The sequence below is a fragment of the Thalassophryne amazonica genome, chromosome 9 (assembly GCF_902500255.1).
Source record: "Thalassophryne amazonica chromosome 9, fThaAma1.1, whole genome shotgun sequence".
Lineage (NCBI taxonomy): Eukaryota > Metazoa > Chordata > Actinopteri > Batrachoidiformes > Batrachoididae > Thalassophryne > Thalassophryne amazonica.
Genome location: NC_047111.1, coordinates 41,064,715 through 41,186,610, shown reverse-complemented (window position 1 = coordinate 41,186,610; position 121,896 = coordinate 41,064,715). Strand labels below are relative to the sequence as shown.

The 121,896-nt window shown below is 41.2% G+C and overlaps 2 protein-coding genes across 3 annotated transcripts; one reads left to right on the top strand and one right to left on the bottom strand.

The window, feature by feature from the left end:
• Positions 1-764: 764 nt before the first annotated feature.
• LOC117517037 (pterin-4-alpha-carbinolamine dehydratase 2-like) lies at positions 765-67,800 on the top strand. Its single transcript, XM_034177949.1, has 4 exons — positions 765-943; positions 27,961-28,092; positions 58,059-58,139; positions 67,546-67,800. Exons 1-4 carry the CDS (start codon positions 833-835, stop codon positions 67,639-67,641), a joined length of 420 nt encoding a protein of 139 aa, XP_034033840.1. The 5' UTR covers positions 765-832; the 3' UTR covers positions 67,642-67,800.
• Positions 67,801-99,782: 31,982 nt separating this feature from the next.
• Positions 99,783-113,576, bottom strand: pitx1 (paired-like homeodomain 1). Of its 2 annotated transcripts, XM_034177947.1 has the most exons (4): positions 113,453-113,576; positions 112,118-112,172; positions 105,274-105,476; positions 99,783-101,833 (listed from the first exon to the last, which is right to left on the bottom strand). In XM_034177947.1, the coding sequence occupies exons 2-4, from the start codon at positions 112,161-112,163 to the stop codon at positions 101,285-101,287; spliced, it is 798 nt and encodes a 265-aa protein (XP_034033838.1). In that variant the 5' UTR covers positions 112,164-112,172; positions 113,453-113,576; the 3' UTR covers positions 99,783-101,284. The 2 variants fall into 2 exon arrangements, with proteins under 2 accessions (XP_034033838.1, XP_034033837.1); XM_034177946.1 differs by lacking the exons at positions 112,118-112,172; positions 113,453-113,576 and adding an exon at positions 106,405-106,873.
• Between the last annotated feature and the right edge of the window lie 8,320 nt (positions 113,577-121,896).

Below are 121,896 nucleotides of genomic sequence, written 5' to 3'. Positions count from 1 at the left end.
TTGCGTGATGATTTACGCTCTTTTAAGAGTTTGATAATCCTCTCCTTTGTTTCAATTGACATCTCTCGTGTTGGAGCCATGATTCATGTCAGTCCACTTGGTGCAACAGCTCTCCAAGGTGTGTTCACTCCTTTTTAGATGCAGACTAACGAGCAGATCTGATATGATGCAGGTGTTAGTTTTGGGGATGAAAATTTACAGGGTGATTCCATAATTTTTTCCTCAGAATTGAGTGATTCCATATTTTTTTCCTCTGCTTGGTCTAAAAAAGTAACCGTTACTGACTGCCACAATCTTTTTTTCTTGATTTCTTATAGTGTTTCTTAAAGCCAGAAAGTTGCCATTTGAAATGACTTTAGTTTTGTGTCATGTCTGTGATCTGCTTTTTTTTCTACAAAATTAAACAACTGAATGAACATCCTCCGAGGCCGGTGATTCCATAATTTTTGCCAGGGGTTGTAGATATCTATCCAATTACTATTCCCACCAAGTTTGAAGGAAATCTGTCCAGCTGTTTTTAATTTGCCTTATATTCTCACACTCGCCTTTTGGTCGCCACTCAGGATAATAAATAAATAAATGAAACCCAGACACTTGAAGCACTGTTTTACAATTTTTGAAACCCTTTGCAACACCCATGTTTTAAAACGTTGTTCTCTGGGGTCGTATGAAAAAGAAGACATGCTGAACACTGACACCTGCTGGACGGCTCACGAACGTGTCAGCTCCACATCAGCGGGTGGCGGTAGTGCGCCGCGTGCCGTCAGAGCTCCAGGAGAAGAAGAAGAATTGTGTTCAGAGAGCGGCAGTAAGCGCAGAGTGGCGCTCGGTCATGTTAATGTTTATCCGCTCATGGCCGAGCGGCTGCCGTGTGCTCGGCCTCAACAGTCGGTCTCTGCTCCACACTATCACCACAAACTACAACAATAACTCCTCTAACATGGTGAGTGAAGCGCTCACAGTAGCAACACTACAAACTCTTCAGTAATCTCACTTTAATGTCGGCATGTTTAGGCTGCGTGTGTCTAAAGTAGGCTGCCAACTCCTGTGTTTGTCTTGTCCCAGAGGCGGATGCAGAATTTGTTGATTCAGTGTTGGGGGTGTTGACTCTTTCATGAGATATTTGAAATTATATCATGTACAGTACTGTACAAGTGTTTTAGGCAGATTTAAAGTGGATATGACACTTAAACACAACATAGTCTTATTACATGTAACAAAGGTTATATAATTCGGTCAACCTAAGCATTTTGGGAAAATGGACACGATTCTCCCGTTATATATAACATCTGAACGTCCTACCACTGAAAAATGTGTACGCCCCATGACCAGCTTCCCGCTCAGCACCAGCCTAAAATACATCACTACGTGTAGACCATATCGGCTTGCGCGCCTGGTGGCCATTGTTTACACTTTTTTTAGTGGCAGAAACTTTGATTAAACACAGCTCTCAGGGACTTGTTTGTCGATATGCCTGACCAGTGTGTCGCAGCATATTGCACAAACACAATCGAAAGCTGCGGTGTTGTGTGATGCATGAAATGTCTGGCTGCCGCTCGCTCTACTCGCACACACGCATTTGCTCCCGACAGCAGACACTTTCCTCTACCGTCTCCATGTTCTCGCACCGCTCACAGGAACACATAAAATGTCAACCCCAAATATGTTCACAATAATCTTGAAATGGTCACGGAACTTACATAGTAAACACGGCGGCGGCATGTAAACACGACTGCGGCATGTTCAGTGTTGTTTTCGGTGATCTTTTTCGAAACGTTCGCCATTATTTCCTATTCTTTCATGAAAATAACGTAACTAAACACGGATGAATGTAATGCCAGGCACTCGAAAACGGCAAAAACCCGAAGGTAATGACGGTGGTCCACAAGTAGTAGCTACACTATCACGGCTCCGGAACAATAACAAAGGTGGTAAACAGACGCTCGAATCGAAAATGCTATAATTATAGTGTTATAAACAGCAGCAACAAAAATCAAAGCCTCCCTTACCATTCCATATTCTGCAGCCTTTCAAAATCCATCGGAATTGGCACGTCTCTTGCCTCTGCTTCAGCTCCGCCATAAGCACGTCGGCATTATTTTCGCTGCCAGAATGCTCCTGGTTTGAATGTTCGTCTGAAAGATACGGCTCCAATCTGTAGGGTCTAATCAAGGCTGCGACATCTTCAGGATCCGAGTCAGAAATATTCCACACTTGAAGAGGAGTCAGAAAAGTTCTTGATCTCGTCACTGTCCATGCTGAGGTCTATCTGTTCCTGTTGTCAATCGAACAGACAGACGGGACTCTACACGCTGTGACATCACGGCATCACGTGACCGCTGATGGAACGCTGCCAGTGCGCTTTCCAAGAAACACACTTTTGAGAAACTGTACAAACTTTATTTCTCAGTGATAATAATTAAAACCACTTTCAACTTACTATACTGTATGTATATTTTGATATTTATCAGTTTTACCTAATTTTTTAGGTGTCATATCCACTTTAATGCATCATAAAATTATAAAAAATATGAAAACCTCAAATGTTCATAAATAAATGAAATGTGTAATGAATTTGAACTTTTACGACAATGAATATGAAAATTGGGTTCAATTTGTGTGATTTATCGGAATATAAGTCATACCAGAGTCAAGTCACAGGACCCCAAAAACTATTTTAAGAAAAACGTGACTTAAAGTAGGGCAGCACAGTGGTTTAGTGGTTAGCACTGTTGCCTCACAGTGAGAAGGTCATAGTAAGTAAGTAAGCAATGTTTATTTATATAGCACCTTTCACAGACAAGGAAAGTCACAAGGTGCTTCACAAAAAACACACACAGATAAAAATACTGAGAATAAAAGACAATGTACATCACAATAAAATAACTCTAAGACACACACAGGGTTTGATTCCCTTCTGTGGCTTTTCTGGGTGGAGTTTGCATGTTCTGCCCGTGTTTGTGTGGGTTTCCTCCAAGTGCTCTGGCTTCCTCCCACATCCAAAGTCAGGTTAGGTGGATTGAAACTTTAAATTGTCCATAGGTGTGCGCGTTGGAGTGAATGTGTTTGTTTGTCTATGTGTGGCCCTGCGACAGACTGACGTCCTGTGCAGGGTGTACTCCGCCTCATGCTCCGTGACTGCTGGGATAGGCTCCAGCTCCCTGCGAACCTAAGCAGTTGAAGATGAGTGTGAGTGAGTGTGTTATGCAGTTGTTTTAATATTGCATAATTTTTAGCATTTGCAGCTATGTTTGTGTGATGTTCTACTGGCCAGCACACTTACAAAGAAGAAGAGCTTTATTGTCATTGTACATATATTCATACATACAATGAAATTTATGTTATGAGAGAAAATAGAGAATCAGAAGAAAAATGAATGTAACTGCTGACATGTAAGAAAATAATGTTACTGTTTATGATGTTTATATGATGCTTTGTGACTTGACGAGGAGACTACTGGGGTTGGAAGTGAGGATATAAATGGATTTCTTTTTTTTGCTATAAGGAGCAGAGAATACAAGATTTATCTTCTTTCTGTTCCTTTTTGTTAATGAAAAATGTTTATGTAAGATGGTAATGAATGAAATAACATGAACAAATAAATAAAAAATGTATATATGCACAACGGCAATAATTCAAAGAAATTATGAATTATGAATAATTACTACAAATAACATTATTATTATTATTATGAACTAAAAAATATAGCTCACACATTCACTTTTGTTGCAACGCTTTTGCATTGACATGGCAAAAAAAAAAGATTGGGGGAGGGATTGGGATCATATGCTACTTTTATTATAACTCTTGGATGCCTAAAATGTTTGCACAGTACTGTACATTTAAGATATTTTATATCTATGTGCAAATGTCTCCCCCCCCACCCCCAAAAAATGCAACGAGCATAAAATTTCAAACAGATCATAAGAGCTCACTTGGTAGATGGCTTGTCTTGTTGACAAACTGGGGGTCCTTTAGTTTTCGGAGTGAGCTTTGGGAACTTTCCTGCCTTGTTCACTGGTTTGCTTCCCACCTGGGGTCTTTCTATGTGGAGTTTGCATGTTCTCCCCGTGTTTGCGTGGGTTCCCTCCAGGTGCCCCGGCTTCCTCCCGCATCCAAATACATGCAGGTTAGGTGAATTGGTAACTTTAAATTGGTCGTAGGTGGGGGGTTCCAATATGGCAGCGTGAGGTAAAGTCGGACCGGAGAGTGGCGGTGCTTAATTTTATGACTCCTGCACTTACAATCCACTGAGACGCGGCAAGACCGGCATTTTTTCCACTGCTTAACCCACGATGAGCATCAATAGCTATTTTTTCAGACCGTCTGAGAGCTGGCAACGTAATAAAAGTCCTGCAACTGACATTGCAAACGCTCCCGACAGCGAAGCTAACGCAGATGATACCATGCTAGCTAGTGGTAGCGGAGCAATGAACCCGGCTTTCCAAGAGGTAATCCGCATTGTAACATCAAACCTCACGAAGGTTTTTGAAGACATGCTCGAGCCAATTTCCCAGTTCCTGCAGTCACAACAGGAGCATCTACGGAGCCACGAAACGCGAATCACCGAGGCCGAGACACGGATATCAGCCATAGAAGACGCCTCAGCTCCCATGCACAGCAAACTCAAGGCACTAGAGAAAAAGGTTGCAGACGAGCTAGAAAATAGAGGGAGATGCGAGAACGTAAGGATCCTCAATCTACCAGAAGGTGCGGAGGGCAACAACCCCACGCTGTTCTTTGAGAGATGGCTCCCTACACTTCTAAACATTGAGACGAAAACGGGCCGTATTAAAGTGAAGAGAGCGCATCATATGGGACCGACTTCTGCTCGTGACCAAAAGCCACATCCTGCAGTTGTGAGGCCTCACAATTATCAAGACAAACAAAAGATTATGAATGCATCATGGGAGATAAGCAAGAAAAAGCAGCAATTGAAACATGGTGATGCCACGGTGATGATCTTTCAAGATTTCTCGGCTGCTGTTGTCCATAAGCGTAAAAGCTTTGATGATGTAAAGAGGTGACTCAAGTCTGTGGGAGCTGTTTACAGGATGTTGTACCCCGCTTTGCTGAAGGTTACTCACCGCGGGACGACGAAGATGTACTCGGATCCCGACGATGTGGACAAATACCTGAGGTTTCTGGAGCCAGCTACCCTAAACAACTCTACCACACCGGATTAAAAACTGCCCAAAAGTGTGGATGTTTCTTTTGACCTCATGCCGTGAGTAATTGTCTACTGCGCAGATTGTTACTGAACTTCAAATGGTTGCATATTCCTACAAGACATTTGTTATTTTCACGAGTGGATTACATATATAGCGTTGCCACTTCCCTTCTGTTCTTTTGTGTTTTTTATAGTGTGGATAGGCGTTTACTCTTACTGTTAGGGAACCCTTTCACTATTACTGCTCCTGTTGGTTGGTAGTAGGATAGTGCATTACGTTCGTGCCAATGTTAGGCTTTTTTTTTGGTGGTTTCTTTTGTTTTGGATAGTTCTTCTGTTCAGTGTGTTTTACGACTTTTTATGTATGTGAACAACTCGTGGAAACATGCTCAGATAATACTTTGCACCATATACGTAAGTTAGAACAATATCATGGCAAGTATAAACATCTGTACATGGAATGTAAAGGGCATTCATACACCAATTAAACGGAGAAGGGTCTTGAATTATCTTCAGAGGGAACAGGTTCATGTAGCTTTGTTACAGGAGACTCACTTAGAAGCCAAAGAACATGAAAAATTGCAGCAGGGTGTTTTTAGCCAAATTTATTTTTCTACTTTCTCATCCCGAAGTAGGGGAGTAGCCATTTTAATCAGGAAAAATTTGCCTTTCAAATTGGTGGACTGTGTAAAAGACACAGGGGGGCACTATGTAATTGTAAGAGGTGTCTTATTCGGTGAGGAAATCACATTCATGAGTCTGTATTGTCCTCCTGGCCAGATGGGGGATTACATAGTACCTGCTTTTACAAAGCTTACTAACTTAAATACTAAAAATTCAATTGTTGGAGGAGATTTAAATTGCCATTTGAACCCACTAATGGATAAATCCCAAATAGGTAAAGCACACCTTCTGCCTGTGGCCAAGATCATTACCACGCTGTGCGAGGAACTAGCATACGTTGATGTGTGGAGAGTGCAACACCTTACAGATAAAGAATTCACCTTTTTCTCAAAAGTTCATTCATGTTACACTCGGATAGATTATTTTCTTGTTCCAAAATGTATACTGCCATCAGTTACATCTAGTTCTATAGGTAATATAGTTGTATCAGACCATGCTGCAGTCTTTATTCAGTTGAACACAGGGAGTATCTCTAAACGAACCAAAAACTGGCACTTTAAACCTTCTGTATTGTACAATCAAAAGTTTACAACATACTTTGTTGAAGAATTTAAACATTTCCTATCTATCAATACACCTTCCACAGATAACTATTCATTACTGTGGGAGACTTCTAAAGCCTACTCCAGAGGTCTAATTACTTCTTACACAAAGAGAAAAGATGAAGACAAGCTGAACAGAGGGAGTTATTAGAGACCAAATTAAAAAGAATGGAACAAGATTACCTTGTCAAATCTTCACCTGGTAAACTTAAACAAATTTCTGCGATTCGGTCAGCACTGGACTGTTTAACAAAGGAGGCAGAGCGTAATGTTAGATTTGCCAAACAAAAATTATATGAACATGGCGATAAGCCTGGAAAGTATTTGGCATATCTAACTAGAAAGAAATCAGATTCACAAAACATTGCTTCAGTTAAAGACACAAACGGTACCCAATTCTTTGAAACAGTAACAATTAATGAGATATTCAGGAGCTTTTATGAGAATCTATATAACTCACAGATACATATGAATAATTCAGACTTAATGGATAACTTTTTCTCTAGTTTCAACCTTCCTAGGCTAACAGAAAACCAGAGATCTACTTTAAATTCTCCAGTAACAAGGAAAGAAGTGATGGATTCTATTAAGGCCTTACAATCTGGAAAGGCAGTAGGACCTGATGGTCTTGGCTCCGAATTCTATAAAGAATTCCAAGAAATATTAGTCGATCCACTCCTAAACATGTATAACGACTCATTTATAAAAGGTCTACTGCCCATGTCTTTGAGAGAAGCTAACATTTCATTGATACTTAAAAAAGGAAAACCACCGGAAGATTGTGCTTCGTATCGGCCAATCTCTTTATTGAATGCTGACTTAAAAATTCTCTCTAAAGTGCTAGCAAGACGTCTCGAAGGACTACTCCTTTTCCTTATAAACCAAGACCAAACTGGTTTTATTAAAGGCTGCAATTCATACAACAATATGCGCCGATTGCTAAATGTGATCCAAAGGTTTGAACAGAAGTCAATGCATGGTCTTGTTGCCTCTCTTGATGCAGAAAAGGCATTCGACCATGTTGAATGGCCTTTTCTATTTTACACCTTGGATAAATTTGGTTTGGGTGACAACTTTATAAGCTGGATCAAACTTCTTTACAGTTCCCCCTGTTACGCAGTTCTAACGAACGGTTTGAGGTCTTCAACTTTTCAGGTTCGAAGGGGTACACGCCAGGGCTGTCCCCTTTCCCCTTTGCTCTTTGCATTAGCCATAGAGCCTTTGGCAGAGGCAATAAGGGTTAGGGAGGATATACATGGTCTAACTGTTGGAGAGAGGCATCATAAAATTGCATTTTACGCCGATGACATCCTTATTTTTTTTACTCAACCTGAGGTGTCCATTCCCTCTCATTGAAACTATTTGTAGATTTAGTGCTATTTCAGGTTATAAGATAAATTTTAACAAATCTGAGGTGATGCCCCTTGGTGCTCTAAAACAGTGATTCTCAACCGGGGTGCCGCGGCACCCTAGGGTGCCGTGATCGATCGTCAGGGGTGCCGTGGGCAATTATCAAATATCACCATTATCGGGTGTATGTGCTGTAATAGTGTGGCAGATGGTGTAATGCTCTTTTATTCCAGTAGAGGGCAGCAAAGTGTGCAGTAGCACTGAGCCGTGTGCCGACAAGGAGGCGTGATCGCCATTTTAATTCCGGGCAAGTTAGTGATTTGTGTGCATAGAAGTTCACTTAGTCTCGTCAAGAAACAGGTGGAATATGCCGGAAAGCTGCGCATGTTGGCAAAGTCACAAACGGAGGAACAAGGGAGACAATATTTCCTTCCATAAGTAAGTGGTTTTGGTTATTGTTGTCACTTTGTCCGTGATATTTGGATGATAAACAGCTGTATGTCTCCTGCCGTACCTGTGTCGCCCGATGACGCGGATCATTATTTTCACTTATGTCTAGTTGATATTTTCCACTGCTAGACCAATGTCTAGTTAAAATTCTTGTCGTTAGTGACTAAAAATTGTTGGACAAGACTGGGGAGTTGTTTTTTTTTTTTTTTTGCACCTTAAAATAATGAGATTAATGACCCGTGCTGTGCTGCCACACACACAGAGATGTGCACACACACACACACACACACCACTGACTTCATGAATGAAACTCGGTCAATAAAGGATAACTGTGTAAAAATATATATAAATGTATTGTAATGGTTTTAGGAGCCGCGCTGCGTTGAACAGCAGCAGCTCAGCCGAGCAGCGTAGCTTAACAGCGCAGATCCGTGTAACTTTCAACACTAATATTTGAGAATGTGTGTGTGTCAGAGTAAGTTTAATACTTTCCTGACATAATTTAATGTAATTTAATTTTACTGGCTCGATATCCAGGACAAAATGGCATTTTAACACGTATTTTGCGAGCAATTTTCTGAGTGTGTTCAGTCGCGAATCTCCATTGAAAATGCATTAACATCCGGGTACTTCATCAATATTTTGCCCGGTTAGGAGATGTCATGTCGCTGTTCATGAAGGGACGTTTTCGTTTAGTGTGCAGCAATGGGACTGCGCTCTCTAGTTCTTATATACAGCTCCATGACTATAGTATACTGTGTTACGTCATATCTGTACTGCACGTGTTGCTAACGTGCTAACGTACTGTGTAGAAACAGTCGAGTTAGTGGTGTGTGACACGTGACACATGACAGTGGTGTGCCGCAGGATTTTGTAAGTATAAAAAGGGTGCCGCGGCTCAAAAAAGGTTGAAAATCACTGCTCTAAAAGATAAACCTAACGTGCCCTCTCCATTTCCATTCAATTGGTCACCAGAGGGATTTGTATATCTAGGAATCAAAATAACACCCAAATTTGAAAATATGTATAAATGTAATTTTGTTCCCCTCTTTGATCAATATGGCGCTGGCTCAGCTGGCCGCTTGCAGACGCAGCTCCCGTAGTGTTTGTTAAACTGTTTTTTTTTTTTGTAATTGTTAATTTGTATGTGCTTGTAGAAATTACCTTAAACGGCGAGTAAAAGTTGGGAAAATGGCTGGACTATGTTTTGTCGCTCTTCTCCGCGTTCTTCTGTTACTTTTTTTACTCCTTGTAACTGAGAACCTTGCAGATAGGAGTAGCGGCATTGTTTACACGTGTGAACAGCTGATTGCGCTGTGTGGGCCAGTGCTGCTGCTCGGAGACTGGCCTGTGGTCCCAGTGGAGCTACGGAGGAGACATCAGGGTTGCAGGTCTGGAGTAAAATGGAGGGTGAAGAGGAGACGGCACAAACCAGCGGTACCGGCGATTATTATGGGAAATGTGAGGTCCTTGGGGAATAAGATGGACGAACTCACAGCGCTGGTGAAGACCCAGAGGGAATACCGGGAGTGCAGCATCTTTTGCTTCATGGAAACCTGGCTGCACTCGCTGATTCCGGACTACAGCGTGGAGGTCCCTGGATACAGTTTGGTGCGGGGAGACAGGGACTTTTCCAAGAGTCGGAAGAAGGAGGGTGGCGGGATTGCACTTTATGTGAGCGAGAGGTGGTGCAATCCTGCTCATGTGAATGTGAAGGAACGTATCTGCACCCCAGACATTGAGCTACTGGCTGTGGGATGCGTCCGTATTATCTACCGAGGGAGTTCACGTCCGCCATTATGATCGCTGTTTACATCCCCCCGTCAGCTGAGGCAGAGGCGGCCTGTGAGGTCATTAGCGCAGCCGCTGCTAAACTGCAGACTGAACACCTGGACGCATTCATGATCATTACAGGTGACCTTAATCATGCCTCACTGGACAAAACATTAAATAACTTCCACCAGTATGTTGATTGTCCCACTAGGGAAAACAAAACGTTGGACTTACTGTATGCTAATGTCATTGATGCATACAATGTCACAGCCCTTCCCCCCCTTGGCAGGTCAGACCACAACTTAGTCATGATGACTCCTAAGTATGTCCCCCTTGTGAGAAGGCAGCCTGCGTACAACAGGACGGTGAGGAGGTGGACACGGGGTGGCTGAGGCACTGCAGGACTGCTTTGGGTCAACAGACTGGGAGGTGCTCTGTGAGCCACATGGGGGGGATATCGACGATATGACTGACTGCATCACAGACTACATTAGATTCTGTGAGGACACCATCACGCCAGCCCAGACTGTGCACTGCTTCTCGAACAACAAGCCCTGGATTACAAGTGACCTGAAGGCCCTTCTAAATAAAAAGAAGATGGCATTCAGGTCAGTAGACAGAGAAGAGCAGATGCAAGGACAATTACAGGAGGAAGCTGGAGTTCAAACTCCAGCAGAACAGTGTGAGAGAGGTGTGGACGGGAATAAAGCACATCACGGGGATGAAGGGGAGAGACAGGCAGACTCCGGGGAGCCTGGATAGGGCAAACCAGTTCAACCTGTTTTTTAATAGGTTTAGCTCAACTCCTACCACCCCCCTGACACCCCCATCCCCCCACACACCTACACTGTCTCAAACTGCTCAATCCATCCAGCAGCGCTCTCCTGTACAGCACCTCTCCATCTGCACCCCTTCTCCCTCCCCCCTCGCCTCCTCCCCCTCCAGTGTAGACAACTGTAACCATCCCCAGCTAACGGTGACGACAGGCCAGGTTAAGAGGCAGCTGGAAAGGTTACATCAGAGGAAGGCGGCAGGCCCGGATGGCATCACACCCAGGATCCTGAAGACCTGCGCTGACCAGCTGTCCCCTGTACTGGTACATCTGTACAACCTGAGTCTGAGTGAGGGGAAAGTCCCGTTGCTGTGGAAGACGTTCTACGTGGTTCCAGTTGCCAAGAAGTCAAGGCCATCGGACCTCGAAGACTACAGACCAGTCGCTCTCACATCTCATGTGATGAAGGTCTTGGAGAGACTGGTCCTAGCCCAGCAGAGGCCACAGGTGATGTCATCTCTGGACCCTTTGCAATTTGCCTACCATCCCCATTTAGGAGTTGAGGATACCGTTATCTACCTGTTGCAACGAGCCCACATGCACCTGGATGGTGGAGGAGACACAGTGAGAATCACATTCTTTGATTTCTCGAGTGCCTTCAGTACCATTCAGCCTTTGCTGTTGGGTGTGAAGCTGTGGGGGATGGGTGTCCATGACTCAGTGATCTCCTGGGTTACTGATTACTTGACAGGCAGGCCACAGTTTGTCCGTCTGGGCAGTGTCCTGTCTGATGTGGTGGTCAGTGACGTAGGAGCTCCTCAGGGAACTGTGCTTTCCCCTTTTCTCTTTACCTTGTACACCACTGATTTCCAGTACAAGTCTGAGTCATGTCATCTACAGAAGTTTTCTGATGACTCATCTGTTGTTGGGTGTGTGTGTGTGGGGGGGGGGGGGGGGGAGTACAGGACATTGGTGGACAACTTTGTGGAGTGGTCTGAAAGAAATCACCTGAGGCTGAACGTGAGTAAGACCAGAGAGATGGTGATTGATTTCAGGAGGAAGAAGATGACTTTACAGCCACTTAGGATTAGGGGGGAGGTGGTGGAGGACTACAAATACTTGGGAGTGGTGATCGGCAACAGACTAGACTGGGCATCTAATACTGACGCTGTGTGCAAGAAGAGGATGAGTAGACCCTATTTCCTGAGGAAGCTGAGATCCTTCAATGTGTGCAGCAAGATGTTGGAGATGTCCTACAATAGTGTTGTTGCCGGTGCTATTTTCTTTGCTGCTGTGTGTTGGGGCAGCAGCATCAGAGCCAGGGATTCAGATAGACTGCATAAGATCATTAAGAGAGCTGGCTCTGCACTTGGTCAAGGGCTGGAGTCGCTGGAGATGGTGGTGGAGAGGAGGACACTGAGGAAGTTGTTGTCCATTATGGATAATGAACAGCACCCTCTCCACCATACAGTGGTCGGGCAGCGGAGCAGCTTCTCACATAGGCTGCTTCAGCTCCGCTGTCGGAGGGACAGATACAGGAAATCTTTCCTGCCATATGCTATCACATTGTATAATAAAAGCTGATCCATCTTTTATCATGGATTGTAGAACCATTAACATACATCTGTAACTTATCATTTCAAACCGGTAAATTTCCCAATCAAATGAAAATAGCTAAGGTTGTGCCGCTGTATAAGACTGGGGATAGACACCACTTCACAAATTATAGACCTGTTTCTTTGCTTCCACAATTTTCCAAATTATTAGAAAAGTTATTCAATAATAGATTAGACAAATTCATAAATAAACATAAATTACTTACTGATAGTCAATATGGATTCAGAGCACATAGTTCAACATCACTTGCATTAATAGAATCAGTTGAGGAGATTACAAACGCCATAGACCACAAATTACATTCAGTTGGAATATTTATAGACCTTAAAAAGGCTTTTGATACAATTAATCATGACATATTAATCAATAAACTTGAACAGTATGGGATTAGGGGGTTGGTGTTGCACTGGGTGAGAAGCTACTTAAGTAACAGAAAACAGTTTGTGAAGTTGGGGGAATATACATCATCATGCTTGGACAATGCTTGTGGCGTCCCACAGGGGTCAGTATTGGGTCCAAAACTGTTTCTAATTTATATAAATGATATTGTCAATGTTTCCAAAATATTAAAATTAGTATTATTTGCAGATGACACAAGCATTTTTTGTTCAGGGGGGGATTTGCAGGAGTTACTGAGGAGGATCAGTATAGAAATGGGAAAATTGAAAATATGGTTTGACAGAAATAAATTATCATTAAACTTAAGTAAAACAAAATACATGTTATTTGGCTATTGTAATACAGACATACAGGTTCAGTTACAAGTCGAGGGGGTAGATATTGAAAGGGTACATGAAAATAAGTTTCTGGGGGTGATAATAGATGATAAGATAAACTGGAAGACTCATATAAAACATATACAAAGTAAACTGTCAAGAAGCATTTCAGTTCTAAACAAAGCGAAACATATTCTGGACCACAACTCACTCCGCATTCTTTACTGCTCACTGGTTTTACCATATTTACAGTACTGTGCAGAGGTATGGGGTAATACTTATAAAGGTACAACACAATCACTATCAGTAATGCAGAAAAGAGCTATAAGAATTATTCATAATACTGGCTATAGAGATCATACAAATCCACTATTTTTACAATCCAAATTCTTAAAATTCACAGACTTGGTTCATTTTCAAACAGTACAAATTGTGTATAAAGCAATAAACAATTTACTTCCAGCAAATATTAAAAATATGTTTTTTAACAGATCAGGGGATTACAGTCTGAGGGGGAAATTTAATTTAAAGCATCAGTGGGCACGAACAACATTAAAAGGTTTCTGTATTTCTGTCTGTGGGGTGAGGATGTGGAACAGATTGGGAGTGGGGCTCAAGCAATGTCCAAGCATGAACCAGTTCAAACAGCGGTACAAAAATATGTTTTTTTCTGGGTATAGGGAGGAGGAAGGGTAATGAGGGTTAGGGTGTTTTTGTTTTTTGCTTCGGCTTGTAAATATATAGTATTTTGTATGTAAGTAGGTATGTGTAGGTGTATATTTATGTTTGTGTATATATATGTGTATATATGTATATGTGTATGTATGTTGATGTGTATATGTATGTGTATGTGTATATATATGTATATATATATATATATATTGATATCGGTTTAGGTGTGTAGGAATTTATGTGTATATGTGGCAAAGGGTATTACTGGTTGTGGGGAAGAAGGGGTAGGGATAAATAAGCTGATGCTTCACCCTACCCCTTTTCGGACATGTTGGGTACACAGTAGGAACTTTTTTGTTGTTGTCTTTACTGATCTATCTTGTAATTGTTGTTGTATCAAATGTTCGAAATAAACAGTTTTCATTCATTCATATCAGTGTATTGAGACACCTCATGAAATCTGGTGTATACTGCTAATCCACATATTGGCTCTAATATACTGTTACTGTACATTATTACTGCACACTGTACATTATTAATGCACACTTTGCTGTACATATTTATTTTTTCTTATTTCAAATTTTAGTTTTATATATTTTATTTCTTTTTTTTTTTTCTTTTAACCTACTATTAATAGTGGGAACAAGGGTGCACTGTCTAAGTGTAAATGCTGCTACTGCAAAGAAATTCCCCAGTCTGGGATGAATAAAGTATTTCTATTCTATTCTATTCTATTCTATTGATTGTGTCAAGTTGGACTTTGATAGATGGAAAATGCTGCCTCTCTCCTGGTTGGGCCGTATCTCAGTCCTGAAGATGAATGTCCTACCTAGATTGCTGTACCCAATTCAAATGATCCCAATAATTTTTTCACACAAGACGATAAAGATTTTAAATGGTTGGATGAGCTCATTTATCTGGAACGGGAGGAAGCCGCGTCTGAAAATTTCTACACTGTGTCTTCCAGCCTCAAAAGGGGGTCTGGACCTCCCAGATATAAGGAAATATCAACTTAGTGCCCACATGCGTGCTGCTGCCGACTGGGTGCGTGAACCTGTTTCCCTTTGGCTTGACATAGAGGGCTCCATGTCCAAATTTCCTTTGAAAAATTTACTATTTCTAGAAAATTAAAAAATTTGAACATGTTTTGCTGTAATCCACTTTCAATTCTGACTGTTAAGGCATGGCTAATTGTTTAAAAAAACTCCAAGGCAGATCTCATCTGACCTCACTATTCACGCAGCTGTGTAAGAACCCTCTTTTCCCACCTGGAATTACTGATTCAGGTTTTCAGATATGGGCAGCTAAAGGTATCTCTGTTCTTTCAGATCTAATGGATGGGCCCTCCATCTTGTCCTTTGAGCAAATGGTAGATAAATATGACATAGAGACAGGATTTTTTCCATTATTTACAGATGAGGGATGTTATTCAGGGAAACATCTCTACTCTTTGATCAATCAATTTCTGACTTTGAAAAGCTGATATTTCGGCCAAAACTTAAAACATCCATAAAGCTATCTTATAATTTACTGAAAGAAACAAACAATACCACTGCTCATCTAAGAGGCCTATGGGAGAAAGAATTGGGGATGGAAATTACAGATGAAGACTGGGACAATGCATGGAATAATATTAACTCGTTAAGTGTTTGTAATCGGGTTAAAGCTCTACAACTTAAAATTCTACAGCGCGCACATATCTCTCCCTCCCAACGTCATAAATTTAATTCAGACCTTTCGCCGTTATGTCTCAAGTGTAAAACCGAACTAGGCACTCTAACACACTGTTATTGGTCCTGCAGAAAATTGCAATACTTCTGGAATATGTTTAAATGTGAACTGGATAAAATATTCTCTATCACTACTACTACAGTTTGTAATCCATTGACTATGCTGGTTGGAATAACAGATGGCACTATACCTGGAAAACACCAAAGGCAACTCTACAGGATACTTACATTTTGTGCTTGGAAATGTGTTCTTTTGAACTGGATCACAGAAAAAACACCATCCAAAAGTCAATGGCATCGAACTATATTGGAATATGTGTCTTTGGATTATTTAACCAGCAAGTTGCACAAGAGAGATGATGCGTTTCACAAAATTTGGGACCCATTTATGACTTATATTGGCCTAAATATTTCTTCCATACTGTATAGAGGCCTAATTTGAACTAGAGGTTACACTCCAGCCCCATATGGACTTGCTGAGCTTTGTACATGTCAATTGAGCCGGAATGTTCAGTTTTGTTTTCTGTTTTTTTTTTTTCCTGTTTTCTTTGCCTGTTTGTTTATTCAGCTGTTTTTGTTTTTTCTAATATGGAAAAATTCAATAAAAATAACTATGGAAAAAAAATTGATCGTAGGTGTGCGTGCGGATGTGATTGTGTTTGTCTATATGTGGTCTTGTGATAGACTGGTGTCCTATCCAGGGTGTAACCCTGCATCACGCCGTATGAGTGCTGGTATAGGTTCCACCCCTGTGACCCTTAATTGGTGTAAGCGGATATAGAAAATGGAAGGATTAAAAAAAAGCAACTGACAATAAGCTCATTTCACTACATGCAACTTCAATCATACCTGCTCTTACTTTCCACCAAGTGATGATAACATTATTCCCTGTAACAATTCCAGACATCTCCAACAAGGGGCAGACATTTGTAGACTTTTCCACAGCTTTTTTAGAGCCTAGAAATAGACAGTATATAAAATGCGGTGAGGTGATGAACAGACAAATGAGTCCATCTCTTTCAACTTAAAGGACATTTCACACTGAAATCATAAATTTAGGCTGTTGGTGACCATCCGATGATACACCGGGATTACTTTGTGCACTTGTGACCGGTTTCAAAGTATACGGCATTAGCAACAAGCAACTACGGAGACTGCAGAAAAAAATTACTCGAGTACTCGTTTTTCCGAGTGTTTCAAACAGTGTTTACGTAACTATGAGGAAAACGTGCCAGCGCATGCGTGAATGGAATGTAGCTGCTAATGTTAAGAACGGAGCCACAGATTCATTCCAAAGTTTACATAAGTGTGATGTCGTGTTATGATGACTCGTTTTAAGTGAAAACTGTTCATTTCGTTTCAGTCATGGTAAAATGAGCAGCCACTTCCCACTGTGAGAAGACTTACTGCACGTGCACAGTCATTAGTCATAAATGCAGCCTGTTAGAAACAGTTTCTGCTTGTGCACGCTTATAAGTGTTGTCATATAACTGTGAAAAATCTAAGAAATACACCTGTGTGCTCAAGCAAACTGAAAAACAGTGTTGTGGAGACATTACACATCCATTTTTCATGGCGGCTGTAAAACAGTGTCCTGCGACACAGACAGCAATGTCACCACACTTTAGGTTCCAAAATCGGACCCACTCTGAAAAAGTTAAGAGTTCTAGGGTGAAGTGTGTCGTCTCTTGTCTGTACATCCTCTGTAAATCTGAACCATCACTTTCAAATGAAAGCTCAGAAGCTTTGTTATTAGACATCAAGAAATGTAGAGTCAGACGTTTTCCGGAAATGCAACTGCTAACGCTCAGAGCGAGAGGAATAATTATCAACAAAATACATCAGAGACCACTAATTATCCACACATGTGCACGGATAGACTTAGAATCATAAATACTTCGATGTTGTGTTGCTAACTGGGATGTTGAATAACGTGTGACATCTGTATTATAATAGCCAAGTAGCCTCTGTGGGTATGCGTGCATGTGTGTGTATAGCTTTGATCACGCAACAACCGAGGAGAGCAGACATTTGACTTTTGGTGTACTTATTTATTTTGGGTCAATTTTCTATTTATTTTCATTTATGTCGCGTCAAATCACAACAAAGTTGCCTCAAGGCTCTTCACACATGTAAGGTCTAACCTTACCAACCCCCAGATCAAGCACACAGGTGACACTGGTAAGGAAAAACTCCCTCTGATGATTTGAGGAAGAAACCTCAAGCAGACCAGACTCAAAGGGGTGACCCTCTGCTTGGGCAATGCTACCAACACAATTTACAAAACAATTCACAAAACGAATATACAGGAAATGTTGCTGGTACACACAACAGGAGGGTTACAGAAACAGACACCACACCCATTTCTGGATGGAGCCACACCTCAAACAGAGAGAAAAAACAGAATCGGGCATCGGAAAGGCAACAAATGCAGTATAATTTGTCAGTATGAAGCAACAAGAAATACTAAGGTGATTGCTGGCCACTAGCCCTAAGCTTCACTAAAATAATTTAGATTAAGTTGAGGCCACGGCCTGCTCTGTTTCCTAATAAAATGAATTAAAAGAGTAAAAAGCATAGAAACATACTATGCCAGTATGCTAGCCATACGAAAGGGAAAATAAGTGCGTCTTAAGTCTCGACTTAAAAGTCTCTACAGAATCTGTTTTATTGATGCAGGGAGATCATTCCACAGAACAGGGGCATGATAAGAGAATACTCTATGACCCGTAGACTTTTTATTCACCCTAGGGACACAAAGTAGTCCTGCACCCTTAGAACGCAGAGCCTGGGCCGGTGCATATGGTTTAATTAGGTCAGCTAGGTAGGGAGGTGCCAGTCCATGAAAAATTTTATAGGCGAGTAGCAGAACCTTAAAATCTAATCTCACTGGGACAGGAAGCCAGTGAAGAGATGCCAAAATGAGTGTAATGTGGTCAAACTTTCTGCTTTGTGTCAAAAGTCTGGCAGCAGCATTTTGAACCAGTTGGAGACCCCTAATGCTGGACTGTGGTAAACCAGAAAATAGAACATTGCAGTAGTCAAATCTAGAAGAGACAAATGCATGAATCAGGGTCTCAGCATCAGCCATAGACAGGATGGGACGAATCGTCGCTATATTTCGCAGGTGGAACAAAGCAGTCCTCGTAATGTCTTTAATGTGGAGATCAAAGGACAAATTACCCCAAGGTTCCTCACTTTGTCAGTGTGATCCATGACACACAAGCTTAGGCCAAGCGTTAGCTGGTCAAATTGATGCCGAACCATCATTTCAGTCTTATCAGAGTTTAAAAGTAGGAAGTTGCTAGACATCCAGCTTTTCACTGATGCAAGGCAATCTTCTAAAGATTTTATGTGGATGAGATTACCAGCAGTTATCGGCATGTATAACTGAGTATCATCAGCATAGCAGTGAAAGGTAATCCCAAAACGCCCAAGGAGTGCTATATAAAGGGAGAAAAATAGAGGGCTGTAAGATGGACCACTGTGGAACCACAAATTTCATGTCACTAAAGTTAGAGGTAGTGTTATTGTACAAAACACAGTGAGAACGACGGCTCAGGTATGATGGCAACCATCCAAGGGCACTCCCAGTAATCCCAAAATGATTTTCCAGCCTGTCGAGTAGAATATGATGATCCACTGTATCAAATGGAGCACTGAGATCTAACAGCACCAGAACCGTAGTGGTGTCCGAATCCATTGCAAGCAGAAGATCATTCTGTTGTGAAAGTGTAGGTACACGGACCCACAACAGGGGGCGTAATGAACGGACAATGGAGAAAGGTGAATAACAAGTTTTACTGTTGTGAAACGAGCACAACGAATACAACAATTAACAATTTGGGGTCGAATCCGCTGGTGTCGTGTGGGCAGGCTCGAAGGTAGGAGACGTCCGTCTCAGTCGAACCGCAACCACCCAGATCTCCTCTGCCACCGAACCCTGGAAATACTGGAACCGCCAAGTCCCGAATTCCCAGGTGGCCACTGCCTCCGCTCGTCGGATCCGGTACTGCTGGCGGGAGAGAGCAACAACACACAGGTGTGGATGCGACAGCACCCAGTAACGGAGAGGGGAGAAGCCGCCTCCACCTCTTGTCAATATATAGCAGGAAGGTGAGTACTTATCCAAGCAATTTAGCTATCAGTAGTCAGCAGTCCTGAAAAGGTTTAATCTGGTTATGCAGAATATGAATGCAGAGAACGTTACCTCAGTCTTAAGGCGATATCTCGGCACTGAGGTGGAGACGCCGTCCTGATGATATACCCCCGTGCTGATATACCCCCACATTCACCACTTTAGTAAGAGCCATCTCTGTGGAATGATATTTTCTCATGGATGAATGCTGCGAAAATGGAAAGTTGATAGAACAAATATTTTTGGAGAAATTAGCAATTTTAACTAAACCATAAACAATGGACATTGTGCTGCAATCCAAAATACCGATCCAACCCGCGATGTTTTCCAATACTGGAGAAGAGCCAGTGTGAATCCTCTCAACTGCTGCTGCTGCTCTCTGCTTTGTTTGCTGAGGAGGGGAGGTTTCTGGAACCGACCTGTTTGAGAGAGCTCTGTTCTGCAGTGTTCGAAACTGAGGGTAGCTGCAAATTTTCCGCCCGGCTCTTAGGTTCAAATTGTTTGTCGAGCATGGATTTTCCGATAAATGAACTGAATTGGTGCTGAAAAGTTAGCTGCTTCAACGTCCCGAGGCTGTGAAACGCTTTGAAACGCCAGCTCAGAGTGCAGCTGAGGAGGACAGCCAAAAAGAGATTCTGTCTGCCGAAATGGGATAAAATTTCCATTAAATTCCTTCAGTATTAATTCAGTTTGTTGCGTGAGCATTGCTGGTGATACATTAGAAATTTACGGCTTATTTTACATTTGAAAGGCTTCGTGTTTCTAAAAAGTTCCAAGCTTGTTCGAGAGAAGGAGAGAGGGAGAGAGAGAGAGAGAGAAAAATTTTTATTCTGTAACACTTGCTTTGACAATGTAAGCATGTCTCCCATGTTAATAAAGCTCCATTGAAATTGAAAATTGAGAAGGGGAGACAGACAGACAAAGAGAGACAGAGAGGACTTAATTTTTTAAATTTTACTCTTGACAATGTAATGTTTCCCATGTTTTAAAGCTCCTTTAAAATTGAAACTTGAGCTGGAAAGAGAGACAGACAGAGAGAGAGAGAGAGCTGTCTTTTCTCTTTCAGGCTATAAAAGTCCATTAAAAAATAAAAGTGCTTAATTCTTTTACCAAAACATCAAATCTAGGCTTTCATCTTAGAAACACCTTCTGGCAAATGGTAGCTGAAGTTTCAGGTCTCCTTTTTAAGAAAATCCTCTTATAAAATCAACAATAATGATGATAATATTAAAGCAAACAGAGCTCTGTTATTGGATCGGAAAAGTATCGGTATCGGCAGATATCCAAATTCAGGTATCGGGATTGGAAGTGAAAAATTGTGGATCGGTGCATCCCGAGTTCTAATCTTAGATTGTAACCTTGAACAGATCCAGATTTTACACATTAGGCTGTTGTTGGTTTTAAGATATTCACTTGAGTTAAAGTAATTTTAGTGCTCATACAGTTAACGGTGAGAATAAAACTTCATGTTGTGTCAGTCACGCCAGCCTCAGCGGAAACAACTATTGGTGCTATGCTGCCACCATGAGGCCACTTCAGGTAACTTTCTGTGAACAACTTGCAGTGACGACTGAATCAATTTTACAGTTTAAAAAAAAACACCTACAGCTTTAATAAGACCCAGTGAACATCAGAGAGACAAACAAACATGCGTGTCCATGGCTGAGAATGTGAATGTCCCATATATACAGTGAGGAAAATAAGTATTTGAACACCCTGCGATTTTGCAAGTTCTCCCACTTAGAAATTATGGAGGGGTCTGAAATTTTCATCTTAGGTGCATGTCCACTGTGAGAGACATAATAAAAAAAAAAAAAAAAAAAAACTGGAAATAACAATGTATGATTTTTTTAAAATAATTTTTTTGGATGTTACTGCTGCAAATAAGTATTTGAACACCTACCAACCAGCAAGAATTCTGGCTCACACAGACCTGTTAATTTTTCTTTAAGAAGCCCTCTTATTCTGCACTCTTTACCTGTATTAATTGCACCTGTTTGAACTTGTTACCAAAAGACACCTGTTCACACACTCAATCAATCGCACCATAGCCAAGACCAAAGAGCTGTCTAAGGACACCAGGGACAAAACTGTAGACCTGCACAAGGCTGGGATGGACTACAGGACAACAGGCAAGCAGCTTGTTATTTAGAACAAGAGCTAATGTCTATAAAGGCCTTATTTTTTGAGTTTGTTCAACAGGCACTACATCTAAGGTCTGACTTGACAGAATGGTAGAATGGACCTTCAGGAACAACGCCAGGTAGTATGTACAAGCAAATTGTGGTATCAGTAATTTTCTACAGGCCATTATATAAAAGAGGGGTCAGTGGCGCCTATTTTTCCAACTGTGATCGCGAGTTTAGAAAACTGTGTCATATCTCTGTCAATAATTGACCAATTCTTATAATTTTGGTATTAATGTGTTCATCATTAAATTTACTAACTGATAGAACCTTCTGATCTTATGTAGAGGTGACTGTGACCAGAATGTTGCAGCTTATTACAGACAGCGCCATTACTTGAAAGACGCTATGTAAAAATAGTCACAATCTTTAATAAAAATGGCTGTAGAAAAGAAAATGACTGTGCTAACTAAATACGCCCAGTATCACCCAAAAGTGCAATGTTTTAAGGAAAAAATAAGACCAGATACAGCTTCCTATGTGGGTAGTTGATAAAATAGTGAGCATTTCACACATAACACCCTTTTGGTGATTTTTGCAGTATGCTGGGGAAATGGCAGAGTACTGCAGATAATACCAGATAAAGACTTGTCTGGTGATTTCCATGCATTCAGTGCTTGTAACTATTTATAAGCATGTGTTATTGATTAGCCTACAGCATTGAGCCAGCAGGTGAATCCAATAACCACACTCAAAACCACCATACATCCCTATGATTTTGAGCAGCAGGACCAAGGCAGAAAATCCTCTTTTCTCCAGGAAAACATTGGTAAGAGTCTTCCCTGATGCTCCATTTTAATAATTACAAGGTCTATTAGAAAAGTATCCGACCTTATTATTTTTTTCAAAAACCATATGGATTTGAATCACGTGTGATTGCGTCAGACAAGCTTGAACCCTCGTGCGCATGCGTGAGTTTTTCCACTCCTGTTGGTTGCGTCATTCGCCTGTGAGCAGGCTTTGAGTGAGGAGTGGTCCACCCCCTCGGCGGATTTTCATTGTCAGGAAATGGCGGAATGATTTGGGCTTTTTTTCCATCAGAATTTTTTCAGAAACTGTTAGAGACTGGCAGCTGGAAACCATTAGAAAAATTTATCTGGCTTTCTGTGAAAATTTTACGGGCTTCACAGAGAATAAGGATTGTTACTACAGCTTTAAGGACGGCTTTAAGGACGCTTGGCGCGCCGCGCTCCGTGCCGCCATCGAGAGCCACAAACCACTGGATCATTTCTAAACAGATGGCTCTGTGGATCCGAGACTGTCGTGTGCACTTTCTCTGGTTATCACAAGAGCTGGACATCAGCCATTTTCCGGCAGATTTCACTTTTAACAAGAGATTTTGTCATGGAAAGCCGAGCGGAGGCTTCGCGCGTCACGACCGATTTGCTGATGGAGCGAGACAAAGGAACACCTCCGTTTTGCTCTCACAGGACGGCTTTGAGATGGCGTTCAGACAGCTGTCGGTGGTCTTTCCATCGAGTGATTATCCGAGAAATTGTGGATGTGCCTGGACATGCCAGAACATGTCCCGTGAGGCTTCATCACGGTGTTGCTGTGCGCCATGCGGCACCGCCGCTCCTCTTTCCATGACAAAAACTCCTGTAACAGTGGAATGTGGCGTTCATTTCCAAATTGGACGCTGTGTTTTATCCGGGACGTCGTCTGACTAGCACAGGAATTGTGAAAAGACGTGGACATCAGCACTTTTTCGGCACATTGAGACAGACGTGCGGATGAATTCCGCACGTCGTGGCGGTGCCGCATGGCGCACAGCAACGCCGTGATGAAGCCTCACGGGACATGTTCTGGCAAGTCCAGGCACATCCACAATTTCTCGGATAATCACTCGATGGAAAAACCACCGACAGCTGTCTGAACGCCATCTCAAAGCCGTCCTGTGATGGAGCTGTCCGGCATGGAGCGCGGCGCCGAGCGTCCTTAAAGCCGTCCTTAAAACTGTAGTAACAGTCCTTATTCTCTGTGAAGCCCGGAAAAGTTTCATCGAAAGCCAGATAAATTTTTCTAATGGTTTCCAGCTGCCAGTCTCTAACAGTTTCTGAAAAAATACTGATGGAAAAAAAGCCCAAATCATTCCGCCATTTCCTGACAATAAAAATCCGCCGAGGGGGTGGACCACTCCTCACTCAAAGCCTGCTCACAGGCGAATGACGCAACCAACAGGCGTGGAAAAACTCACGCATGCGCACGAGGGTTCAAGCTTGTCTGATGCAATCACATGTGATTCAAATCCATATGGTTTTTGAAAAAAATAATAAGGTCGTATACTTTTCTTATAGACCTCGTACAGTACCCAGTAAAATAAACACTGTCATTTTAGAGATTTAATATCATTCAAATGAGGCAAATCGTGATCAGGTGTTCAGTATTGGTATAATAAATGTACAATAGATATGCATGCCTTTATGCATTAGGGTTAAGCCACTTTCATGATTATAACTTTTATTATCTATTTCACATTTTGCAGACACGATGTCTGGTGAAGGTGATGATGAGCTACCCAGTTCCATTCTCTTACCTGTAATGCGTAGGAAGCTTACAAAGTTTGAGCAGTGCGTTATCTGCCAGAGATCTACTAGGGAACCTCTGAGAAAACCACGTGAGGCCTCCCTAAAGACTTTCAAGTCTGCCCTAGAGTTACGTGAAAATGATGTCTTTGATCGCCTGCAAGCAGAACTGGACCAGCTTGCCGAGCTACCCATTCTCTGGCACTCTACATGCTATGACCACAAAAAGTGCACTCCCCACTGAGATGGAGAAAGTTGCAGACGTCCAGGGAAAACTTCCCGCACCCACTACAGGCATGGAAACTGCTCATCTCTTTGATATCATGGCTTCAGTCCAGATGGTTAAAGATGGTGGTGCAGCAACCTTTGGTGCACTGGCTTCCAAGCATTACAACCTGATCACCTCACCACTAGGTCAGAATGGATGCACCCCAGTTGATGCCATCATGGATCAGTACAGGAAGAAGTCGATCAAAGCTGGAGAGAGGACAAAACGCGGGGCATCTACAGGCTTGGCGATAAAGATACAGGGCCCAAACAGTGGACCAAATACATCACAAATCAGCAAAACAAAGTGAACCTTGCAATCTTCCTGGCAGAGAGCTGGTGTTCCATGGGCCAAGAGAAACTGCTACCAGGTCAGCAACTTGTCATCGCTGGTGGTTTCAAACAAGGGGAAAAGGCCATGCTGGTGACAAAAGGATCTTCTGAGGACCTACCAGCCTTGAGATCAGACCATGAGGAGGCAGACACGAGGCTGCTGCTTTATGCTGCACATGCCTCACAAACTCACAGCAGGATTGTGATCCAGTCACCAGATACGGATGTAGCTGTACTCTGCGCCACACACTTTGACAGCCTGAACTGTGATCAGTTGTGGTTTCACACTGGTGTCAAAGACAAATTGAGATAATCCCTGTGCACATTGTGGCTGCTGAAATGGGTCCAGACCTCTATGATGCCTTACCAGGCCTACACGCCCTCACAGGGTGTGACTCCAACAGTTCCCTTTGCGGAATTGGGAAGAAGAAGGCTTTCACCATGATTAGCAGGTCTGAAGAGCACCAGCAGAGTGTATCACAGCTGGGGAAAGATGTCACACTGTCTGAGGATACAGTATCAGGATGTGAAGCATTTGTATGCAGCCGCTACACCAAGGACAGAAAAGCTGGTAGGAAAGTCAATGATGTTAGATACTGGCTTTTTTGTCAGCGGGGCCAGAGAAATGAGGGCTTGCCTCTAACATCAGACAGTCTTCTGCAGCACATCAAGGGAGCCAATTATCAGGCACTGGTATGGAGGCAAGCACTGGGTGCCTGTGCAAGACGTGCCACCACCTGAGGACCATGGCTGGATCTTGGCAGATGACTCCCTGACACCTGTGCTGATGACCAAAGAACCAGCACCCTGTGGACTGGTGGAGATCACAATATACAAATGCAGGAAGTCTTTGTGCAGCAGAAGGGACTGTACATTCAAGAAAAATGAACTTTCCTGCACTGAAGCCTGTGGATGTATGGCTGGGGAAGACTGTAAGAATCCGAGGACTCTGGCACCACCAATTGTTGAGGATGAAGATGACAAAGATGATGACTGAACTTAAGGGAAGATCTGAGCTATTCACTACATAGCCTTTCATGTTAACACACAGAGACCTTGCTGGAACAGCTTGTTAAAGGTGTGAATCGTAAAGCAACAAAGGTGAACTTGACATTGTAAAATGTAACAGGATTTATAACCATTGTTCCGTTAGCTAAGTATCTGGTTTCTGTGTGTATTGTGACTCTGAGTGCATAAAAAACTGTCAAAAGGTATGATTTGGCATGTGTAAAATAACTTTAGTGTCATGAAAATATAACAGACAATCAAAAGGTAAGATGTCATTTAAATGCCCTCTGTCCTAGCCGAGTTGCCCCAAAAGTCAGGAAAATCATGAACATGGTATAGGTAGTAAAATAAACGCAACTCCGTCAAATTTTCACCTAGGAAGCCATAATTGGTGTTAATTTTTTCATAAAACAATACACGTTCAGTTAATACTAGGCTCATGTGGCTAAAACAGTTTCTTTTCTATATGAAGTCTTATTAAATTTATTACTATTTTTCCAGAGCGTCTTCAATATTATGCCACTGTCTGTAATAAGCTGCAATATTCTGGTCACAGTCACCTCTACATAAAATCAGAAGGTTCTAACAGTTAGTAAATTTAATAATGAACACATTGATACCAAAATTATGAGAATTGGTCCATTATTGATAGAGATATGGCTAATTTTCTAAACTCACAATCACAGTTGGAAAAACAAGCGCCACTGACCCCTCTTTTATAAAATAGCCTGTAGAAAATTACTGATACCACAGTTTGCTTGTACATACTACCTGGTGTTGTTCCTGAAGGTCCATTCTACCATTCTGTCAAGTTAGACCTTAAACGTAGTGCCTGTTGAACGAATCCATTTTGGGGGGGTCTCTGCTCCTGTACTAATTTATTAGAAAGTGGAAGTAACACAAGATGACTGTCAATCTCCCTCGGGCTGGGATTCCATGCAAGATCTCACTTTGTGGGATAAGGATGATTCTGAGAAAGCTCAGAACTACACAGGAGGACCTGGTCAATGACCTGAAGAGAGCTGGGACCACAGTCACAAAAATTACATTAGTAACACATGATGCTGTCATGGTTTAAAATCCTGCAGGCAGCAAGGACCCCTGCTCAAGCCAGCACATGTCCAGGCCCGTTTGAAGTTCACCAGTGACCATCTGGATGATCCAGAGGAGGCATGGGAGAAGGTCATGTGGTCAGATGAGACCAGAATAGAGCTTTTTGGAATCAACTCCACTTACCATGTTTAGAGGATGAGAAGAACCCCAAGAAAACTATCCCAACTGTGAAGCATGGGGGTGGAAACATCATACTCTGGGGGTGCTCTTCTGCAAAGGGGACAGGACGACTGCACCGTATTGAAGGGAGGATGGATGGGGTCATGTATTGCGAGATTTTGGCAAATAACCTCCTTCCCTCGTAAGAGCATTGAAGATGGGTCATAGCTGGGTCTTCCAGCATGACAATGACCCCAAACACACAGCCAGGGCAAACAAGGAGGGGCTCCGTAAGAAGCATTTCAAGGTCCTGGAGTGGCCTGGCCAGTCTCCAGACATGAACTCAATAGAAAATGTTTAGAGGGAGCTGAAACTCCAAACCTGAAAGATTTGGAGCAGATCTGTGTGGAGCAGTGAACCAAAATCCCTGTTGCAGTGTGTGCAAACCTGGTGAAAATCTACAGGAAACATCTGACCTCTGTAATTGCAAACAAAGGCTACTGTACAAAATATTAACATTGATTTTCACAGGTGTTGAAATACTTATTTGCAGCAGTAACATACAAATAAATTATTAAAAAAATCATACATTGTGATTTCCGGATTTTTTTTTTTTTTGAGTATGTCTCTCACAGTGGACGTGCACCTAAGATGAAAAGTTCAGACCTCTCCATGATTTCTAAGTGGGAGAACTTGCGAAATCGCAGGGTGTTCAAATGCTTTTTTTCCTCACTGTATATATTTGAGTGTGTATACAGTATATATATATATATATATGTATGTGTATACAGTATATGTGTGTGTTTAATTTGCAGACATCAAACTCCCACTGGCTTACCCCGGCAGACCGCGAGCAGCTGCTGATGGAGCTGAGGGCAACAGGCTGGGTGGAGGTGGAGGAGCGTGATGCCATCTTCAGAGAGTTTCATTTTAAAACTTTCAATCAGGTATGAACTTCTCATCTGTCTTTTGACAATCAGTTTTATATCTTACAGTTCAGTTTAGTGGGTTTACTTTCAATCAGATAGCTGCCTTTCACCTCATTGGCATCAAGTCTATGGTTGTGAAAAACAATGTTGTTGAATGGTGATACACACAATGTTTCTTAACCCTGAAATGATTGAAACAATGAGTTTTCGGTTTCAGAAAGACAGGTTAATCAATCCAGAGAAAGAGGGGTAACTTGAGCCCCTTTCAGAAAGGGAGGTAAACTATGCTCAGTCAGTTATTATGGTAATTTGGTCTGTGAGCAGGTTTTCATCAGTAAATCCTGAGAATCTCTCAGTCTCCTCCCTCTTACACAACGGTTTGTTGTTGCGGATAAGTGTCAGAAAATGAATGAATGAATAATAATAATGTACACTCAGCATCCATTTTATCAGGTACACCTTGCTAGTACCGGGTGTGACCCCTTTTTGTCTTTAGAACTGCCTTAATTCTTTGTGGAATAGATTCACCAAGGTGTTTGAAACATTCCTCAGAGATGTTGGTCCATAGTGACATGATGACATCACGCAGTCGCCCATTCAACCAGTCTGTCCATTCTCCTCTGACTTCAACAAGGAATTTTTGTTCTCACAGCTGCTGCTTACTGGATATGTTCTCTTTTTTTGGACCATTCCCTGTAAACCCTAGAGATGGTTATGTGTGAAAACCCCAGTAGATCAGCAGTTTCTGAAATACTCAGACCAGCCCGTCTGGCACCAACAACCATGACACGTTCAAAGTCACTTAATCCACTTTCTTCCCATTCTGATGCTCAGTTTGAACCAGGGCTGTTTCAAGGAATTTGGGGGCCCCAAGCAAAATGGGCTTGGAGCCCCCTCATGCTCCCCCCCACTCCCCACTGTCCACCCAAAGCCTACACGAACCATAGCATAGACACACCACTTAAGCTCACACCTTATATCAATTAAATATTTCTCTGACAGTGCATTTGAACATTTGCAAAAACCCCACCACCAGTACATACAGTGAGGAAAATAAGTATTTGAACACCCTGTGGTTTTGCAAGTTCTCCCACTTAGAAATCTTGGAGGAGTCTGAAATGTTCATCTTAGGTGCATGTCCACTGTGAGAGACATAATCTAAAAAAAAAAAAAAAAAAAAAATCCGGAAATGACAATGTATGATTTTTTTTTTAATAATTTATTTGTATGTTACTGCTGCAAATATGTATTTGAACACCTACCAACCAGCAAGAATTCTGGCTCACACAGACCTATTAATTTTTCTTTAAGAAGCCCTCTTATTCTGCACTCTTTATTTGTATTAATTGCACCTGTTTGAACTTGTTACCTGTATAAAAGACACCTATTCACACACTCAGTCAATCACACTCTGACCTGTCCACCATAGCCAAGACCAAAGAGCTGTCTAAGGACACCAGAGACAAAGCTGTAGACCTGCACAAGGCTGGGATGGACTACAGGACAACAGGCAAGCAGCTTGGTAGAAGACAACAACTGTTATGATTATTTATTAGAAAGTGGAAGAAACACAAGATGACTGTCAATCTCCCTCGGTCTGGGATTCCATGCAAGATCTCACTTTGTGGGGTAAGGATGATTCTGAGAAAGCTCAAAATTACACAGGAGCACCTGGTCAATGACCTGAAGAAAGCTGGGACCACAGTCACAAAGATTACATTAGTAACACATGATGCTGTCATGGTTTAAAATCCTGCAGGGCAGCAAGGTCCCCCTGCTCAAGCCAGCACATGTCCAGGCCCATTTGAAGTTCACCAGTGACCATCTGGATGATCCAGAGGAGGCATGGGAGAAGGTCATGTGGTCAGATGAGACCAGAATACAGCTTTTTGGAATCAACTCCACTTACCATGTTTAAAGGATGAGAACAACCCCAAGAAAACTATCCCAACCATGAAGCATGGGGGTGGAAACATCATACTCTGGGGGTGCTCTTCTTCAAAGGGGACAGGATGACTGCACCGTATTGAAGGGAGGATGGATGGGGTCATGTATTGCGAGATTTTGGCAAACAACCTCCTTCCCTCAGTAAGAGCATTGAAGATGGGTCATGGCTGGGTCTTCCAGCATGACAATAACCCCAAACACACAGCAAGGGCAACTAAGGAGGGGCTCCGTAAGAAGCATTTCAAGGTACTGGAGTGGCCTGGCCAGTCTCCAGACCTGAACTCAATAGAAAATGTTTGGAGGGAGCGGAAACTCCAAATCTGAAAGATTTGGAGAAAATCTGTATGGCGGAGTGGACCAAAATACCTGCTCTGCAGTGTGTGCAAACCTGGTGAAAAACTACAGGAAACGTTTGACCTCTGTAATTGCAAACAATGGCTACTGTACCAAATATTAACATTGATTTTCACAGGTGTTCAAATACTTATTTGCAGCAGTAACATACAAATAAATTATTAAAAAATCATACATTGTGATTTCCGGATTTTTTTTTTTTTTTTTTTAAAGATTATGTCTCTCACAGTGGACATGCACCTAGGATGAAAATTTCAGACCCCTCCATGATTTCTAAGTGGGAGAACTTGCAAAATCGCAGGGAAACAGAACACTGAGTCTGTGACCATGGAATAATTTTCTCACCATTTTTCATGTTTCTTCTGTAATTCTCTTTTGTGAATGTTGGAGGTAGATTTTCAGAATTTTGGGGGAATTCAATATCTGTTATTTGCACTGATCCTTTTCTAACAATTTGACAGCTCATCCTATCAGTTAGGACTCTTTGGCCACTGTGCAGGGTCATCAGGTATAATTCCAACAGTACTACAGTACTGTTGGAATTACACCTGCACCACTTCTCTACAGTACTGTGTGCTGTAGAGAAGTGGTGCAGACTCAGTTTGTGTTGAGGCTGTGGTACCACCGGATGCCGTCTCTCCCTGGTCATCTTCTTCCTCATGAATGCGAGGTGAAGTTGATGGTGCAGCTGGGAAAATAATTAAGTCTACATATATCATATTTTTTTCATGTACAGCATGCATCACATAGATATTAGGAGGGTCCATATTCAAAAATCTGAAATGTGCAGTGAAATATATATGACCATTTTATAACAATGTTAGCATATCAGAAGAGGTCACCATGAACAGCTCAGTGAGAGAAATTCACTCTACCATCAGTGTAGGCATCAGTGGAGGCATCTTCAGGAAGAGGATGTACAAATTTAAGCAAAGCACCTTGAGGGAGAAATAAAAGATATGATGAGATTTAGCATTACCATATTTTTTGATTTATATCAAAGGAATTCAGTTGCTTTCACAACTAACAATGCTTAAAAACACCAAGCTAACCCCAAGCTAATGTTTATGTTTTGTACATGGACGTACTACTTGTATCTTAACATAACAGATTTAAGCATTGTGCTGTTTGAGAATTAGACAGGCACACCTGATGCTTTAAAGACAGGGAACAGCTGGCGTGCATGAATACTATTTGACAAACTTGTTCCAGTCTGATTATATGATGCCCAGAATTATCATAGGTTATTTGGTAGCTAGATTATTGTGGTAAAATAGCTAGCACAGCAGAGAAGCTCTGCCTGTTTTAAACCAAAGTTAAGAATGTTGCCTAATTTATCCAGTGTAGATGATCACTTACCGCTGTCTTGTTTTTTTCTTTTGTTCCTCTTCCTTTCTCTTCTTTTCTTTCTTCTCACTAGATCATGAGGACATCCTCATTGTCTCTCTCTCTTTTCTGTGTTTCTTTCTGTTTACTTTTTTTTTCTGTCCAATCACACCCACAGAAGCCTGTAACTCCTTGAGAGATGTCATGGGTGTCTTGGTGCCTGCCCTCACTGGTTTGCTCCTTGTACGGTCATTCAGTTTATGGAAACGCCTACTTCAGGCAGTTACATAGTTCTTAGCTATTTTCAAAAACAGGAATGAGACCAACAACAAAAACCAGATGTCTGTGACATAACAGGCTGAACGGTAACAAACCGAGATCAGGCTCGGGGGGTGATCAACCCAGATTGGTGGCAGTCTTTCACAGAGAGGTGGCTGAGAGTTATTCAAAGGCAGGCAAAGTGCAGTAGCAAGGAGTTTTCATACCAATGACATGGTTGTTTGAAGTCAAGAATCTACGACAGCAGCAAGGCCTATCATGGGAGATCAGTAGCAAAGAACACAAGGAGTACATGAAAAACACTTTACATAACAGAAGAAGATACTAAAATACTGTCACAGAAGATTAGTCTTTCGGATCATCTGTGACAAATGGGCTGAATGAACACAGGTCAGATAGTGCAAACAGAGGACACAAGAGGGAGCCAGAGACCACAGAGCGAGAGGGGAAATGGGACTAGGCCAGGAAAAACTGAAACACAGAAATGATATTTGCCAAAGACTAATGAAACACAGAAATGACAATAGGCCAGAGATTATTAACCATGAGGGAGAATTAACCAGATAATAAGGAGAACAAACAGAAACATACAGAGAATGAGAGCAGAGACCGGATAACATGGAGATTAAATCCAAACACCAAAGCGAGAACTATAATATTTATAACAAGGGTGAATTACTCGGATAATACAGAGAATAATACGAGAGATAGAATAATGTGGAGACGAAACAGAAACACCGAAATGTGACCCATGACAGATAATCGCAGGGTCCTGGTGGCCAGTGATTTTACACATTTAAATTTTAGTCAGACTGAGTCAAACTATGAAGCACACTGGGTTAGTAAAAAAAAATCTCTGTAGTTTAGTAGACGCTGTGTATAAACAACCAGCAGACTCGCAGCCTTTTTAATCTCAGCCCTTTTGCATGTTCACAGTCAGTTTCATACCATAATGTTGCTTTGATTAGTGATTGTGAAGCTCCCCTCAAGTTTTTTTTTCTTTCTTTCAGAAGGCCTTTAAAGTTCCTTTTCAATGTTCATGGCAGTTCAAATTGTAGTGTGTTTTGCTGCTGTTTTCATGAGCCTGTTTTATACAAACGGGAGATTTGTTTGATGGGGATCAGAATGCAGAGCCTCTGTAACACGTCGAGCCCGCTAACTGTCAGAAACACACAGACAGGTTGGTGTGGGGATTATTTGCAGGCGCAGCAGGGAGCAGGTTCCTCTTCGATCACTGCTTTGATTTAATTCCTGGATTCTAGTTTCTGTTCACCAGTGACTGTTGAAAGGTTGTGCACAACAGAAGTCATCACTCTATCTGACTGTTGTCTGTAATAGTAAGTAATGACGTGTGCACACGGAGATCTGTACAATAATTGTAAATCTGTGTTTGTCATTGTTAATCTGTGTTAAGATTTATGTCAGTATGAAAATCAACATTTGTCTTGTGGTCCATTTAGTCATTCAGAACAGTTTTAGTAATGTTTTCATTGTTGAAAAATGACCATATTGTAATTGGCTAAATTATCATTGAAGCAATTTATTGGGGGAAAAGTTTTATTTATTTATTTTAAATATCTGTGAAATTGCTTGTAGTCTCATGCCATTAGTGTAATGGTGCAAAAAAAAAAAAAAAAAATTTCAATATTTAACATTCATCTATAAATGCGTTAAAAAAGTTGTTTGTTTAAAAAAAATCAATATTCTGTAAAATAATTCTGTGCTATATAATGCACTAATTAGTGAGGCAGCCATAAATGTGTTCCATCATACAGTATCTTTGAGATCGGTGACACATTTAATATAAACAAAAAAAAACATAAGGTCAGGAAAATGTCCTCAGGTTTTAATATAAGCGTTATATATTACTAAGTAATATGACATTTTCTTTAACCTGGGGCCTGTTTTTACATTTTTGGGTTCAACATTTAAATCTGGATTTTCGTTGACTGTTCTCCTTTAAGCCAAACAAATGTTAAATTAATATAATTATGCTGCAATAAACAAAATGCACCATCCACTTTGTTGAAAAACCATATAGAAAATAACATTAAGGACCCTGTCTTGGCAATCTATGACATTTTCTTAAATCACATAGCGCAAGTGCATCTCCAAGTCCGCATTGTGTGACAGTGACTATGTTTACATGGACAACAATAATCCAATTATTGACCTTATTTTGAATAAGGCCATATTTAATTTATGGTTGTTTGCATGAATTGTTTAAGAATAATCAAGTCATATTCCTGTTTCCATGTTATAGAGCAGAGTCTGATTAATGACTCATGGCCGCATTATGTCCCCAATATCTTATGTGTTGCAGAATGCTTGTAAAATCCCCATTGGCGGTCATAGTCTGATTAAGGAGTTTACATGTCCGCAACGCACCTCAATAGTCACAGTAACATTGGAATATTCCACGTCTTAATCAGTATATTACTTACCCTGATTATTACCTTATTCTGTTTAAAATGATCAGAAAATGCTGTTGTTAACCCCCAAAACGTGAATCAGCTGCAAATCGTGAACTATCCCCAAACTGTTAATTGTAAAATGTGAATACTGAAAAAATGTCTTCCAAAAAGTGAATGCAGGTCTCAGAAAACATGAATATTATTCATGATGTGTGTGTGTGTGTGTATGTATGTATATATACTCAACAAAAATATAAACGCAACACTTTTGGTTTTGCTCCCATTTTGTATGAGATGAACTCAAAGATCTAAAACTTTTTCCACATACACAATATCACCATTTCCCTCAAATATTGTTCACAAACCAGTCTAAATCTGTGATAGTGAGCACTTCTCCTTTGCTGAGGTAATCCATCCCACCTCACAGGTGTGCCACACCAAGATGCTGATTAGACACCATGATTAGTGCACAGGTGTGCCTTAGACTGCCCACAATAAAAGGCCACTCTGAAAGGTGCAGTTTTATCACACAGCACAATGCCACAGATGTTGCAAGATTTGAGGGAGCGTGCAATTGGCATGCTGACAGCAGGAATGTCAACCAGAGCTGTTGCTCGTGTATTGAATGTTCATTTCTCTACCATAAGCTGTCTCCAAAGGCGTTTCAGAGAATTTGGCAGTACATCCAACCAGCCTCACAACCGCAGACCACGTGTAACCACACCAGCCCAGGACCTCCACATCCAGCATGTTCACCTCCAAGATCGTCTGAGACCAGCCACTCGGACAGCTGCTGAAACAATCGGTTTGCATAACCAAAGAATTTCTGCACAAACTGTCAGAAACCGTCTCAGGGAAGCTCATCTGCATGCTCGTCGTCCTCATCGGGGTCTCGACCAGACTCCAGTTCGTCGTCGTAACCGACTTGAGTGGGCAAATGCTCACATTCGCTGGCGTTTGGCACGTTGGAGAGGTGTTCTGTTCACAGATGAATCCCGGTTCACACTGTCCAGGGCAGATGGCAGACAGCGTGTGTGGCGTCGTGTGGGTGAGCGGTTTTCTGATGTCATTGTTGTGGATTGAGTGGACCATGGTGGCGGTGGGGTTATGGTATGGGCAGGCGTCTGTTATGGATGAAGAACACAGGTGCATTTTATTGATGGCATTTTGAATGCACAGAGATACCGTGATGAGATCCTGAGGCCCATTGTTGTGCCATACATCCAAGAACATCACCTCATGTTGCAGCAGGATAATGCACGGCCCCATGTTGCAAGGATCTGTACACAATTCTTGGAAGCTGAAAATGTCCCAGTTCTTGCATGGCCGGCATACTCACCGGACATGTCACCCATTGAGCATGTTTGGGATGCTCTGGACCGGCGTATACGACAGCGTGTACCAGTTCCTGCCAATATCCAGCAACTTCGCACAGCCATTGAAGAGGAGTGGACCAACATTCCACAGGCCACAGTTGACAACCTGATCAACTCTATGCAAAGGAGATGTGTTGCACTGCATGAGGCAAATGGTGGTCACACCAGATACTGACTGGTATCCCCCCCAATAAAACAAAACTGCACCTTTCAGAGTGGCCTTTTATTGTGGACAGTCTAAGGCACACCTGTGCACTAATCATGGTGTCTAATCAGCATCTTGGTATGGCACACCTGTGAGGTGGGATGGATTGTCTCAGCAAAGGAGAAGTGCTCACTATCACAAATTTAGACTGGTTTGTGAACAATATTTGAGGGAAATGGGGATATTGTGTATGTGGAAAAAGTTTTAGATCTTTGCGTTCATCTCATACAAAATGGGAGCAAAACCAAAAGTGTTGCGTTTCTATTTTTGTTGAGTGTATGTATGTATATATACACACACATGTATATGTGTGTGTATGTATATATATGTATATATATATATATATGTATGTGTGTATATATATATATGTATGTGTGTGTGTATTTCAGTTTAAGTAGTTTATGGATTTCAGTTTACGGATCAATTACAGCAGGGAATCTTGATCGCAAACCCTATCACTGCAACAAAAAAAAAAAAAGTTTTTTTTTTTTCATTGTACTATAGCACTCAGTTTGGAAAAATGTCATTGTGAAAAACTTTGGAGAATTTTTTATTGTTTAAATTTTCAATAGTGTCCATGTTATACGGTGTAGTGACACAAAATTTTCTGCACGCATCAGCAAAAATGGAATTTTAGTGATTTTTTTATCATTAAAATAAGTCATAAAATGAGCAATGAAATTCACTAATTCACTAAAAAATTCAATTTTTTACACATTTTCCAAAATATGTGCTGTAGTATAACTAGTGGGAGACCATTGATGTGTACAGTGAATTTGGTGACACCACACCTGAATTTATTGTATATTTTTCTGGTGTGTTGTTTTTGCATTTTGTAGACGGTCCGTACAATTCAGGTTCTCTGCCGCTTGTTCGTTCACATCAATATTATTTTTCCAGCTCAGAGGACAGCCGTTACAGATAATAATAAGGTTGTAGCTCGTTGTCTACCTGAGGTTAGAAATGAGTGTTGTTTGTTTTTCTACAACGTTTCGCTTAAGGTTATTGAGGCCTGTACCGGAGGGGGAGGTTTCTGTCATCTGTGTGTTTGACAGGTGGACCATTCCAGTCAAACTCCTCACCTGACACTGCTTAACACCAGAAGCTGCTTGGATCACCTCCTCACCTCACCGGCTATAGTGACACCCCCCCACCAAAAAAATAAAATAAAATAATGAAATATATATATATATATATATATATATATATATATATATATATATAATATAATTTTTTTTTTTTTTTTTTGTGGTGATAGGGTTTGCGATCAAGATTTCCTGCAGCAGTTGATCTGTAAACTGAAATCTATAAACTACTTAAACTTAATAAACATATATTATGAATGATATTCAAGTTTTGCGATACCCACGTTCACATTTTGGGAGATATTTTTTCAGTATTCACGTTTTACAATTAATGGTTTGTGGATAATTCACGATTTGCAGCTGTTTCACATTTTGGGGGTTAACACTATTTACATGGCAGTGTCTTATTCAAAATATGGTCTTAATCAGATTAAGATCAGAGTATTAATGTCCATGTAAATGCACCTACTGAGAGGCCTGCAGCATTTTATACAACAACAAAAAATAAAGTTCATTCAGACTCAGACTGAAAATCCTTGTGCTCTGCAGCTGGATTGGGCTGTGTGTGCTGTGCTCTGATGCCGGCATAGAGTGAGGTGAATTGTGCTTTTTGTATTGAGGGCAGTGTGTGATTACAGTTTGTGTTGTATCAAAGTATGGGTTACTACGTGATGTGTTATAAGCACTATGACACTTCTTGTCATACTGTAAAAGTATGCGCAGTGCATTTCAAATCATGTCTTAATGCCTGGACCCCCAGTAAAACCTGAGTTCCATTCAGTTTGTTCTTGGTACAAATCAGAGCACCAATCTGCCACAGCTCCCTGAGGTGAAACATTTGAGTGCCTCATTCCTACAACACCTCCTCCAATTCTTTTTTGACTTGAGCTTCTCCATAGCTGACCAAGGTGCATGTTGAAACGCGGGGTGAAACGATACATCATGAAGCATGGTAATTGTATTGTGGACCCTGTAGCAAATCAATTTTTTTTTTTTAAATTAGTATCACGATACCTTGCAAAGTCAACGACTGCATGGAAGAAATGCAGAATAGTCTGAAAGGATTAATAAAATATACAAAAAGGAAACAAATAATTTCAACAATTACAATATATACATCAGATTTTTTTTTTAAAGTTGATTATTGACGACAGATTATTTCCTTCATAATTAGTGTGAAACATGATCTAATTATGTACTATGATACGTGTTGGATTGCAACAGTTGTATTGTGGAGCTAGTGTAGCACTGTTATTTTCAGACACTGCTGGTTGGAAACTACCACTGAATTTTTTTGTTTTGTTTCACCAAACAGCTGAAAAAAGACTTAAAATTCTTGTTTTTAGTTGCTGTATGGTCTGTTGTTTTTGTGTCTCCCCAAGTCACTTAATCTGAAAATGCTGCAGTTAATTCATGTGACACATTATGCTTTCAGATCATCTTCAGGTAGAACTGCAAATGATTCTTAGTGTTTGTTATGACAAGTACGCTGCACCAGATAGATGGGTTTTATCAAATTATGATAAGTCAGGAAATATATATGGATACTAATCAGTCACAGGTAAGAAAGAAAAAGCCTTAAAAGACATGTTTAAGCAACCGGAATCACTTATTGGACCCTACATATATTGACAGCAGACACAAAAACGAGTTGCACAGACTGCGTGAGTCCACTTGCAATGTGTCTGAGCTCACTTTAAGTGGCAGGAAATGCTGTTGCAAAGGGGCTGCATTTACCGTGTTCATTAGGTATGAGTGTATTCTAGACCGAACATGATATCAACCAATCAGCATGACGATATGTGCAGGCAGAGAGTATGTGCACTATGAAGCCACATATGTTAAGCCATATCTGACTGCACTCTTTGTGATGGATAAAGGTGCAAATGCTTTGTGGTGACACATGACATCAACAAACCAGTGCAGCGCCCAGCTACACCTCAGTTATAGACCGGTATCTCCACAGAAACATGTGGTACTATGATTTAGAGGATGCAGACTCTGGGTGCAAAAAGGACAGCTGCACCAGGTGGAAAATAGATACTAGCGCAACTAGTCTTAAGTTTTGAGTCCTGCGTGGTTATTCATACTGAGGTCACACTTCAGGTGTAAAGTGAAGCAGTAAAATCTGTATTCCAAAGTAGTCTGGTTCAGGATTGGAGTGAAACTTACTGCTTTTACCTCAGCTGTGTAGGCTGAAGTGATCTCCAGAAATCTCAAGGCCACTTAGTGGACTTCCTCTAATCCAGTCGTTAGTTGTTTTAGCCCCTGGAACAGTCTGTTTTTACACTTCTCTGTGTTTGAAGTCTGGGGTGATCACTGCCCTACCCCATTTGCTCTTTTGGGCTCTAAAGCCTCTCCTCTTACCCCCTCTCGTCAGACTGCATTATTCTGAAACACACCAGGCGACCAGTTGGCAGCAATTGGGGTTTCGATCAGAATGATTTCTTTCACAAACAATCAAATTGGTTAAAATGTTTCATCTGCTTCACAAACCACTAACAACCATCATTCCTTCTGGTAGATGCACTTTTCTTTCTTTTTTCTTTCATTGCTATCCTCTATTCCCCATCTTTTTCTGTATCTGTCTCTTATTCCCACTTTGTGCCCCATGTTATTGGGGAATGAACTCATGTTGTTCCAATTTGACGTGCTGGCAGTGTCCTCTGTCTGTGTGTCCTTTTTTCTTTTATTCTCACTCCAGGCACCCTGAATTCTCCACTACTTTCACAAACTCTCTATCTCCTTTTCTTTTTCACAGCTGTTCTTAAAGGGCTTTTACCAGAGGGGAGTTGAGATGAGGAGCGACATGCTGGCTGATTTCCATTTGCCACTTACTTCCAAGTGATGGGCTTGAGGAAATCAGATCCCCGAGAGTTTATAATGAGAATAGCAAATCTCCTCTCTGATTTGAAACATTTTCCCTTGTAGTCTCTAGGGGGTGGTAGAGTTGTACCCATGACTGGGACTCCACAGTGACAGGCTGAGGCACGGTGCCATTCAAAAGCTGCAAATGAATTAAATAGAGGGGGGGAGTATGACAGCTGGACTCACTTTTTTTAGTTTATTTTTCTTTGATTACAGCAAGTGGAAAGTGTTATGATGCCTTTGTGGCCAACTCCATAATTTGTGTGTGGCGTATGGGTAGACAGCGTGTTCGTATTGGCAAGCAGACTGAGAAGTAACTGTTAGTTATTTTCCTCATCAGGTCCAGTAGTATCTAATCAGTTGTGAGAGGTGAAATCCCCCTAGAGTTGCTTTGGTCAGTGAGAATCCCTGCAATCATTTGTGGAAACATCTGCGTGTGTGTCTTGTTATACTGTACATTTTGGTTGTTGTTGTGCATGTTTTTAAGTTGCAGTCATTGATACATCAGACTCAAAAATCATTGATGTTGTTTATGCATGCAGCTTTATGTTATGCATGTTTACAGTAGACCATCTGCTTTACATTTGCGATATAACAGAAAGGCACAGATTTAAGATGCAGTATGTACAGGAGAGGTGAGCTGGACAAACTCAACTGTTTGTTATGTTAGTCGAAGTTGACAACGATGGCATTCCATGTTTCCCCACAAACATCGAGTGATGGGAACGTTTCACCCAAAAGCTGCACTGAGTATGGAAAAATGGACGGCAATTATCTTGGGTCTCTTTGCAGAATGAACAAGTGCTTCCATCCACATCCATGCATACATGTAGACTTACGTTTGATTTCTGATTTTGGTCAGTTATTCTGTTCTTATTTGGGTTAACATTGAATAAATGTTAGAGATAATAACATCTGCCATTGCTTTTATTGTTTTATTTAGCTGAGGAAGGGAGAAGAGTTGTGTAGTGTGTGAAATTAAGATGATCTACCAGGGCCTCGTCATAATACTCTGCTATAGAAACAGTTGCTAGTGGAACGTTTGAGTTTCTAGAGGACTGAGGAAAGGTAAAATGTTTTCACTGAGAAAGATCGGGAATATTGGGGAATGCCCATATTTGGTTCTGAAAATCTACCCATCTGTGTGACATTATTTGGAACAGTTGATTCAGTTTAATCTTTTTGGACAGAAAATGTTCCCATTGGTTACTGCTCGTCTTGTAGTGACGCTTGGTGAAAGAGTCGAGATCATGAGGGTGAAATGGTGGGGCTGGGATTCTCTTTGTTTTTGCTTAAGTACCTTGGTCAACTAACAGGACAGCGAAGGATGTGTCAGCTCCCCCCCCCCCCCCCCCCCCCCCCCCCGCCAAATATAATAATAATAATTTATCTGAGTGGAAAGATTTTTTTTTTTATGTGGTGCAGTGAGTACATATGCTTCTATCTCACAAAGTGTGAAATCAGCTGTATCACTGTGTTACATTAACTCTATTATAGTGTTACGTCAGCACTGTTGGTATTACATCACATTATGTCATATGTCCTGTTACGTCATAGTGTTACATCAACTCTGTTATAGTGCAACATCAACTCTCAAAGCTTGAAATTAAGTCTATCATAGTGTGAAATCAACTCTGTTCGAGTTGCCTTTTCTCCATCCCAAAGCTTTAGTGGAGCACATAACTTTAACAATTGTTCATTTCTGGAAACAAGCACCAAAATTGGCACACATACTCCTTAGACATTACTCTTTTGAAAAAAAAACTGACTGTCCATGTGAATTTTCAGTAGGCGGCCAGGTAGGGGTCAGTTGAAGAATTACACAGGAGTCAAAATTTAAAAATGCTCCAATCATATTGAATAATAATTTGCATCACATTTTACAATATTTAGAGCAACTCTAACTTCTGACCCGTGTACAAACTAAAGCTGACCTTTGTTACCATTCTTGCTGTTTTTAACCCATAACTCCATAACATTCAGTCATAGATGGTCCAAACTATACCTTTTTCCAATATTTATGTTCAAACAAATAATAATAATACAATAACATGCTTTTGGAGGGTGGTATGCATTTTCAGAGGCCCGACGTCCATGCCCAGTCGCCCAAAATGACCCATATGTGCCCGAGTTAGACGAGTTCAAAATGCACAACACCCAGCAAACACATACATAAAAAGTTGGCTCACTTTAACTTTTGTCATGTTGGCTGGTACAGCGCTGCTCTCCAAATTTACCAGTGCGTCCTCATCAAGCTGGCTGCTTTGGCTGCTGTTCATTGTCGGCCCATCCATGATAAAACCATCCAGAATATCCATATTGGGACCAACACACACTTCTCGCCTTTTCATGCTATCGTCTGCGGACAGTTCTTGGGTTGTGCATGATATGACGTCATCGCTTTATGCACAGCGGGTGGGTATCCCAATACCCGCCCGTTACTGTGGGCAGGTGTGGACAGGTAGCGTAAATGTAAATCTATGCTACCGACCCAGCAACGCCTCAGTAAGTGATAATAATGTGGTAAAGCTTTCGATATGATTGGAACATTTTTAAATTTTGACCACTGTGTAATTCTTCAATTGACCCCTACCTGGACGCCTACTGAAAATTCAAGTGCACACTCAGTTTTTTCAAAAGAGTAAGGTTTAAGGAGTATTTGTGCCAACTTTGGTGCTTGTTTCCAGATTTGAAGGATTCCTCTGTAAATATTCTGTTATCTGCTGCACTACTTTGGGATGTGACAATGCAAGAATGTTCAACATATCAAAAGAAAAACATGAAATGAAAATGAAACGAGGGTCAGTTTCATGGAATTAAACTGAGTGCAGTGAATACATATGGTCTCATTTCAAACGGTGTTGATTCAGCTCTAGCATGGTGTTATACTAAGTTGGTCAACTCTAACAGAGTTGCTGCAGCACTCTTTGGCTTGGGACCATGTATATTCACTGCATTCAATTTAAAAAAAAAAAAGACTTTCTCAGTCTATAACCACCCCATCACTTAGTGGATCACCACATACAGAAGTATGCACTCGCAGTGCCCTTGAACATAACGCCACTAACTAACAGTGGAGGGTTATGGATATTTGATCACCCCATCTGTCCGTTTGTCTGCAGACAGTTAAATGTAGTCAAGACCAGTTTTTGTAATGACATGGTCACTGTGTCAAGAAAGCTTTGAGCAAATTTGGATGATTTGATCTGCTGCAATATTTTTCTTTTTGTCAATTCAGTTTCTTCAACATTGTGAGATGTTTTCCTTTGATCTCATTCTTTATCAAGATTTACTTTATGATGTCACAAGGATCTGATGGAGAAAGTTAAGAATTTGGATTGTCCGCCTCTGTCGGTTGGCTATGAGAGGTTTATCATGTCGGATTACACCTTGTTCTGTCTGTGGTGTTTGGTTAGAGCTCTGTTGGTATTGGAGACACTTGCGCTGCATTCACTCTCATTCAGTCACTTTACTACACGCAAGTAGTAAACACGTAGTACTGTGTGTACAAATTAATTTTGGTGCAGCCGGCAATTAAAAATCTACAAAGAGTGAGATGTGTTGTCGCCTAAAATAAACATGTAATTTTCACAGACTGATGCAGTGGTGCATAAGAAGCTTTATATTACACTGGAACATAAAAGTTACAGATGCAGGCTTGTGAGCCGATTGTTGCTGATTTGGTCTAAAGAGCTGCTGGATATACAAACAGCAGTTGGGAAAGTGAAAGTAGAATTTTTCTCATTTTTATTTTCACCCCTGAAGGACTCTTGTGTGAGGTTGAAGCTGATCATTGAACAGCTTCTGGATGTGAATGTCAAGAGGATATGTACCTACAAATAGAGAACTTTACTCTCATTTACATTTTGCTGGATAACCAAATACGTGTGTGTTTTTGTAGTATCATCTCTTTCATTTGAGGTCTCTTTGCATTGCTGTAGTGTACTTTTTATTCTTGGCATTTATTCTTTTATTGGTGTTTATTTTGGTTAGTGCTTCGACTATTGGAAAAACCCTGTAGAAATATTATACAAATAATGAATGTGCATGAGTTCAGTGGCACAAATATTTCACGAGGTGAAAGATGGAATGTACCATTTAACAAGGCGAAGTTCTTAGTCAACTTACAAAAAACAATTCTGACTATGTAGACCTTGATGCAGTGCACTGACTTTGTGTACAAACTGCTGTGTGCTTCCTCACTCCAGCGAGAAATCGCGTCAGAAATTTGTCGACCTTTTCATCCTAACAACTCTTCATGCCTCCAGACAGCTTACGGCGTGGTGGATTTTTTTATTTTATTTTATTTTATGTTTTTTGTATTAGAAGAATTAGCACCGTCTTATCGTCGTCCGCCAGCAAAACAAAGTTCACCATGTTTGGCCAAACGCGCCCCTGGTAGAGTGAGTATGTGCGGTGGTCAGGGCGTGCAATAGCACATTTCATAATAGTACCAAAATTGCACGCCAAAAAGCACTATTGCATGATAAATGAAACACAGCGGCAAATGGTATGAATTATCCATGTCAGGTGACATACAAGCCACCAATCAAATGACAAGGATCTACTCAGCTGTTATATAATAATTAATACTTTTGTTGTTAGTATTATTAACAAACATATGATTTTTTCTATATATAAGTCGCAGGACCTCCTAAACAAGTAAAATAAAAATACACTTCTTATACTCTGGAAAATATGGTGTGTATGTATGTGTGTGGGGAAAAGTTGGCACATCCACACAGCTTAGGTTAAGTTGTAATTTGGAGACTCGGGCGGCTGTTGTGATTTCTGCGGAGAGCAGAGCTGTGTTCAGACAGCTCACTGCGCTCTGGTCTTGGAGGCTGATCCCCCTTTTTATATTCCGTCAGGGACTCCAGCTCCACCAAATCTCCTTCAAGCCTCTGCCTCTCGTTATGGGCCTTGCTCTGCTTGTGTTGAATAAGTTGTACTGCAACTAAAACTAAGCCCCTGGGTAAACCAAAGTCTCAGAGCCATCTCCCTCCTGCTGCTGTGGACGGTGTGCTCCTGCGCTGTGCGTGCTTTAGGGCCAGACAGATACTATCTGAGCAGATATCAGATGGTGATGGTGAACATACTCTTCCTCTGGTTGTAAGGAATACAAAGAGTTATTGCGCTTTGTGAGGGAACATTTGTTTCATTATGATTCAATAAAAATATTGGCTAATGGGCAGTCATTCTGTTTTATTGTTTCATACTTTAAAATGAACTTTTCTTTAAACTACTCATGCCAATGTTTTAAAAAATAAATCTTCACATTAGGAAGCTTTACAAACTTGTGACAGCATAAATATGAAATGCGAGGACACTGATAGGTGAATACACAGCAACAATAATCAAAATTGTAACCTAAAATCTGTTGATAGTTTTTTTTTTTTTTTGGACCATAGGTCTCAAACAGGTGGTTTGAGTCCAAGATGACGCAGTGAATCTCAATTTAGCACAAAGAACATTTCAAATCCCCGATTATTCATCCGTAGAGACTCTGCAGGCAGAGCTTTGAATTTAATCGGGGTGTTGAAATCCATTAATCAGATCAGATGGCAGTGCTAAGACCATCACCATGTTTGTGTATTTGTGGCAAAAAATGCAAAAATGTATGTGTGGTTTCTGAATACTTTTATTTTCAGTTTTGTTTTTTTGTTTTTTTATAATTTTTTTGTCTTTGACACATTATTTAAGTGATCCTTACTGCAAGAAACTTCTCCCTTTGGCAATTTAATAGTGTTCCACGGATGTTCTGTTTTTCCCCTTATTAAGTGCTAACATCGTGCCACCCAACTCATTACAGGACAAACGTGGCAATGTAAGGCATTGTCGATGCCTTTAAAAACTCATCTACAATTCCATACACTCCTTTTTTAATTTTAATTTGTACAGACATCTTTTCTTCTTCTTGGTCTTTTGTTTTGTTGTTTAAAACAAAGAAACATCTAAGTGTATTTTGCACAGTGTTAAAATTACAGGCTGCTGTGAAAGTGCACTCTTTGTTTAAATTTTTCTCCAAAAAAATTAAATTGCAATACCCAGATTGGAGGATGGATAAAATATTATGTGAGCTCTGCTATTATGGGACATGACATAGTGACTGTGGCTATGCATACAAGGATTATTAGGACATTTTCTTCATGTTTTCCAAAGCCAACCACTGTTCCACAAAAGTATAATCACAGATGTTGCTGGGCAAATTTGAACACAACACTAGCATGACTATGAAAAGTCAGCTTACCTACCATTTGATCAGCTCCACTGTTTTGCCAGTCTCTTAAGTTGCATTCATTCAGGGTGCTCCAGATTTATCCCACAATAATATGTAGGCATTATTTATCTATTCCTTTACTGTCTTTGTTGAGCATCCTGAGTAAATCTTGTGCCAAAAACTATGCAATTAATATGGGGGAGGATATTCCAACCATTGTTTAAGATGAATAGTACCTTTGTTGCCTTCACAACGTGCACCTACTGTTTTTCTCACTGGGGTCTACTGGACATCACTGGGTAATTTTACAGTGTAATTTAGCATATTTAGTTTTGTTTTTTTTTCTTCTTGGTGGTGGGACAAAGCAGATCGAGAAACTCACCCAGAGCAGACAGACGAGGGACTTCTTAAAAACCCCTTTAAAAAACCCATTCTCACAGTCGGACATCCAGGAACCTCCGAGCCAGAAGCGAGCTGCCATCTTTGTTCGGAGGACTCGAGTGACTTCTGTAATGTAGAAAGCAGCACGAAAATGCCCAAACGTTTTTGTGTTCCGGGTTGTACAGCCAATAGAAAGGGTTATCCCGAATGGCAGTTTGTATTATACCATCTGAAAAATGCAGGCGTAAGAAATGGCTCGCTGCAATCAACAGGGCTGTTGTAAACACCGATGGGAGTATCAACAAAAAGAAATGATGGAGTCCCAAGTCTGGTCACTACTATGTGTGTTCTGCCCATGTCATCACTAGTAAGTACTTTTTGTGTTAATATTTATGGATTGAGGTTGTCATCAGGATTCGTTCACATTTTTCAACAGTTTAAAATTTTTGACAAAGCACCAGCTACAGAAATGAAGCTGGACGACGGTGTCTCTGAAAGTCAACGTAAGCCCAGATTTCTTGTTTCGTTTTGGCTTCAGTGTCGTTCGTTAGTGCCATGTGACCGGGGCTTAACCGATACAATCATTAATATATTCTTGTATATAAAAAAGAATACTCACAAGGACTCTTGATCAAGTATGTGTAGACGTCTTTGTAATCAATCGGTGGCCATCGTTTAGGATCGTCTAACCGGTCATCTGCAATAATCTTATACGGGCATTTTCGGATTCCTGCCAGCTCCAGCTTCTTTCTGTATTGATTCCGTGCATCAGGTGGCAAATTCTCTTTGTACTGATACATTATCAAAAAGCAAACGGAAGTAGAGAGACAACGAACTTTGCGGATGTGCTCACATTTCCCCAAAACAAACATAGCGTCTAGAAATTACATCACGTGTGACGTCACCGACTGTGACAATAACAAGTAACTTCCATCATAAGGAATTAACACATTTCTAGACATAATCTTCCAAAACAAGGGTGTCATGTGGAGAACAGTTTTCATCTGTGATGATGAATCCTGTGAACAGGACAGATTAAAAGACTTTATTTAATCCATGAGCCGGCTTCTAAAGTTTTAGGTTTCATTGCTACATTAATTAGCCGCATGTCTTCTCCATTTTTTGTAGAAGCGTTACAGCACTCCATACAGGCCTGGCATATGTACTACAACATTTTTACACGGTTTCACAGGATCTGTGAGAACGGAGACATTTCTTTAATGGAACACTTTTTGAAAATGACAAAGAAAAAAATTGTATAAGAGAAGTTCAGTTTCAGTATAGACAAGGCCTTAAAAACATGGGATGAAATCAAATTAAAATGATAAGTGAGGAATTATTTTCTTGGGGGTGCTATGACAAATCCAGGGGGAGCTCTAGCCCCCCTGGTGCCGACCATGCTTTTGTTCATATGGCAGAACATTTAAAATAAAATTGTGCTGTACAGTACTTTTGAATTCATTTTTGTATTTTGTGTATAACGGTGCAATTAATTGCAATTAATCATGGAAATCGTGATTAATCACAATTAAAATTTTAATTGTTGCCCAGCTCAAATGTATATACAATTGTGCTGCTTTGAACAGTGATTTCAGTGGATTTTTCCTTGTCACAAGAATAAATTCTGGTAGAAAATTTGAAGTCTAGTTTCAGGTATTTCGAAAAGTAAAAAAAAAAAAATTCTAGACTGGTTACATATAAATTTAAATGTTTCAAACTTTTTAAATTTTAACTTTGATAATTACACCTTCCAACTAAAAAAAAAAAGTATCTCAAAATATTGGAATACTTTATTCCAAGTTTGAGTAACTCATTATTTATACAACATAAATACCACGAATCTCTGTCTGGTACAGAACACAGACCTACAACCATTTGGATGACTGCTGACTTGACAGTTGTCCAGAAGAGTCTCATTGCCACCCTCCACAAGGTGGGTAAGCCACAGAAAGTCATTGCTGATAGGGCTGGCTGTTCAGAGTGCTGTCAAAGCATGTTCATGGAAAGTTGACTGGAAAGGGAAGATGTGGTAGGAAAAGATGCATAAATGGTAAATGGACTGCATTTATATAGTGCTTTTCCATCTGCATCAGACGCCCAAAGCGCTTTACAAATAATGCCTCACATTCACCCCGATGTGAGGGTGCTGCCATACAAGATACTCACTACACACCGGGAGCAACTAGGGGATTAAAGACCCTGCCCAAGGGCCCTTAGTGATTTTCCAGTCAGGCTGGGATTTGAACCAAGGATCTTCTGGTCTCAAGCCCAGCGCCTTAACCACTAGATCATCACCTCCCCCAAGTAAAGTAACAGGGATGACTGTAGCCTTGAGAAGATTGTCAAGCAAAGCTGATTGAAGAACTTGGGGAAGCTTCACATGTGGACTGAGGCTGGAGTCAGAGCATCAAGACCTGTCATGCACAGAAGTGTCCAGAAAATGGGCTACAAGTGGCGCATTGCTAGTGTCAACCCACTCCTGAACCAGAGATGATGTCAGACTAAGGAGATAACAAACTTGAACGTTGCTCAGTGGCCCGAAGCCCTTGTTTCAGATTAAAGTAAAATTTGTATTTCTTTAGAAATCAAGGTCCCGTAATATGGAGTGGCATAGTATCCAAGTTGCTTGAAGTCCAGTGTGACGTTTTCACAGCAGAAGCTGGCACCTGCAAATAGTACCATTTCTCTTATAAATCCTTTCTGAAATTGATCATATGAAATTTTGCAATATTTTGAGATGTGCAGTGTATTTTTTTAAGGTCTAGAATATGTACAAACAAGTGACCAAAAAATTTTACTTTTTCATGATATTCCAATTTTTTTGAGATGCACCTATATCTGACATGTAAAAATCTAGACACTTTTATGGAAGACACCATCATTTTTTCTAGATGTTTAAAAACATATGTATTAACTTTTGTGACCAAAAATTGCTCATGGATACTGGTCTGATGCATCCTATTTAAAATTTTCAGGTCTCTGGTGTGACTTATTTCTACGCCTGTCATCTTAAATGGAAAGGAATCAATGCTCAACCCACCCCATTTTTCAATGGGAGGTGGAACATATACGTTGTATTGGTCTGTTATTCTTCCACTGAGTGTATGAGACCAATCCCTAACACCACAAAGCAGAAACAGAGGTGGATAGAGCATTTCAGTGAGCTGCTAAACAGACCCGTGCCAGCAAACCCACCCACTTAGAACCAGCGGAACAGGATCTACAGATACGAGGTCTGTCCAAAAAGTATCAGACCTTTTTATTTTTTTCAAAAACCATATGGATTTGAATCGTGTCTGAATCTTCCGAATGGTTTCCACCTGGCTGTCTCTCACAGTTTCTGGAAAAATTTGATTCAGCGCTGCTCCAATCATTCAGACATTTTCCTCGCAATGAAAATCCAACGAGGGGGGAGGACCAGTGCTCACTCAAAGCCTACTCACAGGCGAATGACGCAACCGACAGGCGTGAAAAAAATCACGCATGCGCACGAAGGTTCAAGGTTGGCTCATGCAAGCACACGTGATTCAAATCCATAAGGTTGAAAAAAATAAAAAGTTCTGATACTTTTTGGACAGACCTCGTAGATTGCAGCGCCCCAACCAAGGCAGAAATCCGGATAGCGACAGGCCAGCTGTGGAATGGCAAGTCAGCCGGGCCTGACTACATACCAGCAGAAGCGCTAAAAGCAGACATTGGGACCACAGTGGAGATGCTACACCCACTCTTTGTGCAGATTTGGGAAGAGGAACAGATACCAGCAGAATGGCGAGAAGGACATTTGATAAAGATCCCGAAGAAAGGAGACTTGAGCGACTGCAGAAATTATAGAGGTATTATGCTACTATCAACTGTAGGGAAAGTCTTCAACAGAGTGTTACTGAATAGAATAAAGGATCAACTAGACAAGGAGTTGAGACCAGCAAGCAGGTTTCCGCAAGGAAAGATTGTGTACCGACCAAATAGCCACCTTGAGAATCATCATAGAGCAGTCCCAGGAATGGAACTCATCCCTGTACATGAATTTTATAGACTTTGAGAAAGCGTACGACAGTTTAGACAGAGAGACACTGTGGAAACTTCTCCTGCACTATGGAATACCCAGCAAAGTCGTGAACATCATAAAGAACTCGTATGAGGGGATGGCATGCAGGATCGTACATGAAGGACAGTTGACAGATAAGTTTGATGTAGAAACCGGTGTTCGTCAGGGCTGCTTGCTCTCACAGATTATTTTTCTGGTGGCAATAGACTGGGTTATGAAAATGGCAACAGCAGACAATCGCACAGGAATTCAGTGGACCCCGTTCAAACAGTTGGAAGATTTAGACTTTGCAGATGACCTGGTCCTATTGTCACACACCAAGCAACAAATGCAAGAGAAAACGAGTGGAGTAGTAGAAATTGCAGCGAAAGTTGGACTACGGATAAATAAAGGAAAAACAAAAATTATGAAGGCAAACACAACAAACACAGAACCAATATCAATCGATGGGAGCCAACTTGAGGAAGTGGACTCTTTCACATACCTAGGAAGTGTGGTTGATAGGCTAGGAGGTACAGAAGCGGACCTCAAAGCTAGAATAGGAAAGGCCAGGGCAGCCTTCATCCAGTTGAAAGCCGTTTGGAGTGGCAAAGAAATAGCCAGGAAAACCAAACTCAGGATTTTCAATAGCAACGTCAAATCCGTACTTCTATATGGATCTGAAACATGGAGAACAAATGCAGTGAACACCACAAGAGTACAAACCTTTGTAAATTCGTGCCTAAGGAGGATACTGCAGATACGATGGCCAGACACAATCAAGAACACAGAGTTGTGGAGCATAACAGACCAGCAACCAATGGAACTGGAGATCAGAAGGCGCCGATGGAGATGGATAGGCCATACGCTACGTAAACAAACATCAAACTTCACGCGACAAGCACTCAGCTGGAACCCCCAAGGCAAGAGGAAGCAGGGACGACCGAGAAACAGCTGGCGCAGGGACCTAAGCACTGAAATCCAGGCGATGGGCCAGTCATGGAGACAGCTGGAGAGCACAGCCCAGGACCGAGATGCTTGGCGAACCCTGGTCGACGGCCTATGCCCCAGGAGGGGAAATAGGCGTAAGTAAGTAAAGTAAGAGTGTATGAGAATGTTGCACATATGGACTTACAGAGTGTGTCTGACAGTTCAGACGTCGCAATGTTTCCACAGTCCAAAATGAGCCATTACAGGCCTAAGCATTGAAAACCACCTGGTAGTTTCTATATGTATGTGTAGCAGATATGGATTAGATTTGCAAAATGCAAAGTGGTCACTGATATGTGTGTGTGTGTATGCGTTAAAAAAAACACACAACTTTGTTTAATGAGCAAGAAATTACAAAACTATGCATGACTCAAAAGCACATACCTTCTTGGTGTCAAGTTGAAATAGAAACATGCAGTAGGCACTAATAGTGAGGCAGTAAAATCTTAGCAATTTACACTGAATTAGCAATGTCTACAGAAGCAATGTGTTACATTAGTAACATTTAAACATTGAAACTGCAGACTAAAATTCTGCATCTACACAATGCCAAACCTTACAGGAAATGGTCGGCCCCATTTCTGATCCGGTGCAACAGTGTCACAGCACTGCATAAAGACACCATAAAAAAGTATCTAAGCTACACACAAGTTATAGAATTGTGATAATTTGAGACAGTTTAACATGAAACCCCAACCATATGTAATTTGAAGTTACAAAAATAATTTTATACAATGTGGCTCCTTTAAACTAAAGTGCGCACACAGACTGAGACATACTCACCCCATATACAAGTGCTCGCACCATATTCTTTACTCAGAGTGGAACGCCGGTTAATCGACTCAGCGGTGTTCAGTTCCAGTCTCCATCTCCAAAATGGAAAGTTCCCTGAGAACTAAAGACATCCAACATTCATCTGAGCTTGTGAAAATGACTGGAGGGAAACTTGGAGGTGTGGCGCACAGCGGAGGTGGTTAGATAATCAGGCTATCAGTCCCTGAGTAAGCTAAGATGGCCCTGATGTCTGCTGTCTATAGATGAGCCTGGTGTAACTCCACATTTAATAATTTGGCATTAACGTAGCGTTTGAGCATTAGACGACTCTCTTCAAGTGAGTGGGAGTCGACACTGGTGAGCGTTTGTTCATGTGATATTAGTTACTTAATGACTGCTCACTGCTTGGCACAGAGTGCATCACTTTTTGAGAGTGTGTATCAAATTAAGGTTGATGCTCATTGTTAATTTGAGAAGATAATTCTGCTGATGTTGCACATGCCAAGCCAAGCTCCAGCTACAACATGAAAGAGCTTTTCAACACTTGGCAGCATGGCTTCAGAATAATTTTGCTTTAACTTAGCAGGAAACCTCGTCCATCCACCTGGAAGCTTCTGAAATGCTGTTTGAGAAAGAAGATAAATAAGGCATAAGAGGTGTGGTGGTAATCATCATTATTACCACCAGCAGTTCACAGCATTCTTGCATTTCTCAGCAAAGAACTGAAGCGCTTTTTGTAACTGCTGACGCTGGTGATGATAGGGCATGGTGGGTAATCATTGTTCGTTATGGTGTGTTTGTGCATGTGTAATGAACAGGATTGGCTGCACAAGAAGGCTCATCTTGGTGCACGTGCGTGTCGGTGCATATGTACGTATACACTCAGGAGGTTTGCATATGTCTTTCCATACATGCAGCAGTGTGCATGTCTGTCTGTCAGGGGCTAGTCAAGAGTAAGCACAATCTGCATGCACTTAGTCCTGGCAAAGCAGAGCAGGCGTTTCTAAGCCCCTGGACCGCGCGGCGGTGGAAAACCGATCTGTAAATAATAGACACATGTGTTTGAAACCCAGTCCTGTATACCAGCCCACAGCCGCAACGAGCGAGAGAACACCACTCTGTTCCGACGTCAAATTGTCTCATCCAGTGTTGTATGACAATCACGCTGTAATAGCACGAAAATGGCTCCTTAACAGTGGGTGCGCAGGGAAAGCGGCGTAGTGGGGGTCTGCTGTCGGGTGTTTCTGATTATTTGAAATGGGGTCCTGTATAGTGTCAGGTCAAATTTTCTGACTCTTGACAGCTAGAGCTTGTCAGGCCAGTTGGAGAGAGTGGCTGGCTGGCCTGTTGGCTTGAGACATGCGGCCCGCAGAATACAAGCGATGTAAACAAAGCAGCCTGAGGGGGGAGTCCTTGACCTCTGTTGGTTTTGGGTCTCAACTGGGAGTTGAGAGTCGGCTTTGTTTTTTTTGTTTGGCCCAAGTGGAGGGCATTGAGATGGCCTACGGAAAGGCATAGTACTGCCACTTTTACTGCCAGTATTATATCCCACTACTCACTTTACTGTTCCGGGGGACTTGCTCTCAAAAGACAAACATGATGCGAGATTTGACGCGTCTTTTCTTGATGTCAGCCTTTATGGGCATTCAAGTCTGTTTTATATGAGATTACTACTTCTGTGCTTTCTTCCTCCTCATTTTACATCTTCCAAAGACATGAATGTATCTTTTTTTTCCCCAAGGATTATATTCCATATGGGCTAAACTAATTGTTTTCTCTTTCTAATTACAGGTTGTTTATATGTCACTGAGGTCAAAATGGGGATGGGATTTTTCAGTTAGTGTGTTGCTTTTCTTCATAAAAGCAGTGCCCCACAGCTTGATGAGAACTTTGAAGTCTGTGTAATGACTGTGCTCTGGTAGCTGTTGTGTTCTTGTCAAGTTGTTTGATTAAAAACACACTGTTGGGGCTAATACCGCATTCATTTATTGGCAAGTAATTGGCAGTTTTACCATGAATTTCTTTTTGAATGAAAATACACTTTCAGAATCGAAAGCAAGTACCCCCCCCATAGACTAGATTCTGATGCCAAGTTTGAAAAACTCTACAGAAATCCTGTGCAAATATGACTGTATACATTTGTACTTGGAGATGTGGTAATTCTAGTGACTCTACAACTGTGCTATTGTGATGAATAATGTGTAGCTTCAGAGAGGCTTGACCCAGTTGGCAGCCACATAGTGTTTGAAATGGATCCTCCCTGTATTAAACAGGAAAGTACATCCATTATTCACACATACTGATCAAGGCCAAGAGGCTGAAAAACGGCTCGTCTCCAACAGCAGTAATGAAGCCATGCTAGTCTATTTTAACCCTGTTTAACTGTACCCCTGCAGCCTGGCTGTAATCAACATACCATTTTTGCTCTGCTGACTAAAATCCTCAAATTTCACCAAAAAATTCAATGGAAATCACATTGTCGATGACCTAGAGCGCCAACTGTTAGCAAGAGTTGAAAATTCAGCATGTAGAGAATTCATCTCTGAATCATGTTAGCCTATTACTGATTAAATCACTGCAAAAGCATTTTTTTTCCACTGCAAACTTTGACATACTTTGGGAAAACCTTGCATATCACTATATTTTGTGATGTCATATACGAGGTCTGTCAATAAAGTATAGGTCCTTTTTATTTTTTTCAAAAACTATATGGATTTCATTCATATGTTTTTACGTCAGACATGCTTGAACCCTCGTGCACATGCGTGAGTTTTTCCACGCCTGTCGGTGACGTCATTCGCCTGTGAGCACTCCTTGTGGGAGGAGTCGTCCAGCCCCTCGTCAGAATTCCTTTGTCTGAGAAGTTGCTGAGAGACTGGCACTTTGTTTGATCAAAATTTTTTCTAAACCTGTGAGACACATCGAAGTGGACACGGTTCGAAAAATTAAGCTGGTTTTCGGTGAAAATTTTAACGGCTGATGAGAGATTTTGAGGTGATACTGTCGCTTTAAGGATTTCCCACGGAGCGAGACGTCGCGCAGCACTCCCAGGCGCCGTCGTCAGCCTGTTTCAAGCTGAAAACCTCCACATTTCAGGCTCTATTGATCCAGGACGTCGTGAGAGAACAGAGAAGTTTCAGAAGAAGTCGGTTTCAGCATTTTATCCAGATATTCCACTGTTAAAGGAGATTTTTTTAATGAAAGACGTGCGGACGCATTGCAGCGTTGGCTCGCAGCCGCTGCGACGCTCCGCCACTGGAAAAACACCTCTGTTGGAAGCCTTAAGGACAAGTTGGAACATGTCCAGCTGTTAAACAATTTCTCATATACTCACTCCACTGAAAGCCATCAAAAGCTGCCTGGATTTTACAAATGGTTATCAACACGGAGGTGTTTTTCCTGTGCCGCCGCACCGTGCCGGATGCGTCCCGACGCGTGGACCCGTCCGCATCAGCCGTTAAACTTTTCACTGAAAACCAGCTTAATTTTTCGAACCGTGTCCACTCTGATGTGTCTCACAGGTTTAGAAAAAATTTTGATCAAACAAAGCGCCAGTCTCTCAGCAACTTCTCAGACAAAGGAATTCCGATGAGGGGCTGGACGCCTCCTCCCACAAGGAGTGCTCACAGGCGAATGACGTCACTGACAGGCGTGGAAAAACTCACGCATGCGCACGAGGGTTCAAGCATGTCTGACGTAAAAACATATAAATGAAATCCATATAGTTTTTGAAAAAAATAAAAAGGACCTATACTTTATTGACAGCCCTCGTATGATGTGACATCACAGGGAGACTGGAATGACAATTTGGGAGCACTAGGACATTATGAAGGAACCCAATCTTAACTGTTTGGACAGAGTCTTTTACCTGTCAGTCAGTGTTCCTTAGCAGCAGATTAGACTGAACTTGAGAGAGAGTGAGGGAGAGAGGACATGTTTGGACAACACCTGACATGACAGGCTACTTAACCATCTCCATTAGAGCCAATGAGAACTGAGAAAAAGCAGACTGCCATACTCTCCAAATTGGTGCCAGCGGGGTCAAGTTGCAGGAATATGCCAATTACTTAAATTGATCAGGAGACGGTTTCCTTGATAACCAATTTGATCAAGCTGGTGATCGTATTACACGCGTCGCCCTGCACGAGCACCGAACAGGGCATTTCCGAAATTGGCTGCAACACACTAAAAAGGCTCAACGCAATTTCCTCCGTGAGACTAATTCTATTTCGTCATGTCAGGTGGTAGACGAGTCCGCAGCCATGGCCTGTAAACAATGGTGTTTCAGTTGATTTAATTAGGCAGGGAGGAAGTATTTAGGAGCTTAATTGAGATTGCAGTGGGAAATTGCTCTGAAATAGGTCTACCTGATTCCCCCCCTTCACAGTAGGCATGACGAGGGATTTGACTCTCTTCTTTGTAGATAATTAGAATAACCATAATCACTCCCTGGATGGAGAGAGCCACATGCCGAAGCTGAAATATGAACAGTGTGCGTGTTTGTGTCTGAGCGTGTACTCTTGTTTCTGTACACATATATGCACATGTATTTCTGATAGTTATGTACATCCACAGAAAAACACTCTCTGGGCCTCAGATGGCAGCGTTGCGCCTTATACTCGATTACTGCTCTGAGCTCTACTTTTTTGTTTGTTTTTATTAAACAGGTGACGAGTTCTTGATTTTTATCATAATTGGCAAAAAAATAAGCATAAATGCTGCCACGTAATTTTGGTTGCTAATAGCTGCAGAAAATTTTTCATCTTTTTAAAAATATCAGTTTATAAACCATGTTCAGTGCCTATGCTTATAATCATATTCTTTATATTGGTCATTTTTAAAATTTGTTGTCGTTGCAGTGACTTGCAAAAGTACTCATAGGCCTTTTCATTTGTTTATGCCATTTCAAATACAAAACGTAAATCAGGCTTCTCAATATAAAAATTTCTAAAATCATCTTCCTTAGACTCAAACTGAAAGTAAATCTCTACAACTTGATTTAAATTAATTAAAAATATAAAAGCCAAGATGATGGGTTGCATAAGTAATGGGCCCCTTTGGTATAATGCCTGTAAATAATCACTTTTATTGCCAGTTTTCTTCAGACAAGTCAGGGGATGGATACATGAACATTTCCAAGTCACAGAATATGTCTTGAACTTTATCATTTATGAAGAAATACAAACAGTGTGGCACTCTATGGTAAATCTGTGTGGAGTACACAGTTCTCAAAAACTGAGTGACTGTTCAAGAAGGATAAGAGTGAGGAAAGCCACCAAGACTCCCAGACAACCCAGAAGAAGTTACAGGCTTCTGTGGCTGTGATTGGAGAAATTGTGCATAGTGCATGTTTTGCATTTTGTATCCCAAGTCATACAGCTTCAGGATGAAGTGATACAGAGGAGGATTTTATTAAAAAGAAGACTTGAGATTTACTTTCAGTTTGAGTCTAAGGAAGATAATTTGAGAAATTTTTATATTGCGAAGCCTGATTTACTTTTTGTATTTGAAATGCCATAAACAAATTAAAATGCATGAAATACCAAGGGGCTGCATACCTTTGCCACTGTTGTGTGTGAGTGTATTTTTTTTTTTCTTTTTTAGTGTTGACTTTTACTACCCCCTATTGGCTGTATGGACTAATTTTGCAGCCCTTGCTGGTTATTGCAGTTGCGGTTTTGAATCAGATCTGATTGAGGTTATTTGTTTAAACAAACCTTTATTGTGTCTCCTTGAACCAGGCATTTGGCTTCATGTCACGTGTGGCTCTGCAGGCAGAGAAGATGAACCACCATCCAGAATGGTTCAATGTTTATAATAAGGTAACAGATTTCAGAAGTCACTTTACTGTGTTTGGTATGTGTCTGTTACACAAAACACACATTGTGGAATCACAGTGTTATCATGATTGCGTTTGAGTTATGATCACATTTGCAGTGCAGCAGTTGGTTGCATAACAAATTACATGTGCTGAGATCAGACACCCCTCAGTGAAGTCAAGTTTTTCATGTCAAACAATAGTCGCTGTTCCTGGAAGATTCTCATCTACAGCACTAACAGTGCAGCAGATAACTGAAACAATCATGCAAATGGTGATAAAAGCATCAAATTCAGCAGAAATACTCCTTAGACACTCCTCTTGTGAAAAAACCGATTGGCCACTTGACTTTATAATCGGTGGTCAGGTAGGGGTCATTTGAAGAATTACACAGAGGTCAAAATTAAAAGATGCTCCAATCATATTGAAAAATATTCCACATTATTTGCCTGATCATAAAGATTCCAAAAAGGTATAGTTTGGACTATCTGTGACTGAATTCTATGGAGTTACGGGATAAAAACAGCAAGAATGGTGACAAAGCTCAGTTTCATTTTGTACAGGGGTCAAAAGTTAAAGTTGCTCCAATTTTAGTAAATAGTGATGCAAATTATTGGTTGACCTAATAGGATTAATAAATGGAATAGTGCTGACAGTGTTGAATGCTTGGTCTCCAAAGTAAAGGTCAAACAAGTTCTACGTCTATTGGATTCTATGACATGTGACATATGTTACCCCGTAACGTGATAAGTGAGGATGATACATGGTCCAAATTATTCCTTTTTAAAACCATGTTAACTCAACTAGTAATATTCTCTTATCTGCTGCACTATAAGAAACCTCAAACACTTTGTTAGCACAACAACGTGAGGGTTTTTTTTATTTAATGCAGTAGCTTCACACCCTAATCCCATGGTTTTTCTTGTGAAAATCTCTGCAAATATCTCTACCTTCTCTTCATGTAGCCTCCTTAGCTCTTAACACAGGCTCACCCTTCTTCAGAAATAGTCGTGGTTGATATGACAAAGGCAGTCCCTGAAAATCTCTTGGCATTAGGCTGTAGCCACCGAGTTACTGTGCGGTAGACTGGACTGCGCTGAGAGGAATGCCGCGCCTAATCCACTCTTTATTAAAGTGGCTGTGGAACAGAGCTACAGGTCTCCAGACCCCACAGCACTTTCCACCAGACACTTTCACATAAATCCCACACTAACTGAGGTTCAGCCTCGACAACACTGATGCTGTATCCTAAGTTAGTGCTAATACACTATCGTGTCCTGTTCTATTCTTGTGTCTTGGTTGACTGTGTGAAAATTACATTTTAGAGTTCCTCTGAAGGCTTTGGTTGTTTTCAACCTCAATGGGCAGAGTTGGGGGGAAAAAAAAAAACAATTTTCATTTGGTACATTCAAATGTCACTTTTCTGCCAAATAAGGCAGAATGTTTGCAATGTATGTTAACGCGTAAAAAGCTGCACTGAAATAAAATGTAACTTTCTGTTTCTGAACTTAACATCTTATCCATTCTAATCAAGTCCCTTTGGAGGTTTATCATGCAGGTTATGTAAATTGGAAACTTTAGAATTGTCCAGGTCTCCCTTGAAAAAGAGATCTTGATCTCAAAGGGACTAACCTTGTTAAATAAAGATTAAATTAAATGTGTGTGTGTGTACACACACACACACACACACATATATATATATATATATATATATATATAATATAATATAAATTTTTAAATGCCCCTTGTTGCCAGTCCTGTTTGTTATTTTTGTGGACAGGATTTCAAGGCAGTCAGAGATTCACATTCAAAATTCAAATTTATTAATTTATATAGCGCCAGTTCGCGATGAGATCGCCCTAAGGTGCTTCACACAGTATAATAAAAACAGAGAAATATGAATTAAAAATTTAAAAACACAATAAAAAAGACAGAACCATAAAAAAACACAAGAATAAAAACACATCATAACATAATAAAACTGATAAAACAAGAAAAACAAATGAGTCTTTAAATGTGATTTAAGAGTCTCCACATTATCTGACTGTTGTATGTGTGCCGGGAGATCGTTCCACAGAGCTGGGGTAAGAGAAAGCTTTGTGACCGGCAGACTGTTTATTCACCCTGGGAACACATAACAGAGCTGCACCCTGCAAATGCACGGCCCAAGCTGGTACATAGGGGCTTACCAGGTCAGCCAGATAGGGAGGTGCAAGTCCGTGAACAGTTTTACAAACGAATAACAGGGATTGGAGGGTTCCCAGTTTGGTGACCTCAGAATTACATATCTGCATTTTGCAAATGATGTGTTCCTGTTGACTGCATCAGACAGTGACCTCCCATGCTCTCTCACCAGGTTTGAGTCTGATATGAGGCTGATATTTTTCCTGACATGAAATCTTTTATTTTACAGAGTAAACATCGGCATTGTTTACAATGCTGCCAAGCATGGCTGGGAGCCCCATCATCCTTTGGCAGCGTTAGTTATGAGAGACAGAGGCAGAACAACCAGTTGCCATTTATTTTCAATCAAAGTGTGCATTTTACAGCAACAAGAAACAAGTGGTCGATATAACACCAGCTAGGCAGGGGCGAAAATAGGCAAGGAGTTTGTTTTATGCAAATGCTGAGCGACACGACACAGTCACTGTCAGTCCAAGTGGAGGCAGCATGACGTATGTTGGTTGTTGGTTTGTTGTTGTTTTTCTTTTTTTTTTTTTTTTTTTACAACATAATCCAAAATGGCAGAATATGCTCCCAGACAGCTGTATTTCTGTATGAATCTAAGATTTTTGGCATATTACCTCTAATTTTGTAAAAGTTAGCAATAAATAAACTCTCTCTCTCTCTCTCTCTCTCTCTCTCTCTCTCTCTCTCTCTCTCTCTCTCTCTCTCTCTCTCTCTCTCTCTCTCTCTCTCTCTCTCTCTATATATATATATATATATATATATATATATATATATATATATATATATATATATATATATATATATATATATATATATATATATATATATACGAGGTCTGTTAGAAAAGTATCCGACCTTTTTATTTTTTCCAAAACCCTGATGGATTTGAATCACGTGTGCTTGCATGAGCCAACTTTGAACCTTCGTGCGCATGCGTGATTTTTTTCACACCTGTCGATTGCGTCATTTGCTTGTAAGCAGCCTTTGTGTGAGGATGGGTGGAGTCGCTTGTCGTTTTTTCTTTGCAAGGAAATGGTGGAACGACTGGAGCAGCGCGACTGCATCAAATTTTGCTAGAAACTGGGCGACAGCCAGGTGGAAACCATTCGGATTGTTCAGATGGCTTTCGGTAACGATCCTCTGGGAATCACACAGATTAAGGAGCGGTACAACCGGTTTAAAGACGTCCGCACAACGGTGGAGAGCGCGCCGCGCTCTGGTCGGTCATCAACACGCTGAAACGACCGGATCATTTCCAAAGTGAACTCTGTGGTGATGTGGGACCGTCGTGTTACTATCCGAGAAATTGCGGAAGAGGTGGACATCAGCACTTTTTCGACACATTCCACTGGGACAGAAGATTTGGCCATGAAAAGAGTTGCAGCGAAATTCATCGGCACGAAGCTGATGGCGCAGCAAAAGCGCCACCATGTTGAAGCCTCACAGGACATGTTGTGGCATGCTCACCTCGTCCACCATTCGGAAGATTCAGATGGCTTTCGGTGGCTTTTCAGTCGTGTGACTATCCGAGAAATTGTGGGCGACAGGCGTGAAAAAAATCACACATGCGCACGAAGGTTAAAAGTTGGCTCACGCAAGCACGTGATCCAAATCCATCAGGTTTTTGAAAAAAATAAAAAGGTTGGATAATTTTCTAACAGACCTCGTATGTCTGTATCTGAAATTTTGTACTCCCTAATATCTGTATTGTGTCAGCCCCCCAAATCTCTGTATTAGTTGGGGGTCTACAATTAAAGTTGCTGTCCTTACTTGTGGTCAAGAGTTTTAGGTAATGACTGAAAGAGCAAGGTTTCCGATATGATCAGCAGAATTGAGTTTCATCCGTACGTTAAGCCGCTGCTTCTTTGTACCACAACCTGGATCTAGGCAGCAGCCAATGAATGAATGAAAATAAAATATTTTCATGTTCCTGCTGCAAGAGAGGATACACTTATTATGTAATCCAATAAAATGTGATTTGACTATAAGTTGATTCCCCTATGCTATAAAGTTAGCATATAACACATCACGTCACATCATGGCTTGTCTGTTGTACCAGGTGCTGTACACAGCGGTCATGATAACACACAGCTTATACGAGATGATGATCCAGTTTTCACCAAAGTAGATGCTGCTGTGATCACCTTCAGCTCACCACAGCAGTGTGTAGCAGCTGTTGTGTCCATCATCGGTGGACACTGCAATGGCCGTGAATTTCTAGATGTTTCGCCTATAGACATTACGAATGAATGGGAGCTACAAAAGCATTTTCCAGGCTCCAAGAACTTCCATCTTAAAGTGTATCTGGACATCTACTGTTTCAGGTGAGCTGAGTGACATGATGATTCTGGGGTTTTGAATATGACCAAGACTCCACAGCAGAACAGGATTGTCCTTTTGCATTCCATTGATGCATCCAACCACCATCAAAGTTGTACGGCCTTTCACATTTCACAAAACGGATCAAATTTAGTTTCTACTGAAATCCAAACTTTGTAATGTTTTATTTTTGAAGTGTGTTGCAAAATTACAGCTCATTTTAATGGAAACAACCAATGGTGGGTACAGTTCAGGTGTTCAAGTTCACGTTTCGACACAGTTTTGGATTTTAAAAAAAAAGGACACTTTATGTGGATTATTTCTTCATATGAATCCCACTGAAACTAACAGGTAAGAATTTATATTTACTACGTGTATTTTACTCTGCCAATCAATGCATTAATGGATGTATTTCGGTTGTTTAAGCCGCAGGGTTGAAAGTGTGTGGAAAAAGCGTCAGCTTTTAGCTCGTAAATTATGCTGTATCTAATACTGAGATAAACTGTGACTTCTAATATTGTGTTTTGTTGCATTTGAAAGATGATGACAGTGTTTGGGATTTTATTTTTTTGTTTATTCATTTTTCGTGCGTTCTTTGTGTTTGTGATCCTTGAATTTACCCAGCAGCCCCTATGGAGCTTAAAGTGAAACTGGTTTGTCGGAAGCCGACAGTGTAATCTGATGTGGCCACGTCCAAATCCATACTAATAGTTATCGGTTATTGGTTATCTGTAATAAAGATAATTGTTTTTTGCAGTTTACCGGTTTATCGTCACAAAAGATAACTTTTCAGTTATCTGGTTAATGGTTATCGAAGCTAACTTTTTAGTTTAGCTGTGCCCACCACTGGAAACAACATATTTACCTGGAGGGAATTCTGTTAAAAAAAAAATTATTTTCCTTTTAACGCCATCTTCATGAAGAAGTGCATGTGCGCATGCATGAGTTTTTTGTTTTTTTTTAATTACCGTAAATGACCTTTCACATTAGCTTATGTACATACACGGAGTGTGCAATCTAACATCTGTGAAATGTCTTGTAAGTCACTTCAGAGGTGTTATCATTTCAAAAACAGCATTTTTAGATCTAGAAGTGTTTCTCACTAAAGCCCCTTTCACATTGGCGTATTCGTAGAGCTGCTCATTACAGCGTATTGTCTACGCTGTAATGAGCAGCTCTCCGCCCACTTTACGTGGAGTTTTTTTCTCAATACGCAGCAGTATGTTGAGGGCTACGCGTGTAGGACGGAAGAAATTAAACATGTTTAATTTTCTTCAGCGTACAGCATGGAGCCTTCACGCGAGTACACACAGTGCCGTGCTACTGTCCGCTACTGTGAGCCCGCCCACGCTGCAACATGGTACTGTACGCCATTTCACACCTCCCACCGGGCTCCATTGTTCTTCTTGAGCTATAAATACTGCAAGATCGTTGCTTCACTTTATCATACTGGACTCATTATGAGGACTGTTCACTGTGTCGCAAAGCTGACTGTTGTTGTTTCATAAAGGCGCTCTCTCTCACGCGTGCTCTCCCTCACTCTCTCTGTGTGTGTCTGATCAGACCTGACTTTAAAATAAAAGTGCTCTCCCTCTCTCTCTCTCTGTGTGTGTGTGTGTGTGTGTGTGTGTGTGTGTGTGTGTGTGTGTGTGTGTGTGTGTGTGTGTGTGTGTGTGTGTGTGTGTGTGTGTGTGTGTGTGTGTGTGTGTGTCTGATCAGATCTGATTTTAAATGTCTCTCTGTCTCTGTGTGTGTGTGTGTGTGTCTGACCAGAGCGCACTTCCACAGAGGCAGAAAATAGCACTGAACTGGTTTAATAGCGGCATGGTACACGCGACTGTGAGTGAACACACACAGCTGCAAGTATGAATGAACACTGGAAAAGGCTGAGTACGCGCACATTTCGGGCGTATTTAAATGAAACACAACGCTGCGATGAGCAGCTCTACGAATACGCCAATGTGAAAGGGGCTTAAGACTTAGAAAATATATAAGAAACAGATTCGATTTATACAGAAATAAGCTGTTTCGGAGTGTTTTCCACCATCTTTGTTTATTGTGTTCGGACAAGCAGCCAGCTGACGTCACTGTGGCTCTTTACTCTGATTGACTACTTCCCAGCATCCCTCGCACAAGTTGGGGGAAGCTCCCACATGATCCATGATGTCGGTATCTCTACCAAACATAGTTTGACTGTCTGTTCATTTAAAAAAAAATTTTCCCTTCAGGGGACCTATTTATTAATTTTTCCAGACAGTAAATTTTAATCATATTGGCAGTGTCATATTATGAATCCCCTCTTTAAAGGGTAATAAATAAAATTGTAGTGGTGCCAAACAAAAAACTTTTTTATGACTTAAATCTTTAAGAAAACCCAACGGCCATAGACCTTTAACAAACAGTGCATTTCCAACCAGATTTCCTGTCAAATTGGCTTAATTTTGTGTCAGGTCCTCTCGTGTGACTTTGCCTTAAATTCATCCAAACCAGATGTAACAGCTTGCAAAGAAAGTACATGCTGCCTTCATCTGTTGAAGATGCAAGTTATCATTATTTCCATGTGCCGCAATACTGGTGCCAAATCCCAGTGGGGATTTCCACTGGATCCCATGGCAACCCTGAGCAACCAGGAACAACCAAATAAATAAATAAATAAAAACACACACCATTCTGCCTCAGTTGTGTAAAGTGTCTGCATTTATGTAGGATGCTTGTCTAGCAGCAGAGGTTGTTGATGTTCTAATACAGTGAGTTAACACGAGGCCACCGTTCAATGTTCATAAAGACCGACCCAGTTTCAAACTGTCCCGTCAAATCAGATCCGATGTACAGTCCTGTGCAAAATCCTCTTTTAACTTGAAAATATATCTGTAGACATCGTTTCACTGTAATTTTAAGATCTGTTTTTGGTGGTCTACTAATTATGGCATATATGGAAAGTACAGTTTCCAGAAAAACTCACTCTCTGCAATTTGTTTTGTTAAATGGCACCTTAACAATTATCCTTATCAAAGCCTTCTAATCCTACAGAATTGACTAGAAATTATAGGTGGGCGGTACAAACGGTATATATTATGAATTGACCCACCATTATGGATGTTGATTATACTGTGCTAACTGGTACATCATCAACCAGTACTCCTGAATTGTCTGGAAAATACAGAGCATGGTACTTTTAGACTCACTTTGAGTCTGTGAGACCTGTGCTACAGGAGAAAGTCATTTTATTTTTATTTTTTGGCTTCTCCGATTTTTTCAACTCATCTTCACTTATCCGGGTTCGGGTTGCGGGGGCAACAGCTCTAGCAGGCGATCCCAAACTTCCCTTTCCCTGGAATTTTTTTTTTTTTTTTTGACTTATGTATGCCATATTCACTTGTACATTTGGCACAAGTTGCGACAACAGCTCGCAAGCAAGCAATACCGCACTGTGGACGAGTGAGCCACAGTCTTCTGCTAAAACAAAGCAGCGTTTTAAAAATATTTTATGATTGTTTCACTGAGATTACATTCTAAAGAACAAATGAATGCACCCACACTGCATCACAAGCTTCTTCCTTTTGTGTCTCTGTGGCTGCACAAGCAGGATGATCCCATGTGAGGCCAGTGGGCCACATTTGACCCACCATGGCTATTGGCATGCTCTCTGGAAATTAATAAGTTACTCTTAAGATGGTTAAAGAGCTGTGTTTTTACTATTTTTGAAATTTTATGCTAAATTTTATGAAGTTGAATTTTTTCCCCCTATAAAATGTAACAGTTAATTGTAATGAAATTATACACGTATGCTTCACACAAGGTCAGCATTTATTAATTGCCTCCCTTGTTCCTCCATCTACATTAATATATGACCCTTCAAAGCAAAGAAATTTTTTTGTATTTGTCCTTTTTAAAATTTTTATTTTTAATTTCTTTTTATTTTATTTAAAATGTTAGTATTTTTATGTATTTAGATATTGTTGTAGTTTTGCACAATAAATGTTCTTAAATAGCTCTGTATTATGTGAAACATTTCTTAGTAATGTAGCTAAGAGTACAGCAGTTGCTGCTGTACAGTTGCCATAGTTTTACCACTTGCGTAACAGGAAGACAGAGGATGGGAATGAGAGGAACAGTCGTAGCCAGTAAACCAGTATTAATCAGTATGTCTTGTATTTATATTGTGTATTTATATTTACATTTGCAAACTGTTTTTCTTTTTTACTTTCACTTTTGGTACTCTGTGTGCTTTTCCCCCTTGTGCTGCTGGAACCTCAATTTTCCCATAGTGAGTCTGACAGACGTTCTGTCTAATCTAATCTAAGAATCATTTGTGTTGTAATTTTTCATCAAATACACCACAGTATATACATTTACTGTGTATACTTCAAAAATTATGCTGCAGTGTAAATTTAGGTTATACCACTCAACCTTACTACGAATTTTATATTTTTACCGAGAAGGACTAGAAGAAAACCACTTCAATAATTTTTCACTCATGTCTTACTGTATGGGTTGTGCATTAAACACAGAGCTAAAGTGGAATTATTTTAGTTGAAATAACATCAACTTCAACAGACTCATTTTTAGCTGTCACACACTTTGACCTTGTCATATTGTTTGTCGTAAGTGAGGGGAAAACAGTGAGAAGTGTGGCGGTCAGTGGAGTGCCCTGGTATCGACTCGCTGGCTCTAAAATGATAAAGTGTTATTTACTGTAGAATAATGACTTCTCCAAGCAACACAATCCACTGTTGATCTGTGATCACTTGGTGTGATTAAAAATGCTGCGAAAGTGCAAAAGACATCACTGGCATTTATTATTTAAATTTAGCATGGTGATGTGAGGTTTTATTCGGGAACACTCCAGCCTGTTGTAATTATTCTTTTGCTCCAATTGACGATGTTTCCTGTCCTCACAGGTCCAGATTACGTTGACCACACATGACTGTGGAGGACTGTCCAAACGGGACATCAAAATGGCCAAGTTCATTGACAAAATTGTGCTGTCCATGTAAAGTTTGTCTTTCATTGCTGTTCCCCCACCCCCTCTCTCTTGCATTTTAATTGTGTCCCTGCTTTCAGTCGTCACAAAATGATTCCTAACAGAGACGTGTTTTCTGTTGCAGATTTGTCTCAAATAAAACCAGTGAACGATCTTCTGTTTGAGGTCTGCAGTTTGTCTCCACCTTATTTTGCAAAGGCTTTCTGCTAAAGTAAGCCTTCAATTTTGTGAAATGGATTTTGCAAAATGCCTGTAACTGATTTACACTTGAAGCAGTCCTGCGCTGACTCTTTAAATTAGACGTAAATTGTAAAGCTTTGTAGAAATTCTGACTGTGTGGTTTGCAGTCAGAATTACGTTACTAACTGATTCTGGCAGATGTAAGTTCATTGTGTGTCATGGTGGTTTTCTTGTTTTCAGCGGTGTTTATTTTCACACGTGGAATTAGAATGGAGGGTAATTGCTCTGCTCTGTACTCTGGCACTTGCGAAGGACTCGGGGCTAGCATTTCTCTCTGTCCAGACCACATGTTCTCCTGTTGGCTCTGTGGAAGGGAGCACAGAGACGAAGGGGTCGAAGTCGGTAGGAGGGGATTTATGTGATTTACTGTTTGGTCAGAGATAAGTCAGATAGTGCTCCTGTGATTTCCTGACTGGCTCACCATTAGGCGAGAGCAGCAGAGAGAAAAGTTTCAACAGAGCCAAATCAAATATACGGTCAAATTTATGCTGTGAATTTTACTCACGGGATGTGTATGGTGCTGTTCTCTTTCTCAGAATTCACTTTGGAAGATACATAATGATGAAATGGACAGTTGGTTGGAAATTAATTGTGCTTGACCAGCTTGATTTTTTTTTCCTCCTAAAGATTACATTCTGGCAGCACAGTAGCTTAGTGGTTAGCACTGTTGCCTCACAGCATGAAGGTTATGGGATTGATTCCCACCTGTGGCCTTTCTGTGTGGAGTTTATATGTTCCCCTGGTATTTGCGCAGGTTCCCTCTGGGTGCTCCAGCTTCCTCCCGCATCCAAAAACATGCAGGTTAGGTGGATTGGACACTTTAAAAATTGTCCGTAGGTCTGTGTGTGGGTGTGAATGTGCTTGTTTGGCTATATGTGACCCTGCGACAGACTGACGTCCTGTCCAGGGTATACCCCACCTCACGCCCTAGGACTGCTGGGATAGGCTCCAGCCCCCCTCAACCCAATCTTGGATAAGCGGTTGAAGGTGTGTGTGTGTGTGTGTGTGTGTGTGTGTGTGTGTGTGTGTGTGTGTGTGTGTGTGTGTGTGTGTGTGTGTGTGTGTGTGTGTGTGTGTGAGATTGCATTCTGTCATTGCCCAGTGAGGTTCCTGTGTTTAGTCTTACTTTTATGATGATGATTTTGAAATGTCTGTGAATCCAATGTGATGTCAACCATATATTATTTAAGAACAATCCTAAATTTAAATAATAAATGAAGACACGTTGTAACTATCATCTGGTCTAGTGCATCCCAGCCATTTTTCTGGCAGCCCCCCCTTGTATCTAAGAAAGACTGACTACCCCACATTCATGCGCTCAGTTCAAAAAGGTTTTTATGTAATGAATTTATGTGTGTGTGTGTATGTATATGCGGGCAGCATGGTGGCTTAGTGGTTAGCACTGTTGCCTCACAGCGAGCAGATCATGGGTTTGATTCCCACCTGTGGCCTTTTTGTGTGGAGTTTGCGTGTTCTCCCCATGTCTGCGTGGGTTCCCTCCGAATGCTCTGGCTTCCTCTCACATCCAAAGACACCCAGGTTAGGTGGATTGGACACTTTAAAAATTGTTCCTAGTTGTGCATGTGGGTGTGAATGTGTTTGTTTGTCTATGTGTTGCCCTGCGATAGACAGGCGTCCTGTCCAGAGTGTACCCTGCCTCATGCCCTATGACTGCTGGGATAGGCTCCAGCCTTAATTAGAGTAATTGGACTATGTTGCGGTTGAAGATGAGTGAGTAAGTGAGTAAGTATATATATGTGTGTGTTTGTTAAGGTTGCAACCGAGCCGGGCCGCACACGATTTCCACTGCCAACGGGTCTGAAGCACACCGGAGCCGCCAAGTCCTGAGTCCCCAGGTGGCCACCGTCTCCAGCTGTCAGACCTGGTACTGCTGGCAGGAAGCAGAAACAGTTAATGGTGGGTGTGTGTGTACACACCCAGTGAACAGTCAGCAAACACGTTCTTCAGGTGGGAATAACACCTCCACCTCAAACACAGTACAACAACGTGCAGCGCCTGATGACTTATCCTAGTTTGGTGTGAGGAGCGAAGTCCGTCGTCTCCCTCACGATCCCCAAACCCCAGCCTCCAGCTGCAGATAATACTCAGGTAAGCCTGCAAAGAATCCAGACAATTGTGTGCGTTTGGCACCAGAAAACGGCTGAGAGTTTACCTGTTTGGTAGACGATATCTCGGCAGCGAGGTGGAGATGCTGCCTGGCTTTTATGGTGGTGGTCGATGAGTGACAGCTGGCGTTGATGATGAGTGACAGCTGTCACTCCCAGTTGCTCCCATGGGGCGGATGCGCTCTCTCGTGCCTGAAGCCCGCATTTCAGGCAGGGCGCCCTCTGGTGGTGGGCCAGCAGTACCTCCTCTTCAGCGGCCCACACAACAGGACCCCCCCCCCCAACGGGTGCCTCCTGGCGCCCGACCCGGCTTGTCGGGGTGACGGTCGTAGAAGTCGGCCAGGAGGGCCGGTCCAGGATGAAGCTCCTCTTCACCCAGGAGCATTCTTCAGGTCCATACCCCTCCCAGTCCACCAGATACTAGAACCCCCGGCCCCGTCGACGAACATCCAAGAGCCCGCGCACCGTCCACGCAGGCTCTCCGTCGATGATCCGGGCTTGTCCGGGGGTGCAGAGTGGTGAGGTATGGTAGGGCTTGATGCGGGACACGTGGAATACTGGATGAATCCGCAGTGAAGCAGGAAGTTGCAGCTTCACTGTGGCCGGACCGAGGACTTTGAGGATTTTGTAGGGTCCAGTGAACCGGTCCTTGAGTTTCTGAGATTCCACGTGGAGTGGGATGTCCTTCGTAGATAACCAAACCTCCTGGCGGGCTGGTATGCAGGGGCCGGGGAACGCTGGCGGTCCGCATGGGCCTTGGCCCTTGTCCGGGCTTTGAGCAGGGCATGGCGGGCAGTGCGCCACACCCGACGGCACCTCCTCAGGTGGGCCTGGACCGAGGGCACACCGACCTCTCCCTCCGTGAGCGGAGACAATGGGGGCTGGTACCCCAAACATACCTCGAACGGGGAGAGGCCGGTGGCAGATGAGATTTGGCTGTTGTGAGCGTACTCGATCCAGGCCAGATGGTTGCTCGAGGCCGTCGGGTGCACGGAGGTCACGCAGCGGATGGCCTGCTCCAGCTCCTGGTTCGCCCGCTCTGCCTGTCTGTTCGTCTGGGGATGGTACCCGGAGGAGAGGTTTACGGTGGCCCCCAGTTCCCTACAGAAACTCCTACAGACTTGCGAGGAGAACTGGGGACCACGGTTGGAGACGATGTCTGAAGGAATCCCATGCAGACGTACAACATGGTGGACCAGGAGGTCTGCTGTCTCCTGGGCCGTTGGGAGCTTCGGGAGGGCAACGAAGTGGGCCGCCTTGGAGAACCCGTCCACTGTCGTGAGGATGGTAGTCATGCCCTGGGACGGCGGGAGGCCCGCGACGAAGTCCAGGCCGATGTGAGACCAGGGGCGATGAGGCACCGGTAGCAACTGGAGGAGTCCTTGTGTCTTCTGGTGATCCGCCTTGCCCCTGGTGCAGGTGGTACAGGCCTGGACGTATTCCCGGACGTCGGCCTCCATGGACGCCCACCAGAAGTGCTGCCGGACCACTGCCATGGTTCTTCGCACCCCTGGGTGACAGGAGAGCTTGGAACCATGACAGAAGTCCAGGACTGCGGCCCTGGCCTCTGGTGGGACGTAGAGTTTGTTCTTAGGGCCGGTCCCCGGGTCCGGTTTCCGTGCCAGGGCCTCCCAGACGGTCTTCTCCACGTCCCAGGTGAGGGTGGCCACGACAGTGGACTCGGGATGATGGTTTCCGGTGGATCTGACAGCTCGGTTTTGACTTCCTCTTTGTGTACCCGGGACAAGGCGTCAGATCGTTGATTCTTGGTCCCGGGGTGGTAGGTGATCTGGAAGTCAAAACGCCCGAAGAACAGTGACCAGCGGGCTTGCCTGGGGTTCAGCCGTTTGGCGGTCCGGATGTACTCCAGGTTCCGATGGTCCGTGAAAACCATAAATCGTACCGCAGCTCCCTCCAACAGGTGTCTCCACTCCTCAAGAGCCTCTTTCTCCGCCAGGAGTTCCCAATTGCCGACGTCATAGTTCCTCTCTGCCGTGGTCAACCTGCGGGAGAAGTAGGCACAGGGGTGGAGGACCTTATTGGACTCCCTGCTCTGGGACAGCACGGCTCCTATCCCTGAGTCAGAGGCATCCACTTCAACTATAAACTGGCGGCTAGGATCGGGCTGCACCAGAAGTGGTGCAGTCGAAAACCGGCGTTTCAACTCCCTAAACGCGGCCTCGAACCAATCCGACCAGGTGAGGGGGACCTTAGAGGAGGTCAGGGCTGTCAGGGGACTAACCACCTGACTGTAGCCCTTAATGAACCTCCTGTAGAAACTTGCAAAGCCGAGGAACTGTTGCAGCTTCCTACGGCTTGTTGGTTGGGGCCAATCTCTCACCGCCGCAACCTTGGCCGGATCAGGGGCAACGGAGTTGGAGGAGATTATGAACCCCAGGAAGGACAAAGAAGTGCGGTGGAACTCGCACTTCTCTCCCTTCACAAACAGCCGGTTCTCCAACAACCGCTGCAGGACCTGACGTACATGCTTAACATGAGTCTCAGGATCTGGGGAAAAGATGAGGATATCGTCCAGGTATACGAAGACAAATCGGTGCAAGAAGTCCCGCAAGACGTCGTTTACCAAGGCTTGGAACATCGCGGGGGCGTTAGTGAGGCCGAACGGCATGACCAGGTACTCAAAGTGATCTAACGGGGTGTTAAATGCCGTCTTCCATTCATCTCCCTTCCGGATCCGAACCAGGTGATAAGCGTTCCTAAGATCCAGTTTCGTAAAGATTTTGGCTCCATGCAGGGGCGTGAACACTGAATCTAACAGGGGCAGAGGGTATCGGTTGCGAACCGTAATCTCGTTCAGCCCTCTGTAATGAATGCATGGACAGAGTCCGCCGTCTTTCTTGCCCACAAAAAAGAAACCAGCACCCATCGGGGAGGTGGAGTTCCGGAGCAGCCTGGCAGCTAATGAGTCCCGGATGTAGGTTTCCATTGATTCGCGCTCTGGATATGAGAGGTTGTACAGTCTACTGGACGGGTACTCAACGCCCGGGATCAGATCAATGGCGCAATCGTACGGCCAGTGCGGGGGAAGAGTGAGTGCCAGATCTTTGCTGAAAACATCAGCAAGATCATGGTTCTCCTCAGGCACCGCCGTCAGATTGGGGGGGACTTTTACCTCCTCGTTAGCAGTCAAACCGGGGGGAACCGAGGATCCTAAACACTCCCGGTGGCAGGTTTCGCTCCACTGAGCCACAACCCCAGACGGCCAATCAATCCGGGGATTGTGTTTAATCATCCGTGGGAAGCCCAAAATTACGCGGGAGGTAGAAGGAGTCACATAAAACTCAATCTCCTCCCAATGATTCCCAGACACTACCAGAGTTACAGGTAGTGTCTTGTGTGTGATTAAAGGGAGAAGGGTGAAGGGAGCGCCACTAGAGGGAGCCCTGCTTCCCTTGCCCATCTGCTGTCCAGCAGATTCCCTTCTGACCCCGTGTCCACCAGTGCTGGGGCTTGAAGGGTTAGATCCCCACTCAGCATCGTAACTGGGAGACAGAAATACATGTGTGTCCCACGTGAATTTCTTGGCCCACCCTTAGCCCAGTTTCTAAGGGCGGCGTTGGTGTTTAACCGCTTGGGGCAGTCTCTCTGCTGATGCTCGCTTGAGCTGCAGATAAAGCACTCCCCACGGGCCAGTCTGCTCTGTCTGTTAGAAGCTCTTAATTTTGCCCTGCTCGTGTCCATAGCATCATCAGCAGGGGGAACTGTTGCCACACGGAGCGCTGAGGCTGTGGAGCGTGGGGAGGGCGGAACCTTTTTGGACCCGGAAGGGAGAGGGACGGCTTCAGGACCGACGACAGTCCGTTTACAAAGGCGGCGCAGAGCGCAGTCGTATTCCAGCCGGACCTCGCAGCCGCGATGCGGAAGTCGACTGCATACTCAGCTGCGCTCCAACACCCCTGTCTCATAGACAGCAACACTGTTGAAGCGGTCTCGCCTCTATTTGGGTGATCAAAGACTGTTCTGAACTCCCTCACAAATCCAGTATATGTTGTTAGGAGCCGTGAATTCTGCTCCCAAAGCGCCGTAGCCCAGGCGCGTGCCTCACCTCGAAGCAAATTAATTACATAAGCCACCCGACTGGAGTCTGACGCGTACATCACGGGACGCTGTGCAAAGACGAGCGAACACTGCATCAAGAAGTCTGCACACGTCTCCACACAGCCTCCGTACGGCTCCGGGGGACTTATGTATGCTTCAGGGGATGGTGGGGGGGGGGGTCGTTGAATGACCATTGGAACGTCTATATTTGGCACCAGGACAGCAGGAGGAGGAGCTGCAGCAGCGCCCTGTGCGCGCGCTTCCACCTGTGTGGTGAAAGCCTCCATCCTGCGATTGAGAATGACGTTCTGCTTGGTCATTAAATCCAACCGAGCAGTGAAGGCGGTGAGGATTTGCTGCAACTCACCTACCACGCCTCCCGCTGGTGCCTCTGCACCCTGCTCTTCCATTGGTTGTTCAACAGATGGTTGACGCCCCTCAGAATCCATGACGGTGGCCGAGATATCCTGTTGGGAAAATGTAGTGACACCGACCCACAACAGGGGGCGTAAATGAATGGACAATGGATGAGCCAAAAGTATAACACTTTACTGTTGTGAATATGCCCAACGAAATACAGACAATCACAGAATTTGTATGCAATCAATATACAAAGGTGACGTGTGGGCAGGCTCGAGGATAGAAGACGTCTGTCCAGAGAAGAGCCGGGCCCCACACGATTTCCACTGCCAACAGGTCTGAAGCACACCGGAGCCGCCAAGTCCTGAGTCCCCAGGTGGCCACCGTCTCCAGCTGTCAGACCTGGTACTGCTGGCAGGAAGCAGAAACAGTTAATGGTGTGTGTGTGTGTGTGTGTGTGTGTGTGTGTGTGTGTGTGTGTGTGTGTGTGTGTGTGTGTGTGTGTGTGTGTGTGTGTACACACCCAGTGAACAGCCAGCAAACACGTTCTTCAGGTGGGAATAACACCTCCACCTCAAACACAGTACAACAACGTGCAGCGCCTGATGACTTATCCTAGTTTGGTGTGAGGAGCGAAGTCCGTCGTCTCCCTCACGATCTATAACCCCAGCCTCCAGCTGCAGATAATACTCAGGTACGCCTGCAAAGAATCCAGACAGTTGTGTGCGTTTGGCACCAGAAAATGGCTGAGAGTTTACCTGTTTGGTAGACGATATCTCGGCAGCGAGGTGGAGATGCTGCCCGGCTTTTATGGTGGTGGTTGATGAGTGACAGCTGGCGTTGATGATGAGTGACAGCTGTCACTCCCAGTTGCTCCCATGGGGTGGATGCGCCCTCTCGTGCCTGAAGCCTGCACTTCAGGCAGGGCGCCCTCTGGTGGTGGGCCAGCAGTACCTCCTCTTCAGCGGCCCACACAACAAAATCTAGGCTTTCACCTTAAATGCACCTTCTGGCAAATTGTAGCTGAACTTTTAGGTCTCATTTTTAAGACACTCCTCATATAAAGTCAACAATAATCATAACAATAATATTAAAGCAAACAGAGCTCTGGTATCGGATCGGAAAAGTATCGGTATTGGCAGATATCCCAATTCAGGTATCAGGATCGGATTGAAAGTGAAAAATTGTGGATTGGTGCATCCCTAGTGTGTGTGTACAATGACCACTGTATAAGGTACATACAGCAAATTATGGAATCACCGGCCTCAGAGGATGTTCATTCAGTTGTTTAATTTTGTAGAAAAAAAGATCACAGACATGACACAAAACTAAAGTCATTTCAAATGGCAACTTTCTAGCTTTAAGAAACACTATAAGAAATCAGGGAAAAAAAATTGTGGCAGTCAGTAACGGTTACTTTTTTAGACCAAGCAGAGGGAAAAAAATATGGACTCACTCAATTCTGAGGAAAAAATTATGGAATCATGAAAAACAAAAGAACGCTCCAACACATCACTAGTATTTTGTTGCACCACCTCCTGCTTGCAGTCTCTGAGGCATGGACTTAATGAGTGACAAACGGTACTCTTCATCAATCTGGCTCCAACTTTCTCTGATTGCTGTTCCCAGATCAGCTTTGCAGGTTGGAGCCTTGTCATGGACCATTTTCTTCAACTTCCACCAAAGATTTTCAATTGGATTAAGATCCGGACTATGCGCAGGCCGTGACATTGATCCTATGTGTCTTTTTGCAAGGAATGTTTTCACAGTTTTTGCTCTATGGCAAGATGCATTATCATCTTGAAAAATGATTTCATCATCCCCAAACATCATTTCAATTGATGGGATAAGAAAAGTGTCCAAAATATCAACGTAGACTTGTGCATTTATTGATGATGTAATGACAGCCATCTCCCCAGTGCCTTTACCTGACATGCAGCCCCATATCATCAATGACTGTGGAAATTTACATGTTCTCTTCAGGCAGTCAACTTTATCAATCTCATTGGAACGACACTAAACAAAAGTTCCAGCATCATCACCTTGCCCAATGCAGATTCGAGATTCATCACTGAATATGACTTTCATCCAGTCATCCACAGTCCACGATTGCTTTTCCTTAGCCCATTGTAACCTTGTTTTTTTCTGTTGAGATGTTAATGATGGCTTTCGTTTAGCTTTTCTGTATGTAAATCCCATTTCCTTTAGGCGGTTTCTTACAGTTCGGTCACAGACGTTGACTCCAGTTTCCTCCCATTTGTTCCCCATTTGTTTTGTTGTGCATTTTCGATTTTTGAGACATATTGCTTTAAGTTTTCTGTCTTGACGCTTTGATGTCTTCCTTGGTCTACCAGTATGTTTGCCTTTAACAACCTTCCCATGTTGTTTGTATTTGGTCCAGAGTTTAGACACAGCTGACTGTGAACAACCAACATCTTTTGCAACATTGCGTGATGATTTACCCTCTTTTAAGAGTTTGATAATCCTCGCCTTTGTTTCAATTGACATCTCTCGTGTTGGAGCCATGATTCATGTCAGTCCACTTGGTGCAACAGCTCTCCAAGGTGTGATCACTCCTTTTTAGATGCAGACTAATGAGCAGATCTGATTTAATGCAGGTGTTAGTTTTGGGGATGAAAATTTACAGGGTGATTCCATAATTTATTCCTCAGAATTGAGTGATTCCATATTTTTTCCCCTCTGCTTGGTCTAAAAAAGTAACCGTTACTGACTGCCACAATTTTTTTCCTGATTTCTTATAGTGTTTCTTAAAGTCAGAAAGTTGCCATTTGAAATGACTTTAGTTTTGTGTCATGTCTGTGATCTGCTTTTTTTTTCACAAAATTAAACAACTGAATGAACATCCTCCGAGGCCGGTGATTCCATAATTTTTGCCAGGGGTTGTAGATACAGATTTATTAGGCAGATATTCAACAAGGTGTTGGAAACATTCCTCAGAGATGTTCGTCCATATTGACATGATAGCTTCAACCAGTCTGCCCATTCTCCTCTGACATCAACAAGGCATTTTCATCCACACAACTGCTGCTCACTGGATATCTTCTCTTTTTGTGGACCATTCTCTGTAAACCCTGGAGATTGTTGTGTATGAAAATCCCAGTAGAACAGCAGTTTCTGAAATACTCAGACCGGCCTGTCTGGCACCAACAACCATGATGCATTCAAAGTCACTTAAACTGTCATTCTTTTCCATTCTGATGCTCCGTTGGAACTTCTTCAGAACATCTTCACCACATCTTGATGTCTAAATGCATTGATTTACTGCCATGTGATTGGCTGATTAGCTATTTGTGTTAATGAGCAACTGAACAGGTGTACCTAATAAAGTGGCCACTGACAGTCTCTCTCTCTCTCTCTCTCTCTCTCTCTCTCTCTCTCTCTCTCTCTCTCTCTCTCTATATATATATATATATATATATATATAATTTTTTTTTTTTTTTTTTAATCCTGAAGCAACACAGACTTTGATTAGGTTGAGTCAGGAAGCCTACACAGTTCAGTGTTTTACTTTTTTAAACAACCCTCAGCTGGTCTGCTCTTTGTAAGCCTGATCCCGTCAGATCCCAGAAGCTAAATAGTGTGGGACCTGATTAGTTCTTGGATGGGAGACCTCTTCGGAACACCAGCAGCTGTGTGTGTGTTTCACCAGGTAAACCTGCAGTTGTTTCAGGAAGGGCATCTGTTGTAAAACTAATGTGGATCTGTCTGTATCCACTGTGATGACCCTGAACAAAAACGGGAGCAGCTGAAAGGACAATAACATGTTATTAAAACTTTGTGCAGCCATTCCACTCTGACCTGATCCCATCAGCTGTTAGAATTTCAGCTAATTCAGAATTAGTAACAAGTTGGGTGACTACAGTGCATCCAGAAAGTATTCACAGTGCTGCTTCCACATATTTTTTATCCATCCATTTTTATTCCCATCTTAACTGAGCGATCGGGGGAGAAGGGCCTTAGTCAGGGAGGTGACCAAGAACCCGATGGTCACTCTGTCAGAGTACCAGCATTCCTCTGTGGAGAGAGGAGAACCTTCTAGAAAGACAACCACCTCTGCAGCAATCCACCAATTAGGCCTGTTTGGTAGAGTGGTCAGATGGAAGCCACTCCTTAGTAAAATGCACATGGCAGCCCACTGGAGTTTGACAAAAGGCACCTGAAGGACTCTCAGACCATGAGAAACATAATTCTCTGGTCTGATGAGACAACTATTTGGTGTGAATGCCAGGCAACATGTTTGGAGGAAACCAGGCACCATCCATGCAGTGAAGCATGATGGTGGCAGCATCATGCTGTGGGGATGATTTTCAGCGAGAGGAACTGGGAGACTAGTCAGGACTATGCGTGAGCGTCACTGATGATACATTTAGACCTTGAAAACCTGCTCCAGAGCGCTCTTGACCTCAGACTGGGGCGACTGTTTATCTTTCAGCAGGACAATGACCCTAAACACACAGCCAAGATATCAAAGGGGTGGCTTCAGGACAACTCTTTAAATGTCCTTGAGTGGCCCAGCCAGAGACCAGACCTGAATCTGATTGAACATCTCTGGAGAGATCTGAAAATGGCTGTGCACAGACGCTCCCCGTCCAACCTGATGGCGCTTGAGAGGTGCTGCAAAGAAGAATGGGCAAAACTGCCCAAAGATAGGTGCACCAAGCATGTGGTATCATTTTCAAGATGAGGCTGTAATTGTGCATCAAAAGGTGCGTCAGCAAAGTATTAAGCAAAGAGTATGAATACTTACGTACATGTGTGATTTCTTAGCCTTTTTATTTTGAACAAATTTGCTAAAAAAAAAAAATGTCATTATGGGGTGTGGTGAGTAGAATTTTGAGGGGAAAAAATATTTTAATCCATAAGGCTGTAACATAGCAAAATGTGTAAAAGTGAAGCACTGTGAATACTTTCCGGATGCAATGTAGCAACCTTAGGAGCTGCACACATTTGCCCAGGAAGGGAATCCAGTGTAGGGATTCCCAATTAAAAAAGAAAGATCCATTGTGATTCTCTATCAGATCTTCTGCAGTGACCCCAGGCAGCCAAAAGCAAAGCAGACAAGCAACAAACTGTTGAACAAGTGTACAACATCAACTATGTTGCGACCATCTGTTAAACCAGCCAAGGTGGAAGTGTCACATATGACATTAGTTGAACCAGCTAACATTTTGCTGTTTACACACAGGAAAGAGAAAGCTCAGGCGACCTTACCTTAGGTTCAAGGATGTCTGCAAACGAGACATGACGTCCACAAGCATCGATTCTGAAAACTGGGAGAAGTTTGCCCCTAATTGTCGCCCCCTAATTGCACCATTTGGAGGCAAACTGTCAATGACAGTGTCAAGCTGGCAGAGCAACAGAGGCGAGCTAGCAACAAGGAGAGACGGGGGAGGCATAAAGAGACTCCCATCACCTAAGCACACACCATCATCTCACGAGATGGAAGGAGCCTACTATAATCTATAGAAATGTAATAATATCACCATGTATATTATCATATGGTATGAGATTCTGTCACTGCCCATGTCAAAGATAATTTACACTTCTGTGATGGCGGCATTAATGCTGAAAAGTACATTGAGATTTTACAGCAACATCTGCTGCCTTCAAGACGACATCCTTTCCAGGAAAAAACACAAAAACATAAACAAACAAGCAAAATAACAAAACCCCACAGGGCATATTTAAGAAGCATAACTAAGTACACTGCTACATCAATAATACTAACATCTTGACACAAATACATAACAATAAGAGGTGGATGGGACTCAAAACTTCCTTACTGATCAGGGTCAGTGTCATAATTAGAAAGATGAACTACAAATGGCTGCCATATCTCTAAGAATTTATTATAATTGTCCATTATACCGTATCGATCTCTCTCCATATGTAAAATACTAATGAGCTCACTCAACCAATTCTTAAACTGAGGTACAATGTCTGACTTCCAGAGCTTTAAAATCAATTTCTTTGCAATTACCATTCCGTACATAATTGTGCTCTGTACTGAAACACTCTGTCCAAGTAACAAAGAAGTCCCAAACAATGCAACCTCTGGAACAGGTTCAAACACGCAATCATACACTTCAGAAAACCACTTAAATACAGTAGTGTTCAGAATAATAGTAGTGCTATGTGACTAAAAAGATTAATCCAGGTTTTGAGTATATTTCTTATTGTTACATGGGAAGCAAGGTACCAGTAAATTGAGTAGATTCTCACAAATCCAACAAGACCAAGCATTCATGATATGCACACTCTTAAGCCTATGCATCACCTTAAAGTGCATTAACTGGTGCCTAACATTAATAGAACAAGATCGAATCCTACCAAGGCCCTCCCTCCAAACATCATCCCCAATCTGCTTTCCCATCTCCTCTTCCCTGTTGTATGGCTGGGGGGCCTGGCTGCCTTTTTGTTTCTGTCTTTTGTTTTTCCTTCCAGGTGGCTTGCATTTGGGACTGAGTGGCTGTGTTGCTGAGGATATCAGGACCTCACCCTGATCACCTGCGGCTCGTCAGGACTCACAGCTGAGGTGCATCTATATGGATTGGAACATGGTGGCATTTAAGACTGGAGTATACAGTGTGTATTTGCCAGAGACTCGACCTTGTGACCAGACGGGTGAAATCGTCGTCTCGGGAGCCATCTCATCATCAGTGGATGCAGAGAACGTCCAGGGTTTGATGCACGGTCTGTGAAAGAGGAGGGGGTGAGGTCTCACGCTCGTCAGCACACTTCCTGAGGTACGTTAGATTTTGTGACTAACATTTATACAGTCAGTAAATGTGGTGTCCCTCACACCTTTTTATATTGAGCTGTATGTTAGTCATGTATCGGCTTCCACTGCAGTGGAGTTTTGTGAACTGGATGTTCCATGCCTGCAGGTTGGGAAGCTGATTAGTAATCAAGCCAGGAAGTGTTTGCTGTTTGTACACCTTTAAGTGTTCTCTCTGTGTGTAGAGTGTGGACTCACATAATGGTTCCTTCTTTCACAGACTCGGTTTGTTGCGGCCACCTGGGGGGTGTCGGCGGGGTCCTTGGGTCCGAACAGCTTCTGGCTCCGGACCGTTAGCGCTGCTGGGAGCGCACCACGCCAGACCGCACTTTCTTTTGTTATTTTTTGTATCACTGTTATGTATTAAATTCAGTTAGCCTTTGTACCGTGCTCTGCTTATTTCATACTGGGTCCTTCAAACGCTGGTCGGTTCTCCGAGCTGCGTCCGACACATAACATTCCCAGTTTTTCTAAAAAAGTGTTTGGCACAAACCACATGTTCAGAAAATATATTTACAAAACCGGAGACCAATTTTTTAGACTCAGGCGGACCCAACAAATGCTTATAAGACATTTTATCTTCCGGGAGAGACTCAAAGTTGGGCACATATTTACGGACGTAATTCCTGATCTGCAAATATCGGAAAAAATGTGTTGTGGGAAGAGAAACTTATTTTTTAATTGAGTAAATGTAGCAAACTGTTTATTAATATACAAATCATTCAAAGTAACTAAACCTTTTAACCTCCAAATGACCCATCCGAAAGGGATGGTGAAAATGCATGATTACGATATATTGGGGCATGAATACAAGTGTCTCGCAACCCACAACTCTTTTTAATTTGCTGCCATATTTTCAAACTATTAAAAACTATCATATTATCCACCTTGGTTGCTGTGGATCCAGATGTTGTGAAGAAAAGAGCTAGAAGGGAACTGTTCTTGACACCATACATTTCAATGGCAACCTGGGGGGTGTTATCAGCCGACACGTGGATCTTGTAACCTGCCTGCCAATAGACAAGGGCCCTGGCATTCGCTGCCCAGTAAAAATGCTAAAAAATTGGTAATCCAAAGTCTCCCATTTCTGCTGACTTATGTAAATGAATTTTTGAAATTCTATGAGCTTTGAAACCCCAAATAAAAAGGCATAACTATCGAATCTAACATTAAAAAAAAAAGAATGTGACAAGAAAACAGGTAAGTTTTGAAAAAGATACAAAAACCTTGGCAATTAGATCATTTTAATTTTTCAGACATATTGGCTAAACGCAAGTCTTAATACCTTATAGAAATTTTACTTCAATGATTTTTGTATTGTATTAAGTGTAATTAGATACTTTGTTGAGAAATTAGATAAATATACTTTGCAGGATTTGGGATTTTTGCAGTGGAACCTGCAGAGTCACAGATGGAGGCGATGGTAAAGTCTTAAGTGTCTATAAAGGTGTCACAGTGTGCAGGATTAACAAACGTACTGCTTACGACCTCTGTAGGTCACCAGACTGCTGAGGAACACTTTGGAGCCTTTCATTTTCCACCCCTCCAAGCACTACATCAAAGGGTTTTGGACTTTAGACATTAAATATTGGCCCATTGGCCCAACAACATGTTTTTGAGCCACTAGACTTAATGCGTCACAGGTCCAGTGGAATACTAGGGGAACTGAGCCTAAATTTTAAGATGATCCAAAATCCTAATGTAAGGCAAACATTCATACTGGCCCACCTGTCCTGGACGAGTCTTCTGTCTTCTGTTCGGCAAGTATATAGTCTTAATTTTTTTCCAAATTGAACAAAATTTTTCCAAACAAATAAATAAATAATATATGTTTAAATAAATTAAACAAATGCTGCTCCTGTAGTCTGGCTCCCTTGATGCCAGTTTAGTATGTAACTGGGGTGCCAGTGAGCAAGACAGCGAAGTAGGTGGTCACTTCCAAGTTCCCAAGCACAATCTTTAATTTTTAAAATGCACAATAGAGATACTAAGCAGGGGTAGTGGCCAAGTGGTTAATGCGCTTGGTTTCAGTGCAGAAGGTTCCAGGTCCAAATCCCACCCATGCCACATTTCTCCATGTAATGTGGAGTTGCATCAGGAAGGGCATCCGGCGTAAAACCTGTGCCAATTCAACATGCAGATCCACCTTGGATTTGCTGTGGCGCCCCCGAGTGCAAACAAGGGAACAGCCAAAGGGACTTACTTTTTACAATAGAGATACTGTATATTTGAAGGTTGTAAGGTATTTGGCACCGTTTGTTTGATTGCATTAACAGCCATGCATGATATGTTTGAGGTGTTGTAAAGTTCTTTTAAAATCTGCTTTTTGAGGATTGGCCAATGAAGGCTGGGGGGGGGGGGGGTCAGAAAATCTGAGGAGTGACTGGGCACCTGGACAAAAGCCCCTAATGTCTACACCTGCTGTTTGGAGTTTTGTATACCCAAAGCTCAAGATGAGATTTTCAGATCTAGTTTAATTGTGGCAAAAATTTGATTTATATAATCACTGAACACCCAAAAATGGTGTTCCACGTGAGTTTATACTCGATGATACATTTCATATACAGTTAGTTTGCAAATTATTAGCAACAAAGTGGGGAGCTTTTTCACTGGTGATGTTTTAATGCTTAGGTTGTCACAGACGCCCAGGAGGAACACTCTTAGACCACCTTCCTCTGTCCTGTCATGGGGGGGGTCTAAGTGACCAGACAGTGGTTCTTACAAAGCCAAACCGGGCCAGACGAGGCCAGATGTGGCTCCGTCGTGTAATTGGCCTCAGCTGATGGCCAGAAGCAGCAGGCAGTCAAGCCAGGCCTCCATTAGTGAACTCCCTGGATCTTGACTCCTTAATCCATTTCCAGCTTCACATACTAATTCCGCACCGCCAGCAGTCCGGCGTGCACATGGTACACCGAACCAAGAGACAGACAGAGGATAGAATGAGATCGAAAGCAGCATAAAAAGTGGTGAGGGCAGTTCGTTACAGAAGTGGACGGGAGCAAATGTCAAGTAGACTAGAACTGTCAGTATCTTGAAATGGAAAAATAATACTTTCTCAGTATAAATGTGTAGTATCCTGACAACAGAGGCTTTCTGGGATTGTTCCAAGTGCTGCTGTGCGTAGTAGCGGCCTGTATTTCTCACAGTCCTACTGTCTGGCTGTGTGCTAGTTGGAGTCCAGTCCTGGCAAATAAAGATAACAAGGTCATAGAAAGTCGGCCTTAATGTGGTCTTGATGTCTCGGGGGGGTGCACAGGCTAACGTTGAGCGTGTCTGTTGTGGGATTGGCTGCAGACACGCTGTTCGTGGTAATCACAGTGTGTGGTTGATGCCAAAAGGCAACAAAGATTTGTACCGCATTTGTTGTTTGATCACCCGGTTATACATTTCCCATGTGGTGCAGTGGGAACTGCTGGACGATCGCTCACTGTTCTCATCGCTATGAATGGAAACATACTTCTGTCTGTTTTGCAGACAGATGGCAGTTTTGTGCTGTCTTCTTCCATTTTAAAGACAACGTATTACTACAACTTGTGTTTTGAAAGATTTCTTCAGTGATACAAGAGATCCAAGTGCCGGATTTCATGCCGACACACAACATTAACAGAGAAACTCTCTGTTATTACACGCAATATCAAATTTCTGGCAGCGTTTGGGGCTGTTTGTTTGTCTTAAATCTGCATTTTTCTTACAAGCAGCTGGTCCAAGAGTGTACTTCTGATTTAATAAATAGACTCTCAATAAATAAAATTTTAATTGCACTTATTTCCCTTGTGGAAGGTTCCTGGTTCAAACCCACCCCTACCTGTTCTGTACGGTTGTTTTCAAAATAATAGTGTGTTTAAAAAGTGTGTAAAGCTCAAAATCCTTATAATAGCTTTTATTCCCATGCAGGCAAATGTATTTGGAACACTGCACATTCTATTCCAAATCAAAACATGAAGAAAAAATGATCAGATTTGTTATTATTTTAGAGAAAGCGAAGAAAAAGGAATATTAGGCTGTTCAAAAAAAAAATCTACCACTGAACCTGAATTATTTCACCTAATAGTGTTGATTAATTCTGCACATACAATGACGTATTGTGAATTCTGAGTTGAAGAATTCTTGCACATATGAGCAGCTGCAGACATGTTTTTATTGCGCCTGTGAGTGGCATATAAATGAGTGCTGATGAGATACAGTAAAGCAGGGAGGGAACAGCTAATGAATGACAGAGGGAGGAGTTAGAGTCTAGTGGCTGTGGGGAGGAATCAGTGTGACCTTTGGTGGAACACTTAAAGCTGGCAGCTTGTTAGCTGACAAACACACATGCAGTTTTTTTTATTTTTTTTTATTTGTATTATAGTTAAATGTTGGGTCTCAGCTGGAAAGAAAGGTTGTGTGTGTGTGTGTGGTGGATTCAGGATTACAGCTTCTCGTGTGGCCACCACTGATGTGAGGACTTAAATATGAATAAAGATGTCAGATCATTGGTTTTCTAGGACATAATTAAATCATAACCTAATGGGCTGACGTCTCAACATGCATGCACGCGCGCACGCACGCAGGCTGTGAAGTCACTGTGTGTTGCGGTTGGAGTCAGCATTATCACTAATCCCAAAATGACTGTCATGTGTCAGTTTTGTCAGAATGACTGCAGCACAGAGGTGGAGTCTCAGCGGTAATTACATAATTTTCTCAGCACACATATAATTAGAGTAATTTGTGTTGTTGTGTTTCGGCTTGCAGCAGCTTACACTTATGCAGTCAAATGAATATTGGACCATTGTCATCTGCCCAATCAGAGATCTGATGTTGTAATATTTTGCAATGAAGCCGTTGCTTCGTGAGCTGTTTGGAGCGTTAGGACATAAACTAAGCCTATCCCAGCAGTCATAGGGCACAAGGCAGGATATGCCCTGGACAGGATGCCAGTGTATCGCAAGGCCATATGTCGAAAGACGGTCACACCTACGGTCAATTCAAAGTTTCCAATCCACCTAATGTGCATGTATTTGGAAGTGAGAGGAAGCCAGAGCACCCGGAGTGATCACATGCAAACCTTGGGAGACACGCCACACAGAAATATAAGAGATGCAGTCAAAAAGTATCCAACCTTTGGCAGTGAAGAATACAGTTACTCACCTGGGGGTTTGAAATCCTAATCTCCTTTGAAGTAGTCTCCTTCAGACTGCACACAATTCTCCCAGCAGTTCTGCCAATGTTGGAAGCATTTCTGGAAGTCCTCTTTTAGAATGGTGGTAGCCAGTCCTCTCTGTGTAAGCCTGATCCTATCAGGTCTCAGGAGCTAAGCAGTGTGGGCTCTGGTTAGTAACTGGATGGGAGACCTCTTCAGAACACCAGGGGCTCTGTGTGTTTCTCCAGGTGAAACCGGAGTTGTTATTTAGGGCATACAGTGTAAAATTTGTGCCAAATACCAATGCAGGACTTGCTGTATCTGCTGTGGGGGCCTTCAACAAATGGGGACAGCCAAAAAGACAAAGCAACTCTTTTGGAATGTGTTGAGCTGGGCTGTTGTGTTCCGCATGATGTCTTCTCGCAACTTAAATTGAGTCCCTTTTAGTGTTGTTTTGATCTTAGGGAACACCCAAAAAGCAGAGCGAGCCATGTCAGGAGAGTAGGGAGCCTGACAAATCAGGATTATGTTTGGCCAGAAAGGCCTGAATCAGCTAAGCAGAATGAATGGGTGCATTGTCATGATGGAGCTGCCAAGATTTCGCCAACCACAGATCGGGTCGTTTGTAGTGCACAGCAAACACGAAGGTGATGTAAGACCTCCCGATAATACTCTTTATTAATATTTTGGCCTTCTGGTGCGTACCAACCCAGATAGTATCCATGATGCACTACTCTACAAAGGTAGGTAGGTATTAAAGGCACTGCGCTGCAGTGGTTTGAATCATATTTATCTAATAGATTACAATTTGTTCATGTAAATGGGGAGTCGTCTTCACAGACTAAGGTTAATTGTGGAGTTCCACAAGGTTCTGTGCTAGGACCGATTTTATTCACTTTATACATGCTTCCCTTAGGCAGTATTATTAGAAAGCATTGCTTAAATTTTCATTGTTACGCAGATGATACCCAGCTTTATCTATCCATGAAGCCAGAGGACACACACCAATTAGTTAAACTGCAGGAATGTCTTTCAGACATAAAGACATGGATGACCTCTAATTTCCTGCTTTTAAATTCAGATAAAACTGAAGTTATTGTACTTGGCCCCACAAATCTTAGAAACATGGTGTCTAACCAGATCCTTACTCTGGATGGCATTACCCTGACCTCTAGTAATACTGTGAGAAATCTTGGAGTCATTTTTGATCAGGATATGTCCTTCAATGCTCATATTAAGCAAATATGTAGGACTGCTTTTTTGCATTTGTGCAATATCTCTAAAATTAGAAAGGTCTTATCTCAGAGTGATGCTGAAAAGCTAATTCATGCATTTGTTTCTTCTAGGCTGGACTATTGTAATTCATTATTATCAGGTTGTCCTAAAAGTTCCCTGAAAAGCCTTCAGTTAATTCAAAATGCTGCAGCTAGAGTACTGACGGGGACTAGAAGGATAGAGCATATTTCACCCATATTGGCTTCTCTTCATTGGCTCCCTGTTAATTCCAGAATATAATTTAAAATTCTTCTTCTTACTTATAAGGTTTTGAATAATCAGGTCCCATCTTATCTTAGGGACCTCATAGTACCATATCACCCCAATAGAGCGCTTCGCTCTCAGACTGCAGGCTTCCTAGAGTTTGTAAGAGTAGAATGGGAGGCAGAGCCTTCAGCTTTCAGGCTCCTCTCCTGTGGAACCAGCTCCCAATTCGGATTAGGGAGACAGACACCCTCTCTACTTTTAAGATTAAGCTTAAAACTTTCCTTTTTGCTAAAGCTTATAGTTAGGGCTGGTTCAGGTGACCCTGAACCATCCCTTAGTTATGCTGCTATAGACTTAGACTGCTGCGGGGTTCCCATGATGCACTGAGTGTTTCTTTTTAATCACCTCTTTTTGCTCTGTATGCACCACTCTGCATTTAATCATTAGTGATTGATCTCTGCTGTCTTCCACAGCATGTCTTTTTCCTGATTCTCTCCCCTCAGCCCCAACCAGTCCCAGCAGAAGACTGCCCCTCCCTGAGCCTGGTTCTGCTGGAGGTTTCTTCTTGTTAAAAGGGAGTTTTTCCTTCTCACTGTCGCCAAGTGCTTGCTCATAGGGGGTTGTTTTGACTGTTGGGGTTTTTCTGTAATTATTGTATGGCTTTTGCCTTACAATATAAAGTGCCTTGGGGCAACTGTTTGTTGTGATTTGGTGCTATATAAATAAAATTGATTTGATTTTGATTTGTTTTGTTTTGTATATTGTTCTACAAGCCACTTTTAATTACAAATTCATCCGCACACGCCTGAGTTTTCATTATCCTTCATTTGTTTGGCATTTTTTGTTGAAAATTTAGCAGGTGAACACTGGGTGTGTTTAAAACAATATTGTGGCGCTCTTAATTCATAATGTGAAGTAAAACAGCATGCCATGTAAAAGAAACAGTTTTATTTTTGCTTAATAAACTGTACTATGTAGTCAAGACTATTTATATTTAGTTTCTTTTGTCTGTACACTCTTAACCTGAATTAGTTGAGTTTACTAGAAAATTGCGTGGAAACCCGTTGCCTTAAACCGCTTTAGTTTTTACACAAGCTAAAAGTAATCAGCTTAAGTTGTATTAACAAATCACAGTAGTAGTTGCTACTCAAAATCATTAGTTCACATAAATGGTTTCTCATTGGTGTATAAAATAACTATTTTAAGTTAAACATATGTAAACATATAACAAATAACATAAACATTATTAATCAATAGTTAAAACAATTTCTTAATATAAGTAATGTCTTCTCTTGTAATTTAATTAACTACTCCATCTTTATTTTGGGATTATAATGCATTGTTTCAACAAATGTGTGTGGAAGGAAAGGAATTAGAGAATACTGTGGCGAGTGGTGTGGAAGAACAAGACGCTCTGAGCTTTTCTGCACTCTGCCGCAAGGAGGTGCCGTTTTATTTGCAACCCCAACAACACAGAAAATGGTGGAAAGCATCAAACGCAATACACTTTTCACTTATGGTGGCAACAGACACTTAACTAAACTTGACTAACTCAACTGAACTATTGAACACAATAAATCAGTAACACTAACCACACTGTTAAACTAACATGAAACACATTAACAACACTTAAAACTCTCAAAACCCTGTACTCCCATGATGAACTGCAGCATAACAGTTCACAGTCTTAGCAACCGGCCCGGCAATTGCTACAATACATTTAAATGTTCCAAAGACTTTTATTTAAAAAAATATTACGAAGGAAAAGTAAAAACAGGAAAAAATGCATTAAAACTGTACTGTAAAAAATGTGACAAATGTTTACTAAAAAAAAGCAACAAAGTGACACATAATATAAATGAACAGATTTTAAGTTCTACAATTTTGTTTAAAAAGTATTTAATACATTAACTAAACCTAAACAAAAAAATTAAGTGCATGTTAAAAAAAAGCAACAGTTGAAATGTGTTTGATTTAGTAATAGCACACCAAATGATGAGTTATATTGCCAAAAAATAACTTCAGTTTAGCTAACGTGTTCTCACTGGACCACTCTTTGGGCGAAACTAATTTCCAGAAAGTTATCAACAAATAACTAACTTGAAGCCTAAATTCCATTTTCTTTAAGTCAGTGTTTCTTTCAAAAACCCACAGCCAAGTGTACACTGCGTATAGCGGAGAGAGAAAAAAGAAGCAGCAGCACTTAAACACTAAGCTATTTTCAATGAATCGTCTTTTGAGCAGAAAGTTGTGTGTTGCTCTCAAAATCCACAGGTTTTGAATTTGAGCACAGCAAGCCATGAGCAGAAGCAGCAGGATGAGTGGAGTCTTCACACTTGACATGGTTGCTAGGTAGAATTTAAAATGGACCCCTCCCCTCCCTTACAGAAACTTAAGACAAAAAGTTAACTCTGCTTAACATGATCATTGCACCGAAAATTTCAGTTGAACAGTGCAATCAACTAATTTAGTTTAGTAATGAGAATGCTTTTTTACAAAACACGAAAGAATAATTAATGATAACTCAGAAATTTAAGTTAAAACAAAATCTGGGTTAAGAGTGTATTAGCATATTATGATATTGGAGTAATCCAGAAGTTATTGAAAGTAATCAAATTACATTACTTTAATATTATGGTACTTGGATTACATTACTGATTACATTTTTCAACATGTAACTAGTAACTGTATCGGAATACATTTTTAAAGTAACCCTCCCAACCCTGGTGGCAATCCACCAAAGCTCCCTGATGTGAAGCAGTGAAGAAATAAGGCTATGTTTGGTATTTTTCCATGTTTTTGTTATTACTCTTTCAAATATAGTTTTGTTGCGTGTATACGCAGAATGTACATGAATTGTGAACCTGCCTATGTAAGGTGTACCTAAATAATGCATCATATTAATAGAAGAAAATTTCTGCACTCAACTTTAGACCAGGTTTTTCTTTCTTTTTGAAATATGTTGGAGTGGCATGGCAGATTAGTGGTTAGCTTTGTTGTATCACAGCAAGAAGGCCATGTGATCACTTCCCAACTGGTCCTTTCCGTGTTGAGTTTGCAGATTCTTGTGTTTGTGTGAGTTCCCTCTGAATGCTCCAGCTTCCTCCCACATCCAAAGACATACAGGTAAGGTGAATTGGTGCCTCTACATTGACTGTAGCTTTGTGAGCGAGTTTGAATGTGTTTGTCTGTTTATATGCGGCCCTGTGACTGATTGCCGTCTTGTCCACGGTGTACCCTGCCTCACGCCCTATGACTGCTGGCATAGGCTCCAGCCACCCCGTGACCCTTGATAGTAGTAAGAGGCTATTGAAAATGAATGGATGAAAATCTACTGTGCAGTTGCTTTCTACTTCCTCAGGATAGTAAAACTCAGTGCTGCACCTGATAACACCTCATTTTAAGACCAACATATCCACAAGTGCACAGAAATTTCAGTGGGCACTGGGTGAGAAAATTACACGTTCCCTACACTGTACATTGTTTTGTGCAGGATGGAACATATGGCCCAGAGTGTCCCATTTTGGGGACTTTCTGTTGAAGCTTATGCAATAAAAACTTTTACTGTAAAAATAAACAGCATAGGACTAACAGTATGGTCACATTAAGTTACTGTAATGTTTTTACTGTTAGTACAAATGTATGGTTTTCCACTTTTCGTGAAAATACACTATGAGCTTAAGTTTTCACTGTATTTTAGTTTAATAACTTGTTTAAAAATACATTATGTAGCTTTTTTATTTATAGCATCTTACAATTGATGTTTAATTTGTGTTTTCTGTATACGAAATATGAGGAACTCTTATAGATATCTTGGATTAATTTTTCCTGCGTACAGCATCAAAACTTGACACTCTGTTGCACGCTCGAGCACCGGGTCAGTCTGAGCTGAGCAGCAGCACACCCTGCTGGAGCGCACTGTGCATGCAGCATCTGAGGTGTTTGCATACAAATAAAGACTTGTTACCATCCTTTACTTTTGCACTCTCTGGCTGACACTCTCTTCAAGTACGTATTCATTAGTGTTCCTTTTGATATCTGGAAATTCCTGGCGAGAGCAAATACATAAATGAACTAGAGCACTGCACTCATTGAGTGCAAACCTTGCTTTCGGAGGTGTATTGTGGAAGAGGAGCATCACATATGTAAGATACTGGATTGCTTAAGACTGAGCAAGGACATTGAAAAAAGCAAACTTTCCTACTGTTCACACTTGTGGTCACCTGATGGTGGAATGGGCTACCAAATATTATCGGAGCAGAGGCGTCCCTCTCTCCTTTCAAGAAGCTCTTGAAAATCCAGCTCTTCCAAGACTACCTCCTCTTCTAACATCTCTGATGCCCCTAACATGTCTGTCACTCATCATGCACTTCCTTTCTCTACCTTTCATTATCTTCTCAGATTTCACTCCCCCGTAGCTGCTTAGATTTTTGCATCACTTGCTGGTTTGTATTCACAGTGCTTCCACATTTTGTTATGTTACAACCTTATTCCAAAATTGAGTGAATTCATTTTTCCCCTCAAAATTCTACTCACAAAACCCCATAATGACAACATGAATTTTTTGTTGCAAATTTATTAAACAAAAATGCGTGTACATAAGTATTCACAGCCTTTGCTCAATACTTTGCTGATGCAACCTTTGATAGCAGTTAAAGCCTCAAGTGTTCTTGAATATGATGCCACAACCTTGGTGAGTCTACCTTTGGACAATTTTGTCCAGTCTTCTTTGCAGGACGTCTCAAGCTCCATCAGGTTAGATGGGGAGTGTCAGTGCACAGCCATTTTCAGATCTCTCCAGAGATGTTCAATCAGATTCGGGTCTGGACTCTGGCTGGGTCACTGAAGGACATTCACAGAGTTGTCCTGAAACCACTCCTTTGATATTTTGGCTGTGTGCTTTGGGTCATTGTCCTGCTGGTAGATGAACCGTCGCAACCCAGTCTGAGGTCAAGAGCAGGTTTTCATCCAGGATGTCTCTGTACATTCCTACATTCATCTTTCCCTCAATCCTGACTGGTCTCCCAGTTCCTGCCGCTGAAAAACATCCCCACAGCGTGATGCTGCCACCAAAGTGCTTCACTGTAGGGATGGTGCCTGGTTTCCTTCAGACATGACGCCTGGCATTCACGCCAAAGAGTTCAATCTTTGTCTCATCAGACCAAAGTATTTTGTTTCTCATGGTCTGAGAGTCCTTCAGGTGCCTTTTGGCAAACTCCAGGTGGGCTGTCATGTATCTTTTCTGAAGGAGTGGCTTCCATTTGGCCACTCTACCGTACAGGCCTGATTGGTGGATTGCTGCAGCCTGCAGAGATGATGGAGGCCATTGAGCTCATTGGGACCTTCAAAGCAGCAGAAATGTTTCTCTCCCCTTCCCCAGATTTGTGTCCCAAGACGATCGCGATTATAGTTCTGCCATCTCTATTTTGTCGGAAGAAGAAAATGTGAAATGTAAATGCTGGAATGTGTTTGAAATAAATACCATGATTAATGATCCAGATTCTTTTCAGGATATGATTGTAGCTGATGCACCTTTACTACAATAAACCAATTAATGTCTGATAAATTCACTTCAATATTGCCACCCACATTTTGTGGTCCTGTCATGAAATGAAATTGTGCCCCTCTCACGAAAATGCCCCATTTTCCTGCTCCTGTCACAAACCCATAGATGAATGTAACCATCCATCCATCCATTTTCTTCCACTTTATCCGGAGTCGGGTCGTGGGGGCAGCAGCTCAAGCAAAGCCGCCCAGACCTCCCGATCCACACACACCTCCCCCAGCTCCTCCGGGGGAACCCCAAGGCCTTCCCAAGCCAGCCGAGAGATGTAATCCTTCCAGCGTGTCCTGGGTCTTCCCCGGTGCCTCCTCCCAATGGGACGTGCCCAGAACATCTCTCCAGCGAGGTGTCCAGTGGGCATCCGGAAAAGATGCCCGAGCCACCTCAACTGACTCCTTTCGATGTGGAGGAGCAGTGGCTCAACTCCGAGCTCCTCCCAAGTGACCCTCACCCTATCTCTAAGGGAGCGCCCAGCCACCCTGCGGAGGAAACTCATCTTGGCCGCTTGTACCTGCGATCTCGTTCTTTCGGTCATGAGCCAAATCTCATGACCATAGGTGAGGATCAAAACGTAGATCGATCGGTAAATCGAGAGCTTTGCCCCCCCTACTCAGCTCTCTCTTCACCACAATGGTCTGATACAGCGACCGCATCACTGCAGACGCTGCACCGATCCGTCTGTCGATTTCACGCTTCATCCGTCCCTCACTCGTGAACAAGACCCCGAGATACTTAAACTCCTCCACTTGAGGCAAGGACACTCCACAGACCTGAAGAGGGCAAAGCACCTTTATCCGGTCAAGAACCGTGGCCTCGGATTTGGAGGTGCTGATTTTCATCCTGCATGCCTCACACTCGGCTGCAAACCACCCCAGTGCACGCTGAAGGTCCTGATTTGACGAAGCCAACAGAACCACATTGTCCGCAAACAGCAGAGACGAGATTCTGTGGTTCCCAAACCAGACCCCCTCTACACCCTGGCTGCACCTAGAAATTCTGTCCATAAAAATAATGAACAGAACCGGTGACAAAGGGCAGCTCTGGAGGAGGCCAACGTGCACTGGAAACAGGTTTGACTTACTACCGGCAATGCGAACCAAGCTCCTGCTGCGGTCGTACAGGGACCGGATGAATGTACTTTTTTGTAATACCCCCACGAACCGCCGTGAGACTGGGTTGCATTATTCACATTAAATCTCCCTAAAACTTACCAGCACGACCTCTCCCATTTCCCTCGTCTTCCTTTCTCCACTGGGAACTGAAACAACTGCACTTTTCGTGACTGCTTCGGTGATTGCAGTACACCAGCTTTCCGTGTGAAGTGATGCTGTGTTTGTGTTGCGCAATGGCAGGGTGTTCCCAGAAGTGGTCAAATCTCGTGATATCACGCAGGGGTTCAAACAAGACTGCGCTGCACCATTATAACAGCTCAGCCGCTCCCTTGTTTTCACATGGAGTCACCACAGGAGATCCATATATACGAGGTCTCTTAGATAATAATCCGACCCTTTTATTTTTTTTTTAACTATATGGATTTGAATGACATGCGATTACACCAATCATGCTTGAACCCTCGTGCGCATGCGTGAGTTTTTTCACGCGTGTCGGTGACGTCATTTCCCTGTGGACAGGCCTTGAGTGAGATGTGGTCCCGCCCTCTCGGCTGAATTCCTTTGTTTCACACGCTGCTCGAGACGGCGCGCGTTGCTTTATCAAAATTTTTTCTGGACCTGTGAGGAATATCCGAGTGGACACTATTCGAGAAATTAAGATGGTTTTCTGTGAAAAGTTTAACGGCTGATGAGAGATTATGGGGTGTTTCTGTCGGTGTAAGGACTTCCCACGGAGCGGGACGTCCTGCAGCGCTTCCAGGCGCTGTCGTCGGCCTGTTTCGAGCTTAAAACATCCTAATTTAAGGCTTAATTCACCCAGGACATCGTGAGAGAACAGAGAAGATTCAGAAGAGGCCAGCATGAGGAATTTATGCGGACATTCCACTGTTTAAGGACATTTTTTAAATGAAAGACGTACGCGCAAATTCGCTGAGTCGTTTCCGTGACGACTCGGCAAATCTGTGTGCGCCGCGACAGGAAAAACACCTCCGTGTTGAAAACCATTTGTAGAATTCAGGCGGCTTTTAATGGCTTTCAACAAGTGAGTAACTGAGAAATTGTTTAACAGCTTGGGCATGTTCCAACTTGCCCGTTAAGATTTCCAACGGAGGTGTTTTTCCTGTCGCGACCCCCCGCGGTCGGGTCCGGCCCGACATGCGACTCTGCCCGCACGTTCTTTCATTACAAAATGACCGTTAACAATGGAATGTCCGAATAAACTCCTCATGCCAACTTCTTCTGAAAGTTCTCTGTTCTCTGACGACTTACTGCGTCAACAGAGCCTGAAATGTGGAAGTTTTCAACTTGAAACGGCGAGACGCTGCCGCCTCGAAGCGCAGATCGCCGTCAGGCGCCGTGGACCGTCCTTAAAGCGACACTACCAGACCAAAATCTCTCATCAGCCGTTAAAATTTTTACCGAAAACCAGCTGAATTTATTGAATGGTGTCCACTCAGTTGTGCCTTACAGTTTTGAAAAATTTTTTATCAAACAAAGCAACAGTCTCTGAGCCATTCCTAAACAATGAAAAAAATCGACGAGCGGGTGGACGACTCCTCACTCAAAGACTGCCCACAGGCGAATGACGTAACCGACAGGCGTGAAAAAAACTCTTGCATGCCCACGAGGGTTCAAGCATGTCTGATGTAATCACACGTGATTCAAATCCATATGGTTTTTGAAAAAATAATAAGGTCGGATACTTTTCTAATAGACCTCGTATATGGAAAATAATTAGCACGTAACCCAGTCTCACAGCAAGTCGTGATTTAGCAACATGAAATATACATTAATCTATTGGTTCATCATATTGTCACGAAAAGTACAAAGGAGTAGGGTTAGGTTATGGTTAAGGTTAGGGTTGGGGTTGGAGTGGTGGGTTAGTAATAGTGAGTTAAAAAAAAACCCGTCACGAAAATTTTAATCATTTTTGTGATGGGAGGATGAAAAAAAAGCATGAGACTGGACTGGTTTTACACCAGTGTCCTTCCTGATATTACTCCACATTACATGGAGAAATGTGGCACAGGTCGGGATTGAACCAGGAACACTTCTGCACTAAAACCAAGCACACTAACCACTTGGCCACCGCCATTAGCCTGCTTATGGTTGGCTATAGAATAATAAAATATATAATAAAAACACTTCTGTTACACTGTCTCTAAAGTTCATTCCAACATCTATTGCTTATAAAGCGAGACTTTGAATACACACACACACACACACACATTATATATATATATATATATATATATATATATATATATATATATATATATATATATATATATATATATATATATATATAGCACCGGATTTTTTTTTTTTTAGATTATGTCTCTCACAGTGGACGTGTTCAAATACTTATTTTCCTCATATCTCTCTCTCTCTCTCTCTCTCTCTCTCTCTCTCTCTCTCTCTCTCTCTCTCTCTCTCTCTCTATATATATATATAGATAGATAGATAGATAGATAGATAGATAGATATATGTGTGTGTGTGTGTGTATTTATTTTGTAGGATTCATACCTATAAAAAATACAGGTACAAATAAGAGGAGGATTATACATTAAAGCATAAAAAATGCATTTAAAGCATAAAAATGCAATGTAGTCCTCACATAATATAAATATATATATATGTGTGTGTGTGTGTGTGTGTGTTTGTAAAGCTCTTATTGTTATCATTATAGCTATTTAATAATAAGAATTGTAATAGCAGCTGTTTTATTTGGTGAAGTGTAGACTTTCTTAGCAGACTACAGCTTTCTCAAATAGTAAGTCCCTTCGGCTGCTCCCTTGTTTTGCACTCGGGGTCGTCACAGCAAATCCAAGGTGGATCTGCATGTTGAATTGGCACAAGTTTTACGCCGGATGCCCTTCCTGACGCAACTCCACATTACATGGAGAAATGTGGTAGGGGTGGGATTTGAACCGGGAACCTTCCGCACTGAAACCAACTGCATTGGCCACTTACAGCTTTCTCAAATATTTACCGATTATAAAACGACACGTTGAACTTTACCCTCCAGGTTAGAGCACGCGCTCACGAGACCGCGCGCGTTTGTAACTGACGCTGTACCACGTGGTTCTAATTACGGTTCCACTCACTCTGCGGCTTTCGCGCGCTTTGTCCTCGTCCAGCGTTTTGAAATCAAAGCGGACCAACAATAACAGCCAGCGCGCGCGCGCTCCCTGTCTCGTGCTCGCAGGCGCGCCCATGGAAAGAATTTGATGCGACGCGCCGCTTAATTTGCTTTTGTGACTTTTTTTTACACTTATCACGGAAGGATCTCGGAAAAGCTGCATTTGAGTTAAACGGAAAGACAAAGACATTTATGCAGACGTCATTCAGACGTTAGAGGCGTGACTTTGAGTTTCACCGACAAGATGTGAGGGTTAAAACATTCGCGGAATACTTAAAGTTATATGGACATCAGTTCATCCTGTCTACGGTTTGTATGACATAAACGGATTTTATGAATGATATGAATATAATATTGAATATTGCAAAGATAAAGAACATCAGATATGCAATAAATATTTTATTTCTGCTCTGTTGGATTTCGAAGTAATCTGTAAAAATCCAAGTGAATTAACTTGCGTTTTCCTGTTTAGGAAAGAGACAATTACAGATTAACAGTGCCCCTAAATTCCTCATGCTGAAATGAATAGAACTACATTTTCAGGGTTTTTAAAATGGAACCCACGTTTCCTATCAGCCATCAGAGCAGATTGCAGTAAATTATAATCAGAGGAAGATACTACAGAACCACTATCGAAGAGATCAAATTATAGGATAAAGCTGTGAGATCAATTCATTTGTGAATGGGCTATAAGAAGCATAGTATTAAATAACAGCAAGAATAATACGCAGGTGTAGTATATTAAAATTGTAAAATTAAAACCAAAATTGCATGTTGAAAACAGTCAAATTCACCAAATATCTTGGTTGATTATGGCTCTATAATAAATGATGTGTAGTTTGTTTATATTTGATGTTTTATTAAAGTGGTCGCTTTCACGGTTCTATCAGTTAAAGCACTTTTTTCTACAACACTAATATCAGCCTAATGGTGAGTCATATAGATATAAGGATTTCTGCAGGTGTCACCAAACATGATACGGTATTGATTGCATTCATTTTGTTTGCACACGCATGACTGACCAAAGGCACGTTTTTTTTTTTGTTTTTTTTTTGAACAAGGGCGGGTTCCTTCAGATTAGACAGGCTGATAGAAAGGTTATGGTTAGGGAAGGAGTAGTGTTAGCCAAGGATTTTGGGCACCATGAAAAGAAATTTTGCTGTGCCACCCCCCATATTACTTTGTCAGTATTATAATTGTGTTAGGGGCCTCTCTGGGCCCCTGTCAATCATGGGCCCCTAGAATCCTGCTCCTTATTCTCCCCTTTTCAGCACCCCTGCTCAGAACCATGCAACCTCGGGACCAGTGATCTTGGAACCACTATGATCTCGGAACCAATACGATCTCTGTACCCAGCCCGGTCTCACTTTTTTTTTGTTTGTTTTTCATGCCCCCGTCATGTTTAGTGCCTGCGTTTCGTGGCCCTTTTTTGCTATTTATAATCTTCCCCTTCTTCTAACTCTAACCATAGCCATAGCGTAAGTGTCTCCCCTCCCCTTACCATAACCCCCCAGACCCCCCCTTTCACCCCACATTTTGTGGCCTCTGTCACAAAATGAATTTGTGCCCCCCATTACAAAAAGTGCCCCATTGTCGTAACCCCATCACAAACCCATAGATTAATGTACTTTTCGTTCCCCAGTCCCACGACCTGCCATGAGATTGGGTTGCTGTACCACATTTATTAATCCGCAATGATCTCGGAACCACTATGATTTTGGTACCACATGTATTAATGTCATACATTTTCGTCATATAAATAGTCCCAAAATCTCTTTATATTTTCGTCCATATTTCCTGTAATATATATCAAATTCAGTATATGATTCTTGAAGAGAATTACGTGAGGAACACCACATTAATAAGTTTAGTATGATTTCAGAAATTTTAAGCAAGATACGGACCAAAACACATATGAAATTATTTAATGTGGTACCGAGATTGTAGTGGTACCAAGATCGCACTGGTTCCAAGATCGTAGTGGCGCCAAGCTAGCATCATACCGCTGGTCCCGAGGTCGTGTGGTTCCGAGGTCTCCAGTTATAAACTTGCTTGTAATTTATTTTGTTAATGCAGTATGTGCTTTTATTTTTAGATAGCGCTCTTAAACTATGCAAATTTATCTGTAGTTATTTTCTTGGACAAATAAACCTCTCTTCTCTTGTAGTTTATTCAAACAAACATGTATAAACACATGAAGACTCAGTTTGTACATATAGTTTATATGTTAATGGAGTTACTTTTACAATGTTATACATTATGGTACAAAACACGCACCACTCAAATTAAACATGCTGGTTTGTGTTGCAGCAGAACCAAAAACATTTAAAATGGATTCAAACAAACACACAGAAGCTATGACTTGTGGATATATACAATACAGGGTACATTTCCCCTTTTTTCATTATTGAATTCATCACTGTAGGTTTGACTCTTGTTCTTTTTTTCTCCTTTCTTCTTTCATTATTTCTTTTTCCACATCATTTTTGGTCGAGGATCCGAAGCATGGAAGCTCATTTCTGCCAAGAGAAAACAAGATGAATTGTGGAATGATGTGGGTAAAAAAAACAAACAAACAAATCCCACTCAAAGCCAACCTTTTATGAAACATTGGGATAAAGCTCAAAATTTCAATGTTTAAATTCATACTTTTAAAATAAAAAGTGAAAATTTTCATTTTAAGTCATAATTGTAATATGAATGGTAAAAAAAAACCTTTCTAAATCATAAAAAAATCTGAGATTAAAAAGTCAAAATTATGTTTTTAAAATAATGATTATGAAATTAACGAGTACATTTTTCAACTTATAATTCATATCTGTAAGCTAAGACAAAGTTCAAATTCTGATTTGAATTTGATGATAAAATGTCAAAATTTGAATGATCTATGTCAGAAAATTGGTCAGAACTATGAGGCAGAAATCTAATTTGTGAGTTCTAAGTGATCTTTATGCAATTAAAAAAAAGCTATTTCACATTTGTGAGTCATAATTGCGAGATAAGGCAAAATTTCAACTCTAAGTAGTCATTACAATATAAAAGACAAAACTTTGGCTTAAAGACAGCATCAGGGTGATAAGCCAAATTTACATTTGTAACTTTCTATATTATTATTGCAAGATTAAAAACTTAACTTTTCAAGCTTTTGCCATAGATGAGATAAAAATAATCATGACTGCTTACCCCATATAACTGAGATTTTTAAAATGTCAAAATTGTCATTTTCCATCTTCAAATACTGTTACTTAGTATGTCATTATATCAGGTCTTAGTTATAATTTTTTTTCATTTCATAGTTGTGTCTATCTGTGGGATTAGTTCATTTTAATTTCTAATTCTCATTTTATCTTGCAAAAATGGGCTTCCAAACATAAAGGCGAGCATGCAGGAAAAGCAAAAATCCCATTGTTTGTGTCCTATGTTTGACCTGTATATATATATATATTTATATAGAATATGTATATATTTACACAGAGCCTATGTACAATGCAGCAATGTAACACGTCTTCATCATTAAAAAGAACAAAAAACAACAAAAACAAACTGGACATTTGCTGTGCAAGTTCACTGGTAAACATGTTTAACCCGCATGATCCATGTTTGGTTGTTTTGATTTGCAGCTAATCCAGTTCTGCGGTGGCGGTTCTGTTCCGTCAGCTGTTGTACTGACACGCGTTCAGACTGGACCCGGGACTCTGCAGCCCGCTGTATCCAAACGTGGGGTGCTGTTTGGACTTCAGTCTCAGCGTGGCCAGGCTAGAATTACACGTGTCCCTGTACACGCTGTACGGGGACCCGGGAGGTCCATATGGACAAGCGGACGACGACATGGCTGAGTTGATGCTGGATGTGCCAATCCCGTTCAGGTTGCTGATGTTGTTGAGGCCCGGGGCCGCCATGCCCGGCACGGCTGAGTGGCCCATCCCGGAGGCCATGGTCATAGAGGAGATGGAGTTCGGGGTGGAGAACATAGACTGGGAGGTGAGCGGGCTCATGGAGTTGAAGAAGGTGAAGTTCTTGGTGGACAGCGGTGCCGGCGCCAAGCCCTTGTTGGTCCAGTTGTTGTAGGTGTAGGCCGGGTACATGTCATCATAGGGCTGCATCAGACCGCCAAACTGCGGCAAGTAGCTGTTCTTACACAGGTCCATCTGCTGGTTCCGTTCACGCTTCCTCCACTTGGCCCGCCGGTTCTTGAACCAGACCTACAGGACAGGGACACCATTAATGCTGACACTGTACATGAAAGTCACTGGTACTTCATTTTATTATTATTATTATTATTGTTGATGATTTAAGTTTTTTGTAGTACTAATTATTAAACATTATCCCCCCACCCCAAAAATGTTTTGACAGTTTCTTTTGACATATAATTTCCAGATATTCTGTAACACAATTATCTAAAAAAAAAAGAGAATGATCTGCAAATTGGTGTTATCTCATTTTGTTCAATCTGTCAGATTGTGACGTTGCCCTGAAAACTGAAATAAAGTGTAGGCCCAGTTTTATTTACAGTTTTTTAAATTCATTTTTCTGTTTGGTCCCAACACGATGACAAACCTTTACTTTCTTTCAAAACAGAAGGTTCCTAGATCAAGACCACCTGCCCAGTCTCCATGTAATGTGGGCTTGTGTTGTGTCCGGAAGGACGTTTTACGAATAAAATTGGTGCCAAATGGACATGGAGATCCTCTGGTGACCCAGAGCAAAAAATAAACAAATAAATAAAAGGAAAAAGTTAAAAAAATTGAGACATAGAAAGAACTTGCTGCCTTTATGTAATGACCATTAATAAATAAGTAAAATCATAATTTAACATTTATTCAGTGTCTCACACGTTTTTGGTGAGGTATTAGTGTTTATTCATTGTGTTCATTTAAACACAAATACCTAGATTAGATTAGATTAGATCTAATCTAGGTATTTGTGTTTAAATGAGGTCTTGCCCTTGTGATGGGCCTGTCTAAGGTGAATCCCGCCTTTCGCCTATTGATTGCTGGGAAAGGCTCCAGGACCCCCCCCCCCCCCCACACACACACACACACGCACACCTAAGTCCCAATACAAAATGAATAAATGAACGAACGAGTTTAGTCTTTAACTTATTTCATAAATTAATTTTTAAAGAAACACATCGTCATCCAAAAGTAAATAAAACGCTGTGGCTTATCACGGGAGCTGAAAAGTCTTCGATTATTAAAACTCTTAGAAAATGCTGTTTATATCCGAACTGTTTGTTATGATGAGTTCATCATAATTTTTGGTCGAATCCTTTCAGCGTGCTGTAAATAGCAGGTTCAAAAAAAAAAAAAAAAAAATCATGGTGCCTCTTTGAAATATACAAAATACAATTTTTAAATATACTCAGTTTTGAGCAAAGTTAATCCCGTATAACGTGTCCAACAGGCCGTTTTAACAACGTGTAATCCTGCAGGATTAAATTCAGAAAACGTGGTCAAAAACTCAAAAGTCATTCTGTCATCTGTTTTCTTTGACGTCACCTTAAGGACAAACGTCAAACAGTAATACGAAAAAACCTATAAAGGCCGATGAATTCCTCAAAGCTGACATTGTGCGTTTTAGTTCCAAACGGCTTTTTGGACCATGTCTTTATCGTACTTTTTTTTAAGATGAGTTGCGTTTAGTTATTTTCGTTAAACTAACGCCCGACTGGCAACACAATTTGTTTTGTGTTTCAAAATCACGAAAATATATATATTTTTTCATTTTAGGTAAAATTATTAGAATTTAAAAATTATAGTTTGGTTTTAAATTGCAAAAGTAAGTACAACTCAAATTGCTGTAAAAACTAAATAACAGAGTCATAAAAAAAATCTACCATATGCTTTTTTCTTGTATGAACCACGATTGGCTGGCTGAAAAATTTCAGGCTTATTATTGAAATTTAAAATGTTGAATTAATGCAACATGTGACTACATCAATACGACTTTGGCAGTCGGTAAAAATAAAACTAAAAGTTGCGCTGCAGACAGAGAAGTGCGAGCTGAGGACACACCGTCCGGTCCATGTGCACTCTGCGGCTCATTTTTTAATTCTTAGTGGTAACAGTTTACACGTGCCGTGACCGTGGAGGCTTTTTATAGCGCAGTAGGAACAGGGTGCTGCGGACAAATTGTCCACAAAGACATGAGCGATGTGACAGAAACACAACCTGTCCTTTTGTTCTGTATCGATAGGAGGAAAAAAAAAGTTTAAATATTACAACTGCACTGCAGCGGATTAAATGGTTGTTAAAATATTAGTATTCTATCTTAAAATATGATCTCTGAACTTGTGGCATAAAATGTCAAATTCAAGCCCTTTAAAGTGTCCAAAATAATTTTATTAAAAGCCCAAACATGAATCAGCATGATTCAGATTCATTCACTAAACAATTTATTATTATTATCATTATCATTATTCAGCAACGTTCGAAAAATCAGTAATGCGTGGGAGTAAGAATTATAAAATAAAATAAAATGATCTTCCACATGATTGTCCAACACGCTAAAATTGTTCTAAAATTTTTCTGTTTATTTTCCGTCCCCTCCCCTCGGATTTCTTTCTTTCTTTTTTTTTCCAGAGGAGCCAACAGGAAAAGTTTGAACCACCTGCACAACAAGTGAACATTCTCTATGAACACAAACTGAGTCATTACAAAACACTGCTACTATTATTATATTGCAATAATTTTTAAAATGTAATTTTCTATAAACTGCACTGTCGCAGTCATGCTCCTCTTTGACTGTCTGAATAAATATGATCACATTACACAAAATCTGCAGACGGGCGATGAAGCCTGCAGCCAAAAAAAAAAAAAAAAGGCGTCATTAAAAAGAAAAAAAAATTGGTTCCATTTGTGCAAAACACGCAGACTTGAAATGTGTAATATGAACACAAATACGCGGGATTTCGAAAACAACTTCAAATATATGTTCATTCTGCAGATTTGAAAAGGTTCCAGTTTGTGTCTCCGTGCAGCAGCCCGTTTACAGCCCACTCAACCGGTTAAAATCACGGCTCTGTTCACTGTCCACACAGTCTAACGGATTGTCGTGATTCAACAGCACGAAATATACATTAATCTATTGGTTCGTCATATTGTCACGAAAAGTGCAACACTTTCGTCATGGCAGCACGAATTCATTTTAATTCATTCCGTGAAGGCTGCACGTAATTAAAAGTGCGGGGGTGGTTATGGTTAGGGTTGAGGGTAGGAGTAGAGTTAGTAATAGTGAGTTTAATTTTAAAAAAAAAAAAACGTCAAATATTCCTCTTTTAAAAAATCGGTTTGACCTGAAACGATCGATATTCTCTCAGCGGAGCAGATTTTACGGCTTCACTTCAAGTTTAGGACAATTAATAGCATCACTTTTGCAGAATAAAGCGAAATGAAACAGAGCTAAAGCAAATATTTCCAAGTTTTCCTTTAAAAAAAAAAAAAAAAAATATATATATATATATATATATATATATATATAAATTATTATTATTATTACTATTCATTTGGGGATATGCTTTTATCACGTGGTTAAGTGTCTCTCGGTTGTCGCATTTATTTATTTTTTAAAAAAAATGATCTCACCTCCCCAAGCCAAAACGATAATAAAGAAAGAAAGTCGGACTTTGCCAAACGGGCTTTACCCGGACTCTGGCCTCGGTCAGGTTGGTCCAGACGGCGATCTCCTCCCTGGTGCTCATGTCCGGGTAGCGGTTCCTCTGGAAAGTGGCCTCCAGCTCCTGCAGTTGCTGGCTGGTGAAGTGAGTCCGCTGCCGCCGCTGCTTCTTCTTTTTGGGATCATCCGCGTTCCCGTCATCGCTCCTGTGCTCGGCGCTCCTCTCCTTTTCTGTGGGGAAAAGAAGAGAGAGAGAGAAAAAGAGAAAGAATGAAAGCTATAGTAATGTGGACATTTGGGAATCTGTGCATGCAACAAGAAGTTATTCATTCTATTTTAACCGATTAAATCGTTTCAGATTGAGATTGAAAGAACCAAAGCTTTTGGGTCAGTAATAAAAGCGAAGCTCTTAGGTTCTTCTTTAAACTAAACAAGAAGTCAAACATTGTTCCCTGTGAGAGGTTCCTTCGTGGATCCACACGACCGCGAGTCCCTTCTTATCTTCTGTTATCTGCTCGCCTCCAAACACGGTTGGCTCATTAAACTGAAGGGGTCAACGCGCGCAAAGGTTAATCACGAAAAAAAAAAAAAACAACAACCTAAAGGCGGGGTGGGGGCATCACTTAAAATCTAAAATAAAAAAAACTTGAATAGGTTCATTTACTTATGTGACTTTTCTTCCCCGTGTGGAAAGTACAGCGAAACAAAGCAGAGAAGGCTTTGGAGTTTTTTTTTTTTTTTTTTTGGAAAGTTTGAGTAAAGCTGAAGAGCCTCTCCAACAAGCAGACCTTCTGGCTCTTAAAAAGATGGAGGGAGCTGATATTTATGGATTGTTTTAATGCATTTACTGACATCAGGCCAGACTGTTCTGCACATTTTTCCCTGACAGACCTCGACGTGCTGCCAAGTGTTTGGTTCAGAGAGCACCAGCGCCCCCCCCCCCCCCCCCCCCAAAAAAAATAAATAAATAAATAAATCAGGGCTGGAGCTCTGCAGCAGACCCAAAACACAAAGATTCACTACATATTTGTGCTGTCTTGTTGTTAAAAGTGTCATTAATAAATCACTTGGACATAAATAAAGGCGCAGCTTCTCCAAGAGCGCATTAAGAGACTTTAAATAAACTATGGGAGCTGCTAAAAGCGCTCCGGTGGTGTACCTGCCAACTCTGCGTCTGACGACTCGCTGCTCGAGTTCTCTAAAGTTTCTCGGCTGCTGCTGGAAGTTCTGGGTAAATGAAATACGGGGCCCACGTCACGGTTCGGCGGTGCTCTCACAGACTCTGCGATCCGCTCCAGATTCATCCCACCTCCGAGAGAACGGTGCGTAAAAAGTGGAAACAGGACGCGAAAACCTTCCCTCGACAGACACGCTGCGACAGATCCACCCGCCGTCAGACATCAGAGGATAAAGGATTTCCACGAGAGTTTTGTTCTTCCACGGGAGATTATAATAAAAACAAAACAAATGGGAAAAAAATCCGTGCCGTGCAGCGGTGTGCGCGCTCTGCTTCTACGCGCGCAGGAAGGAAAAGCTTCTGCCCGCTGTGACTGAAGGGAAGCTCCGGCTCTGCAACCCACGGAGGAGTTCCACCCATCTTCTGGCGTGGAACCGCCCTCAAAGCGAAGCAAGGCGTGCCCCATCAGAGATGACGACACGATTAAAAAGTTTAAAAAAAATCTGCAATTAACCTGACAAACGTTTTCTTTTGTCTCGTGCGAAGCAGAAAACTCCATAAGAGGAAAAAAAAAATGCAAAATGGTTCCAAGAGAACTCAAATCTCCACTTTAACAAGTGGATTTAAGGCTCAGAAAGGTTTGTCAGGGCGCCTTTTTTTCCACATTATACTGGGAGCGCGCACTGCGAAGCGTCGCGCTCACAATCCTTCACGGTCCCGCAGTCGGATGTCCGTGCGCTGAGCTGCATAAACATGTGCCTGAAAATTGCGCGCGCACGCTGATTGTGCGCTCTTGACAAAGTGTCGCTTCTGGTGTCACGGATAAACCGCTTTGATGGCACGTCAAGGATCGATGCGCGGTGATCGAACCAAAGATCTCACTATAATCTGATGACAGCTGAGAGTCTGTCAGTGTGCAAGCAAAGCAAAATCACCGACATATTCTAATATCCCGCACCGCTGCATGTCCGCACACCGACAGGCCGCTGACGCTCCATAGCGACAACGTCCGCTCACCTCCCCCCCCCCCCCAAAAAAAAACAGGGCTGCAGCTCTGCACATAAAAACAAACCCCAATTTTAAAACGCGAAATTCTCTTCTTACAAAAATTGTAAAGGTTATGGTGTTTTCGCCCAGAAAATAAACAAATCATTGCAAGACAATGTCAGTTAATTAAAATAACAAAACCTGAGGTAATGCATGCGCAAGAGCCCACACCCTTCAAAATCCAAAGAATCACGTCTGCAGCCAGTTATGTTTGGACAGTGGATGGATACGTGAATATTTCCAAGTCAATGAACATTTCAGAGCTCATTTGAATAAATCAATAAGAACAATTATGACTCACTGGATGCAATGCTGAGAAGTGTAGAAAATGGAGAACCACGCCCTACTTTTTTCTGTGTCAGGCTCAAAACTTCTCAGTCGCACCTTGTACGCGGTGAACTGTAAACTACAGCTGCAATGATTATTATTCGACTATTAAAGTAATCACAAATATTTTGATCATCGATTAATTGATTTGAGCATTCTAAAAAAATGTATATATTCAAATTTTTTGATGTCAGCTTCTTAAATAAGTATATTTTCTGGTTTATTTTACAAGCTGCTTTGCTTATTTGGCAGTAAACTGACTTGCTTTGGGCTGTGGACAAAATAAAACATTTGAAGGGGGCATAATAGAATAGAGTAGAATCTAGAATAGAGTATTGGGCTCTTTGACATTTTATGGACCTAACAACTAATGCAGTAATCAATAAAAATAATCATTAGATTAATTGATTATAAAAATAATGATTTGTTGCACTTGAATAAGCTGGCACAACAAAAAAAAAGATGTGGCTGATTGCCTCAAATTAAGTTTATCTACTCAAAAAAAAATTATTTGAACTTAGTTTTTGGACGTTTGATTGCAATTTAATTGGAAATATGATTAAATTAAGCCATTTATTTTCAGTTGTTTCAACTGAAGTATTCAAGTTAATAGAACTTAGATATTTTAAGTAGAACACTAAGAATATTCAAATAACACTTGCTGTCCTCATCTTGGTTTAGAGTATGTTGCGGTTTAGCGGGTCTTTTTTTTTTTAAGGACAATTTGCCACAAAAGAGTATTTGGGGATGAATATACCAACTTTTAAATTTAAGAACAACGTGATGAACCATCTGCGCTGATGTCCCAAAGCATGCAATGTATATTTGCATAAGCCTAATTTAATTTAATTTTGTTGTTTGGTTCCAGCATGCGCTTGCTGCGGTAACTTGATTTAGAGTCATTCTTTGTCAGACACTCTGACCTGAAAACAAAACAACAGTTGAAAATATCATTTAGAAACAAAGGAAAACACCAGTGGCTCTTTTGATCAAATTGCTCACAAACCAGATGATCACTGGATCAATACCTGGATTTCTTCCTTGTGCCAAATCCTGAAACCTTTCATGATGTTACAATATTGTGCTTATTTAAGTTGATTTTCCTGAAATTCACAACATTTGTTTTACTTCATAAAATTTTGGAGTTTTTAAAAGTTTGGAGTTCACTAAAGTTAAATGTTATATGTTTTGCCTGATTTTTTTTTAAACTTCTGCTAACTTATACATGTTTATGGATTTATAGAATAGAGAACACAGCCTTTTTATTGTCATTGTACATATATACATACATACAATGAAATGCGTCCTTTGCGTTTAACCCATCCCAATTACAGTTAGACACAATCTCTTTATGAACGTCACTGGGCTGTGATTGGACTCTGCTTCACTCGTCACAGCTGTGACATCTGTGCAGTGACAGAGGAATACACATTAAAAAACAAGGCAAATCAAATTGACATGTGTTTGGTTTTATACGTATATCTTCTTTCCAGCTTCTTTGATATAAAAGTGATGATGTTTCTTTTGTTTCATGTTTTTATTTCATATAGTTCATGTTAAAGAATTCTGTTTTCATGTCGAAATGAAAAGCAGATATTTTATTATTAATACATTAAAACCCCACATATTTTTTTAAATGCAATGCCATAAAGTAATAAAGCACGCAAACGCCCGAGGGGATGAGTTGTACTGCGAGGTGATTTAAAAAATATAAATAAAGTGATTTTTTTTTTTTTTTTTTTAATCTGACACTTGCAGGAAGCTGTTGAGGAACAACAACAGCAAAAGTTCGATTGCCTTTAGTTTTGGTAATTCATTCATCTTACATTTGAAAACTTCAAAGAGCCAAATTAAAAAAGAAAGGACACAAAAACCCTGCATATTATTTTTATAGTTTGATTTGATGTCATAAAACAATAAAACACATTAAAAATGATGCGCAGTTTTTATGGGCACTTTTTTGCAAGATTAAAGGCCAACACAGCGCCATTTTAGCTATTTTACTGCATTTTTTCTTTTTTAGTAAAACAATAATAATAATAATAATAATAATAATAATAATAATAAATAAAGGAAAACAGAGCGACGTACGTTTCGGCAATGATTTCTAAAATTTAACTTGAAACTTTCGTTTCAAGGTGACACAATACCTCATTAAAAATTGTATTTATTTATTTTAAAAGACACATTTCTGATGGAGATTATGAGAAAACACAGACTTTTTATTACGCATAGTCTAGCCCATTTATAACAAGTGACGTCATGCTGTTTATAGTTTTTTTCTTTATTGTCTGGTTTTGTTCTCCTGTGCACTCTGAGCTTCAGTCTGACCCGATGTCTTGTCCCTCGGCCTCCACTCTGTATGGTCTTCAGGTAAAAGCGCACCGGCATCCGGCGCCACTCTCCAACATTTGTAGCCTTTATTTGACGGAGACTTTTGACACAAGGTGCCAGTCTGACCCCCCCCCCCCCCCCGAGGCCCGTCCAAAAACACAAAAAGCTCTCAAGTGGCACTGCGCGCCTTCACCAGCACGAAGCTTCTCTCTCTCTCTCTGTGCGCAGTTTGCACCGTTGTCCAGCCCTGAATTCATCACAGATTATTGCATAAATATTGTTTTTTCTAAAAATCTATATGCGTCATCCTGTGTGCCATGAGAGCTCATTAGGTCTGGTCTACCGAAGTGCCGTTGGTCAGTTACCTGGGTCTGTGACGGCCAATATCTATGAGATCATCCAAACTGGCGGGTTTGTGGCGCGGCGCGGAGATAGGTCCAGCAGTGCGCGGGCATGCTACATGTTGTTGTGACCTCACACGCGTGGTCACCCCTCTGTGTCAGCAGATGGGATTTAACGTGCACGATGCGTTTAGCTGAACAAGAGTATGGCGAGTCATCGTGGATGTGCGTAAATGTCCAAGTGTGGGTTAAAGATAAGTTTGGAAAGTTTGGGTTTTCCCCTGAACAACATTTCTTCTATATTGGAGGTGCGTTTTAATTGCGAGTGAATTTTGGAATTTTACTGAAATGACCTTCACTGGAATATTCCACACGTGAATCCGACTTCTGCAGGGCGTTGTTTGCGTGTGTGCGTGCGTGTGTGTGTGTCTCTCTCTCTCTCTCTCTCTGTGTCTGTGTGTGTGTGTGATGGATGAGTTCAAAAAGCCTTTCCATCCGACAGGACATGTGAAAGGCCACCGGCAACCTAAACACTCATATTTTTCCTCCCAGAAGTGAAAATAAACCAACTCTGCGAACACCGTTAATTACGCGCCAAACGGACAGAGTGTCGCCTCCACGCGTCGTGACATCAAGACCTTCAAAAAAGTGCACATATACGTGTTGTCGCGGCGCCAAAAAAAAAAAAAAAAAAAAAAAAAAAAAACCCACAAAGGGTGTAGAAAATGAAAGAAGCCACAAAGAGTGAAGATGTAACGGGACACGGCGCGTAACTGGAGACGAAGGCTGCGACAGTCACCTTGGTGATGGTTTGTCTGTTTGGTCCAAAGCCTGTTTGAGCCGTAGTCTGTTTGCACCAACCCTGTTGGTGGAAATAAAACAACTTATAATGAATAATAATAAAAACGTAAAAATGACAGTTTGAGATTCGTTATCGCTTTGTGATCGTTGTATTTCCATCGCGTGCCAGGCTGCAGTCAGACGTTTAAATTTAACCCGATTTAAAATCTGAGTTTTATTTGCTCAAATAAAATGAGACTGAAGCGGATTTGACGTCACAGCGCTGACATTTAAATGTCTAACGATCTATTCGCCACATTTTTCATTTTTTTTTTTTTTTTTTGGTTTTACGCACGGATGATCACACACCGGCTAGAAAAGTTTCCTTTAATTTCTGACTTAATAACATGTCCACATTCACCTTTTTTGTCGTTTTTAGTCAGTTTTCCCTCCATGTGGCTCTAATTAATTGTTTTACTCCAAAATCAGCAGTAAACATCAAACCAAGTGCAGAAACTCCGAAGGCGGCCTCATCCAGCCAGCGCTTCCATTTGCATGTCATTATCCGACATTTCCGCACAACAGCGTGTTGCGCGCAGCCCTGCGCTATAATAAACCGCATTTCACACGTTTGGCGTCTGAAAGCAGATGCTCTAGTATCAACAAAAAGGCTGCGTGCTGGGAGATTTACCGGTAACAAGTTCTGACGCTGTGTGCCAAACCAACAAGAGTCTGACTTCAGGCTGCACAGCGCACAAACGGGCACAGGATAGATAGATAGAAAGAAAGAAAGAAAGAAAGAAAGAAAGAAAGAAAGAAAGAAAGAAAGAAAGAAAGAAAGAAAGAAAGAAAGAAAGAAAACATACCTGCGTCCCCGCAAGAAATCACATTCTTCGACAGATTCAGTTCCATTCCAGCTGCCTGAAAATTACAAAATGAGTGAAATTCCAATTGTCATGAAAATGAAAGATTTTAAAGAGAAAAAAGTTTAATTTTTTTTAATTGCCCCAAATGACATGATTTAAACAGAAATCGGTTCAGAATCAAATCCACAATCCTGTAAGAAAACGTTTTCAAAATCCCACGTTCATTTATAAAGTTTGTGTGTGTGTGTGTGTGTGTTGATATTTCAAACTTTACGGGTTTTTAAAATTCTGTGCATTTCAAAAATAATAAAACAGCTCGTACTTCCAAAATTCCACAGAGCTAAGAAAACAATAATAACACCATGATAATAATAAACTTTTGCAAAGTCAATAATAATAATAATAATAATTTCGAAAGGCTGTCCAACAGACAAGCACGAAAACAAAAATAAAATGAAATAAAACACAAAACAGATCATAAAATCAACACGGTTTGGGGTCATTTTCATTTTTTCTAGATATTGAGTACAAAATAAATCAGACACCAAGCAAATCTTCACACATACATGATTTAATATGCAATATTTCTCTTTCTTTTTGGGTTGACCCCAGGAACCTTTGCAGCTCAGCATCTCACACACAATATCTCCATGATACTGTAATTTTAAAATGTTGAGTTCACTAGGAAAATCGTGAGAAACATCACTGACATCACTCTCAAATCAATCAATCAATCAATCAATCAATTTTTTTTATATATAGCGCCAAATCACAACAAACAGTTGCCCCAAAAGTACAGCGACGTTTGTGAATTAAATTAGGATTTTATCTTCACAGCAATATTGAGCCAAATGTTCGACTTTTCCACCAACTAAACTCAGCATCAACCACAAATGCTGCTGCTAAACATCCTCCTGTGCATTTATATGCACATTTGGATCTTTTCTAACTCGCTTCCACGCGCTTGCACATCCATTTGTTTCACGCATCAGTCTGCCGAAGCGCAGTGGATGTACCAGTGCTGCATTACTAACACATGGCGGAGAATCTCAGTGAGTATCAGAGTCACTTTCAGCCATTTACCGCCTCATATCGTTGTCTCGTCCGTGCGTAAAACGCCGCGTCCACGGTCCGGCTTCTCCGCGGTCACTGACCCCAGAGTGTCCACCAGCACGCGCCACTTGATGCTGTTGACTCCCTGTTTTAATCACCACGGACACAAGTGTGACTCATATTGGCAGCACGTGACGCGATAACGGCCAAAAGACGGAGACGGCTGGCTGCAGCCAACCCCGTGACCCGCTCCCAAAAAGCCTCCGTGCATTTGCTACTCACCAGTTGGTTCCCAGCAGAGACAGACGACAGAAAAAAAGAAAAGAAAAACCAAAACAGAGTCTCACAGATTCCCCATGCAGCTGCTGATTAAATCCACTTTAATATCGGCTGCGCGTTTACGCTGCGTGCGCGACAATCAGCGCTTTGGACGCGTTTGTGCACCACTGCCGTATTTTTTTTTCTCCGCCAGCGGGCTGCAGCACGCCTCACGGTGACGTCACGACCAGCGCCGCAGCGCAGTCACCCTCCCCACCTTCTCTCACACCGTCATCTTCATCTTATTCACCGTGAACCTCTCAGATCTGCTTCTCATCCTCACTCAAGTCAAGTGCCATCTTCATCATCACATCTGTCCCAAACCTTCATCCTCATCCTCTTCCATGTTTTCAATTTTACCCTCATTTATCTTCTCTTACCTTTATCATCTTCACTTTGGTCCTCAGCCACAGCATCCCAAATAACAGCAACAAAATTATTATTATTATTAACAACAACAACAACAACAACAACAACAATAATAATAATAATAATAATAATATAGTCAAAAACCTATATGGTCAAGTTTTAGTGTAACTTTGTGGAGAGGTGACATACAGCTCAGTTGAGTTTAAGTAAGAGTACCTATTCTTATTTAATTCTTACTTAAGAATTAAATTAAATTTGGCTGCAAATCCAACAGTTCTTTTTGTTGTTTGTCAACATTAACAGATAATTCTGGCCTGTTTCTGACTGAAATACTGCACATTAACAACAACAACATCAACAATAATAATAATAATAATAATAATAATAATATTACATGTGTAGAATTTTATTCTTTATATACAGTTTTTGTAGTGATCTGGGTTACAGTGCAGTCTTAACTTACTGAAGTTAGCTTATTGGGAATTTTATATACGCATTGGAGACTTTTATTAAAATAACACATATTTTTATTATTTGCTAATCTGCAATGTTTCTTCCTATTTGGGATTTTCTAATGGTGATAACTGTTCATACAAAACAAAATAATAAATATTAATCTTTTAATCAGTGCCTGTGTTTTTAAATTTGAAATTGTTTTAACTTATATGTCGTTACTATGACCAAACTGATTGTTTTATCTGTAAATTGTTTGTATTTTATTTAATTTAACGTTCTCTTGATATTGTTGACTTGTTTCTTATGACGTGTGCTGCTGCCTTTCTTAGCCAGGTCACCTTTGCAAAAGAGGTTTCGATCTCAATAGGCTTTTATCTGGTAAAATAAAGGTTACTAAGACAGATCGCACTCAAAACAACAAGGTAAATAAAACGTTTTAAAATCAAGTAAAAGTAAATGCTTTTTTCTTGATAAATCACGAAATCTAATCATTATATATATATATATATATGCGTGTGTGTGTGTGTGTGTGTAAAAAAAAAGAAAAAAGAGCCAAAACCAAACAAACAAACACGTCAGTGTCTGTTGAAGAACGAATCTCAGACTTCGAGGCCAAACATTTGGAATGTGTTTTTTGTAAATGGGCCTGTTGAGCTCTGATGGCTTCATGCGCTCTGAGTGCTCCTCCACTTCTTATTATCGTTATTTATCTGTGTCCGTCACCGCCAGGAGCTTCTGTGCGTAAAAAATACGTTTTTTTATGCGTAATATACAATCCTTTGTGCTAATGCATTCTTGATAATGCCACAGTTATCTGCAGAAAAAAAAAAAAAAAAAAAAAAAAAAAAACGCCGCCTGCGAACCAGACGAGTGTGAGAGTTCTGGCCGATGTTCCGACTGAAGACAAACCAGCAGCTACTTTTAAATCTCTTGTCATTGTTTCCAAGCGCCACTCGCAGCGGTTGCGCTCTCATTTCCTGTTCTTGATTTCCAATATTGATCCAAAAGCGGAGAAACAATCAGCGCATAAAAAAATAACACAAGGTTAGTTTCTGCTGCATTAAAAAATGGATCAATTTCAACATATAAAATCAGGATATTTTAGGAATTATACAAATGTATATAATGCATAATTGTGGGCACTAAAATGTCTTTTCAGAAACCATTTAACAAAATATAAATGGTGCAATTTTAAATGAAAAGCCATGGAGTTAATATTTTAACGGGAACATTTATTTACACTGAAAAACAAACTGACTCATTGGATGCACTCAATTACTTATGAGCAGGATTTCTATCTCATAAATATATGTTGTCCCAATTAAATTAAATTATCTTGCGTGGATGTGCTTTATTTGAGTTGGGGCTACATATATTTATCAGATGGAAATGCTGCTCATTACTGAATTCAGTTCATCCAATGACTCATTTTGTTGAGTGTGAGTGTGCATTATTATTATGCATTATTATTATTATTATTATGCAATTCATTCATCTTGTGGACTATGAAATTATCATTTTCCATAAAGATTGTGGTGAAAAGAACCAAAGAAATTGAAATTCTATCTATCTATCTATCTATCTATCTATCTATCTATCTATCTATCTATCTATCTATCTATCTATCTATCTATCTATCTATCTATCTATCTATCTATCTATCTATCTATCTATCTATCTATCTATCTATCTATCTATCTATCTATCCATCTATCTATCCATCCATCCATCCATCCATCCATCCATCCATCCATCCATCCATCCATCCATCCATCCATCCATCCATCCATCCATCCATCCATCCATCCATCCATCCATCCATCCATCCATCCATCCTAGAAGACAGAGATAAGAGGACTTGATCAGTGCTGAACAGTTAACAAATTATATCAACCACTTAATTATTTTTTTGTAATTGTTTTAATTAATTTAATTGGAAGAAAGGCATAGGAGTTTTTGAGAAAAGATATGTTATAACTATTATATCCTTGTTGATGTTAACACACTTGCAGGCTGGATTTAAATATTCTGAGCCAAAAAAACGTGCAGTCGGTCCCACTGCTGCTCCAAACCACCAGCGACTGTGTGGCAAACAATATTTCCAGCTCCACGTCGCTGCTTTACAAGCTCCTTCTTTTGGCCTGAGACATGGGAGAAAGTGTGAAACTCGTCCCACCCTTACGCTTTCCTTTTGAAAAGGGCCAAGAGTGGTGCAGGACCCAAAGCCCGGCTCTGAGAGAGGGATTAAAGGGGTGCTGCAGGCCTCCCTCTGGGGCATGGGCAGACCTTCCTGCGGTGCCGTTTGGAGACTCCCTCTGAATGGTGGAAAGGCATCAAACAGCCCTCACGTCTGCTGTTTGACTGTTTTCAAGAGCTCGCCGGGTTACTCGTCAAAACAGACATGTCAATATTTGTCTGTGATGTAGGGATCGGGTCCCGAGTCTGTGCAGAAAAATGTTTCCTGCCCAGAGATCAGGGAGCTGCCGACCCACAGGCAGCGGCAGCTTTGACTCAATTTTCATGTCAAAATTCAACAAAAGGCTGGATTAATTCTCCTGAACTGTGTTAGAAGACAAGTTAACATCTTGGAGTGCTATCATACGTTGGATTTGATGGACCAGATTGAAATCAGATGATCACTGCGGCTCCATCAGGCCTTCACATGACAACACTCACCCAACCATATCCACAAAATAGTAATAATAGGCTGTATCAGCCGGCGTAATTGTCTACTTGTGAGGCCTGCGTTGCCAAATAATGAGTCTTTCCTGCATGTGCGTGCACAAACACACGTGTATTCTGTGTAATTAGGCAGCAGGCAGGTATAGGAGAATGCTGTGATTACTCACAGAGTGACTGGGAATGATGGGGAGTTAAGTATCACCCTGAAGGAGAGGCTGTGGCCTCCTCTCTCCTCTGCAAATAGGTGGAGGGATTATTTAGCCCGTCGGCTGTGTGCACAGAAGAAGGGGGGAGGAGGCGCACGTCTGTGGCCACGAGCTGTCTAATGGTCACCTCAGCAGTGATGTAAATACTTATTCCTGAACAACACAAGAGCAGATGAGAGAAAAACAGCTCACGCCCCTTTGTGAGGAGATTTGAAGGTGGAGTGTATTTGTGTTTGCAGGTCCAGCTCATATTTGCTGAGTCATCATAGCTCGAAGCCGTTATGCTCAGATTTCTATTTAATTAAATTATGTATAGCTGTGGACAGGTTTACATCCACCTTGGCTGAAATCTTTCAAACTTGATTTTCCAAACTGCACGTTCCATTTTATTCCATAAAACAAAGTCTGTTAAGTCAGTTGTAATGTCTGCTTTATTTCCATATAAAGTTATTTTAAATGAAAGGTATCAGATACTCTGATACCCTATGAGCTCTACACACCACAATATAAATGTACAAGTAAATATACATATAACTGTAATGGTATTTTTGACTATGTACTTCTGTATGAAGCCATTATGAAGTCATTCATACCAACCAATCACAAATATTGTGCAGATCAATATATGTGTTAGATCATCTAGGCTTCTTGGTTGTTGAGATATACAAAATATGTGTTTTTCAAGCCAGGTTTTCCTTGACTTTGACCTTTGACCAAACTACTCCAAAAATCTAATCACCTCTAGATATCTATCCAAGTAATATTCCCACCAAGTTTGATCCACTTAGGGTTCTTTGTTGTAGAGATATAAAAAAGGCTTTTTCCCAACCATGTTTTCTTTGACCTTTGTCCAAACTACTCCAAATTCTAATCACCTCTAGATATCTATCCCAGTAATATTCCCAACAAGTTTGATCCACTTAGGGTTCTTGGTTGAAGATATACAAAAAAGGCTTTTTTTTCTGACCATGTTTTCCTTGACCTGTGTCCAAACTACTGAAAATTCTAAGCAACTCCAGATATCTATCAAAGTAATATTCCCACCAAATTTGAAGCAAATCCATTCAGCTGTTATTGAGTTATCTTGTCAACACAGGTAGGCATGCGCGCACGCACGGTAATGAAAATACCCTGCTATCACCGCTTTTCAGATGCACAGGGTAATTAATAGGTACAATATATTGTATATTTATTTCAGTGTTTCTTCACTATGTTGGCTTTTCAGTTGTAAAACGTTTGCATACAATAGTTGAATGTACCTTTGAACAACATGAAGACTCCAGAAGATTCCCGAAATGAATGGAATTACTCATAAATTGTTTTGAATGAACACTTGGCATCATTTTGGAGAATGTTTGACTGCAGTTAAGGTCTTCCTTGTTGAACCAGTACCTTATTGTGTTCAAGAGTGGGGAGAAAAATCTCAAAAAGTCAGCCAACAATTCTGTAGAAATCTTTGGATTTTCACAAGTTAGATTCCTTCAGGAGGCATCTCAAAAATAAAACAAACAAAAAGATTCACGACACAATGAGCAACTGTACAGTCAATCCCACAGAAATATAAGAAGTCTGGAGATAATACAAATTTTACATCAGTGAGGAAGGAGGCCCAAATTAAAACCCATACTAAAGAAACCTTCAAGGTCCAACAGAACCTCAAGATAGTTAAAGAAGTGATGGAGTTGGAGGCATCTGTGACATTGTATACCTTAAAAAGAACACGCCATCTCTATCACCTGAAAGGCGGTTGCCCACAGAGGAAGCCATTAATTCATAATTAAATGTCAGTGACAATCATGTAAAATTTTTATGTTAATTTTATTTGAATTTTCTGTGACATAAGTTGTGTAGGAATCAAAGATAAACAGCAGCTCCTTTCCATTTAAAGTGACAGGCACAGAAGTAGAGACCTCAGGTGGAATATTTGATTATTTCTGTATTGTATTTTCAGAGCAACCTGAGAATGAAACACAGTCTATATTATAATAGCCACGGGCCTCTGTGTGTGTGTGTGTGAAAACAGAAAGTTGATAGGACAAATATTTTTTTGAAGAAATTAGCAATTTTAGCTAACCAATAGACAATGGATGTTGCATCATGGGAGTTTAAATGTTATTGTGGTTCATGTTAGTTTAACAGTGTTGTTAGTTTTTGATTTATTGTGTTTTTGTAGTTCAGTTGGTTTAGTCAGTTTAGTTAGTTAGCTAGTTAGTTTAGTTGTGTTGTGGTACCATAAGTGAGAAGTGTATTATGTTTGATGTATTCCGCCGCTGTCTCTGTGTCTAAAGCTAGAAGCACCTGCTTGCAGCAGAATGTGGAAAAGATGAAAGTGAGTGAGTGCAACTTCAATCACGGAGAAACTGAGGACCACTGACATTTACTGTTTGGTATGCTTATGTATTTTGAGTTAAGGATAAATGCCGCCCAAACAGACCGTTGATAGAACTAATACTTTTGAAGAAGCTATAGATATTAGCTAATGTTGCTGACTACATTCTGGACTTACATGCCATTCCAGCAGGGGGTGGTAAGTCATCTTTATATTAAAAGCGTGAGTGTGCTTTTATTTAGTAAGTTCAATGTAAGTGGATAATATAATTGTAAATATGTTAAAAATACAAGGATGACACAAGAAAAAATGAAAATACTTATTTCCATTGTGATCCATTTAAAAATCAAATGACAAAATAAAAGCAATAATAATACGAATGATACTGATAATAATAATAGTATGTATATGATAACAAGAATTATACTTAATTAACAGGAAAAAATGGGTTGAGTTCTTCTAAATACTGTTGAGGTGTAAAGTTGTAAAACCATTTTGGACTCACATGCCATTCCAACTCATTATAGAAACTTTGCATCATTTATTACCACCCTTGGCAAATGTCTGCTACCTATTTTATAAACACTACCCAATCTAGAGCCCATGGATCCCCACAGGCAACGCGCGAGTAGTTACTTAATCTAGTTATGATAAATGATCCCACAAATATCCTGGTTGTTTAAATGGGAAACAATATACTCGTTGTGTATTGTATAGTTGTTACTGGTGTCGATGAATGAGTTCTCACCAGCTCTATTGTGGGAAACAATATACAGCTAATTGCAAAAATACATAATTTGCTTTTCCCATTTAAACAAACATTTTGTGGGTCTGGCTGACACAACTAGATTAGGTAAACACAACCTTTCGTTTCTTTGATAGTGTAAGCGTGGCACATAATGTTTGATGTTTGGCATTTCTGCACAGACGTCAGTGCATGAGGGAGTGGCACAGTTCTTCACCGCACAATAGTTCGAGCCTCAGTTTGTCATACAAGCACAACATTTTGTGTGTGTGTCACAGACAGACAACTAAGTCACAAAAGAATGTTGCCCACATTAGTGCAGATAACTGAAACAATCCTTCAAATGGTGAAACAAGCACCACACTCAGCACAAATATTCTTTAGACATTATATTTTCAAAAAAGCTGCCTGGCTACTTGAACTTTTAATAGACATCCAGGAAGGGGCCATTTTAAGAATTACACATGGGTCAAAATTGAAAGATGCTCCAAATATATTGAATACACCACATTATTTGTCTGATCATAAATATTCCAAAAAGGTATAGTTTGGACTATCTATGAGTGACTGTTCTGGAGTTATGGGGTAAAAACAGCAAGAATGGTGACAAAGGTCAGTTTCAGTTTGTACAAGGTGAAAAATTAAAGTTCCTCCAATTTTGGGAAAAAGTGGGGTAAATTATTGGTTGAACTAATAGGATCAATAAATGGAATAGTTCTGACTGTGTTGAATGCTTGGTCTCCAAAGTAAAGGTCAAACAATGTCGATGTCCATCGGATTCTATGACATGTGACATATGTTACCCCGTAACGTGATAACTAAGCATGACACATGGTCCAAACTATTTCTTTTGTAAACCCTATTAACCCTATTTAAATTTTGACCCCGGTGTAATTCTTCAATTGACCCCTGCCTGGCCGACTATTAAAAATTCAAGTGGCCAGTGCATTTTTTCAAAAGAGTAATGTCTAAGGAGTATTTATGTCAAATTTGGTGCTTGTATCACCATTTGAAGGATTCCTCTGTAAATATTCTGTTATCTGCTACACAACATGAAAATTTAAAAGGCCATCCATTTATCAAGATGGCTGCCTTTGACTTCAATGGAAAGCGATTTGCTCTATTTTATATATGTATTTTTGTCTCTTCATATTCTGATTATGGTGTAAACAAAGTGGTAAGGACCACTCCCAGTCGTCCATCCACTGGATGCGACTGAAAATGGAAACAACACAGACACTGCTTTCATACTTGATCACTACAAGTGTGATCTGCTGTTTACATTTTGTTATATTTTCTAATTAATTCTCCAAAGAAATATTAAAATACATACAGATTGACATCAAAATGGTAAAATTGATCAATATTATAATTTTATATGAAAATGCATAAAATATACCAGAAATGCAGAGCATCTTGGAAAATGATGCTATTTTGAATTTTTTTTTGCACGTCTAACATTCTTGATTGAATAAACTCCCCATTGTTAATATATCTGCCAGTTTTGGTGCTTGTGTGATTATTTGAGCAAATATCCAGATATTTGCAGTTATCTGTCCCACTAACTGTAAAGAGGTTTATTTTCAAAGGTTAACGCCAGCATTCATGCTAACATTAGCAG

Bases quoted from the DNA above. Each gene is read 5' to 3' on its own strand.
- LOC117517037 (XM_034177949.1), top strand. From the start codon at position 833: ATGTTAATGTTTATCCGCTCATGGCCGAGCGGCTGCCGTGTGCTCGGC. The intron at 944-27,960 runs GTGAGTGAAGCG...TTTAATTTGCAG, and splicing joins ACAATAACTCCTCTAACATG to ACATCAAACTCCCACTGGCT. The intron at 58,140-67,545 runs GTAACAGATTTC...CTGTCCTCACAG, and splicing joins GGTTCAATGTTTATAATAAG to GTCCAGATTACGTTGACCAC.
- pitx1 (XM_034177946.1), bottom strand. From the start codon at position 106,549: ATGAATCTGGAGCGGATCGCAGAGTCTGTGAGAGCACCGCCGAACCGT. The intron at 105,477-106,404 runs GTACACCACCGG...TTTTCCCCACAG, and splicing joins GTCAGACGCAGAGTTGGCAG to AAAAGGAGAGGAGCGCCGAG. The intron at 101,834-105,273 runs GTAAAGCCCGTT...CCTGTCCTGTAG, and splicing joins TGACCGAGGCCAGAGTCCGG to GTCTGGTTCAAGAACCGGCG.